Raw genomic sequence first — 137587 nt, 5'->3', positions numbered from 1 at the left:
GGTGAGAAGGATCACGCGCAGCACACCTTGGAGGTGTGTCCAGCTTAGACCCTCGATAATACGGCAGCTTGTGATCTTTCGCTTGCAACTATTTTCCCAACGATAGTACAGAGCGAGTCAGCGTGGAATACCACTGGACTACTGCTTTTTGCAAGGAGGTGATGTTGGCGAACGAAGTGGCGGAGCTAGACAGAGAAAGGGCATCTACACTCCCCTCTCGCAGGAGACAAACTAGGCGCTGGAGAGCAATCGATGACCTCCGGCCTCCATGAGTTGTAGACCCGCGGGTGGCGAATTAAAGGAGAAGTTTGTCACCAACTAATAACAGGTCTAAGAAGGCTGCGTGCCGTGTAGCGCACGCCACTCTAGAGGATTCGGCAGCGATCAGGCCATTGACGATTGGACCCTCAATGCATTGGGGGTCAAAACCTTGGCAAGAGTGCGGTGAATAGATCTATCGAGATCCACATTACTACTCGGTTTACCGAAACGGAGTGGTATGCGTCAAGCATTTCTTCTGTATATAAAAAAGGTCTTAGTCCACCAAGCTGGCAAAGTGTGGATCGGTGGACTCCACGCGCTTTTGCGAAAACGCACAGGCATGCAGGTTTCCCCGGGATGTTTTCCTTCACCGTTGAATCAAGTGATATTTTAGTAATAAAAACGCACATAAGTTAGAAAAGCTAGAGGTGTTTGCTGGGATTCGAACTCGTCACCCCGAAAGTGTTTGCTGGGATTCGAACTCGGCACCCCGAAAGTGATGTCAAGGTCTTACCTACTGGGATATTACCGCTTCAAAAACGATGATGATATAAAGTCATATCGCTCCATAGTTGACTGGTTTTAAGATTACAGGAATAAGCAAGAAAAGTTGCACGAATAGGTAGGTTGTCAGTTAATAGCATCCGCTACAACAGTTTCCTTTCGTATTGTAATCTGAGGTTAAAGGTGGTTTCAACGTAATATTTTATGTGAGTTGAGATATAAATGTATACATAATAGCTGTAGCTTACTTTTTCGTAAAATTGAAAAGATATTATAATATATATAAGTAGTAACATATTATTAAACAAGTTCAAAAAGGAGGAGATTACGAATTCAGATGTTTTTTTTAATGTATGTTATCAATAGACGGATTTGCAAAAATCTTTTTTGTTCAAAAGGGGTAAATTTTGAAATGGCTTTATTTAAATTTCATATAAATCTGATGCGGACACATATAATACAATCGAAATCTAAAAAAAGTCAAAGCAAATTAACTGCGATTTATGTATGCATAAATATGCGTTGTTTACGCAATCACGCAGCATATCATCGAAAGGGTTTTTGCTTATGTATTTAGTATATCGGGGGTACCACAATATTTTTCATCAAACTATTGAAGAAATTATAAATTACACCATATAGATTCTCCTGCTATGCGCGGAGCATAGCAAATTAAGCTCATTTTGATAATTTATCATGTAATTCCGCAAAGTAATGCCTGCTAGAAGCAGTGCAATAATTATTCAAGTTTGACTTATAGAAAATGATTAAGTCGATTTTTTTTTTAATTTTTTTCTTGTCCTAGGAAAAAATACTCGTATATTCTTGTTGTTATTCAAAATTTGATCTATTCAAATATATCAACATCGTAGTAGCTTTCACATTTATGTCATAAGTATGATGGTGTGAAATAGATAACTATGATTATGTGTTAAGAAGTGATTAATAGGTAATTCAAGTCATACTTACTCGAATTCTAAAATGAAACACCAATAAATTTTAATTATTTATTTTTTAGGAAAGCTTCGATACAAAAGTGTAAAAATTAAAAACAAAAGTATCCTATGGCACAAGTTAGATACAGTTTCTCATCAGATGCACATACGCAGTAATAACTGAGATCGAGTATTGAATTCTGTTAGTTGAAAGGGAATACTGGTATCGACCAAGATTTTAGTTATTTACACGGTCAAAGGTAAAGGTCGCATCACGTAAAAAGATCTCCGATGATCAACCTGCGCTGTAGATGATTTTTATGAGATTGAATGTCAACATTTATATAGCTAATATTTGTATAGTATAATCATCATTACACTTACGTATTATGATAAAACAATAAGCTGTTATTGTTATGTATAAATCGCACTGTGTGCAGTAAAGCGCGCCAGAGCTCTTTTTACGTGCCGCGCTGTCTAACACCAGTAATTAATTATTTTCTTTTATTAAACTACTTTTGTCCGAGGGTTGTCTTGGGTCGGTAGCCGTTGGTATCTGCGGTGAATACTACTTTGTATTGCTTTCCATCTGGAGCAATGTACGCGTACTCCCCGGTTACAGATAAGGCAGCGTCTTCAGATTGGGGATTGTCAATCTTTCCCTGTTCTTGTCTTGAGGTGCCGTCACTGGTTTCATACCTGTAAAAAATAAAACAATAAATAATTATCCTTATTATTATCATCATCATCAGTGTAATTAATATATATATATACTGTGGAGTGCAAGCCCAGTGCATCGAAGAGAGATTTATAGTTGACCCGTAAAGGGTATACCTGCTGCAATAAAGGTTCGTTGATTATATAATAAAATACTTACAAGGTAACTAACTCTTAAGAAAAAGGGTTTTCTAAGAAAGGAAATAAGGTAAGGTTAGTTTTTTTAGGGTTAAGAGAATAATGGTATTTTCCAAATGCCAAATAAAGGCCAAAAGATTAAAGAATCCACGGCAGTAATTTTATTTTAGTAATAAGTCACTGTTCAGGCCATCGGTTTAAAAAGTTTAATTAACCTCAAATTATGAATACAATGGAATATTAGCCTCGGCCTTAAGTTCAAAAACAATTTCAAACTTAGAACGTGCTGATATATCTCTAGGATCAGTTAAAAGTTAGGTCGTCCTCAATACAAATATGAGAGTTCAAACGTGATGTGTTCAAAGTTCAAAGAGAGCATATTCGATTACGTGAAATCTTTAGAATACCAGTCATGGTTATTGACATACTTAACAATACTTTGAGTTTGCAATCTTTACAGGTGTATTTTTAATTAGGTATTAGTTCTCAATGCTGCTAACTTTTCTTAAATAAATGTTTTAGATGCAAACAAGGGTAAAATTCAAGCTTTCACTGTAGGTTAATTCAATATCTCATAAATGTTTCATTTTTAAAATCACAAACATTTATAATAATTCCATCATCTTTTCTATGTTCTTCTGCTTCTTATTGTTTTCTCAAAACAACAAATGAGGAAAAACTATTTTAAGTACAATTTAGTTTTTATCTTGTATAAGTTTACTATCAGAGACGTATTAATATTAATAAAAATTTTCAACAGGTAACCCACCAATTATGCTGATACTATTATTAATCGTAGGCTAATGCTTATTAATTAAGGAAAAGAGCAGGGAATGGTTTGGTTTGACCAGATCGATTGGGTTGTTTCACCGATTTAGAGGTACGTTTCCCGTTTCAGTTTCCTTCGCTTCTTTGTTTAGAGTCGCAAAGTCTGTTATCCTTCATTTTATTTTGTCAAGAATGCTTAGAATATAAACTCGCCTTAATTTTAATGTAGGATTCACGTAATACCTTTCGTAAACCAGCGTTCATGAAGAATATGGGTCAACATCAGGCAAACGCCATTTCTGTTCTTACAGAAAACGCTGCTACAAAACTTACGTAGGTAAGCTGTATCCACCGAGCAGCACGTCGCTTTCAAATCCCAGGATTTAAACATCACCTTTCTTTTACCAAAGTTCATAAGGAATATGAGTCAGCGTCAGGTATGCTAGTTTCTTTAAACGCGCGCATCATAAAACTTACGCAATGCTGTATCCATCGGGAAGCACTACCTTATGTACAGCAAAGTACATGAGGAATATGGGTCGAATACAGGCATGCGCCATTTTTGTTTAAACGGCATCTCATAACTTACGCAAAGCTGTATCCATCAGGTTGCACGTCGCTGTCAAAACGCAGGATTTGTACATCCTGGGGGTTCTGCGGAGCTCCAGCGCACAGCGCGGCAAGCACGCACACAACGGTCACCTTAGTAACACAGATGATAAATGTATATTATTATATTGATTGAATTATCCTAATTTTATATTTTTATAAAAGTGTAAAACACTAACAGAATACAAAAGAAAATTCATTTTAACAAACTCATACATTATAAAACATCACGCTCGAAGGTTCAAATCCCGCCAAGCATTACAAAATTATATTTTTGGAGTATTCTAATCATTACTAATATTTTAAATACGAATGTGAGGTTGTTTGCTTGTAAGGATTTCAGGCCTTCATAACTGAAACGATTATCATTAAATTTTGCATGGATCTCGTCGTGGGTATATGTAGAGAAAGACAAATAGTATATTTCACCCAGATAAATAAATGCTGGTTTTGAGGAAAGGAACATGTACAACCCAAATTTATTGACAAGACCTATAAGGCGAAAGGAAATGCCTTATATTTAAACTAATCCTCATGGTTTACGAATCGGATAGAATAAAAACATCCCTTATAAATATGTCGTGATATTAAACAGCAATTGATGTATTTTTAAATGATTGCTTGGTAGACCACGAGGTTGGGCATTGCGCAAAGCGACGCAGTTAAGACACAGGGAAAAATAGGTAGGTAGTACAAGACCGAGGAGTTATGAAAATCCTGTAAAAGTCCTATCCCCAGCAGTGGACTCGGTTCGCAGTGGTCCATCGGTTGATACAATGATGATGATGATGTGGCTGCACGGATTTTTTTTTTTATATACAAACCAGGTAATCGATTTGATAGGTCATATCGCTGCCTAGTGATATCGAATGCAGCAGAGAACCCACCTTTGACTAATTTTGTTTACCTTCATTTGTCAATAATTTTATATATATTTATAATAATTAGAAATATTCCAAATCGAATAAGCTACTTTTGAATGAGTGTTTGTAAGTGCGTTTTTGCTTACCGATAATTTGTATTTATTGCAGTACTCAAGTTAAGAAAACCTTATATAAGTTAAGTTTATTTCATTCGGTTTGGAAAAAAAGCATATTAAACATAGGTTATTTACAATTTGGTGATAATTACATTTGACGAGGATTTTCTTCATTTTAATTACTAAGAGGTTACTAGTTTAGCGTTATCTACGTGAACATTTGTATGTTTGTTCAGTAGTTTGTTAAACCTATTCAGAGTGTAGGTTACCTATTAAATCTTAAGATCTCTGAGGCCAATGGATAACAGTAACGCATTATATCAATGTTTCTTATTATTTCAATTCAAAGCATTTTGAAATCATATTGTCATTTGTTTATGTGTTATGTAATCTCTGACTTGTACCTACTTAATTTTGCAATACTACTTAAGCTTAGATTTTAAGTACACACGCTAGTTAAAATTAATAGATGAGTCAGGAATAAAAATATCGCATTAAATTTTCACCCTAAACAGTTCTGTAATTAAAAGTTTACTAATGTTAAATAAGGTTAAAAGTACGGTAAAACAGATAAATATATATCGCGAAAATATTTAGCAATATGATGAGTTAATTTAAAAATTAATAACTAACAATTTGTAACCTTCGAAAATGATTAAATATTAAATTACAATAAACCGAGACTCACGTATTTGAGCATGGTGTTCAGTATTCCTCGTGAGCACAAACTAACGAATGAGTAACTATTGTGGATACGTTGATTTTATATGCATTCTGAGATGCAGCATTTGCAGAAGGCTGACATCATATGATGGAGCGGTACACGAGCCACCACTCTCCTTTGAAGATGTCTCATCTTTTTTGTTAAGTTTGCCCACCATTACAAAAGAATTGCGTACCAGACAATACACTAAATATTGACCCGAGTACTTACAGTACGAGCCAAATTAAGGAAAGTATTACGTTTTATTGACTTGCACTTATGTTGACATCAAAACTTTAGAGCAAGTATTGCATGCGATTGTTTGTTTTTAGTTATGACGTTATTTTCTATTTTGCACCAATGTGCATAAATTTGTATGACTTTTTGAGTTTTTTGATAACCATACTTTCCAGACTAATGTTATACGTACGTAAAAGTATGTCAGTTTCTTTGTTTGTTGCCTATGTTTATTTAGCTCAGCCACTGTAGCGGTCTTGATGAAATTTTATACATGTTTATAATCCACACATTACATCCTGGAAAAAGACATAGAATAGGATATTTTTGGTACTTAAACAGGATGATTTAAATCAATTATCGCTTTTGTTTCCTACGTTTCCTTCCTAAAATAGGCCAACATTTAGAATGGAGATATAGGATACTTTGTATCCCGCAAAAACAAACTAACTGACTTCTCGCCGGATAAAAAAAAATCTCTTCATAAAAGCCTTTATCCTCCGAGCTCTCCCCATACTTGCGACTGTTTGCATGTTTGGGGCTATTAAAGAACATACTATAAAGTGGGCGGGTGTGGGATGCAGTTGAATTATCCACACAGTAACCTTTCTAATTTTTAGTTAACGATGTTCTGATCATCAGGTGGCTGTTGGTAGGCATTTTATTTACATATTTTATATATTTATTTTACAAGTTAGCCCATAACTGCAATCCTACCTGATGATGCTGACTAAAATGGTAGCGGGCTATGGGGGCTATGGCAGGCTAACTGATTAAGACCAGAGAAATGCCCAAGTTGGGAACCTCCACATATAAGAGAACAGCACTAACCACTGCGGGTGGTCAAAAACAAGGTGTTCCCGCAAAAACAGGTAAAATAACCATAAAAAATATTACAAAGGTATATAATGTGTTTTTTTGATACCTACTTAAAGCCTAATATTATAATTAGAACTTTATGTATACTTGTTCAAACTTTTGCATTAGATAACGTTGTTAAGAAATAGTACGTGAGTGAAAACACAATGGGTCAATCGAAAGTTTCATATCGCTAATGTTGTGACAAAATGACAACACAAGTGCAAATATTGTATATGTCATGTCTTTGACGATTTTAAACCTATACAAGTATCTATACAATTTAAGTGTCTGCCTGTTATTTCGAACAAATGCATCTTATTAAGCTCTGATATTTGATAGATAAACCAAACATTAAAAAAAAGATTTTTCGTCTTCTTTTCTGGAATAATGTATACAACAGCTGATCAACACGGGATTTTTACAAGTATGTAGAATATTAGACAGGATGTATCTTAACGAAACTAAAGGATGGAAGTTAAAAGTTCGTACAAAGATTTTTTGACAAAGCTTGTCCTGGGAAGTACTACCGCTTGCTTGCGTTATTTCTGCCTCCAAGTAGAATTTGTTCCAGCGTGATGCCGATGTAAAATGTATGATGTAAAGGCACTTGAGGCTTATTGGTGATGGCGCAGTGGATAGGAACTCGACTTCACTTTCGGGGGGCCGAGTTCGAATTCTAGCACGCACCTCTACCTTTTTTAAGTTATTAAAAATATCGCTTGCTTCGACGGTGAAGGAAAACATCGTGAGTAAATCTGCATGCCTGAGAGTTCTACATAATGTTCTTAAAGGTAGGTAAGGGGAACTACGGCCTTAACCCCTTCTTATTGTGGGAGGAGACATATGCCCTGTAGTGGGCCGGTAATGGGTTGTTATGATGAGGCTTATTTAATACTTACGCCTTCAGCACTTTGTAGGACGGGTTCCTTGCAGGCCGTACGAAGTGTTTTTCTGTTTATAAATAATAGTTTTCCACCTCGGATCAGGATGCTGGTCAGGTGATCTGCTTGGTGCGTTAATTATTTCTATAAAAAATGAAACAGGCCTATGGTTTTGAAGTCAAATAATTTAAATTCGTTGGTAGATATTAGTTTTAAACGAAACACCTAAATAGCGTTTCGTTGAAGTAAAAAACAAATGTTAAGAAAAAGGGATTAAAATGTGGTTTAGAAAATGTCACGTAATAGTCCAGCAAAGTCTCAGGCAACCGCTAGTATTCGAATAATAGAAGGTGTGATAAAACCTAGACGTGGAGATTCCTCGCGAATGATGTTCTTTGCGCGGATAGAAAAATTACAATGTTCATCAATTAGGAAACAATATACGTTTTTTTGTTAAAGTATTTTTAGTACCAGCCAGAAGCTAGGGAATTAGTGTCAATCCCCGTGCCTTGGAGAGCACGTTCCACCGTCGGTACCGGTTAGTATCACTAAACGGTGATATTAGTCGTTTAAGCCAACCAACTCGCATAAGACCAGCGTGGTGGGTCTACGAACTGTCTTCCGAACCGTCTCTACGAACAGAGAGGAGCACTTTGCCCAGTAGTGGGACGCTCATAGGCTGCGAATGCAGATGTACAGTATTTACTGATCGGGAAAAAGCTTTGGTTGTATAAAAAAGGGCAAGTATAAGTTTGACTTACACACGAATGGTTCCGTATCAGAATGCAATAGAAAATACTACAAAACAACCAGAAAAACACGTTGTAAATAGTAATTCGTTTTACAGGATTCAGTAAAATTTTGTCGTTAGTACAAAATGGCAAGCTTACCTATATCGGAAAGTACGTTTTTCTTAGCTACTTAATTATTAAAGTTTAGGGATAAATTAAAAAATACTAAGTATACAATATTAATTCTTTAATTATTCTGGTTATTTTTTAAAATTACTTATTAATATTGATATCTCTTTTCAGTGTAGATAAAAAAAATCAAATTTTTATTTATACTGAATTCGATGATTCCTAGAAATCATCAAAAATTACATAATTACAAATTGCAATGTTGTTTACTGAAGTCGAACCCGGTCATGCAACTCATAAAGATCCAGAACACAGTTGGATATTCAGATATTTAGCTTCATCCTCATCATCATCATATCAACCCATTATCGGCCTACTACATAGCACGGGTCTCCTTCCACATCGAGAAGGGGCTAAGCCCAGTTGGCCCAGTGTGGATTGTAGGATTCCACACACTTGTGAGAACACTATGGAGAACTCTCAGGCATGTAAATTTCTTCACGTGGTTTTCCATCACCGTTGAAGCAAATTATGTTTTAATTGCTTAAAACCCACATAAACGCACTTAGTAAAGTTAGAGGTACGTACTGGAATTCAAACGAACGAACGGCCCCCGAAGCTTCGACTTCACCTACCCACTGAGCTATCACCTCTCAATATTTAGGTTACCTAGTTTATATTCTTTTGATATACAAGCTGTTGCCTACATTCTTTATCTGCGTTTATTACGGTTTATTTTCCTTGGATAAAAAGTGACAATATTGATAGCTTGGTAAGGTCGAAAAGGAAGTACAAACGAACAAACAAACGTTTGCATTTATAATATAAGTAGGGATGTTACCGCTTGACAGCGATAATATTACATGAGGGCATATAAGGTGGTGGTAAATTGGTAATCGAATTGCCCCCGCTAATCTGGAAGGCGTAGTTTAAAAGCCCATATCCCTTTGAGAGCCTTTACATGGCATCGTAGGGTAGAATGGTAACTAGTCAGTCAGAAATTAGCCATTGAATACAATTTCACCTAGTGATAACTGATGGCTACGTTACGGTAACGGGTGGCTTTGTCGATAGAGTAGTATCTAGAAACGACCAACTTTTCCCACCAGATCAAAGAAAACTCAGAATTCCGAAATCAATTGTGCCGGGGATCAAACCCAGCACTTCCCACTTTAAAGCCCACAGCACTTAAAACTGCATCAAAAATAAGCCAATTTTTATTTAGGTCTTGGAAAACTCGCCGAATTTTAACGGGAAATCCCTTTAAAATGCAACGGTGAATTATCTTGTTTCTTTCACGGGCATCTTTCGTATTTATTCTGTCAATATAGGAAAATGCGTATAGTACAGCCGAGGACAAATTGAGTTAAAATAAATTGTTTAGTATTTTGTCTACTTACAATACATAGAGGTCCAAATTGAAGTTTTAGAAAGTTCAGTACAAAGCTCCTCTTATGGTATGTACCTTGTTATCCTACAATTGCAAGATGAATATAATGAAAGATGACCAAAGCTATGCGTCAATAGTTTACAACATGTAATGTAATCGTTATGAGTACCACTGATTCAATATATTATCCAGGTAAAAAATACTTGTAAAGTTTTTCTTTATTGATATAATAGTATATATTTATAGAAGTTAAATACTCACCTTCTTATTTCAAAATATTATAAATGCGGAAGAGTGTTCGTCCTTTCTTCATGCCTTAACTACGCAACCAATCAATTTCATAACATAGGCTCTTTATCCCAGACCCCCATAACGAGATTTGTAATAAAAACCGTGATAAATGTGGACGAAGAACGCGGGCAACCGCTAGTGTGCTTACAATTCGATCTTCTTGAGTCAAAGTATAATTTAAGATTATTTTCTAATACATATTTTGAGAAACCAACACATAATTAAGACAGCTTTAGTTATTAGTGAAGAGGTATATCTTGTATAAGACGGAAGGTTAAATAAGACAATATTCTTTGGTTTCTGGTAAAATTCCTATCACAAATCAATACGATGATTTGTATCTTAAATTAAGTAATAAATCTTCTAGGAAATAGAGACTAATAAATGGTGCCTTTCTGTATGTTTGAGAGTGCTTAACAAGAGAACTCATTCAGAGGAATTTTCGCATTTGATAACAAAATTTCCTAATAAATTGTTAATTGTACGCAGACCAAGTCGCCTTCAAATGCTAGTAGCAACATAGGCAGTTAGTACATAATCGTACGATACTTTGAACAGTTTTAAATACCAAGGCAGGTAAATAAATTAAATTTCCGTTTGTATAATCCATACAAAGATACAAACTTTTTGTGAGGTTAATCAAATGCGGTCATAGGTGCTTATATACAGTAATAACTAAGTAGGTATCTGTGTAATGTGTACTTATTTGAACACGCAAACAGCCTTGACCTTTTCACAACTCTTAACATATTGCTGGTAATGATGTGCAGATTAGATTCTTTTATTCGATAAAAAGTTGAGAGAAAGAATTAAAACAAGTAGAACGTGCTTATTCAATCTTTTAAAATTTCTTGTTAGCATTATCTAAAATTCAGGTAAATAGAACCCAGGATCCGCAGTCTATACCAATAAGTTATAATCTAAAAGTATAAATATCTTCTACTCTTAGCTATGTTTTCTTTTATAAAACTACAAGTTAGCCCATGACTGCTAACTCACCAGTTGTAAATGATGACTTGTACCCCCAATCAGTTTCTCTGCTGCACCGTAGCGGAACGCTTTATTATTTGGCGGCTCGTCTGTGCCGGCTGATACCAGACAAAATAAAAATCAGAAACTAATAATTCCCAGACTGCCCGGCTGATATGGAACCCGCGAAACACCCACAAGCCAGGGCGGTTACCACTGCCCCAGGGAGATCAACAATATGCAACATGAAACCTTCGATTCATAAAATATTCTACGCTACCTATATCTTTTATTCTTATCGATTGGTTCAGCACATCACTTATGATTACCTTAATCTTGGGGCGTCAAAGTAGATAATAGTTTTTTGTTACAGGTAAATTAAAATTAAAACTCATTTAATTCGATACCAGCAAAAATAATTTTTTTTTTGGTTATGGTCACCTTTTTTATTTTACATCTTAAAATAAAATTTATTATCAATGCTAGAAAGCCAACGTTTTTAGATTAAGTCTATGCAGGCATCCTTTTATCCCGTTTACCTTGGTGCAGTCTAGAATTATTTTTGCAAAATCCTCTACCTGCCTTTGAAAAACCAGGTAGGATACCTTAAAGGCAAACAAAAACACATATTGAAACGTGTGCACGGGTCTGATATTCTAATGACTTTAATATGAGGCAGATATTTCGACATTACATTTCGACACTTAACTAGTAAGCCTACTACCACCTTAGACTGCATCATCACTTAATTTTTCGGAATGACAGTGGCTGATAACCATTAGGTCGGCATTTTCGCCCAATTAGGCTTATTGGCTAGGGTTAGAGTTGACCGTCTGCTTAACCGTGGTAACGGATGACTTCAGAAATCGGGGCCCTCGTCTACGCCGGCCATCACTACGTGCCATTTTCGAATATCATTCAATAGTTCTGTTAAGACAGAGTAAAAAGAACTCATAATTCTTGTGTAAAACCCAAATTCACCCGCCTTTTTTCAGACAGAGCTCTGGGCACAGCTAGAAGGCGACATAAGCGACTCTAAAAGAGCTGAATAAGGTCTACGATACTATAAAGTTGTAGCTTTAAGTTCAATTCTCAAAAACGATTTCACGATTAACGAGTGTGAAAAACCTACACTAAGGGAATGGTGAGATTGCAGTCAAGGGCTAACTTGTAGTTGAATAATAAAGAAACTTATGTGGGTATGTGCAAGGATGTCGTATGTGGGTATGTGTAAGGATGTCGTTGCAGTAGATAAGGGTCTTACTCCACTATTCCTTGGCAATGAGAACTGGCTTACTACTTACTACCTACTATAAAAGTACTTAGCTACTCAGATCGTGTGGCGGTATGGAAGAGTAAGGAGTTGCACGGCAGATTCTACAAGGCCCTGTCGGGACCAGATGTAGATCAAATCGCATCTGTATCCTGGTTACACTATTGGTGACCTATTTGGGGAAACCGAGGGTTTTGTCTGTGCAATTATGGACGAAGTCATAAAGACGAGAAACTACCGGAAACACATTATGAAAGATGGCACTCTAGACATATGTCGATGCACAGACATAATCAAGTAGCCAGGATAGTTCATCAACAACTTGCTCATCGCTTTGGCCTTATCGATTTTAAGATGCCTTACTTTAGGTACGACCCGGCGTCAGTTCTTGAAAATAGCAGTGCATTGCTCTACTGGGATTGAACTATTATCACTGACAGGTATATTACAGCTAATAGACCTTATATAGTGCTAGTTGATCGATCAGTGCGCCGTGCAATAATTGTTGACATTACTATTCCACATGACGATAATCTGGTGAAAGCTGAAAAGGAAAAAGTATCTAAATACTTGGACCTTGCTCACGACATTACTGCCATGTGGAATGTTGAGTCGACCGTTATTGTTGCGATCGTCGTTTCAGTCAATGGTCTTCTCACGAAAAGCTTCGACCAACATCTTAAGAAGCTTTCGCTTGGTTGTTGGATCAAGGGTCGGATACAGAAGGCAGTCCTTGAAACGGCGCATATTGTGAGGAGGTTCCTCATTCTGAAGCCCTGACCGCCGGTTGCTTGGGCATTCAAAAGCCTCGCAAGCGGAGGGCGGATTTTTTTTTTATAAATTTTTAAGTGTTTTTTATTTTATTTTTACGTATTGTTAAGAATTAAATAAAAAAAAAATGAAAAAAAATTAATGATAGATGAAAACTTATTTTTGTTTCAAAACAAATGAATAGGTCTTTAGAAGTTGGCCAAAGTGTTTACTAGTAGATACCTCGTACTTGACACATAACTAAAGGGAAAGGTTTAGAACCCACTACTAATAAAACACTCGTTTACTGTACGCAATGTAAAATAAAAATAACTGTAGAATCGTCACTAACATTTACAAACCATTACAGACACACACCAGGGCACGAATCGCCTCTTAGAATGCGAAGGGGTTTAGGCCACTACGCTGGCAAACTGCAGATTGGTAGCCCTCACACGCCATTGAGAATATTATGGAGAACTCCTGACGGTGCATGTATTATGGAGAACTCCTGAGGGTTCTCCATAATCCTTTCCTCAGCATTCTTTCCGTTAAAATAAGTGTTCTTAATTACTTCAAATGCTCATACTCGTAGCTCCGAAAATAACCAAGCTGGGCCGAAGCTGTGCCCACAGTCTTAACTACTAGTAGTTTGGAGGAGTTTAGTTTGGAGTAAAGCGCATGGCCTTAACGTTAATCCAAAAAAAACTCAAGCTATTGTTATTGGCAGTCGAAGGCAGATTTCAAGGATTGACTGGTTTTCCCTCCCCTCCATTGAGTTTGATAGTGTCACAGTCCCATACTGTGAAAATGTAAAGAACTTGGGCATTTATCTTGACCGAACCTTAAGTTGGACGTACCATATTAATGAGATCAGCAGAAAGACATTTGCAGCTCTAGGCTCTTTGCGTCGTCTTCGGTATTTACTTCCTATACCTACCAAAATTATGCTCGCACAGACTCTACTCCTTCCCATTCTTGACTACGCTGACGCAAGCTATGTTAACTTAACTGAAGATCAGTTAAATAAACTTGAGAGACTCCAGAATTCTAGCATTCGTTTCATATTTGGGTTGCGCAAATATGATCATATTTCTCAATTTCGGTCTCGTCTCAAGTGGTTACCTATCAGACTTCGCCGGAATTTGCACATTGTTTCTATTCTGTACTGTGTTTTGTTTCATCCTTCTACTCCTCTTTACCTGAAAGAGAGGTTTAAATTTGTAGGACTCCCAGACGAACTTCGTTCTACGAGGAAGTTAGTCTTGAAGGTGCCTGGTCACAAATCCTCCTTCTTCAACGGATCATTTACGGTTCAGGCTATTAAATTATGGAACGCCTTGCCGTTAGATATCCGTGAGGCACAATCGATTGGGACCTTCAAGAAACTAGTGAAGGATCATTATTTGTCTCTTTCAGCCGAACAACGCTGAAGCGAATCATTTTAAGTGTGTAATTTGAATTATTTATGTATTTCATACTAATTGGGGATGTTATATGTAATTTATTTATATAGATATTTATGTTATATATTTTATTTGTATTTATATATAATATATTTATATATATATTATAGTTATATTTATATTTATATATTTGTATAATTTTTAAATCTTATTTATTGCACCACCTACCTCTTTTCTACGTTTTTTCCTTTTACGCCATTGGTTGCCTGGAAGAAATCGCTATGTAGCGATAAGGCCACCAAATTGTACTCTCTTGATTGTATTTATATCTTTGTAACTACTTTTTGTTTCTTTGGTGTACAATAAAAGTGTATTCATTCATTCATTCATACTAGGCTACCATCGTTTCGCGTTACAGAATGGTTCTATTTATATTCTTGTTTTGGCCCTTAACATATTTCCATAAATGAATTTTAAAATTAATAAGAAGATATGGCGTTTGTTTGAATATGATTATTAATTATCTATTAGACATTAATTAAAAATCGCCTTGTTAGCCTGTTGTAGGATCACTGTAGGCCCTGGATCCGATTTCAAGTCAATCTAAAACCGTTAGATTAAGCTTTTTCTAACTAATAATTCTGAGCCCTAGCCCTTACTAGCCCTCTTTGTACAAACTTTGTCAAATCTATGAAGCCTGCTAATCCGCAGTCAAGCAGCATTGTCTGTCTATGCTCCAAAACTCTAACGCTTCTAAGTGAGTAGGCCTCTTGTTAATAATCCATCTGACCCATCATGGAAGGAACGTGGCGCATCAAATCTATAAACAGAGAGGAGCCAGTGATGTGTTGATGAAATATAATCCTGACTTGACACTATAAAAAAACGTTTTTTATACTATAGCTAACCGTCCAACCGCTTTGCGATGCTCAAGAGCCATCATTGCGTCCAATATTATAAAAGCTAAATGGTTGTACTTCAAAGATCTAGTTCAATCGCTCCGGCGCAGGCGGTCTTATCTTTTCGGCTTAAGTTGGCTGGCCGATAGTTTTGGTTGTCTAGAGCACTTTAAATCTTCTAATACATATAATAAACGTCTATATAGAACTGTCTAGAATAGACTGGAAAAGTGCGGAAGCTTTAACAATGGAATGGAGTTTATGTGAAAGTCTGTCAATTCGAGTTTCAAGTGAAGTGAACTTGGTCGGTACTACTAGGTTGCCTATATCATACTGTTTGGAGACGGGCATATGCATTGCAGGAAAATGACCTGTCTTATAAATTGCTGGCATTCGCTAGTTTTTATTTAAACAGAAAAAACTGTTTTTTTTTGTATATCGCAAAGTCTGCCTGGCCCGCAACTATTGTTATTTATAGTTTTCCGATTACGTTATATCTCAAAAATTTATATTTACTAGCAACATTTCTCTTCAGTTACAGTTAATTACTTTCTCATACTATTAATTTTCAATGACTGGGCACTGGCCTCCTCTCTCATAGAGTGAGAGTGCATTATAGAAGCCATCACGTTGCTCATTCATCAGGTTTGGGGCTTTAACGATAAAATAATTATCTAATATTTGGTTTAAGATTAACGGAACACCGCAAATTGCCTAACTTCGGGCTGGTACTGAAAGTTTAGCAGAAACCACTATACCTAAACGAGGTTGTATGTTTGTTTGTATTCTTTATCCCTGTTCACCAAGTTCTTCAAATTTGTATGTTCTGTTATCTGTAGTCAATTTTTAATATTTCCTTATTTATGTAAAGGGAACAATCTCGAGGTGTTCTCGCAATCACCATATCAGGAGTTGACGAGAAAATCCCACAGAAATAGCAGGGATTTTATTAATAATTTAGATGTTTGAGTCTATGAAGTCTATTGTTTCTTTCCATCAACATTTTTCGCCAGTTTTCAGTTTTTCAGGCTACATCTAACTTTTATCATCTGTTTTAATATAGTCTGTACGAAATTTTATATTTACATCCTTAATTAATATACACACGTAACCCTTTAACTCTTTTATTGTGTAACGAAGTGTGAACACGTGTGGAGTCGTGACAATGTTTATACTCACGACACTTTGTACTTATTATAAAAACAACATATTACGCCTTGCGATTTATTAAGGTCAAATGGATTGTCCAATGGATATGCTGTTGTTTAGCTGTAGGTAAAACTAGTGAAGCTATGTGGTACCTAGAATTTTTAGTAGTAAAAGTTATATCTCAGTAAAATACTGCAGAACTGAAGTTTATTACTCCTATGAATACTGTAAGACCCCATAGGCTCAGGTACTGATAGGGTAGGCTTAGGTTCCATGATTTTTGTTCACCCAAAAAGTGATCAACACACCGAAGATATAATATAAGATACAGAAGTTTTTACTTCTATCATCACCATGATGTTCGGGATAAAATCCGGAACTGTGTCAGTGTTTCAACGTATGTTTTTAGGTTACATTCAAGGTGTATTGTCAGCTACGTAATTCACACAATTGACAAATCCCTGTAACATTTTCGTGGATGTTCTTAAATAAACTGTTTGCATTATTATGATTAGCACCTTGGACGCCAATGAAACCTCGTAACATTGCATTGTCAATACAATGAGGATATTTATAGCTGAGGGTTTTCGTTCAGAGCATAGACGTTCAGGATTCGTTCAACCATCTATACTTGTTCCATCAGCCCCAAAATCTCTATCAAGATGATGAAAATAGTAAGTTTTTTTTTACAAAAATTTATCGTACAAATAAATCAAATTGAAGTGTCTGTCTGTGAGATTGAAGATTAAGGGTCTTTTAAGCTTTTACTAGCTATGCCCTGTGGTTTCACTCGCTAGTTACGCAGTGAAGTGCTAAATATGCAAACATTTTTTTAATCGTACTGGTAACTCACATACAAATTACCTGTTCAGCTTTATGAAATTAGGTACGTAGTAAAGACCACCAAACTTCTTTCAGATAGACGGACAAATATGAAACCAATATAATTATAAAGTGTTGCATTTAGTATCAATTATTCAGTCTCTTTAAACAAAGAAATCAAAATATCTTCAATGTAACGAATTTCTACAGTTTTATTTTAAGTATGGAAAATGATTACGATTCTTTTTATTCTTATTTTACCTCATTCGCAGTTGTTACGGTTTAAAAGAAATCCTGGGAAACCTTCCTTTCCCCGGGATTAAAAATAACGGTATTATAGTAGGAAGGTTTAGTGAAAGCCCTATGTGTTTGAAGTGACAGTTATAAAAACATGTAGTTAGGAGTCATAGTTTTAATTGATATACCTCAACTTCAAGCCTTCTTTTTCAAATATCCTTCAAGGCTGTGAACTTAGATAAGGGTATAAAAATGTAAATGAGAAAACTTTGTTTGCTAGAAAATGCGCGAAGATTTATTTTTGGGCAAGCATTATTTAAATCCGTACTAATTTTATACATGCGAAAGAATATTTGTTTGTTTGTCCTTCCTTCAAGTTCTTACTAATCAACTTAATTTTCTTAGCATAGAGTTAGTTGTAAGGACGGAGAGTAGCATAGGCAACTTTCTATCTCAGGAAAATTAACGATACAGACGAAGAATGCGGGCAACAGATAGTACGAAATAAGCCCAAGTGAATTATATAAATGGTTTTCTATTACAGACTCTTTTCGCTTTAGCCGCTTTTGCGCTAGCTTGCGCGTTGCCCCAAGACCCGTCGCAGGCGCAAGGGCAGCCTCCTGTACAAATTGTCAAGCAAGACTCTGAAGTCGATGTTAATGGATATAACTTTGAGTAAGTAATAATAAACCATATTAATATTATTGTTAAGGTTTATAGTTGAAATCAAAGAATTAAGAACAATCATTATTTTACCTCTATAAAAGAAGTGCGTTGGTCATTTTTGCTGTATTTAGAAACAATGCATTGCATGCAATAATGACTGAATGAGGGTTCTGTACTATGTTCTTATTTCTGAGGTTGGAATATACAACGTGTAACAGAATTACGAAATAATATTGATGGATGCATATGTATATTTCATAAGGAATCACCATGTAAAAATGTTAAATCAAAAGAAACGCATTTATTTTTCATACAGACGAATTAAAAACATCTTAAGTTATGACAATTCTATTGAAGATAAGAGACCGAAACGTGCATAGTACCTGCGCTACCGGACGCGTACTTAATAAAGTGACCAGAGTCACGTGATTTTAATTTTACATTTGATGTTAAAGCTGTGTCTGATTTATTCCAGTAAAAATTATGGCAGTGGTTTACTCAAAAACTATTAGGTTTTCATATTCACACATGTCATGTCATGTCGAAGTCTAAAAGAAAGTACCTCTGAAGCCTTTTAAGTAATATTTCGGTTTTCATTTACACGTTGTATAATTTCTGAATTTTCCCTGTCTCTGTATGTCTAGTATAGTGGAAGGCTTTATCCGTGGCTAGTTAACACTCTACCGCAAAAGACGTGCCGCCAAGCGATCCAGCGTTTCGGTACGATTTAGCCATCTACCATCTAAGACTGCATCACTTACTATCAGGCGTGATTGCCAAAGGCTAACTTACAGTGGGAAAAACCTGCCTTGCATTGAGCCGGTAATGGTTTGATAATGACAATGAACAGTTATCTTAGTATGATCGCGAAATTCTGTCTGTTTGTTTATTTATTTCTTTGATTTCAACCTATGTTTGGTTCAGCTATTGCACTGATTTTAACAAAGATAGAACTTGGAGATGGAATGTCCTAGGACCCTTTTCATCCTCGAGACCACTTTCGCAGAATTAAAAAATAATAAGCCTTTGTAAACGGATACCTTGCATCCTTGAGACGGTTAAATATTATAATTTAGCTTCTGCAATACTCTAAAAGAAATAAATCTATATAGGTACTTACTTGAAAGATTGTGTTTCTATATAAGATGTTTAAATTTATTTATTCCCAAGTTTCCAGGAGAATGGGAATGTTAAAACTACAAATCGTTACTTTAATTGGGGGCTGTTAATTCATTAGTTACTTATGTTAGGGTATGGAGTCTTATGGAAATTTGATAAATCTATAGTGTGTATTCTAGAAATGGAAATCGTATCTTATTTCCATTTCATCCGGTAATCACCCGGAAATTGATCCCGCGAGATGAAAAACAGTAATGTAACGATCATGACGAGATTTGGCACAGGTACAACTTGCGTCATAAAATAATTTGTTACCGGGTAAACAGTTCAGTTAAAAGTGAAAGAGTTTGTAAGCAAGAGCTAGTAAAGTATAAAGCATAGTATAAGCAATATGTTACCCATATATTACTAATGTAAACTATAAAACGTGCTTATGCTATTGTTATTTCATTTTAATTTAAGCAAATTACTCGCAGAAAACTTTGGATTTTATTATTTACTAGCTATTGAAGTTTTATGCTGGTGTTGCGGAAGTTTATATATATGTTTATATCTTTATATCTATACCTAAACTAAAAGGAAAATTATAGTTTAAATATTAGATGGTTGTGAGTTATTTATATCTAATAACTGTTGTATTTCTATGGAAAATAATATTAAAATATTTCATCATTATTAGTTCATCAATTTATTTGATGGTTTGCTGTGGATAAAAACATCTCCTCTGAGATGATTAGGTTATAAATTTAGACTAAAAAAGCGAGCTTACAAATTGATCTCTCTAACTATCAGGTCAGAATTATTTTTAGGTTTTTATGATAATAAATGAGGCCACCGGGCTGTATACCTACCTATAGCCTATTTATAAAGTTCCTATTAATGGTATTTTTCATCTTATTAGCATAATCACGTTTCAAAAATGACATTTTTTATGTCAAAAATTAAGAATGAGTTCATCCGAGCCTTATGCAGAATTGCAGCATAAGTTGGTGGTATAGTAATTTGCTGATACCAAAGCCATTTGACACAGCGAGCATTGGATTTAGATGAAAACAAAAGAGTCAGAGGACGCCAACTAACCATATGGACTAGAATAGAGACCAAGGAGTTGAGTTGTAATGTAATACAACTCATGACCAGATGTGCCAGAAATGGCACAAGATCGCATTAAGTGATGGACAAGCTTTAGGTGGGAAATGTGCCAAGAGATGAGGAGTAATGTTTGCAATAGACCATGTAGGTATATGATAGGAGCACTTAACGTGACAATTTCAGGTAGCCTAAGGACATACTCGTTTGAATATAAGGACGTATTTTTTAACAACAACAGTGTGTAATAAAACAAATAGGTAATGTGCAAACGTTTTAAATTAAAAATGAACACGTGAGACCTTGAGGTGCGGATCTTCAATACAAATGCACATTAAAGGCATTGCGTAAACAAACACACGTAGACATTGAGTGTCGCTAAATCTCAAATAATTAGTAACTCAATAATTAGTTAAAAGCGTGTCAGAAAACGCATAGGTTAGAGTTCGCACTAACCTGTATTTACCGCTGGACTATCCGTCCTTTTTTTTCTTCTGGCTTTACACAGATTAGCCAATGCTATACTTATACAAGTGACAGCTGAAATGCTATTTTAAAGCGCAAAATTTGACATACAGTGTACTTTAGAACTAATGTTACAGTTTTCAGTCATTCAAACTTTAGTTTCTAAAATACTCTCCTCGAGTTACAGAGCCAAAATGGCGACAATTAATTGGAGACAAAAATAAAGTGTCGATAGCCTGTCGGCGATTCCAAGTCGTACTACTAAATAAAATATCATTAAATAAAAATATTAAAAGTCACCATTGACCTTGAAGTTATGGAAAGATTACCAAACAATGTTTTTTAATGTACTGTAATGTACCTTTGTATTTACGTACGTAAAATAATACCATAGTAAATGTATCCTTATCTATTATTGTGTTAATTCTTTGTTATTATATTTCAGGTTTGAGACCAGTGATGGAACATCGAGACAAGAGCAAGGAGAATACAAGAACGACACCGACCAGCAAGGTTTATCAGTGAAGGGAAGTTACAAATACGTCGCTCCCGATGGCCAGCAAATATCCGTGACTTTCATAGCTGACAAAAATGGATACCAACCTTCCGAAACTACCGGGGACAATCAACCTGCCGCTCCAGCTCAAGCTTAATTTGCTCTGATAGTTTTAACTGCTGAATACCAAATATTATATATTTCGATAACGCCAACCATCATAAATCGGTAAAGTTAGGCCAAACCTACGCGACCAGCTCATACTCACGATGGCGAGCAAACAATCACAGAAGTCTTAATTGCGCGCCACCTCGGATGCGGATTGGGTGATTTGGTATAGCCCCTGCTTTAAATCCTAATTCTTATTTCAAACAGTGACTTTGTTTTCTGTAACCACGCCTGAAAAGTACTTTTGACCATTTTCCGAAGTCATATTAGTCTATATATATACCTTTGCACGTCTTAATACAAAAAAGTTAGACGTTTCGTGGTAGTTTATAAGATGTTTAAAGTTTTGCGTTCTTAATCATCACAGTTGCGAAATTACCGTCCGGAAAACTGTTATGTAATTACCTGTTTGTGACTGGTGGTATTCCACCAAGTAACAACAAATTAAAATAGTTTATCTTGTCGAAAGATGAGGTCATAATAAATAAACTAAGGTTACTAAAGATTTTGTTTTTATTGTACTTCATTGTACTTGCCTTGATCAAGATGTGAATAAAAATAAAACCAGATAATGTTTTGCTTTAGCAACATTCCACAATTCAAATTTTTGCTATTAACATACGATACATATCAAATATCATCTCAACATGATTGTATGATAAAATATATTACAATAATAATTTTTATTGCAATTTTCGTTTAAGAAACGACGGAATTAAACTTGAAGATTCGTAAACAAACAAAATAAAATAAGTTTAAGTAGGTTAATAACTATGCAGTGCATATTAATTGAAGTGTATTAACATTATAACTTGATTTATTTACTTTTATAGCATTATCACATACAATGGTAGTTTATTGCGAGGGAATGCTGCTGATTTCATATTTAATTCATGGTGCAGAGTTTGTTATGCGTGCAGTTTATAAAATGACAAAAATTTAAAAGCTCGACTCTTTTATTTTTTTCGTACAAATTAAAAATTAAGAGAAAATATTATTTTAACAGCAACAGTAGAAAACACAAACAAGTACTGCACACCTAATAGTAATTAGTAATTGAATTATATGTTATTGAATGTCTCGCTTTGTTTATCATAGTAGTAGATTGGTTTTCCAATACAAAAAGTATCTAGTGTTTTATGCCACGATAATATCAGATATAATAACAAAATATCGGATGTATATAGGTGTCCTAGACACCTATATGCATCCGATATTTTAGCATGAAAAAATTGAGAAAGAATTGCGCTTTAGATCTAGAAATAGACCCATTTTTAGTGCTAAAACGTAGTTTAAATTATTGTTATTCATAAACTATAGGTATCTGTTTCAAAAATGATATGAATGCGATGCACCGTTACTGAGTGAAAAGATGAACATTTTAGATAACTAAATCCTACATTAGTAATATTAATAGGGAACTAGGGACCACTAAATTACGCTGGGATTATTAAATTGGGATTTGGGATGTCTCTTAAAATAAAGGATTGCATACATGTTAAAAAAACTTGAGAAATAAGGTAGCTTTCAGATGGCGTTTGTGGTTTTAGGCACGTTTGAAACTACTAAACTAAAACTACCATCACCTCACAACAATAGAAAATTATGTATAAACGTCCATAGTCTTGAGAAAATCAATATTACATTATTATTCCAGACTAAAAAGTTAGTTTTATCTATGTCTGTACTAAATATTGTTTATATTCGCTTTCCGGGTATCGCAGAAAGTCCCTTAATCCGTCTTCAGTATGCAAGCTGTCTCTAAACCAAATTTCGTCGTGATCAGTGGATCATTTTTGCATTGAGCTTTGATTGAGATTTGATTTTTGATTTTGAAAAGCTTAATTTTCTGCAACCACCGTGAATCTCCCACCTCAATCCCAATCCTCCAGTTCTAGTCTTAATAGGACGTAGGGAGGACAGGGCTGTCTCCAGGATGCAAAGCTATCTCTTTGCGAAACTTAATCAAAATCGATCCAGTACAGTTATATATGAAAAAAAAACAACTTTCATATTTGTAAACATTAGAGAAGTAAATCGTTAATAAACGTTTAACGTTTATTTACAAAAAGCAGTGTGTGCTGTTGTCTCTCACTTAAAGTAAGGGTTCTTCAGACGCGTTGATATCGCGTCTAGTTACCACACTACCATTCTCGTACGATACCGTATTAAAACCATTAAGGGTAAAATAAACTGCAACTACTCCAGCTTAACACGCTTCCATTTTAGATTGCATCGCCGCTTTCCATCAGTTGAGATCGTAATCAAGTAAGAAAGAATATAAAATATTAGCTGTGTAGCCTTGAGGCAGGGTAATATTTCTTAATTTGGATAATAAGCTACAGTGGGGTGCCTATTTAAATACACTAGCGGGTAAACTAAGCTCTGCTGCCTATGCAATCAGAAAAATTTGGAAAATCCAAAAGTGCACGCCTCATAATCTCATTTTTTTCACAATAAAATTGAAATTTTTTTAACTGAAACTTTCAATACTCATTACAATTTTTTTTTTTTCATATTAATTATTATTCATTTTTTGTAAACAAGACACGGGAATGTCATAATGATTGCACATTTAAAGTTACAATTAATATAAGCTAGAATAATTACATGGAAATTTAACGACAGTGAATTGAACGCTCATATTAACTAAGAAATTATGTCGTGTGTTACTTTAGATAAAAAAAAATATTCCGATACGATCATTTTTTCGACCAATTTTGATGCCACATACACCCGTCCATATACGGACGTCCAGAAATAATTATGTTTAATGTTATTATTTACTATGTTAAACAAAAAAATTGTTATTGAAATGTATTTTATGTGCCTGACAAATCGTTGAAATAGCCAGGCTTGTCTATTTTGCGTACTTTCATAGTGTTATATCCTACGAGATCTTGTTATGGGGCAAAGCTGCTAATATCGAAGCTATATTTATATTGCAGAAAAGAGCTGTATGATCAATATATAAACTTAAATCATGCGAATCCCTCCGTGAAAAGTTTTAAGAAATATGTATATGTACTTACTGTAGCTTCATTATGTGCTGTAGCTTTATTATTACAAATATATTATTTATAATAAATAAATAAAGTATTTCTATGACAACATATTAGTCTATATAAACAAAAAGTGAATAAAATCAGTCTTACAAGAAATGATCATAAATTAGTGTCTTTGGCATATCGTCTGCTAAAGATACAGAAGTCATTTGTGGGATTGAGTATACGGTTTTATAATAAGATTCCTAAGGAAATTTTTGACCTACCGATGCATAAGTCTAAAGAATATGTTAAACGAGGTTTCTTGGAAGCATCCGGCTCCTCTTTCATCTCTTACAAGATAGAAAAATGAATGCTAAAATAAAAAATGTAAACAGTCGATGTTCAAAACGAGCAACTGCCCGGCTTCTTCTCGGTAGAATCTGCCTTCCGAACAGGTGGTAGTCACTACAAACAGACAGACGTGACGTTTCAAAAGTGCTTGTATTAGGCGTACTTGATAAAATGAATGTTGAATTTGAATTTAAAGTATTCAGACAGAAAGGAAATAATATTATTTGAATTTCCTTACGAATTATTTGGTACACTTTATAATGAATACATAAAATGTATATAATTCATCATCATCATTATCATGATTTCAACCTATGAACCCTGCTGGCCTTTGTTAGAATTTTCACACTCCACGCAATTGCCGAGCGTCTCGCTTGATATCGTCTGTCTGCCTATCTCTAGAGAGGTCTACCAACACTGCGCTTTCTAGTGCCGGGCCGCCACTCCAGTACCTTGGCACCCCAACGTCCATCGGTTCCTAATGGTAGGTGCCCCGTAGATTGCCACTTGACTGCTATATTGGTAACACTGGTTTTTACGGATGCCCTTATTTCTGATTTGATAAAATCAGGCTGAGGCTTATATTCATTAAGTAAAGTTTTTTTATGGATCGTATTTATATTAGGTTACAACATTACTATTGGGTGTAAAAATTACAAGTTATAAAAATAGTCGCACAGTGCAAAAAGCTCATGAATAAAAATACCAAACGGGTAAGAATATAGCCGCCATAGCCGAATAAAGTCTCAGTGAGTTCAGCCATTAATATATTTCAATTAAATAATTATTTCTATTTATCATAATTTTAGTGAAATGACTTTCGTTATTTGCATAAGATAAAACAGAAACAATATTTGATGCATAATTTCAATTATGCTTTGTTAAAAATGTGGCATAAAGATTCACTAGATTTGTTTTATTATTAGATATCATCCAGGTAATCCAATAAGTTAAGTAAATAAAACAAAGTTTCGTGTCACCTCACGTCATTTTTGTATGTTTACTAATCTTGTCCACGGCGTTTAGAGGTTAACAGCTTTGCAAATAAAATATTTGCATTATTAGTTACAACACTCTGTATTAAAAATTTGGTTATTTTCATATTTATGGTGAAGTTTACTGCTGTTTGTTTATTAAGAAATATATGAATAATATTCTTTAGTCTTCAATATTCTTTCATGTATACACAAAATTATTTCGCAACCTCGCTAGTACGTCCTTAAATATTTTTAATACATTTTAAATATCTACCTGGAAAACTATAAAACTACCAGTATATTCATATAATTTTATTTTATTTATTTATTCAAAATATTGGTAAGGGTACATAATTGACCCAATAAACATGGTGCCGCGATAACTGTTGCAGTAGTATAAACTGTGTCGCAACAATTAACAAGTTTTTTACTAACTACAACCTATTTCCCGTGTCTTCGTGGACATTTACTATGATAATACCGTGGAAACTATTTGTTTTCCTAGGATACGAAGCCTATGTAACTCTCCGTCCTTTCAACTAACTCTAGGCCAAAAATCAAGTTGATTGTTTCCGGCTTGACAGAAGGACAAACACACAAACGAAACACTTTGGCATTTAAAATATTTATTATATATTATGTATATTATTATTAACTATTGTCTGAACCAATTCTGATCGTAGGTTTGTAGCCCTTATCATCAGCTGTGAAAGATACTATGTACTGCTGTCCATTAGGAGCCACGTATGAGTAGGTGCCTTTAACTCCAATCCCCTGTTGATCTCCCACGGTGATAAGTTGACCCTCCTCCTGACGCGAAACTCCATCGCTCGTTTTGTATCTGAAACGTCATCACCATCATCAGTCCATTACCATCCCACGGCTAAGCACACGGGTGTCCTTCCATAATGAGAAGGGTTTAGGACGTAACCGTAGCGCAAACCACGCTGGCCTAATATGGATTGGTGGCCTTTGGGAACATTGTTTATTGTCGAGAACTTTTAGGAATGGTGGTTTTCTTTCGATGTTTTCCTTCACCGTTGATGCAAGTGACATTATAATTGCTTAAAACGCAACTTATCTAAGAAAAGTAGAAGTGCGTGCTAGAATTCGGAATTCGGCCCTCGAAAGTGAAGCCAAAGTCCTAACTACTGGTTTATCACCGCTATCTGAAATGTATTTCTATATTATTTGAGGTCTTAATTAAGAGGTAGTGCAGTTCTAACGTAAACTAGTTCACGAATGCATGAGCATATAACCGATGAAGAAATAAATGCAGTGCAATTAGAGTTAATGAAGAATGTAAATTTTTGTGGATCCAGGACTCACGTTATAGTCAAGTACTGCCAATCTTACCATGTTCGCTAAACCAAATTAATAAATTTGATAAATGACAGGTACTTTTGTTAAGCTATTGAATCGCCCAGCTTTATATAGCTTTGTTTTTTTTATACACACAGCGCCACCGAGCCCCAAAGTAAGTAGCTTGTGTTATGGGTACCAAGATGACTGATGAATATTTTTCTGAATAATATACATAAATACTTATAATATACAGATGAACACCCAGACACTGAAAAACATTTATGTTGTAGCGGTCTCCACATTACAGAACTAGATGGCCCCACAAAAATCCTGCATCGCGCTAGCGAAGTGTTATATAAAATATTTGCATTATTAGTTACAACACTCTGTATTAAAAATTTGGTTATTTTCATATTTATGGTGAAGTTTACTGCTGTTTGTTTATTAAGAAATATATGAATAATATTCTTTAGTCTTCAATATTCTTTCATGTATACACAAAATTATTTCGCAACCTCGCTAGTACGTCCTTAAATATTTTTAATACATTTTAAATATCTACCTGGAAAACTATAAAACTACCAGTATATTCATATAATTTTATTTTATTTATTTATTCAAAATATTGGTAAGGGTACATAATTGACCCAATAAACATGTTGCCGCGATAACTGTTGCAGTAGTATAAACTGTGTCGCAACAATTAACAAGTTTTTTACTAACTACAACCTATTTCCAGTGTCTTCGTCGGCATTTATTATGGTAATACCGTAGGGATGAACACCCAGACACTGAAAAACATTTATGTTGTAGCGGTCTCCACATTACAGAACTAGATGGCCCCACAAAAATCCTGCATCGCGCTAGCGAAGTATTCACAAAGAATGTCTATATATACAACTTCCAAAAAGATGAATGTTCGGACCTCGGTACCCGAGCACGATCAAGATCTTTCTATTGTTACGGTCGAGCGTATCACCATAGCTCCCGTACAATTTTCATCATACAAACATTTTCCAGTTGTGGGAATCGAACCCACGGTCTTGGACTCAGAAAGCAAGGTCGCTGCCCACTGCGCCAGACGGCTATCGTTGCCGTGGGAATGGTATTAATACATTTACGAAATAAATACCATTTAGTAACAAGGGTTAAAATATAGAATGGTCTTACTCAAAGTTATATCCTTTTTCGTTAACAAATGTTTTTTCAGTGAGGATTTCAACTGGCTCTTTAGCTTCCTGAGCTGATAGGGCTGCCACCACTGTGCAAAGAACGGCTAGTTTCTGAAAACATTGGATTATTATAGTAAAAATAAAAAGTAGCATAAATAATTATGAATATGATATTATGGTAGTTACCCGAAACCTTGGAGATTCTCTTTCCTAAGAAGGTATTTAAATTAAGTTTTTAACGGTTAAACCTACTTATTTTTTTACTGTTCAGTTGAAATCAATCTGTCAATCGTTGCCTTTTCCATGCTAGTATGTAGCTAGACTTTAAAAATGCATGCTAAATTACTACTTGTATAGTCCTATATTTGTCAGGGTCCCTTAAAATGATTCGGCCGTGTTATCTTTCAAATAATATGAGGCAGAAATCAAACATAGTCACTCCAATTTTATTTATTTGAGTAGATTGTTGGTCGAACCTTTCATTGTTTTTATTAAGGTCTGTAGGCCATTATTGGGTTTAAATTTATTTGTATGAACTATGGTGTAAGTAGGTCCCAAAGAAATTACATTAAATATGGTTTATTTTTTCCAGTTACAGGGCTTTTGAAAATATTTCTTGTATGCTTTGACATACTCGTACCTACCACAGACGAAACATTAGAGGGAAGTGTTGTGTGTATTCTTATGATAAGTCGTATACAACCTTTTGAATGAGACCTAACTCCTTTCATTTCATTTGACTATCGAACTTACCTTTGTAGTTAGATTTTGATAGCATAGTACTAAAAACGTAGGTCAAGAACTTACCAGGGCGAACATTTCTTATAATTTTTTCTTGATGATGCCACCTGCGACTGAGTTAAGGTATCCAAATATTTTTCTTAAATACACAGATTGTTTGCTGAAGTTATAGCACCTGAGCTATTTGCAACTGAGGTGATAACGTGGATAAATGATGAAATATCATTTCAAGAACAAAATTGACACACAGCGTACTCGAGGACAGCTTTATAACGTCAAAGCGTATGGCCAATTGTTAGAAACGTTATGAAATGGTTATTCCATCAAAATAGCATGGACCTGTTGTCATTAAATACAACTATGTAAATTTCCATTACCTTTATAAGGGGCACTAATATTAAAACTGGAAAAAGTAATAGGAAGATATAATCAAGATAAACCGTAGGTATAAATAGCCTAGAGAGATAAAGTTCAAAATATAAAGATTAAACTGGGCTACTTCTTTATAAAGAAGTAACCCAGTTTAGTCCTTTTTTTTAAATTATATTTTTTTAGCCTGGTGGCTTTGGCCGTGTCTAGTTACCACCCTACAGACAAAGACGTGCCGCTAAGCGATTTAGTGTTTCGGTGCGATGTCGCGTGGAAACCAATTAGGGATATGAGTACCATACTCCCTAACAGGTTAGCTCGCTACCATCTTAGACTGCATCATCTCTTACCACCAGGCGAGATTGCAGTCAAGCACTTGTAGTAAAATAAAAAAATATTGATATACTAGCTGTAAGTTTTAATCAACCATGTTTCAAGTATAGTTTAGTCTTATTTCATTTCCTGTTCCTCAATTAGGTTTCCTTCCTTTAATTTAGGGGTAAATACACAAAATCTTTTATCAAAATGCAAAGTACTGAAAAAAGACAAAGTAATCAAAAGACTAGACTTTTGAGTTTTGCGAATACAAACATAGTTAAGCTGATTTAATTTAATAGACTTAGCTAGATGACCAAACGACTTTCTAAATATCTGAAGAAATCAGTCTGTTAGTCTAGTCAGTAATCCAAAGGTGCAATGCCCATCTTTCGTTTATTTTTAGTTTCCTTTAAACCACCACTTTCTTGAAACACATGCACTGCAATATTTGGATATTTATAGATATCGCAAATAGAAGAAAGGTTTTATATATTGAGCATAACATCTTTCGTTTGACACCACCCACAATCAGTGGCGTGCACAGGGTTTTTGACCAGGGTATGCATAAAGCAGGTGCATGGCATAAAATGGAAAAAATCCCCTTCAAGACGAGTTATATACAATAATTTGGGTATGCAGTGCTTTTCTGCATGTATCAAGTGCACGCCACTGCCCACAATGCATATAAGTTTCGTTTGATTCTTTATTTGCATTGATGAATGAATGCAGGTATCGTAAATAAAAAAAATAAAAAAAAGTTGCCTATGCCATGCGAAACGCCAGGACGGATGTTATTATATTATAAGAAAATACAAGAGTATACCTACGCAAGACTTAAACAGTCTTACTTACAAATGGAAGCAGTTTAAGCTTGTGAGAAAACAGGGAGATCGTTAAAAGAGCATCATTTTCAATAACTTAGTTTAATTTAATAAATAAATAATCGACAATCAAATAAATTATTTTATCATTATCACTTCCAGTCTCGTTTGAATTTCGTTTCATATGATCTCTAAGATAACATTTTTATTATTGTCCTATAGCCTCTTTTTCCCGCTTTGTACGTCATTTCGAAGAGATGACCCTTTTCGTCGTACCAACGGACGGCGCCAAGGACGTCTAGTGCCATTTCCCCTTTGCCTGAATCTACCATAGCGCCGTGCTCCGTTCTTGACGACCCATCACTTGCGTCGTAGCTGAAATTAGAAAAATAAATATAAATTCACATTTATTCGTATCATCCATATATCAAGTAGCATACTTCATTAGGCTACGCTAAATACTGACAATCAAATAAAATCTTGCTAACATTATAAATGCGAAATGTTCTAAGGATGGATGTTTGTTAGTCTTTCACGCAAAAACTACTGAACGAATTTGACTGGGAATGAAGATAAATTTACCCTGGATTAACATCTGGGTTACTTTTTATTCCGGAAAAATATACGGTTCCCGCGATTTATATAAAAGCAAAAAATACGCAGACGAAGTCGCGGGCATCAGCGTAAATAATTCAAACGTGCACGCTCAAGGATTATTCTTCTTAAAGCAAAAATTTTATTAGTAGATTTATTTAATAAGCCGCGTGGATCTAGTTTTTACAGAATCTAAAAAAAATCTTGAAGCTATCTAGTAGGGTAATTAAAAAATTCCTTAGTCCACTCCTTATCTTTTAAATTTCATTGAAGAAAACGAATTAAAAAAATATCCCAAAACGAAGTTTTAGTATAACCTACGTTAGGTCGATTGCGACATAAGATAACAAAAGTTGTGAAAGGCTATTGATTCTGTGCGTTCCATTTTTGACACATTGAAATGCTGCCAGCGGATAAATCCAATACTTGCGTGTCCTCGCATGTTTTGTTTACGAATTAACTTGGGTGAAATCCAAAATTTTAAATAAAAACTCAAACATTAGAAACCTTTTTCATTTAAGAAGTTGAGGGGTTAGAGAATAATACCTATAGACATACAAATGAAAATTTCCTCCCGAATTAAGTCCCGGGCAAAAATTATTATAATAAATGCCGAAGTTTGGATGGTTGCTTAATACTCAATCACGCACGATGACTGAACGGATTTCTATCTAGTTAAGCACAGACATAGATAATAGTCTATATATATATATATCACCATCTAGCCCCAAAGTAAGCGTAGCTAGTGTTATGGATGCTAAGATGACTGATGAATATTGTTTTTATGAATAATTTACATAAATAATTATAATATACATACACCCATATATATACACCCAGACAGTGAAAAACCTTCCTGTTTATCACATACACATTTTTCAGTTGTGGGATGCGTACCCACGGCCTTGGACTCAGAAAGCAGAGTCGCTGCTCACTGCGCCAGTCTAAATTTCACATAGGCTATTTTTTATGTCCGAATAAAATGTAAGGTTCCCGTGGGATCAAAAAGTTTTTTATTTTTCGCAGGGCAGGAGATCTACATGTTTTTTTTGCATAGTGGTAGCTATCACGTGGGTTGGGGAATAGTTTAAGCATGCACACCAAAATTTCCCAGCAAAAGATGGCGCGGTAAATAGTTTCCTGCTATGAAAAGTAATAATATAATTAAATTGTTTGTCTGGTAAGAGGCTTTAGCCGCGGCTGGTTACCACCTAACCGAGAAAGACGTGGTGCAAAGCGATTTAGCGTTTCGGTACGATACCGCGTAGAATTGGATTGCCATGCCTACCCCAAACAGGTTATCCCGCTAGCATCTTAGACTGCATTATCACCTAACATCAGGTTAGATTGCAGTTAAGGGCTAACTTGTAGTGCAATAAAAAAATGTTTAGATTGACAGTTTTAATGTGTGCAAGTTGACATTACAATAATAGAAAAATAGTAACGATAGAGTTGATCTTTTTCAGAGGTTAGGTTCAAAAGTGGTAAATACCTATAAGAACATACTCCCTTCTATCAAGTTCTATCTAGTAGGTAAATACCCAGAACGTAAGCATTGATATTTCTAACTTTGGTTGACTGAGGAATACAATAATGTGAATATTGATTACCTACTTAATTGATAAATAAATACGCATTTTGTGAGCACATCCGTAGTATTGTTTCCATAAATACTTTACACATAATGCACGAGCACCTTATGGAACAATTTTCCGTACTTCCAGTTATACAATAAAACCTATAAAATAGCAGAAACAATACTCATAATCGTACTGGGTATTGTTTTATTTGTTTATTATAGTTGTACAGCAGAAACGAAATAGCACTGCCGGTAAAGCATATCGTTTTAATTATGTTTTATCAGATCCGACTCTTTCTTAGGCAATGTATACGCGTTGCCTACCACAGATAGTAAGCATGTGTATAAATTAACGTTAGGCTCGTAGAAAAGAAATATTTAGAGCTTAAATACTCAACGCTGCTCTAAGTTGGGCATTAAGAATTTATATCACATTCCATTACAATACAGTTGTAACCATACAACTGTACGCACGGGTGTCGTACGAGGTGACTTATGGAATATAATGAATAACTGGCGGCAGCATCCTGAGTGCTGCGATCACCAATTTATATTTTAATATCTGCCCATCGTGGTGTTATAAGCAAACTCTACCGTTGATAGAGACCATAAGTCTAGCAGTGGAGTGTTAACTCGACCGAAAATCGAATCCACGTCCTCGCAGTCCTTGTCAATGTGCTAATTCACCTCTTAAATATTTTACCATATATCGCTGGTAATGTTATTAACGAAAGCTGATAAGAGTCACTTAAGTTACTTATACTTTTTGCTCTTATCTTTTACTGTTTCGGTGCACAATGTTTAAGGTATAATATTTTGTTTTTTTTTGGCACACTGTTTTAAAGGATAACTGTACATTTGTAACCTCGTCTTATTAGGGTTAATGATGCACTTAGAGGACGTGGCAAATAGTTTCGTATAGTTTGAATATACTTTCAAAAGACCTATGTAATGCAGTTAATGTCTGTTGGCTGAGATTATGATGATAAGGAGCAATCGTGCTGTAATACCTCAAAATATTGTTAAAAGTTAAAATAATGAATAATACACGTACATATGTAATATGACAACAAACTCCTCCTATTCACTCCCAGATAAGTTAGTTACATTATAATAGATTCGGATTGTATTACCAACCCAACACCTGAATCTATGTTATAAGAACACAGATAAAAATATATTCGGGTGCTCGGAACGCAAACGGGCATCCAACTTAAAAGAGGCGTAACACTTTATTCAAGAACCAAGTTTTTTTGCACTTGACGGCTGTTCTACTTTTTGTAACGTCATTGTCGCATTCGAGTTCATTAAGCCTTATAAGGATCGTAACCATTTAAAAAATTTAACATGACGAGAAGACGTAGCTGATGGTGTAAGTTGACTTATTTGACCGCCTGGTTTATTTTTGAATTGTTTTTATACCTCCCTTACTGTTATTTCGTAAGAATCTTAGCTGTAAACTGAACATGATGTTTAAGTCTGGTTTTTGATTACGATTACGATAAAGATATATTGGGTTTGGTGCCATTGATTTATTTCGTATTTTGCATTCGTGTCATATCAGTGAGGTATAGTTTAAAGTATTCAAGCAGAGGAAGAGCGCTTGAAAGTATTACATTATTTAAGTTATATCCTTAATACTTGGTAATTGGGCTTTTAGTTAAAAAATAAGAAACACCTTTAAGATATTTTTCAATGTCTACGAAATTTCCATTGCTTTCACTTAGCTTGGTTTCTGGACTAAGACAAAAATAAAGAAATTATTTATTGATTCACTATGATCTCACAGTCGTACCACACATAAGAATAACACAGGCACTGCTGTAAAATTTCCTAATCTCACGGGGTATAAACAGAATCGCTACACAGACGAAGTTTCTGGCATATGATAGTTTTCGTTTATAAATATTATTGTAGTATAAACTAGCGCCTTAAAATCAGGACAATCTCAGAAACATATCCTACGTCATTCTTGTACCATAATTATGCACGGGAAAATATCATCAGCACTATTGATGAGATTATGTTGATAAGATGATGTCGATTAGATAATGATCAGGTCATTGTCTATGAAGCAGTGGAACCTAGTGGGTAAGGCATCGGCTTCCCTTTCGGGTGTACCGAGTTCGATTCCGGTTATTCCGATCACGCACCTCTAACTTTTCAGAGTTATGTGTGTTTTAAATTTAAGCAATTAAATATCACTTGCTTTCCGTGAGGAAACCTGCATGCTTGAGGGTTCTCCATAATTTTATCAAGGGCATGTGAAGTCGACGGCCTGAAGCCTTTTCATTATGAGAGGAGACCCGTGCCCTGTAGTGGGCCATCATAATGACGATGCTGATGCAAAAGGTCGAATTCATTTGTTAGGATTGTTTTCTTTTGGTATCGTTTTTGTATTAGTTGCGTTACTAGGTATGTAACAATGACTCGTTAGTTTCTCGTTACCGGAAAAATACTAATGACTTGAATACTTGTTATTTTTAAACAGGAAGTTACAAGTATTAGGTATTTTGAAGCGATATTAACATCGTATGTTATAGCTTCAAAATACCTAACAATTATTCATTAAAAAAGCAACATCTCCTGAGGTTTCGGAGAGAAACGTGAGTAGAGGGTACATTGCCGAAGATCTGTTTGGTGTGGAGTTTGAGGATTGAAGAAATTATTAATTACACCATACTAATTCTCCTGCTTTTCGGGGTGTGTACCAAATTTAGCTTAATTTACATGACATCGAATGTAACCATATTGAACCTAGAAATTTGTCATATATTTTCAGGGGTAAGTTAAAAAGAGTTATTAGGACTGACTGCCACAATTCACAAAAATATAAAACAAATTAATAAAAATAACAGTTTTAAATGTACTGTTGTAGTACATTTAAAACGTAAGTAAGTAGTAAGTAAGATAATAAAGTTTTATAAAATATCGAGCATTTAAACTGCAAAGTCAAATGTATGCATGACTAGCTATGGGTCGCCATTTCAACTGCGTAGTTTTATCACCCCGGAATACAATACTATGACATTTATGTTTTTAAATCCTAAAAAAGGTTATATGTACCACGTACATAAATAGTTTGATGACAACAATTCAGCAATAAACATAAGCATAAACAATAATAATCATAGTTCGTATTTTGAGAAAATTATTTACTATAATTGCTTTTGCCTTAATTCCGGCCTTAACACGGTAGCTTTATAGGTATTGCTAATTCTCCTTGCACTTTTTTAAACTTATATATAGATAGTAGACAGGCGTGCTCAGCATACATCGTCAAAATTAAATGTAACCTGGAACATAACCGCAGCGCTCTCTACCGGCTCCTGTGGTGAATTTAACTATTCAGGGACAGCCCGGGTAAGGAGGCAAAGCTTCGAGGGCCGCACCCCGACAGATGACTCCACAATATCTTAAATATAAAATCGGGCCAGCCAACACACGTACTAAATAATTAACTATCTATAAAAATACTTGTCTACTTTTAAATAAAGAGGAGCAAATATACTAGATCATCATCATCATCAAATAAACCGACGGACGTCCACTGCTGGACATAGGTCTTTTGTAGGGCGTTCCAAACTCCACGATTCTTGGCCGCTTGTATCCAGCGGCTCCCCGCGACTCGTTTAATGTCGTCTGACCACCAGGTTGGGGGTCGACCAACGCTGCGCTTACCGGTGCGGTATCTAGTGGTAGACCTATCTATCTATCTACTACTAGATACTAGATGCAAGTAAGTAATTGTTATATAATAAACGTTTTATTTTTGAAGATTCATCGATGACTCTTCAAAAGGTACGTCCTAGTGCCAGAGCTTGCAAAATACAAAACAACAACGGTGTGAATTTACCTGATTTATTATAAAAAACACAAACTATAGGTGTTAAACAAAATATAATTATCGATCTAAGTATCTTTTTATTCGTTTTTGAAATTTGGAAACGACTAACTAAATATGTAGTAGCAGTGGCGTGCATAGAGGGTATGCACAGGGTATGCAGATGATATAATATGCTGAAAACGTTAAGTAAGAGTTATAAAAAACCTACCCTTAAGTACTTATAATTTGTACTGGAGATTGTATCATCTGCATACCCTGTGCATACCCGCTAAGCAGGCCACTGTGTTACTACACAGTGGCCTGCTTAGCGGGTATATGATTAATTAAATAAAGTAGTTTTATAAAATAAAATGTTTTAACTAGCCGGTTTCATTGTATAAAAAGCTTTTTGTTACTCAAGCACCATAGATTTGCGCTTATTCAATATTTTACTCAAAAATATTACAAACTGATGCAACCGCATTAAGTATAACTATAATACTTTAGTAATTGTTTTAACATACTTAGTGCCGTGCACAGGAGTTTTGGCCATAAAACAGGAATATAGCAAATATTAAGTTAGGCCAAAGCAGTGCTTTTGTGCATGTATGAAGTGCACGCCACTACTAACACACCTACTTAGCATTCTTCACAGTGGGTACGATTAAAATATTTCGGTGTACATAATTAAATTGGCGTTAACTCTGAGAATGTAATTATGATGATTCGGGACTTTAAAATACCCAGCATTAATATTGAATGCTACAGCTAATATTTATGACCCAACTTATTTTTAATACTTTCATAAACACAACTGTATGCGATTGCTCTTTTAAATCCTTAAAATACTTAGATCTGAGAAGGAATATAAAATCAATATAAACATACAACAATTAATTCTCACGCGCTTTTTTGGCAATTCTTCTTCATTATTTTGCCATTGTTTTTATTATTTAACTTCAAGTTTTAATAAAAATGTTAGTTAGAGGTCAAAAAACGTTTGTAACGAACGCTTAGATCAAGTTTTATAAAATATTGTCACTGTGAGCGCAGCGTGGTGTTGGGTTCGTGTTTTTCAATTATTTATATTTTAAATAGTAGTGCATAGTTTGTTTAGTTGCTGAGTGCTGCGAAATGAGTATGAACTTCTTTAGAGCGGAAACAATAATCATATTGTTGACTAAATAGTTGTCTACTATATTGAAAAATATGTCCTAGTTACCTCTAAAGGAAATTGAAAGTACGTTTTCTTAATTAAAACATTGAGATAAAATAAAAAATATTCAGTAGTTTGCTTGTATTTAATTACTAATAATTTAAACTGTGCTATTTCCTCCAAGAGTAAGAACACTAATAAAAATATGAAATTTAATTTATTATGAACTCTACGACTTGTGGAATGCAAATAAAAAACAGAAAAAAAAATCGATTCCAGTCATGTCTGGATGGAAGATTGCGATACAGAGTGTTGTGAGATGTTATAGAGTTACTAGTGAACCGCCACGACTTTACACGGGTGCAATGTGGGACTAACGTGGGGCAATTTGAAATGATAAATAATAGAATTCCATAGTACATTAATTTAATCTATATCGTAAGGTTTATCCCTCGTTTGCAATGTAAACGTACAAAATATGTTGGTTACAATAAAAAAATCTTAGAATTTCTTCGCTTTAGTCTACTATAATATAAATACATGTCTCTTTAAAAGTTTAAAGTTTGTATTGAACGTAAGCTTTTAGAAAAGTCCTATTATAGTATAAAGGACTACGTTATCGATAAAAAAGCTTAGGTGCGAGTTATTGCCAGGTTGCACTTCTATGAGAGATGGTGATAACAAAAAAAAAACACCCGGCTAAGTTTTTGCGGGCTTCTTCTTAGACCAGGACGCATTTGGAATCGTCGTAGCTTTAGTTTTAAGTTTAGCAGTATCGTTAACATCTCACTACCGTGTTATTCTCATGTAATGTACGCAGCGAGCAATGGGCCGGGCCAACTTGAATAAAGATATTTTTGGCTTTTTACATGTTAACTACATATAAACATTCCTCTTGAATCAATTCCTATTGCTGATGCATTAAAATCCGTTTAAGCGTACAAACAGCGGAAGAAACTAGGTTTTATACTACGTAATGATAGTTTTAGAGTGAAATGGTGCAGGAGCCACGTTTTTTTAAATTACCATTATTGAACACCTGTAGAAAATGTTATAATGACAACAAATATTTAGAACATTAACTATGAGTATATGAAGGGTTGCCTAAGAAGCAAATATATCTTTATTGAAGAATTACTGTGCCTCTAAACTAAACGCTGCAATCGTATTTTAAAACTCGTATTCTTAAGGGTTTATATGTATCCCCTAAGTTTGGTTCCATCGGGTCATAAATTGAGATAGTATGTTTAATAAAGCTAATAGAGTTCAAGATAGATTACATTAAGAAAACTCATTAACCTCTCAGGGAACACAAGCGTCACATGGCAAAGGCGTATAGTTATTCCTACGAAAGACCAGACCTACAATCAGTAGATGTAAAGCGGTTGAGATTAACAAAAAAAACACCTATAAAATACTTTTAAAGAAGAGCAAGCAATAGTTACAAATCACAGAAGCTTTAACGTGGGTGGACAAGTTGGCATCCAATAACAATCTGAATAAGCTTAGAGTATTAAATCAGGTAACAATTTTTTTAATGACCATTGTCTCATTTTTACAAAAGATTTTTTGAATGACAGACACAAAAACCACTTGACTGATTAAATATAAACATTATTTGGTCAGTAGAAAGCTATATTCTAAACGAGTTACAATTTATTTTGCAGTAGTATTATCACTCTGAAGTAATGGTATTTGTAAAGCAAGCCAGAAGTAATGGTAGTTTAGAGAAAAAAGGCGAAGGGGCTCAACCGCTCTTTCGTCTTACTGCAGCCAGTCTGATGGTACGACGGACTTTAATACCATGGACTGCCAAAATATGGATCTTTGGTGCTTCTCGATCGTCATTATTAGACATAAAAAATATACCTCACTATCAAGACAATCTGATCTAGATAAATCTTGCACTTAATTAACAATATGTAAAGTATGGAAAAAACATATTTGGACTTTCGGAACTTTGAAAATTTTCGTATAGCAGTTTATTTTTAAACTATAATTGTTGTTTGCAAACATGCAGCTAAACTATTCAGTTAGATAATATCTGTAAATCTTCTGTAAACTCAATTTATTCCCGATTTGTCTAAGAAATCCTTAAATTGAATTTTTCCAAATTTGAACTAAAAAAAGGAAATTGCCAGGCAGATGGAGGTACTGAATTGTATCACAAGAGCCCTTTTTACTATTTGGTTACAGAAATATAAAATTATAAGATATCCTTTTAAATTTTTACTTTTTCAAACAATATTGTCCTGGAAAGCAATGAGACATAATTTACTACTATTGATTCTGTGTTCTAGGTCGAAGATGTAAAATTAAATGTTTACCATCTACGAGATGATAATACCTACTTTTATGGTTTGGTGCAGGTAACTTAAACTTTAGGAATTTTTAAACTTGTCAAGCGATGACATAGTCCAGGATGCCCGTAAATTCATAAATTCCATAATAAAGTAGTTTCTGATGACATAATTAATGCAAATGAGCAAAAACTTTAGATAGCTGATATAGGTACGAAAAGCTTACGACACCGAATTAAATAAGAATAAAAAAGTACCTACCTATTAAGTTTATAAAAAAGAAAACTTTGTATATCTACATATGTAGAGTTACATCCGTGAATCATTTTGTTTTTAAAGTTCTTATATACCTATAGTTTCATTTTTCTTTTACTTTGATTTAAGTATCAAACCCAGTGTCCAGAAATGATAGAATGAAACAATTAGGATTTTTTTAGTCCACTTGCATTAATTTTGAGACCACAAAGATAGTACAATTCAGTAGAAGTATCTGTATTCCTTACATGTATCCTCAAAATATATTATAATGAGAGTTAATGTAGGATAGACTAATCTAACTACAGGTCAGAAGTCTCGTCTCAGAATAATAAGGACTTAGGCATTCCACGCCTGCCGGATCAGTAGAAAATTACACGCCTTTAAGAAGATTTTAAACAACTTCGAGGCATGCTGGTTTCCTAACGATGGTTTTCTTCACCGCTAAAGCCTGTGATGTTGATATTAAGCTATCACAGCTATTTTCTTTAAGTCATTAAGTCATTATATTCGATTCAAACAATTAAACTTTTAAGTTAAGGAAACAAATTCGTTATTGTTTGCCCTTAAACAAAATATTAACTTTTATTACCGAAGTTGTTATTAAAAGAGGAAGGTAGCAGACGCCAGCAATGCAAATTATTTAAGTGTAATACTGTAATAAGTAGTGTAAATAACTTTCGCTAAAACTATTGAGATCAGATCTGGACTATCAAACAACTGATTAACATATTGAGTTCTTTAGTTGAAAAAATATTCCTTATAGTTTCGTCCTTTATGTATCCTACTTTGTGTGTCCTTGGTTTACATAAGCTACTAATTATATTCGGAAGCTCTCCCTTATACATTATACTTATTGATTGTCATAGGTAAACTTATACAAAAAGTTTTAAAAATACTTACTGATATTTATAAGAATTCGGCATATTATCTGTATCTAAGTCATAACGTATGACTTGAGGCCTAGGTTGACTATCAACAGCAGGACTAGCACCTAATATCTCTACCAAAGCTGACATCCCGATAACCTGAAACGTAGAAGATACTAAATTTAGGCGTATGGTTAGTAATTAACAATACAAAAACAATCCTGATACTACAAATAAAAATATCCATTATCGTGCAGGAGTCACATTCATTAAAAAAACAAACAAAACAATTTTATGTGAAGGTGTGGATAGCAATATGCCGTCATAATTATTTTAGTAGGAAACCAGTTAATAGAAAAATAACAAAGAATTCAACCTTAACGACTTTTAGTCACCATAATAATAATATCGAGGTATGTATATCTACTTAATTTGCGAAAAAAATAAAACGTTTTATTTTAAAATGCTTTCAAAGTGACTTCTATGCAAATGCCAGCATCGTAACACTAATGACATTCACGCATCCACACAAATAGTGATTAAACAGTGTACTTGTTAAGTCGAGTTTTTGCGACATGTCTTTGAAAACATAGCGCAATCAGCGGGAAGGACGACAGACGTAAAGTTCATAACACTGATGTTTAATCATTAAATAAACTAAAAATAACACTCGCGTCACGTGATAGATTCTGCAATTTGAATATTAAATGCATCTAGTATAAGCACGTAATAATTACCAGTAAGAGTAACATCTTGCGTTGTCCGGTGAGAGAGGATACAGGTGACTTCCTGAACAGGCTATAGTCCGAATGTGCTAACGGTTTCGTAAGATCTCTTTATATATATGGAGTCCCCGATATGCGCGCAGTTGGCCGCAAACAGAACGCGTCTCGAGCTCGACTTACACTGATAACTGAGCCAATTCTAGCTGACCATAACTTGAGATTGACACATGAATGGACTAAGAGGATTACCGGTGCGTTACGTCACACTTGCGTACAATGGTACACTCCTTACCTAGCAAACACGAGATCTCTCGCTATCACATATACAATTATTGAAGACTCTTGAATCGCAATTATTTTATAATAACCCTATCACATTTGCAAGTATCATAAATTTCACTCGGAGATTATATTACAATAGAGTTTTAACTTGTTATTTATTTGCCAAACTGCAAGTAGACGTGTTTTGTTAGCAGATTGCGTACGTTTTATGAGTCTACTCTAGCAATGTGGGGATCAAATCCGGATCTCAAATATATGTACCATAATATATGTGTCTAATACTGTTTTGGATGAATATATATGTCTAATACGTTTTAGGCAAAATCTAAACCTACAATTTATCCAGGCTTGCAAAAAAAACTTAGTTATATATTTAAAAAATCAATTAAAAGTTGAAATGACCTCCAAAATGTGCTCAGAAAAATGAAAATTTTATTCCACCTCATTGCATCATCACCTATCTAACTTAAACTTAATCTTATTTTTAATACAAACTTTGAACTTTTCTAAAGTCATCCCCAAGATATTAACCGGTAATTTATTGTATAATTGTATACAATTTCCTTTAATTGAATTGCTTATTTTATATAGTCTAGTGCACTGCAAGTTTATTTTTGCTTCTAATTTTCCAATTATTAGGCGTGCAGGTTTCCTCACGATGTTTTCCTTCACCATTGAAGCAAGTGACACTTTAATTGCTAAAAACGTACATAACTTAGAAAAGTACAATGTTGAGCATTACAATGCATTGAGTTACTATGTTGCTATCATAACTATGTATCTGCCACATACACTATATAGACACTTTTTAATCATTTTTTGATCATATACTTTGTTTGAAAAAAACAGACAAATTGATAGTGCAGACTTGGCGAAATCTTTGATTAAAGAAGTCTAGTCTTTGACAATATTTATGATGTTCAAACTTATAATTTAAATTAATTATGGCCGAATTTCGACCAGTGGGTGTCGTAATCACTCAATACTTTTAAGACCTCTTTTCTTTGGCTCCCCGCACACAGTCAATATAATTGACAATATAATATAAATATTAACAATATTTTTACCAATACCATTACTCCAAAATACTCCAACCTTGCGCCCAATGTGTGCGGGGTGCCTTAATGAACTGCAAAACTAACATTGTTATGCCAAATTGTATACGTTGTGTTGTTATACTTTTCTTTCTGTTCTATGTAATTTTTGTGATGTGCAATAAAAGTATATTCGTTCATTAATTCATTGTTTGTACAGGTTTTATTACTGATATTCAAGAAAATATGATAGTTAGAGACTTCGTAAGGTTTATAACGATCGCATAGAGCTGTATTCTTTTAATATAGTTGGAGCTCTTGTTTCTTCTTATAGTTTTTTCAAGTCTCATGTTGATAGCTTCAGTACTCGTAGTTAGTAATTAGTTGGACACAGTCGCAAAACATGGGTTATATTATTACTATATGGGTACGGAATCCTAAAAATACATACAATCGAACATAGAACTTCGTTCCTGGTATTATTCGCAGTGAGCATTACTTAAAACGAAAAAAACCCTAAATTAAATAATAATAATTAAATTCTGAATTGCTTCTACGAAAAATCATGAAATCATTAATGGTAACTGAAGGTTATAGGTATGTATCTATTAGAATCGAAGATCTTTGTAATTTTATGTTTGCTGGTGATATTAAAGAATAGAAATCGAAAGCCAACGTTTAATATTAATCTTTACCTTTTCTCATATATTGAAAACATGTTAGTAGGTAAAGATTAAAGATTTATAGTTTTACCCCTTCAAAGGCAAAGCTCATTTTGTGTTAATAGAGTTTAACGACAAGCATTTTTTCATAATTTAACGAATTTTAATCGAATGTTATAAATTACCCCTGTCATATGGGAACACCATAAACACGAACATTCCAACGAAAATGGGGTTTTGGGTCAATCAATAGAATGCTATTTAATACAAACATTTATACAAATAATATTTCGACGATGATTATAACTTGGGTTACTACATGATTAATGTTACAGTTTACAGTTAAGAGTTAATACGCGAACAAATATGAACTTAATATTCGGGCTCAGTTTATTTACCCATCTTGAAGGACGATAGATAGAGTGCTATTTTAAAAGTCCGTGCTTGGAATTTAAAAGGACAACAGTACTTTCACGGAATGCTGTAATGTTTATCAGCACGCATTATGTTCGTAACAAAATAAAATATGTAGGTAAATGTAACTTTCCTATATGACTCAACACGCACTCGTAAACAAATTGGCACCCTGTCCTACTTGAGATGCCTAAGTGCATTATTGGAAAGTACCTGTTTGTTTAAGGTTAATGCCACTTTAATTTACTTCATTACAATATAATTATTTTTTCAACCGAAAAGAAAGCACTTACCTTTTAAGGTAATGCCATTGATGGATGATGGACAGATGGCGACCAACATGCGTCTTTAGTGGCGTTTAATTTTTTTATTTTATTTGAGTTAAAATGGACGGACTAAGCAGAAGGCCCATCTGATGGTCAATAAAAAACCAAAGACTTCATAGGTCTAAATTATACTGATTATACTTTGCGGGGCATGCAAGGAATACGTATAAAGAAGTGCCTTCTTGTGTCTATAAACCTGAGGCGTAGTGACCTATTATGCATCATGTGCCAGTAATTACAACGAAAACCACGCCGTTTAGACCGGGACACAGCAATGCTGCTTACCGGCGGATATAATAAAGATGGCGGATTGCAACCAGCGAACGACCAATAACATCATGCGCGCGTTTGAGCGAGTCTTGTAATTGGTCCCACGCAGGACGCAAAACTGATCGCCGCTAAAGACGCAGGTAAGACGCGGCAGTGTGGCTCTCGCTTTTAACTTTTGTAAAAATAACAAAATCAAAACAATGTTATATGATACAGAAACTTACTTAATACTGGGTTACCTCCAATGATATGAAGGAGTACTAGTACCGTAGAGAATAAACATTCATGTAGGTTTTCACGTACACTTATCTATCTCGCTTGTTTAGCAGATAATGAACAAATTTTATTTTTTTATTTGTAATTGTAACTTATTTTTATCTAAATAGGTTACTTGGCAAAAGTATTATTATTATTTTTGAAGTTATTTTACTTTTACTCAATTGCAATAAATTCAATCATTGACTTAAAAATATGAGATACATCAAGAGAAGGTCACATATCAGCCTTGAAGAGTACAGTGAACTCGCTATAAATAAGCGATATGATACGATTCTCTGTTGCGTAACCTACCATCACCATTTTAGACCAAAAAAAAAACATAGTTTAGATATAGTTATCTACTTTATTGATTAGTACCTGGGCAAGCGTCTTTTAAATCATGTTTTTTATTCGGGTAAGTAGTACTTATTTAGAAAAATATAAAAAATTTAGTTAAAGTTTGTATCGTAATTTCTCTAAAATTATTGATCTCAAGAAAATATATCAAATACTTTAATGTTTGGCATGAAAGCCTTTTATAAAAATAAAATTATATTGTATTTTAGTTCTTTTAGTTCTATTGAGTTCCTGGATTCCCTCGATTTTTCCAAGAGTCCTCCAATAGATCTTGCCCTGATAAAAATGGGACCTCTTGGATAGTATAGCGATATAAGTTAAGGTTGGATATAAGTAAAATAAAATAAATAGTTCTCGGTTAATAAATAACAAATACCTCAGAGTAACAAACATAAAAGAAAACAAAATACAACTGAACTGAGAGACTCCTTATTTTTAAGCAAGCTAGCACGAATTGCTCATTGAAATATAGTTGACATGGTCTGTTCTAAAACAAAATTCGAAAAGAAAAAGTTTGTAGGGGATTTTATGAAAATGATTTCATAGCTATTACGCTTATCTAGGTCATATTTAAAGTTTAAATGTTGCAGCTTTGTATTCGATCTTGCCACTTGACTTATCACTGCTGTAAACTCCGCTCTTAAACAGAAATAACAGAACCAATGCGTGTCTGTACAGAGATTACATCAATTTTTGATCCCTCGTTATTTTAAAAATACTGTTAGTATTGGATGCATAGTGAACTGGTTTTTCGAGTGCAAGTTACGGATGTAAATCTTCACGTCAGAATTCTTGCTATCAGAAATCAGGGGAAAGTCCAGCAATATGAGTACAAAATAACAGTGAATCTTAAATAAAAACAACTGTCAGCTTAATAAAAAATCACTAATGCCAACAGCACAAAAATGAATCAAAGTTTGATGAAATTTGGTGAAATCTTAGCAACTAAAACCCCACGCCGTTCCTACTCACTGCCTAATGATGAAGCCACGGGAACGCAAATTGAGACCACTGGGACTTCCCATTTATAAATCACAGGCCTCAATACTGCCCTAGGGAGGTAATCATTATATCAGATGATCTTTTTATTAGATTATGTGTTTAACCAGGAATGTTCTTTTAACTAATTTTCTTTCTTTCATCATCATCATCATCATCATCATATTAACCAATTATCAGCGCACTACAGGGTAGGTTTCCACAGGTCTCCTCTAACAAAGAGAAGGGTTAAGGCCGCTCACCACGTTCACTCAGTACGGATTGGTGGACATGCCTTCGAGAACAGCCATGGATTCAAGCATGCAGGTTTCCTCACTATGTATTCCTTCACATTCTTCAGGATATTTATCTTTAGAGAGTTAAATATCACTTGTGTGTAGGTGTCGGCAAGTGACATTTAATTACTTAAAACACAAAAAAAGTTTTATAAGTTACAGTGCGTGTTGGGAGTCGAACTCTGCCTCCAAATGTGAAGCCAAAGTTATAAGCATTGCGCTATCACCACTTAGGTAATATTCTTTTCGACACCTATTAATTATTTTTGTACACTATAACAACAACAACTCCGGCGAAGTCTTATTAAAATCTAAAAACTCGTTAATGCTGTAGGAAACTTGCCTATGTCTATGGTACTGAAAATTAAATTGTTAGTGTCAACCGTAGATGAGACTGTGATGACGGTGGTTATGACCGGAACTAGACGAAAAGACATTTAAATAAATTAAAATACAAGGATTTTTTTTATATATGTGACGCTTTAATTTAAATTTACTGAAATCATAACTTTTTTTTAGATCACTTTTTTGGTAGACTCATGATAACAAACATAATAACTCTCAACTGGTTAGTCCTAAACAAATGACAGTCACACTTTATTGCCAAATGTGACATACCGGTGTCTCTTGAACTAATATTATATTATTTTTTGTCAGACAAAATCCTACAGAAAAACCAAGCTCTGCGATCGTACACTCACTCTTTTCTCATACTGAAAATGCGAATGATGCAATTAAGTAAATTGCACAAGTAAATTAGATAGGCCAAAATATTGCAATTCGCAAACAAATTTATTCTTATTCATATTTTAAATGAATAGACTTATGTGTGATTTTAAGACGCAGATTAGGAAAGCATTGTGCCTTAAGCCATTAAAATAATATTTCGCGGAAAAGAGGAGTTATGATAAACAAGAAATATTTTATCAAAACAAGCTATCATAAGTAAACAAATACCAGATATGCCACTGGACCCATAAGGTTGTTTCTGAGCTTATATTTTTGCATAAACATTTAAGGACTTAAAAATTGAGTCTGCATGATTATAATAAAGCTACCTAAATCATTAAATTATGCATTTCAATTTAAAGAAATCGGACCTTTCACAACCGAAGAGATTTTAGAATAAAGAAAAAAAAGACAAAATTATCTTAATGGATTTATACAGGCAAGTGTTATCACGCAAAGGAATCGACATGTACCATAAAGGCACCTGTACATTCTCATGAAATTTTATAAACTCCGTATAAATTGAATTGATGCGAGGGAAACTAAGCTTAAAGATAAAAATTGGGCACAATGATTTTGTAATAATTCGCAAGAAACATATTGTTATTTGAGCGTAATATGTTAAAATGTGAGTAGAACTATTGTACAAGGTGATGAGAATGAAGATGAAGTTGATGAGATTTTTTTTCTTTTTATTTATTAAAATAAAGGTGAATTTCGAATGGTGATTAATTTTTAATCGGCGAATATGTTACCTTCTGTCCCATTGAGATATTTCGAAAACAGAATATTTTAGACTGTTATGTCTATAACAAGACATCTCGTCCGTACAGTCAATCTGCCAGTTCTGCCATCTCTGGAATTTCATTTAATATTAAGCCAACCGATAACCTACCATTTCAATTCATCAAATTTCGTGAGAAACTAATAAACCTAGGTACAAACATTTTAGGCAATGCAGATATATTCTTGCCACTTTTATAGCCTGTACATGCATCAAATGTCAAGGCAGGTCAGTAACATAACGTTTATCTTTAACAATTAACAGGTGCTGAATTTGATTTCAATGTCATCTTTCTGTGGTCATTAAATAATTAACTTGTGATCTAGGATAGATTAATGCTATAAATAGAAAAAATATCTAGATGCTTTGATTCAATTATTGTTATAGATATCAATTTACAGTTGACGAATTATATAAAAGTTTAGTTTCAGTTTTGTACAAAGTTGAATTCTGCGAAAATACCTACTGGTATCTTTAGTCGTTTCAGACGAGGATTGAAATTCAGAAATGAACCTACTATTTGAACAGATCAATTAGCTAAAGTAAAGAGTGTTTCCTGAGACTTTGTATTTAATGCTTTAAACAGTGGCTCGGGCCTTATACTGTGTAAAATTAATCTGTAGACCTAATCAGAAATATAGTCATAGCCAGCCATGCCGTGCACATACATAAATGTATATGTCCATAATTTTGTTCCTAAGCCATAACTTATAGCGTATATAAGTCAATTTATTTCTGCGTTGACAATATTGGTGGCTCAAATGTCAGTTTTTTTTTCAATTCAGAATGAATTATGATTCTCAATCGGCAGTAACTAACACTTGTATGACAGTCTAGTGGAATTGACAACACTGAAAGGAAGACAAACAAAGAAAACTCACCTTTACTGTCACTTATTTATCTAAAATTAAAAGACTATATTTTAATTTATAATAATAATTACGGAATAAAAACGTCAGATTACATGTCATCATCTTATGGTTGCTTTAGATTAGTGTTTTCTAAATGTTTTTATATTAAGTAAAAAAAAAAAAAAAATGTGGTATTTAATTAAAAAGTCGGAAGAGTCATATTGTTTAAATCATTTCGATGTGTAATTAAATAAACCGAGAATGAGAAGGGGGCTTATATAAAGTTAAACGAAAAAAACTTCTCCCGGATGTACGAAATAAGGTTATCTCTTAAGAATTCTGTTACAACTGTAGTTTGCTTTTTAAACCATTTATTATAGGATGTTTCATTTAAATATATTTTTATAATTAAACTTAATTGGTAATTTTTATTTACTATTACTTTGAGTAACTGAAATGCTATAACACAGATGATTTTAAATTCAGAATAATAAAATACGATTGGATCAAATGTATTTGGTACTGGCTTATTGGCGTGCATAGTGGGTATGCACAGGTTATGAGGATGATATAACATGGAGGAAATGTACAGTTCTAGTTAACTAGCTGTTGCCCGCGACTTCACCCGCGTTTTTCTTACGCGTTAGGTTAAAATGATGTTTTATGCTTGATTCCGGAAGTAATTACAAGTTACTAACATTATATTTGTAATGGATTTTCGTTTTTAATTCAGAAGGTATGGATGAACAGACCGGTATACGAATAGCGATCAACGACAGGCAGAGCAAGTGCAATTTCAATCAAGCAATCCCTCAGAAAGTCGGAAAAGCTAATTTTTAGTTTTTATCAACTTTTTTGTTTCCTGGTTAGCTTTAAGTCACAAAAATTGTCAGAACTCTAAATAGTAACATTTTATTCTTCTCTTAGCAAATTAGTTTAGTTAAGTTTTGCCAGGCGCGACGGTTTGTTGTAAGCGTATTCAATATAAACGCCTGTGATGTTTATAATGCAACTTTCCGTAGCGTGGATAGAAATGTTTATGAACTAAATTTATATTAATATATTTAATTATATTTCAATTACACGTTACGCTCTAAAGAATCATCCAGAAGGAAATATGTTAGAGGCAATTTGTATAATTAAATCACTGGACAAATATTAGTTTATTAATAACTGTTATGATCCTGTTAGGCTGCGGATATATTGAAATAACTTATAGAGCCAAATTCACTATTCACAACCGTTTATTTTTAATTGTAACAACAAACATTATTTTTGCTACATTACTTTTTTGTTGCCGTAGACAAGAGAAAAAAAACAGACAAAACAAAATAAGTAAAACTAATAAAACGCCATAGATCTTTACACCAACTGGGATGACTATGTATTTATTTATTCATGATGATGTAATTACTAACTGGATCGATACTTAAATGTGTTATTGTTCAAGTATTGAACAGATTCAACGTGGTAAGTCCAAGACTCTGGCTTGACGAAATCCATACTAAAAACCAACATAGGACGTCATCCGTTGAGAGGATGAGGATGACATCCTAAAGCTCCTTAAAATTTTAACTCAATTTAATGCTGCAACGAAATAGTAATTTTCCACATCATTTACTTAGCAAATAGGCAGAACATTATTTTCAATTTTATTTTTTGTATGATAAGGACATAATGCAAGAAAATGATGTTTATTGCTAAAATAGCCACTGAGAGCATAATGAGGCAATGATTATTATTTCACTCACAGACATATACAAAATTGCATAGAAACTGAAAAAATAATACAAAGATACATGAAAGATCATCTTTTGCAAGAATACCTACCTACACTCGTATTATAATTATGCAATATCACAAGGTTGCCAATTTTTATAATGAGTAAACATTTCTTATATTTAAAAATAGAAAATCAAAAAGTGTACAGTTATTAAATTCTGATTATTCAATTTTTTCAGATTGTCGGATTTATTGTTATTTTAGCGTTTCATGATAGAGGATCAGCAGATAAAACCGTTGAAAGCAACAACAGTTCCGTTTATTTAGGACCAAGGTAAGACAATAAATAAAACATTTTTATATTGAGGCCAAAAATGTAATTCAATAAGACAACTTGTCACCCTCTAATCTTAATGCTATAAGAAACACGGTAACAAAATATAAGAGATGGATTAAATGTAGGTGTAACATGAGAATTTAACTGCAATATGGTGTTCTTATGATATTTGTTTCTAGATTTACTTATGTTATTATTATAAAACATTCAGATATTATCTCTGAAAGTAAATCTGTGGATGTTGTGTGATAATTTAAAAAGAAATAACTGTCACGTATTTAGTATTAGGAGAAAGTTTTGTGACAGTACTCGACCGTCACCGGGGAAGTACTACCGCCATTCTTACCTATATTTGACGCCAAGCAGCATTGGTGTGTTCCGATCAGAAAGGCGTGATTGTCGCTATAACGGTATAACAGGCTGAGGCTTACCACCTACGCCACCTACGTTGATGGATCCAGGGGGCACTTTTAAGGACCTGTTCCTTGTTCACCCAGGGAAGAGTTGCTCGTTAGTTATCCACTTACCAGCAGATCAACAAATCCCTACTAATATTATCAATGTCAAAGTAAGTTTGTTTGTTACGCTTTTACGCAAAAACTACTTAACCGATCCGATTTGTACACATATTCATGGAAGTGTTAGAAGTAATATAGGATACTTTTTATCCCGAGATTAAGCTCGGTTCTTTTGGGAGAGGGTATGAGTGTTTGACGATTTTACACCATAACTCCGACAAATTATAACCGATTTAAATAATTATTTTTGTAGTATAGAGGTTATATAGTATGTGTTTAATTTTGCCCAAACTGTGGTTGAAAATAGAGGAAAGAACTCCTCAGCGGACAGCAGCAAACCTTTCATTCAAGGCTTAGCGATACTGAATATTTTTTTTTTTTTAGATCTACAACTAAATTTAATGCCACATCAAAAAACAAAATCAAACGCTGACGAAGTCGCGGGCAACAGCTAGTATTAATATAAAATAGTCACATAGAACGCTTGCCACTTTGTTTAAGATTACATATCTAAACTAAACTGTTAAAGTATGTTGTCTTTTTCACAATGTTTCATGTTGAAAAATAAAGTAATATTTATAGATCTAGGAATTTAGTTTAGTGTAGGTTTAGAGACGAACATCTTTATTAGAGATGCACACAAATCTATTGGCAAACAGAATTTCACCAATATAAGTAACCCAGCTATTGTCCGTGTTTTTCGTTTGCGTTTATTACGTAAAGTATGTTACTCTCCATTCTTTCAACTAACGCAATGCCAAAAATCAAGTTGATTGGTTTTCTTATTAAGGACGTAAAGGAAGGACAAACAAACACACTTTTGCATTTAAAAATTTAAAAGGATTATCATTATTTCAATTATTACAGAAATGTTTCACTCAATATAACGGATAATGCAACAACAATTATATCCAGTTCGAAACGTAAGTCAGTGTTAATTTTAAATAGTGATCCAGCACTGCGGTCCGTAAATAAAAATAAAGTATCCAGCTTATATTATGAGGAATATGATGATAATGGCAAAGTACTGAACACTATGTGGATGTATAATCTCAAAGATGTGGCTGAATTTTTCAGAATTTTCTTAGATACTGAAATTTGTTACGGATATTGTAAAAATTAAAGGGAGAACATTTAATAAAGGAAAACTTTAAAGAAATTGGTATCTTTTTGTTTGTTCTTTGAAATTCACAGTTTTAATTGAAGTTTGCATAAAAATAATACATGTTTTTAGGTCATTACAATAATGACTACATAGCTGTATAAGCTGAGTTAAAGGTTCCCTGGCAGAGATAGCCACAAGCGATAGGGCAGCCTTTTATATTCTACTTTAATTCTCTACTTAATGGAATGCACAATTAAAGAGTAAAAATAATAAACCCTAAAGATATTTCCGCAAATGGTTTAGTCCCAGTCAGCTTCGCTCCCCATCTGAGGCGACTGGTAGTTCGCTCGCAGCCAAGATGCAGAAAGCAATGTGGCATAGCTAGGATTTACGTTTCTTAATCTGTCTCTCTGATCCTCGGCCGTCTGGTCTCCCGTGCCTTTGTAGTCCTCCGCCCGGTATAATATGTATTTATGTAAATTATATTTAGTTAATTTCTAAATATCTAAGTGACTGCGTTAAAATAGGGTTCAGATCCTTGTATAACTTTATCTAAAACACGGGTGTGGGAGCTCAGTGTTAGTATTATTATACTAACGGAATAACCGATCATCCAAGTTTAAGATATTCTAAGAAGGTTTGAATGAACCGTGCAATCAGTTTATAAGGTTTTCTTCAAGCTTGAATAGATTTAAATAAAGAAGCTGTGTGATAGGCAGACAGCCATGAATAAACTATTGGGTTCTGGTACTGGTTCGCTTCGACCTACCTTTCAGGGCGTCAGAATTTACTGAATTACAAATATCACTCACTTTAATGGTAAAGGGACACATCGTGAGGAAAACTGCCTGAGAGTTCTTCATATTGAGAGTTATCAAAGGCGTGTGAAGTCTACCAATCCGCATTTGGACAGCGTGGTGGACGTTCTAAGCCCCTCTCATTCTGAGAGAAGACGTGTGCCCATTAACGAGTCGGTTAATAGTATGGTAATGATGATCTTATATTATTCATTGTATTTAATTACCTAGAATAATCTGTATAATTAAATAAAAGGAAAAGGTGACTAAAGTACTGATCTATCGACACCGAGCTCATACTACTGGACAGATACAGATAACGTAGCTAATTTATAATGACATCTGACGTGAAACATTTACTGCAAATGCTTTTTCTAAGAGGTCAAAATTAGGGGATTGAGATTTTTTATGAAAAACGAACAAACGTGAGCGATAACTAATGTGTTTTAGTATCTATTCAGAGTATAATTTCAATGACAGAAAAAAACAATGAATGTTGATTACAAGTTTACCATTTCCGATTATCCTCATATATACCTATCTTACAAGTACCTACTTAGGTACTAAACTCTAGAAACCTCCTTACACCTATCCTTAACTGATGGTCGTAATAACTTATGACAAACAAAAACACTTATCTCAGGTACTTACCGATGCTATTACGTCAACTTCAATGTTTTACAGTACCTACTGTACTAATTATATGTAAACAAAAATTCTAGGTCCTAGTTGAACGAAGACAAAGTCAAAACTCACTTAATTGAAATCTACAGAAAGCAACGATGAAGTCTACATAATATGCATTTTCTTTTGTTAACTTAGAACAACTGTGCTGGGTTTAGTTTTGTTTAGCACCCTATAACTTCAAACTAAGTAGGAAGTTAACCATTAAGAGCAGGTTATCTATAAACTTTGGGATGTACCCCGAATATGTACTTCGTTTATTGTAAAAACCTCTTAATTAGTTACTTGCATTTGTTCTAGTAGTATGCACTATGGTTTGATATTTGCTACTAATATATTTTTAATACCACATTTTTTGGTATTTTTATAACATTTGATTTTCATGTACCTACGTATGGTTACTTTTACTTCTATAAATTTATCTCTGATTAGAGCCTTTACTCAATTTTTTCTTCCTATTTTCTTACTACCTTTTTATCAAAATCACCAATGTCCAAAGCAAGTTCTTCATTAATGCAGAGTTAACCTACTTTTAAATTATTGAATATTCAATATTCTTTCTTACGATCAAAAAAAATCCTACCGATTAACGCTTAAGCATCTACAGTACAAGCAAGGGTCCAATTTCAGCCAGCTTAGTTTAGTGGTTAGGTTTAAAAGAATAAAAACAAACGGATAGTCGTGAAGTAGTACCCGCGTTTACTTCAGTTTCCCTAAATTTCTTTTTAAACTTCTTATTTTCTCAGGCTAAAAAGTATCCTATATCTTCCCAGAATATCAATTATCTCTGCATCCGTCAAGATCGGTGCACTGGTATAAACGCACATAGGTAACCAACAAATAAATAGCCAAACTTTCGCATTTAATATAATATTTATTTTTTTATGTTGTTGAGCTTTTTGGAAGAAACCATGTCCATGGAATTAAATACCGTGATGCTTATTTCTGCCGAAAAGCAGCATTATTACAATGCTGCGTTCCTGTCTGAAGGGCGTGGTTGCCAGTGTAAACACAAGCACATGAGGTTTCGCATCGGGTTTATGGAGACAGGGAGGCATGATTTAGGACGTGTACCTAGCATGCCCTGCGAAGTTTTGCTCTGCTTATAGGCGATGATTTTCACTTAAAATCAAATTGACCATCTGTTTGGCCCGTCAATTAATACCTATTATTTAAAAAAAGTATGTATACAATGAGTAAATATATTAAGCAGGTTTACGATCCTAATTAGAACGTTACAGCGGTTCTCAGATGTGATTAAACCGTGGGGAATTCCTAAGGCCCAAGTTTTAAAAACAGAACTTCCAGATTGTGGGGATAACTTGGGTAATGCTTCCATAAGCAATATAACACACTCGAATATACGAAGCATACATTTTTTATTAAGTTTATGTATTTTTAGACTATAAAAATAATTATTACGAAGTAAAAGTATTTAAATAGAGAGAGTTACGGTAAATCAAACAATATAACGTTGTTATATACTATATAATTATCTACAAGATTTTTTTTTATTTCTTAATCTAGTAAAAATAAATAAAATCTATATCTATAGTAAGAATCTGAATACTCGTAAATAAAAAGTTATATAATAACAGCTATTAGTTCTACGAGTATTACATATTAAGGTTAGTAAAAATAACTTACTATCCCAATAGAGTCGCAACAACCTGAGGTGCAATCCTATTTGAAAGGTCATCAGACTGAAAAAAAAGCAATCATTATTGAACCAATAAAATACTCATGTGTTTTATTTTTTTATGCTTTCTTATCATTTACCTCAGTTGTAGTGTCCATAGCATCAGAGGTAAAGTCTGTTGTTGTTTCCGAATTAAATTCATATTCAGTTCCATGTTTGATATTCAAATCATTATCTTCAATTGCTTGATTGGGGTTAACAGAAATTTCAGTAGCTTGGGATTTCCTACTAAAACTAGCCGGAGTCATTTTAGACAGTAAATTTCCATTATTTTGTTTCGTAAAGATATTCTGTTGCGTATTTTTTTCTTCAAATTCTGTATTCGGCCTATATTGTTCATCGTATCTGTCTTTCTCAACATTATATCTATTATAATGCCATGGGTGGAGAGTATTTTTCATATAACCTTGTATGTTACTTCGCTCAGTATACCCATTACGAATTCTACTTTGAAGATCTGAAAATGGAAATAACCTGAGAAGGATATTGGTAGTGCACAATTGCTCTTTCATAATGAACAAAACTTTAAATATTTACAGTTTGTTCAATCCAAAATTAGGTGATTTTGCTGTCTTCGTTAAATAGTTAAAACCCAGAGATAAAAAATCATCCGGAGATGGTGCCGGAAAACATAATGCTGATTTGATAAATAATATCGCAAAGCTTATTCGTACAACCTGTGAATATCAAAGTACAAATGTAGTAAACACATTTTTAAAACAAAAACTATGATACTATATCTAAGAAAAACTATAATATAAACTGATATTATATTATGCACATAACTAAAACAAACAATATGTATTATAAATTATAACAAAACTCGTATATTGATATAACAGGTGGCCTCTTAATGGAACTGTTTGCGTTAACGAGTTTACAAATTTTAAGGACTCCGAACACTTTGTTAAGTTGTAACTTTACAAAAGATTCACTAAATGAGCTTTGAGAAGTTATCTATGTACTAAGAAGAACATTGAATAAGTGCTAAGTGCCTTATTTATCAATATTATACCTATTCCTGTATTAAACGGTAATCTTGTTATTTGGGCAAAGTTTGACCAAACACTTTATCACCATTAATTTGTACTTACCTTAAAATTGGATTGTTTAATCATGATTTATAATTAATTTTGATATCACAATAATTTTCCTCGAGACTATGAACAAGTTTTAGTCCGTTTTGTTATTGTTGTTAACCTTATTATTATACTATTACATATATAATAATTCACTAAGAAACGTTAGAACTGGTCGCGGTCGTTTAAAAATATGAATTTGTGATGAGATTACAGTCATGATGTTTTAAATCAATGTGGTTCTCAGAATAAATTACGAGTGTTGTTTAGGGTTCCTTACCGACAAGGTTACTGTTTAGGGATAATGACAAGGTAGATTGGAAACAGCCAGCTTCGCTCTCATCTCCCGCAAAATAGAAAGATGCAAAAATTTTTTCAAATGTTTTTGAAAAGAGCAACTACTGAGATTCTTGACGGCTCTTCTCCGTAGACTCTGTTTTCCGAACAGGCAAAGAAACGACAAACAGACATACTTGTCGTTTCAAAAGTGCTTATCAAGTAGGCCTACTTGAAATAAATGAATCTTGAATTATGAATTTTTGCGTTTTAACTATACTTCAACTTAATTGTAATATCAATTTAAATGTAATAGAATATTTATTACCTACTCATTTTTTTTGGTTTTGTACCTATAGTTGCAGTGAATTAGCGATGGACAAGGTGCAGCTCATTTATCAAATTTTTGCATATTTAATATGTAAATTTTACACAAATGTATATTGTATGACTATAAAGATTACTTTTCTTTTTCTTTTCTTGTGTACACATTTAAAGTTTCACTTATACAATACAATATGGTTTCCGATTTTAGTCATTGTAGTCAATCTCCAAGAGATTCCACAACTACGCGGGAGACATTATAGCGCACAGGGCAGAGCTTGCGGAAATATTCCATTACTCTTACAGTCCCATGGCACGAGCTCCAACACGACCAGAAAGGGATCAGGCGCAGGACTAACAGCTTAACTTAAATGCTTTATAACGGGTAAGAATTTCATGATAGAAAAACCTAATACTATTAATTGGCTCCACCCGGGAATCGAATCCAGGACCTCGTGATCTCCATTGGAACATTTTCACAACTAGATAAACGAGGCAGCTTATAATAGCTAAAAACGTAGAAAATTACAGTATACAACGGAACCAAATAGTACCTATAAAAATACAGATATGAGGGCATTAGTTGTACTTTTTATATTCGTTTGTAATGAGTGTTTATAATGCAGCAGGTATTCTGTATTATGTTTTAATTTTTTACTAACGATATACCAGTGGTTTGCCTCGATTTAAGACCTCTCGTTGTAAGGAAAATGCTTTTGTCTTTTGAACGTAGGTACCTACCTATCTATTGCCATCCGTAGACTCTTTATGGTGTTTTGTAAAGCACGACTTTTTGCAGGGGGCTATATCATTGAATGCCGCCAATTAACGTTTACTCAGCGAAATATATGATAAAAAATGATTAAGTTTGTTGTATGGTAAAAAATGAAAAGAAGCCGGCCAGAAACTCAGCCGTTGCCCTTTTCTAACATTAACATTTAAAACTTTACAATATCTCTATCTAGCGGGTGATGAGAGCGAAGCTGATTGATGCCTTGACATGACATAGATGACACTACATTAACTATAAGACTGATAAAAAGGCATATATTATTTTGGCATCGGTGGTATGCGAACCGTTGGTAAGTCCGCGATTGTTCAAATCCTGCTAGTTCCGAAACTTTTATATGCATTTTTAATTATAAATTTGGTTTTCCCTCCAACTATAGGCTAAAACCGTGTGCCCTGTGGTGACGGCCAATCAGAATACAGTTATCACCACCCCTCTTCTTCCCGTGGGTGTCGTACGAGGCGACTAAGGGATTATATAACGGAGAGCGGCAACAGCGTCCTCTGTGCTACTGCTACGACACTAACCCGCCCGCCCGTCGTTGTAATTACGGGCAAATCGTCCAGTTGGGAGAGGCCTTTAGTCTAGCAGTGTACTGTAATAGGCTGTTGATGATGATGATTGGCTAAAACACTTTTATACAAATATAAAAGTATACCTACACACAGATAGACCAACGGACAGATTGCAATGCAAATTTATATGAAAATTATATTCTGGCGCTTCTTTATATTCTGCGTATTTTAAATTTGTCAAGGTTACGTTTCCGCTGTCATTAGTCTAATGGAGTTGTTAGAGGGTCATTGTGATTTAAGTTCAACTTAACATTAGAAATCAAAGCAATCAGTACGGCTAGCCTAAGCAGGAGACATTTTCTCCACAGAGGAGAGAAAATAATGTTTATCTTCTCTCACAGTTTTATCCAATTTCCAAACATGGGCGAACGTACGCAAGTATGCATGGGTTTGAAACAATATCTAAATAATATAAGTGCAATATTAAACAGGGCAAAACTTCTCTTTTTTCCTGTTTCTGCGCTTTGCCACGATGACAAATAAAATTTTATTTCTTGCCAGTGATTAAAATGGGAATAATTGTCTGTCTCCTGCGTATGATAGACGTTTGTAGGTAAAAACGGTGTGTTCACTGCAATAATGTTTAATTTTCGTTATCAGTTTATAAAATGGCCAAGTGCGAGCTGGACTTGCCCACGAAGTGTTCCGTACAAAGGTGCAATTTGTTTGATCAATCTGTTATATGAATTATATTGTCATCGAACGAATTGTTCCCTCTTACTTCTTGTCGTGCCACCAACTCGTTCCACGTCAATGGTCATTCCTCGTCGTACCCTGAGTCCGGATGATGCTCTGAATAACTTTCCTGTAGATATAACTCTATAATTTATACTTAACTAGCGTACCCAGCCCGCTTCGTCGGGCTAGATTTTGCTTTATTTTATTTAAACAATAAACTTACATCATTAAATTTTTAATTTAAGTCTCATAATATATTAAATCATTTATTTTTCTCCGTTTTCGTTCTCTTCTATTCTCTTCTCGAGCGGGTGAAGATCATTATCTACACCCACCAATAGAATATCATCATAGTAAATAAAAACTGTATTTGACAGTTTGACAGTTCAAAGATTGGTGTGCTCCAATCGTCACTAAACTTTACAGGATTACTCGCCAAGTCAATCCGGAGATTCCCTGAAAGTTTCATTGAAATCGGTCCAGCCGTTTCGGAGCCTATATGGAACATACCCACACACTTTCTCTTTTATATATATAGAAGATTAATAGTTGTTGGTAGTTTTCTTGTTACTACTACTACTGTAAATTTACTAGTATCTTTAAACGACTTCAAAAATAGGAGGAGGTTATCAATTCTGTTGTATTTTTCATATTTTCCACTACGTCCAATGAATACAAGTTAGTATGTGTGAAGTTGTGGCACTAAAAGCGCAGAGCGGCGTAGTGGGTACAATTAAATCAAACATCCTAATCATTAAACTTATATTGACCGATGGATGTCAATGCTGCTGCTGGACATAATATGTCTTTTGAAGGGATTTTGACCCACGACGCACTGCGGATCTTGATGTTTACTGACAATCAATTTGCTATAATTAAAACACAACATAGCTTCTTTATAAAATTAATCATTTTGTTTTATACAAAAATTTAATCATAGCAAAATATAAAAATACAAAATATAAAAAAACTCTTTTTACTTTTACATTTTTTTCGATCCCTGTTGTATGCGGACTCTGCGCGCAGCAACGGGGCTAAGCAAATCTGACATATTATTGAGCCGGTACCTACCATTCTCTTCTCTTAGAAGTCCTAATTTTACTCCTCTTCTTAAGGCTCTAGAAAGAATAGAAACAATGTTACAAACATTTTAGTTTGTTTGTTTATGTACTGGCCCGTTTGTCTAGTAGTTTGTATGTTAGATTTAGACTGCAGAACTCGAGATCTTGGGTTCAAATGCCGGGTTACCAGTACCAGCCCGCAGTTAGTAAATAAGCATTGTAGCTACCTTGTTCCTTGGCGAGCATGTTAAGTAGGCGGTCCCAATTATTGTCACATTACATTACTCGCCATAGACCGTGCGTGGAGTGATTATGCTTAACCCTCTCTCCTATGGGGAGGAGGGCTATGCCCAGCAGTGGGACAGTATAATAAATATAAATAGTGGGAGGATTAAGACGGCCTCCCTGGCGCATCGGTAAGCCTATGGTTTCAAGTTGGCAATTTGGGAATTCTTAATTTCCCAATTTTCTCTGGTCTAGTCTGGAGCGAGGCTTCGGCTGACAATGACGTGCCGATGAGCGATTTAGCGTTTCGGTACGATGGGGATATGGGTTTAATTTAACTGCTATACGCCTGACAGGTTAGCCCGCTACCATCTTAGACCAACTTGTGGAAAGTGGAATAAAAACAACTGAATATTATTTGAATAGTTATAAAGTATATGATAGTTTTAAGCTATTACGGCCGAGTGGCGCAGTGGGCAGCGACCCTGCTTTCTGAGTCCAGGGTCGTGGGTTCGATTCCCACAACTGGAAAATGTTTGTTTGATGAACATGAATGTTTTTCAGTGTCTGGGTGTTTATCTGTATATTATAAGTATTTATGTGTATTATATTCATAAAAAAAAATATTCATCAGCTATATCTGTACCTATAACACAAGCTACGCTTACTTTGGGGCTATATGGCGATGTGTGTATTGTCGTAGTATATTTATTATTATTATTATTATTATTATTATTATTTAATTTAAAAATTTAATCGACAAAAAGAGAAGTGCTAAGCAAGTATTTATACCTTCCTACTTTTCGGCCAGCAGTAGGATTATGAATTCTGTACTTCAGACGAATGAATTTGTTTATTGTTCTAGTTGTCCAACCTGTATTCTTTGTTAAGTTTTTAATTGCCGATAACACAATTTCTCGGATACGTTTTATTCCTGTACTTTTCACCATTTTCAATTCACATAGATTTGAACCTTTAATTTAAACTTTCGTGGTACTGTTCCCCGTAGGCATACGTTGAAAATTAAAACAATTCTTTGTAGCGCCCTGCAATGTTCAAAACATGCAAATGTCTTAAAAATATTAAGAGTGTTTGTAAAATTACTGCTAAAGGAAAGTACAAATTACAGATTAGTGAAATGTCACATGATCAAGTTAGTCCATTGTTGTATTATATATGGCCAGTGTATGCAGCCTGCATATCTAGACGAGTGTTTGTATACTCTTAGCCCTAATATCTACGTGATGAGGTTAATAGGAACATAATAATTCAATGTGCTTAATCCTTCGTATTTATATTTAACAGTGTAGGGCTTGTGTACACGTATTGGCCCTGTGGTGACAGATCAGAATAAAGTAGCCATCTACTTGTAGGATGATGGTAATGATTTTAATGCTCAAGGCTAGACACAGGCCTCCTCGCGTATGTGAGATAGGGAATTAAAGCTTTGATCAAACACGCTGGTCTGATTATAAGTTGGTGAACTTCATAAAATATTTTTTTCTTTTCGTGATAGTAACCGAAACTGAAGGTAGAAACCGTGTTTTCTGAGGTTCCGGAGTGAAGAACGCCTTTTTCCTATCTACCGGCTGTTATTCAGAAAAAACCTAAGTGACAGAATTTTCTTTCATAATAAATCTATAACCCCGATTTTAACCACCATTTGTAATTGCTCTATCGTGGGATTAAATCTGTTCTCGTCGGCGACGTAACCTACATTGTCCAGCTGTATGAGCCTTTGACAGACATAATCTATTTGGAATGTATTTATAGCTCTATCTCTGCGAATAGCCTAGAAACATTCCAATTTCCTCAGAAAAAATAAATGGTTACTAAATTAAAGACAGGAATGAATTATTTTACAAAACGTTTATTAGTTACTTAAAGTTAATTGGCAAGAATGAGTGAATCATTTACTTTTGTTAGTAATAGGTCTTCAACCCCGATTTGCACCACCGCTTCCTGGTCCTTGCTCTATCGTGGGATTGAATCCGTTCTCGTCAGCAACGTAAGTCACAAGGTAGGTGGCACCATCAGGAGCTATCCAGCTGTACGAGCCTTTGACAGACATGACTTCGTTATCGGTGCCAGCATTTTTCAGCTCACCTTGCTCTTCTTTCTTGGTGCCATCGCTTTGCTCGAAACTGTAAACATATTTTCTTTATTAGTTTAAATTAATTGTTAAATAAGTTTGCTGTCATGAAATTTACGCATTAAATATTTATTCAAGGAGCATAAACATTTAATGCTTTAAATCAGCTGGTCCATGACAGCAAACTTTTTTTTTGAGGGCATCTGCTGGGCCCGCTAGTAGAGTTAGACCCAAAACTAAACTAGTGGAGCCATCGTAAAAAGAGTCGCAGGAGTCGCAGGAGTCGCTCGGTGGCACAAGACGATAAAGTGGAATTTGGAAATCCCCACAAAAGATCTATGCTCAGCAGTGGACGAATTAAGGTTGATATGATAAATGCCAACATAGTTTATAATTTAAATTATAGCTTCAAAGTTTATTTTATGTATGTATGTTAGAACGCGATAGTCTCAGAAACTTTTAGTCTTACTTCAAAGTTTTGTGTTAAATAGTCGGTTCTTTGAAGATGATATTACCCATCGTGTAGGCAGCTAAACCTACGGGGTACAGCTGGTAATATATTTATTAGTTGTGATGATTTTTTTTTTAAATAAGTACACAGCAAGCACTTGAAAACAAAACTTTGCTAACACCTTAAACACAGGCTTTACTTGATCAGTAGGTACTTGCCCAAGATTCTATAACTTAATGTTTGTTCACTATACGTAATGATCTTTATGTAAATAAAGTATTTTAACCGCTATTCTGAAGAATCTATTAAAAGATGCTTAATGTATTATTAATGTGTTTAAGATGTATTTAATTACAAGGTACTTACGCATATTTATAGGAGCCTAGGCCATCGTTCTCAGCTTCGTATCGCAGTAGTTGAACATCGTCGGGGTTTGGTACTGATGCTGGGCGTTGAGCCTGAGGAGCTGCAGCCGCCAGAGCTACACAAGCTAAAATCACCAACTAAAAAAAAAAACATCTTACACTTAGTAAATGGAGAAAGTGATAAATAAAAGACTTTATGGTCCTCTTGCTCAAATTGCATATTTTATTGAAATGATCCATCAGCTACAGTCTGGTAATGTCCAATATGGTCCTTTTCTTTAATGGGCAAAGAGATTTAGATCTTCGATTTAGAAACCGAGCTTTTCAGCGAGCTAAAGATTACTATAAAGTGATAAAGCTGGTATCGATAACTTAACATGCTCTCTCAGACAGAAATGAGGTGGACCAATTTGCTAACTCAAGATTACAAAACTTAATATAATATAACAACCATTCGTGCCCCAATATAATATAACAAACGGACTACGACTAGAACAACGAGGCAGTAATATGATAGATGTTATTCAGCGGAAGCATTCGCCTAGGAAACTTCCGTTTGCAAGCAATTGTTCCACGAGCTTTTGTCAAAAAAGCACATTTGTTTGTTAAAACGAATTTTTTAAGTTTTCCTTGCAAAAGAATATTTTGTTCGCAGATGCGCGAGCTTTTGTTTTGGTCGCAAGCAAAACTGTTTGGTGAGAAGGTAAAAAGTTGTTCTTGCGTGGTAAACCCAAGCGCAAGGAACCTCTATCGATATAAACTAAAAATGCATATAACAATTTTGGAACCGGCAGAATCTAAACTCGCATCTCGCTGGCAATCGTAGCCTGAGTGCTTTGCCTACTAAGCCACGACTTCGACGCCAACCCAGTTCGATCATCGGCATGCGCCTCTCGTGCAGTTTTTAAAATATCACTTGCTTTAACAGTGAAGGACAACATCGTGAGAGAACCTGCATGCCTGAGAACTCTCCATGACGTTCTCGTGTGAAGTATACCGGCCCACACTTGGCCAGCGAGGTAGACAATGGCCTAACCCCTTTCATTTTGAGAGATGACCCGTGCCGTATGTGGGCTGGTAATCGATTGATATTGTTGACTTATAATATCGAAACCGCAATTACTATAGCATCTCCTTCACCTTTGTTACGGGCGAGGACCGTCCCAAATAGGAATAGTGTTAGCCAATCATAACGCATTGCGTTAAACAAGGAGTATACCAAGAGTTTTTGATCGAGCTCTAAAATAACTGTTACATTATTGTCAGTTTTGTATCAGGATGTAAAGATTTAGTTGCTTTCAGTAGGTCAGGTAGGTAATTCTAGTGTCAATAATATTCAATTACTGGATTTATAAATCCATCCCATCCGGACCTCCTAAACTACATCGTTGCTTATAATTGGAAGTTAATAGTTAAGCTATTGAAATCAATCCCTTAAAATATCACACATTTTGAACAATCCTTGATGAGACTGGTTTTATAAGTTCTAGGAACTCAAAATTCCTTCACAACACACACACAGATCACTTGATTCGTCACGAACATTTGGCACGCGTTATTTAGGACCCTAAATAGATATATTGACGAATAAGTAAGATTTTCTGACCACACAAAATTTACTAACCATTTTCATGATTACAATAGGATGGTTGTATCGTCTTCACTTGGAAACTGATTACTTGACAAAGCTCAACGCATGTTTTATACTTTACCATATTATATTATTACAACACTTAAATTATTATTTGATGAATTTAACTCGTTACAACGTTTTGTGCTAGCCCCACCTACGAAGGTCACTTGAAGATGTTTGAGGACAAATGTGATGAGTCTTTAGCAATATAACAATTTACATACTCGAGAAGTTAATAACTGTGTATAGGATTATTAGTTAAATGTCAATTGTGTTGCACATACCTACCTACCTTCAATTAGCCAGTTAAAGTTTTGCTAGTTATGGAATTTGCAATAGTTGAGGAAAACAAATCATGCTTCAATGGATTTACATTTAATTAACAATTTGGGTTAACAACTATAAATTTAATCAACATATTATTACATTTTGCTTAAGATTTAAAATCGTTTGGTTCCCTTTTCAATAGTTGAACGGTATCCGAGTTCATCAGCTACGTATGTGACGATGTAGTTGTAGCCGTCTGGAGCTACCCAAGAGTAGCTGCCCCTAACAACTTCAGCTTGACCGACAACACCTTCGTTTTTCAACTCACCTACTTGTTCTTGCTTTGTGCCGTCAGACAGTTCAAATCTGGAATTAATTTTAATATAACAATAAAGAAGCCAAAGAAGAAGTTATTGCAGAGGGATATAAATAAGGCTGATGCTGACCAAAATAAAAATTAAGTACAAACATCCACAGTTTTATCATCCGTCTGATATACACCTAGCACTGAGAAATAACTTAAATGCATCTGGCACATTCTGATACTCGTGCATTTACGGGTATATGACCGTTAAGCTCTTTGACTCTTGACTTATCATCTTTAGGTTAGGTTAGGTCCACTCCGTTAAAACCGTACTCCGTTTATAATCGTTAACACTTTAATTTTTAACATTTGTACATATTATGTTTACTGTTTAGTTGTAAAAATATAAACAAAATTAGTACTTACTGGTAGCTATAACTCCCAGTTCCTATGTTATCGTTGTCATAGCGTAAAACTTTAACGTCGTCGTAAAGTGGTACTGCAACTGCGGCCGACACTAAGCAAAGGGCAATTAGCTGTAAACATTGAATAAAATTAAAGTGTGGGTATATATTTATATATATATATATTATGGATTTAAAAAAAAAATGAAAATTATTTGTATTTTTTTTTAAATAAAATACTAATATTAAACAAAAATGTAAATAAATTAAAAATATTTCTTACCAATTTCATTTTGGAAGTGATGCTTTTGTAACGATTTAGAGATCGAAATAAAATTTATCGATATAGGTCGCTCTATTTATATTTATGTCCTGAATATATAATTGACTTAATATTTAGAAAAGTGGGCGTAATAAAATGCCAACGACATGATGAGTAAGTTTATGAACTAGATTTACTAGTTTTTTTTTTGACTTCCGCATCTCGTAATGGAAAATTGATCATATTTTATAGAATTATTTTTTTATATTCTGAATCTGTCTGTCTGTCCAGCCTTCTGTATTTCAAGACTATGGATTAGTCTTTTATTACTGTTAAAATATTTAGTATCATTAAATGCATTAAAAAGATAAAGCACTTCAAACCTTATCATATCTACTAGAAGATTTCATACGTATTTTTAGCACAAATAGAAAGGAAATCCGCAAATTAATTATTTATTATTATCAGTCTCTTATAAAATTATTCAAAACGAACGTATATACTATATATATGGAATATTTTATAGACCCGTGGTTAAAAATAAATTGCGTATACTAATAAATTATTTATCTTTAAAGTAACACTGTAGTAAGATTATTTGGAAAAAGGGAAAAGAAATAAGCGCTTGGATTTTAAAGAGATTAATATAGCTTCTTTCTTCTCCAAACTTGAATAAAGGCTTCTGATTTGGATTTTTGGTCAGCCTATCTAACGTCGACCCACGTTAAGAGTATTTTTTTGCTTTAAATGACTCAGCCCTTGTAATGGTCTTTTAATTTCAGATATGGTGATTCAGTCTGTCTGATCATCCACATGCTATTCGATATAATATTCTGGACTCTTTCGGGAAAGTTCTTCTTCGCATCAGATGCTATATAATATAATTAATTCGGAAAAATAAAACAATATCCTCGTTATCAAAAAAAATACATTTACAAACTAAATATGTACTTAATATTATGCTCCCCTAAAGGAAATATATAATTATTGTTTTTTAAGGGTCTATTAATTTAAACAAATTAATAATTATAGGTTTGCCAAACGGAATCTTCGGTGTGGAAGCCTCACTCACGCTTAGTCCATTTTTCTTTTTTATTAAAAACGCTTCTTTGTTAGGATTCCGTATCAGGACGGTAAATTTATAAGAACAACGAATAGTGTTATTTATTTCAAAACTATGTCGAGGAAACTTCTATTACCTATCACAAATTTTATCGAGGCACAGACACTGTTAATTTGCCTAGTTTTTTTCATATAAATTGTAATCCAAAAAGGGATTAACAATGAGTACCTCATTACCTACTTGTGATTACCTATGCGTGTGTCAAATACGTAGTAGTGTGTGTAATATTTTTTTATTGATTTAATGTATTTTATTACACATAATTAAAAATATTAGTATTTTGCACTCCTTCTCAACTCAACTGTATGTAGTGTGGGAAATTTCATACTCCTCCGTCCAGCGAAATTTTCGTTAAAAGGGGTACCAAGTTTTTGCTTCACGTATAATATAAATTTATAAGAATAATTACTATTATACAAATGTAACCTAACTTTGATTCTACTGGCGAACCAATTCAATTTTAGAACACAAAAACTGTTAAGGGGCGTACGGATAGGGTTAGGATCTTCCCGTGGCGCGGTGGTATCCATGAGGATTTCCCCACGTGAAAGAAAGGGGCAAACTGGCGCAGCGGGCAGTGGCCCTGCTTTCTGAGTCACAGGCTGCGAGTTCGATTCCCACAACTGGCAAATGTTTGCGTGATGAACATAAATGTTTTCAGTGTTTAGTTTTTTATCTGTATATTGTAAGTATTTATGTATATTATTCAAAAAAATATTTATAACACAAGCTTCCCTTACTTTGAACTAGATGATGATGTGTGTACTTTCGCAGTATATTTATTTATTTATTTGGTGTAAGGTATAAATGTTTGACGATCTCCTTGACGTAGCGGTGAGCGCTATGGATTCAATTGGGAGGTTTTCTCTGGTTTGGTCTGGTGGGACGCTTCTGCCGTGGCTAGTTACCACGATCTAGGTCACATAGAAACCGATTAGGGGTATGGGTTTAATACATACAACTGGCATACCCCTAACAGGTTAGCCCGTTACCACTTACCAGCACGTGAGATTGCAGTCAAGCGCTAAGTTGTGTAGTCGACGTTCTATTTTCTTACTTATCGCGTCTGTTTGTAATTATGAGTACTTTAATCATGTAGCCCTTTTTTTCTTACGTTCACGGCTGTTACATTATTGCAATTTTCTTGAGGATTTCTATTTTTTTTTAAATATATTATAGTCTATGTTGCATTGGGCTACATTATTGCAATCTTATTAGGGACTAGCTGACCCGTGCAACTTCATCTGCACCACATCGGTTATTACAGGTTTTTAAATCTTAAAAAAACCTGGAAACTAAGTGCAGCTTATAACTATATTATACGCGGCCAGGCGGCCCGCGGCATTTTTCTTGCTTCTTGCATTTCTATACCCGTCGCACCTTCTAAGGGATAGGTTCAATTTGAACAATTAAAAAAGAATTTTGCTGGTATATAACCAAACTTAATATTTATAAAACTATTTATTGGGATAAGGATTCATAACATAATCGGAATGTCCACCATCTTTTGATTGTATGTTTTGAACGAAAAATAATAAAAAAGCCGTTATTGTGACTTAACTATAACAGTTAGACATATTGATTCGCGGCTTTTTATGTAGATAATCATGATTACTTTAGACATGTAGTACATTATTTTTCAATCATTTTCGCAGCGTACGCCAGTAAAGCTCCAAGTCGGTATTACATCTTTAGAAAACATTGTTATATTTCAGTCAATTTACAGAAAACCGTAGAAAAATATACACTTACACCTTCCGCACTTTGTTCATTAGTGAAAACGGTATGAAAATGTCGCGCCCAGGCAGACAGACAGACTCGGCAGGGGACTTCGTTTTATGATGAGTAAAGAAGATAGAAAAGCTATATAGAGTGAACTTAGGAAGATGTATTGAAAGTAAACAGATGAACTTACAATTACTGCGGGTCCATTATAATCTCACAAATAACATTTTTTCCCCTCATCTGTCGATATATATTAAAAATATAATCATAGAACAGAAAAATAAAGCAAAAATTTATAATTTATTTCATTTTTTAAACAGACAACATACATCCATTATAGCTTGGGTTAGGTGTGCTTGGATATTTTTTTTAAAAATCTGACTATATTGTATGTCTCTCCCAAATTTAAGCCAAATCGGTTAGTTCATTGTGTCGTTAAAGCGTAACAAACATCCGTCCATCCATCCATCTATCCATCCATATACACAGCACAAAAAAAGAATTACTGAAATCGGTATAAATATAACGTATATATAAGTTTCCACGTGATGCCCGGACAGACAGACAAAAGTGAAATAGAAATCTGGTTTGGACTCAGCATCGATTATAAAGCATCCCCCGGTCCAAATTTTCAACATATATTAAATGTACAGAAATCTTCTAGTTACAGTTTTATTATAAGTATAGATTTCAATTTTTTTTTAATTAGTGTGCATGGAAAAATAAATATGCTTCAAAAGATTTAATATTTTTACAGGTTGATTCCTTATGAAATATACTTATGGACCCTTTAACAGAATTCCGTAATTCCGTTACACGTTTTATATATAGTAGCTTTGCCGGTTATGTAGGCCTTGTCGTTAGGGTAGGTTTAATTCATGAGAAGGGCCAAAAATTGTAAGGTAAATTGAAGGTTTTTTTCCCTAAGGAAATTCTCAGTGTTAGAAAAATTTTCCGTGTCCATCCCCGTTTTTCGGAAATCACGTCAAGCCATCGGAACCTCTTTTTAGAAGCGGGAAGGGTCTAAGTCCTCTCTCCTATGAGAGAAGGCTTGGGCCAAGCATTTGCACATTGGTTGCGTTAGGATAAATGAAAACGTTAATTTACTAAGTATAAAATGAAACGAGTGGCCAAGGAAACGTTTTTATATTATATAACAAAATAAAAATAGATAATAGCTAACATACGGTGTGAACTAGGTAAATTGTGCTTTAGGTTAACCGAGGAGGGAAGCTACGACTGCTGGGGGAGGTCCACCAGGGGCTTCTTCGACTTCTGGTTTGAAACCTTCTTCATCAGCTGTGTATACAACTCTGTACTCTACGCCATTAGGGGCAAACCAGGAGTAGAAACCTTGTACAGCGATTGATTCGTTTTCGCGTCCTTCATTACGGAGTTCTCCTAGCTGCCCTTGTTTTGTGCCATCGGATTGTACGACACTGAAAGAGAAAATTATAGAGTTTATTCCTCGCTGAATCATACTTTCGTAATCCTTAGTACCTTACTAAAATTATAAATTCGAAATAATTATCTCTTTTTTAATTTTTTGTTATTCCACTACAAGTTAGCCCTCGACTGCAATCTCATCTGTTGGTAAGGGATGGCTGAGACGGTAACGGGCTAAACTATTAGACGTATGGCAGTAATATCAAACCTATGCCACTTATAAGGATCATCACGACATCGTAACGGAACGCTAAAACGCTTAGCAGCATGTATTTTTCAGTAGGGGGTAACAAGCCACGGCAGAAGCCTCCGACCAGACAAGACTAGAGAAAATTCCTCCCGCTTAAATCCACAGGGCTCACCACTGCGCCGGGAAGGCTTCCTTCAACTGATAACTATCATACGAGTTTATACTCAGTTTAGTTATCAGGGCCATATACATTGTTTTTTAGAAAAATAAATGATTATTATTATTATTATAGTTACATATGTTATATTTTATTCCAGGAAAACGAACGGTTTCCACCAGATGTGTCATAAACGCGAAAAAAGAACGCGGAGAACAGCTAGTAATACATAATTGTCAAGCCAAAGTAGGTAATGACGTAAGGATCCCAAGTTGTTGGAGTTACGATCCCACACTGAAAAGCTCAGCGTTGGTAGAGAACCAACTTAGTGGGCAGTCGGCTTCATTTGAAACACAGGGCGTTACTGGGCACAAACATAACAAGACTGGAGTGTTGCAATCCTTGCAAAAACCCTATATTCTGCGGTGGACATCCATCTGTCGAAACGTTGATGATCGTTTCTACTTTTGATAACAGAGTATCGACTGAAACCATACCCTTAAAATTCCACTGTGTCCATCCACCTGAACCGTAGATGTGAAGCCTCATGTACCTGTTATTACACAGGAACCCAAGCCTTTCAGACCAGAATAAAGCATTGCAGCAAATAGCAAATGAGCACGGACGAGCTCTGACACAAAAAAAACTACTACTAGTAACATGTTCATGCAAATGCTGTTATATGAAAATTTCAGTTTCGATTTTGGTTTCGGCCCTAAGAACAAGTTTTGGGCAGACACTACTATATACAAGACTGATTCCGCATCATACAAATCGCGGTTTAAAAATAAAGTATGTAACATTTTTATTTGCATTATAATCAAAATCTGATTCCAGATTCAGATTGAAACCGTGCTTGCTGGGATGATGCTTGAATTGCTTATTCACTGCAGGAATGCACTTAAGTATAAACAACGGTCCTGAGCCGCTAGTTTTCAGTGGCATCCAGCGGATTGTTGCCATCAACGATGCGTTTACCGGTACGGGGTTGCCATTCCAGCAGGGATCACATCGGCTCTTTGTGCCCTCCGATTGCTACTTCAGCTTCGCGACTCGTTGATCTATGTCTTCAAGCTCTTCTACGGATCTCCTCATATCTGATCTGGTCACGTATGATCACGTACAATCTCCTGGGTTGATCACGAAGAGATTCTCCCATGAATCATCTCAACCACTTTAAATTATAAGTATATAGCGAGAACTTACACGTATCTGTAGTTGCCGAGACCAATGTTGTCATTTTCGTAGCGGAGAATATCGGCATTGTTATTGTTGTAGGTAGCTGGAGGAGGTGCCGCTATCGCAACGGCCACAAGGCACAAAACAACCAACTGAAAAAAAAACATGTCTCGAATAAAAAAAATGCATTTAAAAGCCAATGAAACAAAAACATTGGAGGTTGAGTTTGGGTAATTTTATGATAGAATTTATTCCAAATACAAAAAAAGAATCTAATTTAAGACAGCAGAAAAAAACAATAACAAAATCTAACAATATTAATATCCGATTCCCACTGCTGGAAGAAAGTTTGTGTTAAATGCCATACAAAAGTTGATAAAATATCTGTAACTGTAAATTATATTCCCAATGTATTGAACACACATTCACGAAAAAAAACGTCTGGCAGCGTTGACCCAATTATTTAGGGAAAAATACTCGTGAAATGCATGTTGCGAGATCGAAAGTTCACAAATATTACACAACATAGAACGAAACAGTTATTTTAAACAATTAAATAAATATATGCAAAAATACTGTTGTTTTGGATTGGATAAGAAGGAATCTATTTTCAAACATCGATAAGACGTGTAAAAAATTCATAATCACGAAACTGAAATTAATACATTCATGCACTCGTACGACCGTAATTTATAGAACGATATTATAAAAAAATATTAAAAATCATATTTTGACGCTAATAACAGCACTTCACCATAGCATATCATGAACCAATTACACACTCACTTGAAAACCAACACTTTTGCAAAAATAAATTTATTTGTACGCACCAGTTTCATTTTTTGATTTGGTCTTTCAACGGTGACTATTCTAAAGAATGTAACGTGCTCGTTTGTCTCCCATCCTTTATATCTGTAGCAGATGACTTATTTGTAAAAGACCAATGAACCTACTTGCCGAAAATGTTAATCAAGCTTCGGTGAAGGTAAACTGCTTATTTTGGATTGTAACAACAAAATAACGCGTGACAAAAATAAGTTTGACACACCACCACTGTTGGTAAAACATACTTTAACATAGATTCATTCTTAGAAATATTAATTAAAATATTTTATACAGGTACTAATAAAACTAGATAATTATGAATAGTGTTTGTAAATGCTCGTTTTTATTTCCGCCTTAATTTTCACACTCGATTTGATTGTGTTTCCTTGTGCCATGGACAGATTAGTAAAGCAAAATTTAATATTAATTTTAGGGTTCTTTAATCAAATTTGTTAAAGAAGGAACCCGTATGATGCGAATTGTCCCTTTCTGTTTATTTTTATCGCAGGGGCCATTTATGCTATTGACTTAAAATTTTGAATAGTTAGACATAATTCTTATAAACACTATTGGAAATATATAGATTTAAAATATTTTTATTTAAAAAAATGATTCTATTTCAGCCGCATTTTTTATGACTTTGATGAAAAATATATTTTTTTTGTTGATAAGGTAACCAAGCGAAAAATATAAAAGTACTTTTCTTTCTCAATTAGGTTAATTTTTTTTATTATTTTTTTTTACGTTTTTTAGCTCGTTGCTCGAATATTGTAATTTATAAACCGATTTGAAAAGTATTTTTTTTTGTTTAAGACGGTATACGTTCCATTTTCATTAGGTTAAGATCTGTTTAAGGTGTCTTGGATAAATTGAGGGAACTCTTCAAATATTAAACTACTGCTACTTTGCTTGCCTCTGTAAAAAAAGGTATACAAAGTATATGATCTATACATAGTAACTTTTTACATTTTACTTGGCATTGACTTAAAAATATTGTAGATAATATTTATTTCTTGCCTTTTAGTTGAATATAAAAGTCGGTTTTTTTCTGTCAAAAAATATATACATTCAATAGTCTTAAAATAAAAATAATCAAATTTTTATCGCCGATTTTCCAATATGGGACTGGGATTATATTATTATTTGTTAATATTATAGAACCTGCTGATTAAACCTTCATCCTCCTCTTATGGGTCAGGATGACAAGAGCATCAAGTTAAACTTTTGGCATTTTCAACCATCTGTAACGAGATTTGGTCTCTTCCAAATCTATGGAATAGAATTTTTCATAGGTACATTTTACGCGTATTTGTATTTTTGTGAATTTTCTGTAATAAAAGTAAATTTACTCATTCATTCCTTCTGAATATCTGACGGGCTCGTTTTTTCCATTTTCAACCCCTTCGTACGATCACCCCCGACATGCAAACCAAAAGATTAACCTATCCGTTATTGGAGACTCGTGGGGTAAATAAACTATTAATATATCTGACACGCTTAAATATTATAATATTATATTTTTTATATATTTATTAGAATAGAGTGTGTCTATATGACGATATTTTTAGATATTTAACCTGGCATAGGTTGTACATAAAAATATTGCGTGTTGATTACCATGGTGATTATCGGTGGTAGGTCTGCTTTGAGAGATGTCCACCGGACAACCTCTTACTGCACTATGCAGGTCACTAAACCGTTAGTATTATATCCTTAATATTTGAGTTTGGGTGCAATACCATATGGCGTGAAATTCCCCTGTGAAATTGTTGATATGTTTTTTGTATTATAGTTTTTTTAGCTTTAAAGCTCTCAGCTTTAAAAATAAATGGGTATAATAATTTTATTTTATACCACCTTTGGTACCCAGGTTGCCAACCTAATTATGTAAAAAACCAAGGTCTCATTTTGCTTTCGCTAAGATAATGAGCTTTAAAGAACATATTAGTGTTGTTTTAACGATTTTGTGATAAAAAAGCCCAACTATTAGATTTGCCTGTTTTCTAAAGTAAATGAAGAGTTGATGCTAGATTGACAGATAAAAAATAGTTTAAACTCTTAGAATATTACGTCAAGGTACGTATTTCGACCAAAATTTAAAATGAGAGTTGACGGATAGTTTAAACTCTTAAAAAATTAAGTACTCAAGATACGTATTTCGACCAATTAAAGTTTTTGTCGTCTAAGATTATCCAATCTAATACGAGAAAAAAAACTGTTTGTTAGTAAGAAATAAACTCCTCAACCAATTTTGATATTTTTTTCAACATTAAACAGTTAGTTAAGTAAGTAATTTTATCAGCAGTATTAGGGTTTCAGCAAATGGTATTTGTAAAGCAACCCAAGGGAGAACAACGGCTATTTTATCTGCGTACATTGATTTAATGGTACGTCGCACAATAACACTATGTACTGAAAAATACTGCTTAGTTGAGCTAAATAAAGCCATAACTACTCGCCTCTTTTAATAATTTTGTCACTAAAATGCATTATGCTTTTTATGTAGAAAAAATATTTAAAATTATTGTATCTAATAAGTTATTCAACCGTCACTATAAGCCAAACAATATTAATCCTTATGAAAAATAAAATAATGTTATTATCAAGACATTGTTATGTAGTATTAACCTTGCCCTTTACAAAAACTATTTGGGCACTTAGTTAAGGAGATGATAATAAATTTCGCATCAAATCTGTAGCTCTTGATCGTGAGGTTCGCATCAAGCGTCACTGAGATTGAGTGGTAAGTTTACGCCTATGAGTATGTGGTGATTAAACTATAATATAATAACGTTGCATTACAACGGTTAAGGCGGGTAAAAACCGCCAGCTAACTCACCAGCTAGTGGATTAAACCTATGTATAAAACAATGATGATGATTAGGTTGGGGCGCGCTGCCTTAAAGATGCCTATTCACTTTTGCCTTGAAAGTATTCAAGTGTGGCACATGTTGCAAGAAACGTTAGGACGTTCCACATCTTAGCAGTTCTTATCAAAATACGCAGAGAACATATCAGTTCATCGGTTGAACATTGACCACATAAGGGTGTAAGCCAAGTTAAATCATACATTACATTTTTATTACACTCAAATTGCATAACTGTTAAAAGTTATTTAATCGATGCGTAAGAATCACTAAGAATTTCGAACAATTGATTAGAAATAATGAACGAGTGAATATTGTAAAAAAATCTAATCTAAGTTATCCGTTGATTTACTTTCAATACATGTTAAAACAGATGATACTCAATTTCGAATGGTTATGCAAAGTTAATGGCGTTATTTTACACCCCATTATGCTATTATCAAAACAGAGCTACAAACGTGACTCAAATAGTAGTTAGGTTGGTAAAATTACCACTCTAGATTTTTAAAAATAATGTGAGGAGTTAGCCTCACGTTATAGTCTGCGTCCTATCACAGAGTTAAGCCGGGAAGTAGGTAAAGCGCCATTTATTTCTGCCGCCTAGCAGTGTTGCTGTGGTTGGCAAAGGGGTGGGTTTAATAAAAGGGCACAGCCCTTTAAACAAACAACTTTCTATCAAAAGTGTCACCGACAGCCCTCTGTGTAGAGCATCTATGGAGTCAGAGGAAAAAATAACGCACGTGATGGAGTGCACGGGCGTGGCAGAACAACGCGAGATCTACCTTAAATCCTGAGCCATTTTCCCGAAAGTCCTTGGCAAACGGCAACGCGTTCTGGAACGAATTTAGCTGTCTGGACCAACGGGAAAAGTTGGCGTACAAAAGCGCTTACGTGCGGCAAACGGTCCAGTCCGAAGACGAAGAAGTTGAGTTGAGTGGAGAAAATGCTTAGTGTTGTTTAGGCCTTGAAAAAGGTGTTCATAGCCTGGGTAGGTTTGAATAACAATTTTGATAACGTCAGCTTCCTTGTGCTTGACACTCGGGGCCCCGGTTCGAGGCCTACTTTGATACTTCAGTTTGGCCAAAGGCATCCAGTGAAAACGCCTCATACAACTTAAACTATAAATGTCGAACAAGATCTACATCGTATCTACATTTGCCAATACCAATACTGAGCCAGAGCCACAACTTCCACCAGGCACAGAAAAGCTAACTGAAAATTACAGTTTCATCTTGTTTAACTATTGAAATAATTTATGTTAAACCAATAAATAATGTTTTCTTGAGCGTCGCCCAGTTATTTTAAATTCTAAATGTCCAGTTATTTTAAAATCTAAATGTTAAATGGCTTATATATGTTATATGATAATATTAGATGATAATATTAGACCCCGACACTACAAAGTTAAGCAGAAGACGATCTTTAGTTGCCGAGTTTAGTTCGTTATATTTAGGTGGGATATAATTTAAACGAGGAAATTGAATCTTATTGTCGTTTGAGCAGCTCACTAAACGAAGTTTTCATTGATATATAATAAAGAATTAAAAATAAATGAGAGAAAATAAGCTACAGATAAATGCCAATAGAAAACCTGTCAGAGACCTTTGAGCCAATAGCGAGGCGACTATTTTAACTAATAATAAATTAATCGTTCAACTGGTCGTATATAATTTAGTAAAATTTTATCACTCGAATACTTTTTACATGTTTTTTACACAATATACTCGTATATTAAATTATTTGATGGTTTCTTGCATTTAACTCTATATTCCAATGCCGAACCGAACCGTGCCTAATGTCATTAAACGGTATTTATTTATGTTTGATTTTTATTGAAGAAAGTTATGGCACTGTGAATTTCTTATCAAGAAGAGCATAGTGCCTATCAAGTTTATTGAGTGATAATGGATATTGTATGAGATAGATTTCTGAATGGCTGGATAGATAGAGAAATCCTGAGTAATGTGTTATCTATCATTATAAAATACTTGCAAACAATAAGTTAATCTAGTCTCTGTGGAGATAAACACCTTTATTCATAATTTATATCCTGCTAAACAGCGCGTATCAAAATTGATTTTGACACATAATCACAGCCGGTAACACATACCATAACTCAGATACATTAATTTAGATACTACTTAATTCAAATATTTTATAATCGTAATACTATAAATTATTGCGTAGTGTGTATACTGTTTACATATCCGCATTTAGTTCCTTCTTAATTTTTAAAATTAGTTAGATCTTAAACGCACGAAGCAAGGTCTTAAGATCGTGACATGACCGAAATCGATTTCAGTATGCAACGTTGCTTTTTGCAATTCTTAATGCATCATCAGAGTCGTCGTTTTTTCTTTCAAGAATCGTGTAAAATCGTATAAAACATGGCCTAAAATATAATATAATATATAATATAATATAATATATAATTATTAATAATAATTATTATTAAAATAATATTAATTATTAAAAGCTCTTTACATCTTATTTAGCAGGACAGAAACTCTTAGTTAACGGAAACGAGAGAGATTAAATTGCACTTTGTCCGTTTGTCAGACTGTAGGAGCTTTGCTTGAGCTATAGAGTAAGTAAAGGCTCAGATTCAGACGGACGAATGGACAGAATAATGCCATTCCCTCTTTATCCTCACTTACTTATATTATAGCTCGTCGCCCTTATAGGATCACTGTATTGCCCTTGTGGCTTGAATTGTTAAATTATTTTAAACTTATACTAAATACTAAAATGAATAACTAATGTTTTATTACTCTACAATGATCACGTATCAAGTTAATTTCACTTTGCAAGTAAAAGTTAAGAAAAAAAAGCCTTTCGATTTCCTACTTCCCTTACAGACTGCTATCAAAACCTTTATGGCACCTCCGTTTCGTTTACAGTTGCCGTACAATCTTTATATTCAGCAAGGTCAACTTTTTGATAACCTTGACGAGTATAACTTTTTTTCAAATTATACTATATTAATTATTTAAATTATAATATATTATTAATATTTAGTTTAGTCACATTTAAAATACATAATATTGAGAGGTTTCTTATTCTTAGATTGCCTGCAACTAGCCCCCATTCAATATATATACCTACAATATTTTAGGGAATTAAAGGAAAAAAAAAATTGTATTCATTCAATTCGCTATATTAAAATTAATAAAAAAAATATTCTAATGCAACAGTATATAAATGTTATATACAGTTCACAAATATTTAGCTATTTACATGTGATGTTTCCATCAAGTTATTTATACCTTAACCTACAAGTGATTCTATAACAGCTGATGGCACTGCACCACCTGGACTTTGTCGAATCTGTGGTCGGAATCCGTTCTCATCAGCTACATAGGTAACAGTGTAAGTAACGCCGTCAGGGCCGATCCACTCGTACTCCCCTTGAACTTCGATCCCCTCGTTTTCCGTTCCCTGGTTCTTAAGCTGGCCTTGTTCCTCATGTTTACTACCGTCGGAGAGCTCCCACCTGCAATTTTGTTAACACTAAGCTTAATCTGTAAACCTATAATAAAGCTAAAGAATTTTTTTTTGTTTGAACGCGCTAAAGTCAGAAAATACCAGTGCGATTTAAAAAATCTTTTTTTGCATTTTATAGCCTAATTCTTGAGCTACTTCTTGAGGTATTTAACATCAAGCTGCGACCCATAGAGTCCTGAACAAACGCAGACGGGCGTGTCGATGCGGTGGGTTTTAAGGCTTAGGCTTATCGATCCGAGGTTATTTGAGACCGTGGTCTACCCTAACCGGGGTAAAGGTATTATGTAGAATAGCAAAGCAAATTTCTCTGAGAATCTTATAACAAGTACAAAGTCACGGGTGACAATCAACGATTGCCTCGAGGCTCCGTGTAATTTATAATCTGTAATGCAATCTTTATATACAAAACAGACTTGCAAAAATTAGCTCTCTACGCATATATGTACTAATATTACAGTTGTGTCCAGAAGTATCCTCGGAAGATGCTGACTTCACAATATACAAATTTTTAGACACTAGATTTCTTGAATAAGCAATTCTACCTAGTACAGGGAATCGCAGCGAAAGAGTGCATTTTGGAAGATCTATAGAAAGTTGTATCTGTAGAAAGTAAACAGTTAATTTATATATCTTTGTATAAGTTGTACGTGCTTACTATGAAGCAGACAGGATTCCCCTAATTTTACATTGTGAGGTCTTCATAAACCTGGACGTGTGAAGAACTTTAGAATCTCATTTGATAATTTATGGTTGAAAATAATCTAGACAATGAAACCCAAAATATAAACCTTTCAAAAATAGCCCCATCTGAATAAAGTGCGAGTTTGAATTGACTCTATAACTCTCAAAGACGCTTTTTTCAATCATATGCAAATCAATATTTTTTCATACCTTCTGTTGTCTTATTACTGTACTTGGTTATAAGTGGTCTGCATCAACCTTTTGGGTTGATATTGACCACTTAGGGAGAAATAAGCTATGCTTACACAAAGTTGTATGAATCCAAACCAGAGTTATTAGACTCATAACGTAAGATCTGCACGTCTTGAGGATATTGTGGAGCAGCATATATTGCAGCAGCCAAACAAAGGATCAGGAGCTGAAAAAGATTTGCGTTTAGGATCCACAGGCACGTCACTTTAGTAGCACATGCAATTTTCACTATTCACTTCATTTACTGACCAGTTTCATTGTTCTTATTGTTTTTTGTCGTCTGTCGTCTTCAGAGAGTACTTGGTATGTGGGATGGTTACGTATTCAAACGTCCCTCTTATATATGTAAGTATTTCTTCTATTACCAGGTTGCAACATAGCGGTTGGGCCATGCGGCATTTCTTATTATGCCCAAAGCAAAAACTTCGCCTTTACCTGTATAAAACGTATTGTAAGACTTGTAGGTGCAGTATTGTCGTATAATTATGACCAGCAGTTTCATGTTCAAGGTATGCCTAGTAAACATTTTTCAAAGATGTCTGGAAATGAAATGAACTTAAAACTATTAAATAAACTGCTATTTATACTTTAATATTTATTATCTACCTGATTTAAGTTGCACTGTATAATCATCTAGCTGTTAGTGAACAATACATTAAAAACCGATAGTCAGACAAATAATTATAGACTTTTGTTATTGTTAAGCTATAGTTGAAATAATTATAATAATGAGCTTAAGAACAGGCAATTTATTACGACATGAAAGATTATTGAACATTATTTTCATACTCGTATGTATGGATGCTTAAAAGGGCAAAAAAGGATCTAGGCAAAAGCGAATTTCTTGGAAAAATTTGCGCCAGTGATGTAATGAATTCACAGTTTAGAGCATCAGTTGAAAAGGTAGATATATCTGACAGGAGATCACGTAGGGTAAAGATTACAAAAATCACGTATTGCTAAGGCAAAACGATTTGAAGCATTTACGTTTACCAAACAGTAATAACTTGCTATGACTTGGAGTTCACTTTCAATCTCTGTGTGATTATAATCATCTTGGGCTTCTTAATAAACTTAGCTTGACCCAGTTACAATACGGAAGGTGTTCAGAGACTCGAACAAAGATGTTTATTAATTAGCCGGCGTTGTGATTCGCGCACGTAAACATATGAATGTAAATTAGACCGAAGGTGCAAATGCACATACGAGTATCACGATTATATTTGAAAAACTACGTTCCACTATTTCACAGAATCAAATTGACCTATGTTGCCTTCTTATATTATGGTTTGAATGGTGTGCTTGTTGGCCTATTGTTTCTTCACGCAGCAACAGTTTAACCAATCGCCGTGGTTTTGATATAAAATATTTTTTTGGGCGCCCTGGCAGTTAAATCTGCTTGCAGCGCCCTCACAAGGTTCAATCCTAAATTTATTAGATTGGGATCTCCTCTTTTGATATTTTTATTATATTGACTATCTATATGACATATTAATGGAAATATGAGTGAAAGAAGTTGATTGCCTCATCCGGCGACATAAGGGCTGGCTAATTTTTTGCACAAAGAATCAACATGGATATTCATCGCGGAAATGCACCGAGAATTCTTGAAACCATTCCATGCGGGCATGACCTTTATAGTAATTAGTGAATTTTCTCCCTGCGTTGAATTTAATGTTCGATTGTAACATTAAACTGGCATTTAATTGAATTAAACCTTTTTTTTTTGCTCTAATATATAATGATTAATATTATGTAAACCTAGAATAAAACGATTTGTAAAAGTCAAGCAAGCCAAAGCCAACAAAAAGGATTGGACATATTGTTCTAGTTGTATATATTATTAACTTCCCATAATAATTGATACCGTTAAGTGGAACAAAATGTATATTATTATTTTAATGAAATAGGATTCCTAACCAAAGTATTTATTTACATGCACTGATGAAGCATTCGTGTAAGGTTGTGGGAACATTAATCTATTCAAGTAATTGACCCGGCCTTCTAGTCATTTTGTAAGTGGTCGGCACTACAGTGAACAAGATACCCACTACCGATACCGAAATTAATTTCATTCTTATTGGCATGACAATAAAGACTATAGTGTTAATATGTGTTGTATTTATAAATATTATGTTTGAGGCTCACACATAAAGTAATAGGCAGTAATTACAGAATCGCCTCGTTGGCTCAATGGTTAACTTTTTCCACTACTGACCATGGTGTCCTGGGTCCGGCTAAAAATTGTGTGATATTGTGATTGTAGACTGTTCAGAAAGTCTCAGTAGGTACTGGCACGGAGTAAAAAACGATTTAAAAAAAAATTGTATTGCACTGTTAGCCTCATCTAGACCCCACGTGACAATAGTCGTTAAAGCCTGCCAACCAACATTGCCCCAAATCATTGTCTCATACATATTATATTTTACTTGGAACCTATTTAAGAAAATATTTATTTATTTCTTTTTAGTTGTAAAATAAGTCGGTTTTGTTATCATCTTTTATTCTATTTTTCGAGTCTACATCAAGAAGTGGTAAGGAATAAGCAAGAAAAAATGTCGATGAGGAAATAAACATGTCTATAAGGGATCTCTTCTTGGAATTGAAAAGGAAGAAATATAAGGAACTCTGTGACCTTGTTGAGTAACAAACACATACTCTCCAGCCATTATCTGAAATTGTCAACTACACAAGTCCTGAGAACGAGTTCCTATTGTATGCTTAGGAGTTCTATTCTCTATCTCCAACAAGTTTCACTAGATCTTCTTCAGAAATTAGGCCACAACTAATCCAAATCAGTGTTAGTTACCGAATAATTTACTACTAGGATATAACTGCCAGTCTGATTAATAAAATATTTGCATTGAGCAGCCTTATTGATTAGTAGCATTACACTGCAACCCTTATCTGACACGAGTGACTGTTAGTTTCTATATAAGCAACTAGTTTCTATGTTAGAATCTTTTGCTACGTGGCCGCGGTTCCGGTAGTTTTTCAGTAGGTATAATTGTAAATCTACAGACTTAGAACTATATTTTTGTGGCTTTATCTCCCGGATAAAACAATATATCATATTGTAAAACATCTGTTCGTATGTTAATAAAGATTCAAACCGCAATTTTGTGTTATTATTTGCGCCTAAAAGGTCAAGGTATCGTTTTGCGCTGAATAATTTGTGCCCAATTGGATTCTGATGAGTGTTTTAGAAAAGTGTGTTCTTAGATACATTATTACTTAAGAACGTGAGAAAATGGTAATTTACTTATTTTGTACCTCTTATTAAATTTATGATTACCATATAGGTAATAATTAATTTTTGATGTACACAAAAATAAGGTTTTAAGTATTACAAAAGACATATCATGATTTTAACAATATGTGATTTGCATTGTCGTTTTTATATTCAATCTATTAATTTCCTGTGAATACCTCCTGCCTCTTTTTTTAGTAATAATTATCAGACCAAGCAGCGATCTCATAGGAGAGAAAGATTGAATGCTTAGGATAGAACTCCAAGCTAGTTGACGACAGGCTTTAACGCCTTTTGGCTTTTTGGTTCTCTGAGAATTTCTTAAAGAAACCCTACCTTTAAATTATTGGCGACCCAGAAATCAGGCCTAGCCACTGGTGACCCGTAGGCGATCATTTTATCTACTAGGAGCCCATCAGAGTATCAAAGGTGACGCTGAGAAATTGTTACGTCATAGAGTGTTGACCCAACAAATCGTACGCCTGACCTCCACTCTTGAAATCGTTTTCGATGCCCATTTAAAGTGCATAATATACTCGTATTTTCAATCTAGTATTATATGAGTATGATCATCACAAATCTTTTAACGACTCACAGAAGAAATCAGAGAACACCCTATCGCTACTTTAATGAGACAGTGATAAAAGTCAGGACCGACGGCATGACGTGATCATTGAGGCACGGGGTTATCAAATCAAATATTTCCTTACTTAGGGCTAGTACTGAACTCATAACCGGGTTCAGCCAAAAAACTCGAAGCATTTATTGGCTAAACCCGGGAATTGAATGCAGGACTTCGTTATGCACAGTCGAATACGCTAACCACTAGACCCATGACGGAAGTCATCTGTACATAAAAGGTTTCTATAGCAGAATTCTAAGTAATTACACCACCCTAGTATTGTTTTGGCCGATGAGATAAAAATCAAGTGGAGTAGTAAGGCTTTATGTGACATAGCTCGTCCAGTAAAATAAAAAAAAATGAAATGCTACTGCCTTACGTGGAATTGAATGCGTTGTTATTATAGGTACATTTGGCTTAACCTCTTCGATGGTCATGGAAACATACCCGGCACTTTACAGGACGTCTTCCTAGCATGCACTGCAAAGTTTTGCTCTTTTTTTGTTATCCATACCTTCAGGTGGGCCATCTACTATGTACGTTATTTGCAATAACTCACTACTAGAAGCATGCGTGAACATGTGGGTCGCTCTTCGTTGGTTTTTAAATGTTTATATTAATAACAAAACTGAAGAGCTTGGTTGTGAACGCGCTAGTTGAATTTAAAAATATGTTTTATTTGCATTTGAAAGCCCAATGCTTCAGAAAGGTTACAAGCTACATAACTTTAATATTCACTCTAAAGGGGTTCAATAAAGTATGAAAGTTTGTATAGCAGTCTGACATTATTTATGTTATAATCGACTTTGATAATTCATAACAAAGTCGAGACGGTCGGAGTATTTTTATAGAATAGCGGAATTAAATTTATTTAAGTGTTATCAGGGTAATTTAAGTTCTAAGCGGACGAAGTCGCGGGGAACCACCAGTTAGATTTACAATGTTATTCTGTCATCAACATTTCCACATGTTTTGGCGACTTCTATTAGTAGGTGATTAAAATGTGAAAAGGTCAAGTTTTCGGTTATAAATCATAGTTTAAAATAAAAATGATGTTTGGAATGCGATCAGCATATTAATTTTGTATCAACGGATGTTTCAATAATTTATTTAAAATTAAGTTTTATAAGTTTTTTTTTTATCATATGTTGTTAGTACAGGCAAAGCATCTTTCTTTTGTGTTGCAGATACCTTTATACATATAGCGTACCGCCTCCTTATAGCGCTGTCCACAAAATTCGAAAAGAAGTCGCTAAATTTGTAATTGCAATCTTAATAGATGTTTTGATTGAAGCTGACCGGAGCAGTGATGGCCTAGTTAGTGTATATGTCTTCGGCTCTTTTTCGGGGAGGACTGAGTTCGATTCCCAGCACGGTCCTCTAAATTTTTTAGTTATTTGCGTTTAAAGCAATGAAATATTACCTAAACCTACTTGCTTGAACCATGAAGAAAAAACATTTTGCGGAAACGTTTATGCCTAAGATCTGTGCTTATTGTTCTCAAAGGCAAGAAAACTGCACTTTACCAGCTTGGTGGACCATGGCTTTAACTTGAAATGTTTACGAAACTAAAAATTAACAAATACTTAAAAACTTACACAATATTGAACTTGTTCAATATCAATTCGACATAGAGCTTTATGACCATAGTTAAAGAACCATTTTGGACTTCTCATTTAAAGTATCAGTAAGTATGGTTGTAAATTGGGTGATATCTATTTGAAATGGATACCAGAACAACCGATTTTTAACATTTTCATATTCACAGGAATTTACTAGAAATTTACATTAACACCAGAATTAATCTCGATTGCTCAATTTGTTTTGATGCTTTTACCGTATATTATGTTACTGCCTAATTCTGGATGATTTATATAAGAATCCGTAATAAATAACAAAGCTTTACAGCTGTAGGTACCTACTTAACTAATTAATAAAAGTATTATTATGGTTTAAAATATAAAACCACTTGTATAACTATAACAATTCATCACACGAATACCGGGACTAAACAATGTCAGCATCTATAGGTATATATTTGTAAGTTGGATATAGGTAACGATTAGTATATGTGATTGGAGAGATATCATCCAATTGGTATCAGATTTGGAAAGATCGTTCGTGCGGCAAATCGGTAGACAGCTTCTAAAATTATATAAGTACTATTGGGTTTGAGAAATGTGCGCGTGAACTACAGAACGCAATAATGGGCGTATTCCTAGGGCAATCACTAACAATATGAGATTATAACTCAGAAGTTACCAACTAACTGTTAACGTTGTAGATATAATTCGAGGAACAATATACAATAATATACATAGGAGCGTATCATGAAATGAATAAATATTAGAGTTACAACAACAAATCGAGTAGATCTACTATTCTACAAGATAATTGTTTTTATGTATATCGATTTTCACGACTTATATGAAAATAGAACGAGAAAACGGTAGACATAATTATCTCGTGGTGCGCATGTTAGCTCCACTTGTCATTGAGACTTTTGATATGTCTCTCAATTAGTTCAAAGTTTAAAACGTAAGCTTATAGAAAATTCCTTTTACAATATTATAGATTACATAAAAAAATATCGTGTGAATTGCTCTAACTTCATAGCTAATTATTAATTTACTGTAAGATAGTGATAACAAGAAAAATACACGACTACCCTTGGACGTTAAGGAAATTAACCGGAATAGTTTTCAATCCCAACCTCAACATTTTGTCCACTGATAGCATATCCAGTAAGTGTGGTAATGACAGAGTGTATTTCATGCGTAGTTTAGTTTACTAGTACATAATTATATTAACAATTTTACAGCAGAACGAAGTTCGTTGATAGGTTATGTAACAAAACAAGAAGAAGAAGATTATTTGATTTGGTTAAAGCGACAAGGTGTCAATGGTGATCATGATCATCATCATCTTTGAACTCCAAAACGCTAAAGATGTAATAAATTGGCTATAGCTTTTTTGCTCTACTTGGATGTTGAAATGTATTTTTTAAAACATAAACAATAATAAAGAAGCTACAAAAAAAAATTACGTGATGATTTATAACTAAACCGGTCTCTCTAAATTTAGGCTTTACCAAAAAGTATCTATAAATCTAGTCTAAACACGCGGCAAACCATTATTTTCATATGCTAGCGTTTACGAATTATAGTAATTTTTTTCGCACTGTTTCGTCTTTCTGACCCGTAGTTGTGCTACCTGACTAATAGAATAAATATTATTTTGGTTATTTTTGTTTAAAGTATGTTATAAAATATGTCTCTCAATTACTTCGCCCGTGATTATTATTATTTTTATAGGGCTCTTTATTTTATGTTTACCTATATTATATATAGATATTCATCACAGACGGATATCAGACGGCATATCGGCACAGAGGGCAGCGACCCTGCTTTCTGAGTCCAAGGCCGTGGCTTCGATTCCCACAACTGGAAAATGTTTGTGTGATGGACATGATTGTTTTTCATGTTGCTTATCTGTATTTTAGTCAGTCATCTTAGTACCCATAACACAAGCTACGCTTACTTTGGGACTAGATGGTGATGTGTGTATTGTGGTAGTATATTTTTTTATTTATTTATAGATTTTTATTTCGTTTTGAATATTACTGAGTTCAAAAACTTCCCATGTGAAATATTTCATAAACTTTGATTTGTTTTACAAGATGAAAGCGATATAATAAGCAATCTTGAAAACAAATTTTATGATATCAAAGGAAGGTAGGTATTTGTCTTCAACCTTGGTTTTAATTTATGTCCTCCATCGTAACCAACTTATGAATAATGGTCCCGTATGGTTTCATAACAAGTGAATCGTGACGTGAGAAAGCTGTCTATCTTTTATTTTAAGTAAGTCACGAAACCGAAAGTCTACAATTTAAATCCGTCAGAAGGAAGTTTCAGATTACAAGGTAATGGTCATGCTAACTATCGATATAGAAATAATGATGTTCTATTGGCGGACCAAGCAGGTTGCCCTGAAGCTGAGTCCTGGTGTTAAAAAATGACCGCCTTTATATAGACCTACACTACGCAGGGCATCCACGGAACCCGTTTTACAAAGTGCCTTGCCTGTAATAACACCGGCAACCACGCCCTTCAGGCAGTTATAAAGAGGTAAACATGGCGGTGGTACTTCATCGGACGAGCTCTGTAAAAGTACAATCGATAAACGTGAACCCAATAACATACTGCAAAAGCCTTTACCTCTACTTTAGCATTGTCAAGTCTTGGAAAACTAAGAAATTATCTCATCTGTTATTAGGTTTAATATTCTCTATAAGCAAAAGGTTTGTAAAGGTTAAGATTTATCAAAAATAACCTGAATTATTTCTAAAAAAATAAGTATTAAATTTTTTTTTTTTTCACCACCAATTAATTGTTCTTCTTCTGCTTGAGGCTCAGGTTCGCCTGGTCCCTGGTGTCACGTCGACTGGCTACGATCTATTGTGACGCCACTCCACCAAATGTTATATATAATGTGATTAAACTGTTAGAAATACCCGTAAACATACGGCAGTTACGAGTATATAAACCCACAAACCTATTTGATTTCTTCCGGAACGTTTAATAACTTGGTCGCACGTCTTCGGCGGTAGGGTGGTAGATACGGCTGATGCCTTCCAATAAATAAGACCTTAAAGAATTTTGGAATTATAAATTTCCAAATTCGTCCTGCTTTGCCACAGGCCACAACGAGCTTATTATAATGAGAAGATCGATGGTAAAAAATAAACAAAGAAAAACTTTTCGTCTTTATAATATTAGTATTCATATTTGTGAAATAAAAGGATTTTATTTTACATATAAATTAACCCTTATATTAAGTTTCAAACTATTAGACAATATGCCTTATAGCTTAAAATTGAATACACTACTTAAGGACCTAAAACATGATATTATGAGTTTAACGGACATTTTTTTATTATATTTATTTTTTTGTAGTTTCTATTTTCATTATTCCTTTTTTAGAAAGATGCAACGACTCGATCGAGTTCATCCTCAGTGAAACAGAGCAACATGAAACAGAAAACCCGACGGCGGTCGATGTGGCTCTCATTTTTAGATGACATGTAGTACTGGTCTTCTTCAGGCGAATATCGATTCATGTCAACACTACACATCTAATGAAAGGATTAAAAAATTATATACACTTAATTACTATAGTATCACTTGGCTTAATTACAATAGTCGGACACACCATAGACACTGGGTTTTGTGCGAGTCCTATAATTAGATTTAAACCGTTACTTGACTTAGGTTAACCATAGACACTTGGGTTTTGTGCGAGTAAAGATCACTAAAATTAGATTTAAACCGTTACTTGACTTAGGTTCCTTTCAATTTAAATTCTCTGAATTTTACAGTGAATTTGAATTATGGCAACTTAAGTCAAGTCATAAAAAATCCCTATATGATGAACAGAATTACGTAAAAAGGAAAAAAGCTTAGGAATTAATTTTAATTGTACTAGCTTACTTTATTAGCTTTTTTCCCCTTTTACTAATCCTATTAATCATATAAGGATTTTTGATTAAGCTTACGTTTAATAAAAAGTTAATTTAAAATTTGTTGGACTTACTTTTCCTCCTTCTTTGTTATAACATGTCAATTCTTCGAAGTGACTATTGATTTTAGCCTTGGGGTATTTGTAATAACTGTTCAGTTCGCTGTAACGACCTAAATGCTGGGAAAAAACGGATAAAACAAATAAGACTTAGTTGTTTTTGTTAGGTTTAAAGTGGGTTTAAACCGCTGCAGCTCACTTACGTAGTAACGAAGTGTCATAGGTACTGGAGTACTGATCCTAGATTATGTACGTAGCTGTATTCATCTTTGATTTTATCAAACTCTTATCAATGAGTACACAAGCTCCACGTCAGACCATGTCACCGTCTCTACGTGGCATCACGTTGGGGCATTGCAGTATTCATTGATACCAAGAAAGATGCTGTGGCTAGACAACATAGAACTCAGGAGAAGACCTATTGACCACAATAAACAACATACCTGTTTATGTTTTGATTATTTGAAGCATATTTTTTTTTTGATAGAACTCACATCGCCATCGAGCCCCAAAGTAAACGTAGCTTGTGTTATGGGTTCTAAGATGACTGATGAATATTTTTATGAATAATATACATAAATACTTAGAATATACATATAAACACCCAGACACTGAAAAACATTCATGCTCATCACACAAACATTTTCCAGTAGTAGGAATCGAACCCACGGCATGATACTCAGAAAGCAGGGTCGCTGCCCACTGCGCCAGTCGGCCGTCAAGTCGATTTTTATTCTTCCTTATTGTTATATTTCCCCGCTATAAAAAGAAGATAGGTTCTATTCTTTTGTTTTTTTTTGTTGGTTAAGTATGAATTAATTTGGTATAAAACTATTAGTATAGATCTCTATAGGTTTACCTACTTCTGGGTCTAATACTCCGCTTCTCCTGATAGTATCTTGAGGAAATTCACTAGCAAATATTCTCCTCAATTCCACATCTTCACTAAAATAAATGAAATAATAGTTTTACTTCTTTAAAGAGAAGTTAGACATGAATATTTATATTTTATATATATGTCAATATCACTCACTATGTATAAATTACGCCATGACTTTGCCTTACGTGGTATTGAAGTACCTAGAAAACGTCCATTATATTACATAAGCGTTCGTATATGCGTGCAATAAAAGAGGTATTAGTTATCTTTTGTAAGATTTGTAGTATCTATTGTCAAAAATGCGACGGAAATCAATATCTTTCAGATTATTATTAACAACGCATTACCGACCCACTAGAGGGCACGGGTCTCCTTCCAAACCGAATACAGTTTAGGCCGTAGCACACGACGCCGCACTGGCCAAATGTGGATTGGTAGGTTTAAGTTTTCGTAAATTATATAAATTATTCTTAGTAATAATATTTCTTCTACGACTTCAGTTCTGTTGTTGAAGAGTAACGCCTAGGATATATTATCTTGTAAAAACAATTATAATATAAAATCGCTTAGACTCACGATATAAGGTATAAGGTAAATTGCCGATTTCCACATAATGTTTATGAAGATAAAACTCAGCGCAATACTCTTGTACCTACCTGCAAAATGTTTTTCGTATAAATGCGCAATATTGCCTATTGCAACAAAAGCAATTTCATTTTTATGAATATGCCTAAATTGAATTTCACATCATAGTGTTTGAGAGCAATATCAAAGCTATATTCAGTTTGAAATGCAAAAGTATCGATTTACATAATTAATCTCTATTATATAGAAAACCAGTAATTTAATATAATTAATGAATTGATTGATTCATAATCCCTCTGTAGATCTGTAACTTTCCCCCAAGATCTCTATTATACAACTTATTAATACCTATCTACGATTCTTAACTTAAACATATTGAACAACTTTGAATTTATATAATTTTATTACCTACTAAATTATACATTTAATAATTATGCGTCCATCATAAAATCCAATATCATATTTTTGCGGCTAATGGCCAAAATAAGTTTCGCGTTATAATGTATCGCACTAAATCGTTATGTATCACAGAATCTTGGCAACCATGTCTACGTATATCAATATTTAGGATTCCTTAAAAAACATAGCTCATTTACGATCAGTCTGTTATCTGTCTGTCCATTCATCTTTCAGAGTGTCCCCAGGTGATTAATTAAGCAAAGGACCCTTACATTCCTATGGAATGGATATGCTTAGACACAAAATATAAAGATATTGAATTTTACAGGGTATTTTTGTACTGAAATTCCCACTCGCTGATTAATTTTCAAACCTACAGGTTGCTTTCTGGTTGCGCAAATACGTAAGGAAGGAAAAACTTAAAGGGTCTTTTCTGTTTTTGAACTTTAGTACAAATTAAGGCATACTTCTACCACAAGTGATAAAAAAATTTAAAAACAATGGAAAAATTAAAAATAAAAAGATTTCAGTTCCCGGAGTGAATGAGACCGGATATGGGGTCAAAAAAGGAAAAAATTATTAGAAGTGATTAGGTCAAAAAGAGGTTAAATTGAAGTTTTCGGCTGTTTTCAGCGCACAGGATTTCAATAATCATAATCGTTTACTTAGCTCGTTAGTTTGTAGAGCAAAGAATTTCTATGCTCTAAGTAACCCTTTCCTTTGAAACTGTACGACTTTACGAGTAACCAATTTATCTAATTAATTTAACCAATTTATCTAGTTGTGCAGTTTGTTATTTTATCGCTGGAGTCTTGGCAAAAGCAAGACAGGTGGGCAAAAATAGTTTCAGAATTTTATCCGAGAGAAGGGAAGAGGACGGCAGAGAATTAGGTGAAGCGATGATTTTATCAAAATGACGGAAGCAAAATTGAAAAGACTGGCGCGTGATAGAGATGCATGGAAAGGAATAGAGGAGATCTTCATCCAACGGGCGTACTGAAAGAGCGATACTGTTATAATAAATGTTAGGTTAAGAAAAATAGTTATAAGGAACATTTTGTTTTAAGTAATACTGTGAATATTAATGTTTGCAACAATTAAGTTGTTTTTAGTAATTTATTATTATATATTACTAGTAGTATTATTATATTTATTATTATTATTATGCTACGGAACTCTTAGCTTTGGGAGAGAAATCTCTCCAAATATGTTTAAAAATGTTGCACGTTTAGTCTATGAGTAATAACAAAATAATATATATCGTATCTACTGTGTCCAGTGTAAATAATAAATATCTTAAAGTTACTGCATTGTGTGAAATAACAAACAGTATATCGAGGTAAAATGGTTTAAAAATCATTACCCTGTCATGTCCGACTGTGGAGAATTCTAGAACACTTTGCTAGAAACTTACAACCGAGAGGAAAAACGAACGTATACGATAAATGAAATCCCGTGCAGTAATTTGAAAAATATTTTCAGGGAGTATTAATATTATCTATTGAAAAGTTACATTTTAAATCCGTTTGTTATATTTGTCTTTCCTTATATTTTGAGAGGTGAAGATCTAAATTATAGTTTTAGAGGTCTTTAAAATTATAATTACACACCAAAAAAGCTTTTATTAAATGACGGTGTATTTAATATATAGATAAACCTGTTTGAATACAAAAAATCTTTTCCTAAAACATGGATCGATAATGCGACGCCGGTGATCGTGGCCGGTTCATGGCATTTCGGTTACATAAACATGTCCTATCTCAGTTATAATTCGGTGCCTATCGGAATTACGAAGATCTCGTCTCTGTTGTGCAAGTATTACACGAAAAACGCAAATACTTACGTGCTCATTGTTAGTCTATGGATTCAGTAATAACCCATGTTGCGTATTTTATTCAACCTCACTACAGTTTTGCTCATGTTGCTTGTGGGTCAGTTTATCACCTAACCAGTGATAAGCTAAATATTTAGGTAGGTCATTGTACATGACAGGCATATTGTAGGTAATCATTGGTAGGTATAGATTGGGAGAATACAAATTGAGTCCATATTTTAAATTTTTTTGAAGAAATGAAGAGACTTTAAAATAAGTTCGAGGTAAAAAAACGTATGTGTCCCGTAAGTTTAATGCTTGTGGTTGGTCAGTCAGTCCCAGTTATTATCGTAGTAATATTTTGGATGCGAAAGTTTGTAAGCATGGATTGATGAATGGGTGTTTGTTACTTTTCCAAGTCTTCGTTTATACATCTGAATAATACATATGATATAATTTATAAAAAAATTGTATAAATTGGTAAAAATCTAACGAGTCTGAAATAAGTCAGAAAAAACTGTAAACGAAGAGCTATTTTGGCTTGAACTGTGTAAATCACCAGAATCATCAGTAAAAATAATGTATGGTGGGATTCTTAGTCTTAAATAGTTCTAAAAAAAACTTGGGACATCATACACACCTTTTAGATTATTATTTTATTTATATTGATATTTATGCTCACTATTTTGGCCATAGGAAGCCACAATGGCCAAAATAGTGAGCATAGGTACATATCGTTTGAAAGTCATCGATGATGATGTAACGATAAAACGTGCCGGTTAACATAAAGAATGGTGGTGCGGAGGGTAGCAAAGCAGGGTACGATGCGATATAGTATAAACTTTCATAGCTGGCACACCCGCATTAGGGCAGCGTGGAGTATTGCTCCTCGATGAGAGGAGGCCTATGTCCACTGCTGTGAAAAATACATAAGCTAAGCATGATGAAGCACAGACCTCGTCTCTCATAGTAAATAATCAAAAAATACATTAAATATTAATTTTAAATATACAAAATAGTTACAAGAATTTCTGCCTCCAGGCATCCCTACATGTAGTTTGACGTAGAGCTTTTAATTGAAGAGTGTAGTTATTATTATTTATCCTTGTTATACATAAGGATAAAAAAAATAATCCTTAAAATTTTGTATTTTTATTTATTTTCCATTACAAGTTAGCCCTTACGTGCAATAGCACCTGCTGGTAGGATGGTATGGTGGATACTAGCTAAGGCCGAAGCCTCCAACCAGACAAATATAAATATCAGCCTAACATAACTAAAACCTCATCTGGGCACATTATCCATTTCGAGATCTCCGCTTCCTTTCTAAGTCTTGAACTATGTAGAAACCGATTAGGGGTTAGGTTAGGTTAGGTTTTTTACGGTTTAATGTAACTGCCTTACAGGTAAGCTAGCTACTATCCGAGATTACATTACAGTCCAGGACTAACTTGGGATGAAAGAAGGTTTCGTCGAAATAACTTCACCTTCAGCAACTTCAGAAAAAAATCTATACTCTCGTACTTGTGAAAGCCCTGACAATATTGATTCAAAAGAAACAATACGGAGAGAGAAAATAACGTTTTCATTCAATTTGTTTTAATTATAGTATCACTATTAAATTATCATAATCAACTAAATCAGTTGGAGTTATTTCAACATCACGGACATACCCTTGAATTTTAATTATTTGAATGTATTGATATAGATTTTATTATAATTTGTATATAGGAAGACAGCAGCTTGTTAAAAATACGTATCGTCTCCATTCCTGTAGCAAGTCAAGAAGAAAAGACCTTAGTCAACGAGTCTTGTTTGTATTTTAGAATCCTCTTCAAGAGTATGTCATTTGAAAAACGGAAGTCAATTTGAATATAGAAGCTTTCAACCTCACCTGCTGGTAAATGATGATGCAGTTTAAGGTGGTAACGGGCTGTAAATGGTATGTAATGTTAATGGTATGGGAGCCAGATCCCTAATTAATTTCTACGCAACATCGTGTCGGAAAGCTAAATCGCTTAGCGGCACAACTCTTCATAAAAGTATAAAAATATATCTCATATTTTTTTATACATCAATGCGATAGACGGGAGCTTTATTTAATTTATTGCTATAACCAAATTTTAATGACGATTTTTTTTAATACTCATCATTTTCGCAGTCGTCTGTGTTGCGGTTTAAAAAGTTTAATAATCTCATCAAACTAGTGTATTGTCATTGGTCCTCGATATATCTACAAAATTTGAACTAAATTATGCCGATTGAAGAGGGTCAAAATCAAGTCCAAATATTACAAATATACAAACAAACATACAGATGAGGCTAATATAAAGCGTGTTAAAAACGCACGCCTTTTACCTGCGTTATCATATGTCAAGGGCAACGGCTAAGAAACGAACATTATTTTTCTGGAATTCAAGAAGATTAGACAAAAAATAACGAGTCAATATGATATTTTAAATACGGATGTTTCTTTAGATGGTTTTATTTTAATAAACCGGACTAGATTTGACCAGTGGCCTATGTTTGAAACCTGAACGAATAGCTTCTAAGAAAAACATAAATTAATGCAGGCTTTCGAGTGTAGCTTTGTAGTGTTGGTAATACATAAAAATAAAAGGTTAAATAATGTATAGTTTATATTCTTAAATACCCAGTAATAAAAAATATAAACTGCTTACTAACTATTTAATACTTTGTAATAACAAGTAATGACTTGGATGTTTTTTCGGTTCACAGCGTCTCACTGCACCGATTATACTTTTTAATGGTTACATATTCATTAAAAAATTGCGCGTTTGATACGCCCCATAAGCGTGAATATTTTAGAAATGTTTGAAGTTATTTGATAGTGTATTCCAGTATTGTGTAAACAAATATATTTGCTGCCTTTTAAAATATTACAACTATACTTATTTTCCAAGTAGCGATGCAACTGCGTTCGCAGGTAGACTTGAAACCGCTGTTACCTAAAAATAAAATGACTAACTTAAATCTGTTTTAGCTTGCCTTAGAGTGTAATAAAATATAATTAATAATCCAGGTCCCACTTAAACTAAAAAAAACTATCACTAACTTAATTGAAACTAAAAAAAACTATCACTAACTTAATTGATGCATGACATAAACTTGTGGGTGTTTTAGCACTTCGTTTGTGATAGGAGTTTGTTAACATTAATAACGTAACAATAGATTTTCTTTAGTAAATTAATGTAAAATATAAAAACCCCTAAGAAGTTGAAATAAAGGTTTAGGAATTAAAACTATATCCTCTGACAAAAGGCATCATTACATAATAAAATGGAAAATGTTTGCTGATAAAATATATTCTAATTTAATTTCGCCATCATATTCAATAGAAATGTAAAGATACATGGCTAGTAAATCTGTAAATTAAGAATTTAAAAAATATTTTTTAAGCGAAGATTTAACTATAGCAATAGTTGTTTATATTATAATATATAGTTGATGTTCGTTCTATCGGTAAATACGTTATTGACAATTCCTTATGTACACACCAATTACACCGATACACCGATTTAAAATACTAACTTTGTCTATCTCCGGTCTCGGCGGCAAAATAGTGTATCCATTATCGTCAGCTCTGTATTCAACCATTTCTATTAGTCCCTCTGGATTAAAGTAACTATATCGACCAATAACTAAAATATGTTCATTAGGTTGATCGTCGTTAACAATCGTTCCTGATTCTTCCCTCGTTATGCCATTTGATGCCACAAATCTGGAAAATAAATACTACAAGGTAAATTATTTAAAAACATTGAGCTATTGTCACTCAACTAAAAGTTACGTGTTACATTGGTGCCAATTTCATTGTACACAAATTTTTACACTAAATCAACGGGTCTCAAACTAAATTAAGTGTTGTCCTATTCTGCAATTTTTCAATTGTTATACTTGTACCTGAATCTGTAATTTCCTTTTGCATCGATTGTGTACTCATTTTCAATTATTGTTGCTAAACTGTTATCGTCTATAGGAGCAGCATTCACCAGCAAAATTAAGATACCAACAGGAATCAGATAGCGCACCTAGGACATAATCAAAAAATATAAATATACCTATGGTTTTACGTACGTTTGAAATTCACTAATGTATCCAAAAGTATTACCGCGACCATTTTATGAAGTAAAATAAATTTAAACTAAGATTTCCAGCATCTGATTCAACACTGGCAATGCACGCAGGCATCTACGCTCCTCAAGACCCTGCGTTGTGGATGATGATTTTATAATTACGTGGTTGTTCTTATACAGGACTTTCATAAACCCCGTTATCCAATACAACCAGGTAAAACTTAATCTAAAACACAGACCTAAATATTATTGACTGTCTTGTGAAATCAAGTAAAATAATGACAACATAGAAGGACAATTTGCAGCCTAGTTTATGTACTTAGATCGTACAATAAAAATCAGTTATGTAGAGTTGTTATTTAAAAATATGTTTAAAATAAAAAAAAAACAATATTTTATTATCTGAAATCATATACGTGGCTTATTCTTAGCAAAGTAAAACTTGTGCTGCAATGAAAGGCCCATAGCATAATTATTTAGTAAGTACATAAATCGCCATTTTGTCAAGTAAAATAAATTTAAACTAAGATGTCTATTATCTGATTTGAGTACCGCAATGCGAGCAGGAATAAGACAACATGAAATTTACTTTTAAATCTGTCGATTTAGTTTAGTTTTAAGATTTGAGTACAACCAAATTGGCACCGATCCTACTTTTAGTTGAGGTAAACTATTAAGGTATTTAAATAATTTACTGTCAAATTTATTTTTCAGATTTGTGGCGTCAAATGGAATCGTATTGTTAATACTATATACTTGTTTATATACTTACTTTATGTGCAAAATTTGTATGAGTAAAATTTTGTATAGTTAAGGTTGATGTCTGTTCTAAAGGTACGTAAGTTATTGACAATCCCCTTTGTATTAAAAGCACTGATTAAAATACTTGTTATATTTATGTCTCTGTTTTTTCTGATTGTATTGGATAACAGGGTTTATAAAAGTCCTGAATAAGAACAACCACATCGTTATAAAATCATCATGGCTGTCTTGTGAAATCAAGTAAAGTAATTATGACAACATCAAGACCAGAAGGTCAATTTGCAGTTATGTACATATATCGTATATAAAAAGAAATACTGGGATAAGTTATATGAGCTGTATATCGTCAAAGTAGTAAAAAAATACTCTCAAATTTAAGAATGATTGCATTCATGCAAAAGCGCTTTAATAAAGACAGTACAATGAAATCTGATAACAAGATACAAACAACCTGCAAAATAGTGAATAACGAATCACGTAAAATTAAATCTCTTGACTCGCGACTTTGAATTAATTGTTCACAACAATATATAAGTTCTGGGAGTTTACAAATACTTTCGATTTTATTTCAAAACGGTACGTATTGTTGACAAAAGTCACCTCACCATCAGCAGGTCAGCGTTTATTAATAGATAATGTTAAAGAGTGCAACGTTTAATTTCATTTTAAACATATATCTGCAATAGTTATTGCAAACAGTTTTAGGTTATTGAAATTCAGGAAAACAGATGATCTGTCTAAGGCATTCGATTGTGTTGGTCATAAAACGATGTAACTAAAATTAAGCGACTATGGCATCAAAATAGTTGCATTCAATTTGATTGCCTCTTATCTTAGTCATGGAATCCAAAGGATATGCCTTAAATACTTAAAATCTAAGGGTGTCCCACAGAGCTCAATTTCAGGTCCTTTTCTGTTACTGGTGTTTATAATTGTTGTGCATTATACTGTTTGCAGATGACACACCTATGAATTTTGAGACTGATAGAAGTAAAGGTAATTTCGACGATACAATCCGTGCTGCATCACATATGTCATTCTGGTTAACTGTAAATAACTTACTTTAAAAAAAAACAAGTGCTAGAAATGTATATAATTTGGTGACATATGCATATCGTCTGCGAGAGGTGCAGTAGTTCTTTTTGGGGCTGAGTATGCGCTTTTACCCAGTAATTGTTGGGAGCTCTGCACTCGAAATTGTAGACGAGTACATATACCGAGGACAAGATCCAGTTAGGTAGGTCCAATTTCGAGAAAGAGGTGAACCGCCGAATCCAACTCGGATGGGCAGCGTTCGGGAAACTTCGTGACATCTTCTCGTCCAAAATCGTCCAAAATTGTGCCTGAAGACTAAAGTCTTCGAACAGTGCGTGTTGCCAGTGATGACTTACGGAACTGAGACATAGCCGCTAACTATGGGCCTCATAAGAAAGCTCAGAGTCATTCAGCGGGCGATGGAGAGAGCTATGCTAGCAGTATCTCTACGTGATCAAATCAGAAATGAGGAGATCCGTAGAAGAACTAGTTACCGACATAGCTCAGCGAGTCGCGAAGCTGAAGTGGCAATGGGCAGGGCACATAGCTCGGAGAACCGATGGACGTTGGGGTCTTAAGGTGCTGAAATGGCGACCCCGCACCGGTAAACGCAGCGTAGGTCGGCCCCCAACGAGGTGGACAGAAGACATCAGGCAAGTCGCTGGGAGCCGCTAGAGGCAAGCGGCCCGGAACCGTGTATTGTGGAACTCCCTACAAAACAAACAGCAGTGGACGTCGATTGGTTGACATGATGATGATGATGCGCTTTTTTAACATGATTCCTAGAGTAATTCTGGACGTAACAATGCATAAGTTTAAACAATATATTTAAACACATTTATTTCTGCGAGGTTACTATACAATTGTTGAATTTTCAAATAACATGTTAGCTTTGAAGTAGCCAGCTCCGCTTACATCTCCCGCAAGTAAGAAAAATGATTGAATGTTGATTTTGGAAAAAAGCAACCGCCAAGGTTCTTTGCGGCTTTTGCACGGTAGAATCTGCTTTTCGAACTGGTAAAAGAACGAGATAAGATATAAACTTGACTTTTCAAAAGTGCTTATAAAGTAGGCCTACTTAAAATAGATGAATGTACAATTTTGTGGCTATTAATTTTAACTAGGATATATTATAAAGTAATAAAAAAAATATACTTGAATATTCTTGTATAATATGTAACATTTGGTGAATGCGGTCAGGTTTTTTGACCTTGAACTGGGGTTTAGTATCCAACCGCGAGTATTTAATGGAATTGAATTTATGAATTTAATTTACCCACTATAGAGGACTTACCCACAAAATGTTAACGTAACTTAGGTGCTGAGATAATTAGTATAAAACTAAGTATGCGCCGCAGTTTCATACATATTGAATAAAATGCCCTCGGAATATGTAACGCTAATATTTTATTTTATTCAAGTTATTGTTTTATTTTTAAGTTATTGATGTGTGTGATTTTGTATGAAAGAAGAAAAAGAGAAATTCTTTATGTTAATCTCTTCATTTTTAAACTAAAATGATTTGCTCGTTTGCTTGGTAATGTTTTAGTAGTGCTCTCAGTCGTTAAAAAGTGTGCGTTAAAAATAAGTTCGCACACATAAATTGATAGTCTATTTTGTAATCTAAAAGTGATGACTGAGACTCATTACCAAAATGACTACGAAGGAAAGTGGCTGGGAGGGTACGTACGTATTCCGTATAGTAAAACGTCTAAATAAACAAAACATTTTTTTTAAGTGTTTACTCAAGAAGTTATGGACCTTTTGAGGTAATGGAATATCGCTAGCTTTAACGGTGTACGAAATCATCGCGATCAAAGACCAAACTTTTCAGTTAGGCGAGCCAATTTTAACCTTAGAAAACGGGTAATCTGCGAGGATGTATTCACAGATAGCTCGTTCAATAATAATATTGAAATAGCAATGATGTTCCAAGCCCGAGTGTAGTGTTGTTGGACTATGTAACACTCATATTTCCTTAAAAGTCAAAGTTCCGAACCCGGGTCACGGAGTTCGCAAATAGTTTACCTGCAATATTACTAGTGCTTTTGATTTGTAGTAAAGTTACTCTTTAAGTAAGTGGATTTTTGCTATGCCTGCATCACACACAACCAATATAATTACCATTGGAAGAGTGGATTACTTATTCATCTTTACGCGATTCAACCTAATAATATTATTTTTTATAGAAACTCCTACAAATTGCGTAGTTCTTCTGTTTTCCCCGGTTAAAGTTTGAAACACTGTTTATAATTACTTAATTTACCATACGTTCGTGTAGTTTAGCGAACAAGTATGTTCTATGCAAGTATCCAACATAGCTTATTTGCAACTAATTGGTCGCCCTTAACTAACACCTCGCTTTATAGCACTGACCTCCATTTTTTTTTTGTCTCTGGACTGGCTGCCTCTATACAAATGTCAGCTTAAATGTCCTCATTCAAAGCGCCATATGTAACATACGAGTGTCTCTGGTACTAATAAAGTTCTTAGTCTATCGCATTTTAGTTCCTTGAACTTAACCTAACGAACTCAAATATGAAATAGAAACAGTGTTACAAATATTACCGCAACAGCAAACAAAAGTATTATTCCCTTCAGAAAAACTATTCACTTCAACAACAGCGAGTCGCAACATTGGAAAAACATTAAAATAAATCTGCATATCTATCACAAGTCAATAGAAACATGCTGATTTAATGAACACCTTAAGATATTATGAATTCCAATGTGTTTATAGTTATGTTCGGGTGTTATGATGACTCAATTAAAAATAAACTTTTAAAACGGAAGCGAGGTCTTAATATTAATTGAGTAATTAACTAGCAACCTGACCTGGCTTTAATAGAAAAAAAAAAATTGCGTTAAAATTGTTGCGCCGAGAGTTTCTTCGTTAAAAATGTAAAATGTGTGATGAGTGAAATACTATAAGAAATATTTTTATTTGTTATACCTCCTGTATCACAAAAAACTCTCATCTTTCTTATGTTATAGATTCCTTCTATATTTGATAAATGTCATTTCGTCATAATAATATCATAGAGTTGAAAGAGATTTGAAATCACCAACTGAATAGCTGTCAATTTGAAAACATGAAACCATGACAATACCAGCGCCTGAGCTATTGTATAATACAGCAAAGATCATCGCTTTGTCTTATGTGAATAGCTGCCGTCCGCCCATTATTGATATATGGTGTGTCTCGATATTGTGATGAAATTCCTGATCGAAGTTTGAAAATACCTCTGTGACATATGACATTGGATCGTAGGTGACTTAACGAGCTTGTCGGATCCCCAAGATTTCTTCTCATTACATAAGATACCTTTATTGCCAACGATTGAAATACCATCTGTTGACTAAAACTGGAACGAATTTGTGTGAAATGCAATTAGTGTTATTAGGTTAATGGATAACTTGGTGAAGTTATTGGTTATAAATAAAAATGTTATGTTTATGTATAATGCCTCGTGTAACTTTACTGCGGTTAAGCAAGGGAAGTTTTATGAATGATGCCGATACCACACTCTAAAAAAAATTGGTTATTCCTAACAAGATAGTAATTGTTGTGATCAAGCATCTTGATTCCATACGAGCCTAACAAGAAAATAGATACATCAAATAAGATGATAATGATTGTTTATCATAATTCAATGGACTGGGCTACTGTATTGCTCCTATTATTGTTACTTAACTAAGGTATATTCTTAACTGATTCAATTTACGTACTTGTTTAAGCTAAATAATTAAAAATGATCTAATCATACAAAGAAGTAAATAATAATAGAAACAACGTATTTATTTGTTAGAATCAATGAACATACCTACATTGTTAGCTCAATCTATAATGAACTTGCTGCTATAACTAATCAGCTTTTGTTGTTATGTTTATTATCATAATTGTTATAATTTATATAACGTCAACTAAGAGAAAATCTCTCTTAGTTGGCTTTCTTTTTTAGAGTGCATACTACACAATAAACATTGTTGAATCCTGGGTACATAAAGTTGCTCAGGCTGTTGAAAACAATTCTTAAAAAAAACTAAATGACAGTTTTTTAGAGTTGCGGTGTCACAATATTTGTCGTGAAAAAGAATACAACTTTTATAAGCCTTGTTTTTTTATAATTGAAAATTGAATTATTTCGTTTAGATATTAACATAATAATGAGCAGCACCAATATTACACCAGTAGTGGAAAATGGAAGTGTACATCTACCTGAATAAATCAGATATTTAGTATCTGTATCGTAAAGTTTTCAAAGTTAATAAACGTAGAGTTGAATCGTACTGGTAGTGCCAAATAAACAAACCTATGTTATTAAGTACAAATAGCATTTCAACACATTTAAACAAACAACTGAAGTGTGGGTGAGCAAAATATCAGCTGTTCTTGGTTTAAGTTCTTTAATCACCCACTTTATAAAACCTTTAGTACCGTAAACAAACTAACTCCCTACGACAAATGACTACAAATAATGTGTGGTACAACAGCTACACAATAAAAATGGTCAAATAAAATTTTCATCAGGTTTCAGACTATTGTGACATTATTGTGACAATAGTCATATTGTGACACTATTGACAGACTAATGTGAATTTGATGGACATTTATCAAAAGATAGCCCTTTTAGAAAACATTAATTTTTTGGTCATCTTCATCTAAATTCAATTTGTTTATGTAAATTAAGTTACGTCTAACGATAGATGTTCAATTTAATATTATTAGTATGTTTAATTTTCCATCTATCTGTACACCTATCTATATACCTACCAGGTTTTATGGAAATGCCACCAACTACTAAAAGTTTCACTAATTCTCAATTTAGAGAAGTATGTTTTTTCTCAAGTTATGTTAAGAAATTAAAATTTTATATAAAAGTACCTATCTAAAAAAATAAGTGTGAGCGTGTGAACGTATGTGTTCTTTTGACTAAGTAACCTTTAATTACCTACTTTTATCTGTTGCCACAGTTCATCCCCACAGAAAACTTAACTTAAACACAGTCAATGTTATGGCTGACACCGCGTCTATTTTATTAAAAACTTAGTATTTATACCAGGAAAAAGTTATTGAACAAAAGTATTTAACTTAAATGAACCAATAGTTACTGTAATGTGCGCTGAGTAATGTGCCCCTTTCCTTTAGGACGTTCGGACACCTTGTATATATGAAATTGGTATGGTGAAACTATATTTTGGTGTGGTGTATGGTGATTGGGCTTATCTGATTTCTTTCAGTAAAAATATCCCAGTGGTTTCCACAAAAACAATTAGCGTTTCGGTTTCACAGCTAAGTCTTATGGAGAGTAAATAATGTACTTCTTAAGCCTATGAAGAAATTATTCGATTTTCATTCATACGTTACATATCTTTTGTCTCATTTTCTAGCGCCATCTTATGTATTATGTGCAAAATTTTACGCTTAGTAACCAACTTTGAGATATTCGAGGCTTATCGCCGAACAATCAATTCGAAGTAGAGCTTTGGCTAGTCTATAAGAGATGGCGCTGTCTACGAAATTGTCTATAAGACTAAATGTCTTATAGACATTTAGTCTTATAGACAATTATATACTCTAATCTACGTCTACATAATACAAATAAATCGATTTAACAGGACATACTAACGCGCGGGAAACCGCGATGTACAGATAATAATTTTTATTTTTAATTTATTCCTCTACAAGTTAGCCCTTGACTGTGCTATCCGATCTGATGGAAAGTGATGGCGCAGACTTAAGTGGTGGTGGGCTTACTTGTCAGGTGATATAACGGTTATATAAAACCACCATTAAATAAATACTATACCATATAAGATACAAAAATAAAATGAATAATAACGAATTTATATAATTTTATTAGTTTCTAATATATCGAACTTAAGTTAAACAATTCGTCTATCATTAAATCTGATATCATCTTTTTGTGGTTGATAGCCGTTTGCATCGGCTACGTAGCGCACTAAATGTTGATGTCCTTCAGGATCTTTGTAACCATATTCACCTCGTACAACATATCCACGTCCATTTGTAGAAGCAAAACTTCCATCTTCTCTCCGAAACGTTCCATCTTGAGTCGCAAACCTGTGCAATAATCAAAAATAATCATCCCATACTACTTTTTTCTAACTCAGGAGTTTTTTATCAGGGGTGAGATCCATAAATGAACTAGAGTAACTGACTCGCAAAGCTGAAGGTGTGGTGGGTGGGGTACAAAGCTCAGAGGGTCTTTGGGCTTAACTCGTCTGTGGGAGGCCGTTAGACGTTGAAGTCGATAGTTCCACAAGTTGAGACCACGTCTTGGCAAACGGATTGCTAGATGTCTCCCAACTAAGTATATTTATGACCTCTTTGGCAGGTGGGCAAGCATCGGCTGAATGCAAAATAAAATGATTTGGCGCTGTTTGAAAGACGCCTATCTACGGCCTCATATTGGCTGATGATTCTGAATTTGAAATGTATTTTGATACATTAATTTCGAATACTACCACCACGGACACAATAAACCAGTATTACAGTGATTTTATAAAGTGGGTAAATAATTAAACTTTTGATAACTAGCTCCAGGTGTTTAAGTCGTTATTACCAGTTTGCAGCAGTGTGATCGGTCTCTGTTTTAAAACAATATCTCTTATGAGCGAGAAGCCAAAACGTTGGACTTGAATATGATTATGAGGAGGATGATTATGATGACTAATTAAAAGACACTCACTCAAAACTATACGTTCCTAATCCATTGTTATTAAAAACAAGCTTTTTTAGTCGTCGTTCAATGCCGGTCGATGTTGGTAAATCTACAACAGCCGTATATAACATGGCTGCTAAAAAGAAAAAGCGCATACCTTTTACCTGCAAAAAACAATTAAACTATATGTTAAAGGCGATTAAGAAAAGGGCTCGTTTTCGTAGAGTTTCAGTAGAATAGTAATAAAATAATCTAAATACAATCGTAATCTAAACACAGACCGATATTATTCAAATACTTTATTTGATGTTTGTAGTGGTTGGCTAATAAGATTACGGATTGCGAGGTCCTGATTATGATTCCCGGGTCGGGGCGGAAATTTTTAGCTGTTAAGTACCAATACTACTCCTAAGGTAACGAAAAGGAAAATAAAGTCAATTTCATCTTTTTCAAATTCTTGGGCTTAGAATCTATAGAGGCGAATATAAAGCTTACAAAACAAATGAAACAAACATTAACAGAATTTGATTGCATAATGCTAATCTTATCAGAGTTAATTTGATCAAAGACGTTATAACCATTTAGATCAAGCACATAAATCTACATTTAACATTAATGGACACAAAGTAGATACAATATGCAAATAAACTGTCGTTAACTCACCATAATTTGGGAATGTTTTTCCCACTGTGTCTAAGTATACTGCGACATCGGTCCAACTGCCCACACCTTATATCCAGTTCTTCAAGAATGTCAAGTCTGGACTTCATTCCTTAACAAACAATGCGACGCCAAGGACTCTATCATGTCAATGACACCATCACACTTGTTACGTAAACGCTGGTATGCTTTTACAATTGATTGGCTAAAAACTCGTAACGTAATTGCCTATCTTCGCCACAAGTCCATTACAGAAACGCATAAATTATCTAGGGACCTGTATCGGTCTAGTGGAAAAAATTCTTTAAACTACAGAGTCAACAATCTACTTTAAACTACGTTTATACAATACTGCTGCTCTCGGTTTTATCCTCGTTACCTAGGAGAATAGGAGTGATCGTTTGAGAGCATATACCCAGCACGCTGCTCCAAATCTGGTTGGCGGGCTTTACCGACTATTACCATAAGTTAGTGATAATATTCTTAACGTGTGATTTATCTCGTAGCCATTAAGGAGTTCCGTTTTTCATCTCCGAAGATATTCATTACTAAATTAAAATGGGACCATCACTGAGGTAAAAAAACAAACAAAAAATAATTATCTCAATCGTTTATAATTGGCGTAGTAATAGCGTAATAAACAAAAAGAATTGCGATCCTCCTCCTTTTTTAAGATCGTTTCAAAAATGACAAAGTTAGTTGTAACTTCTAAAACGCAGTAAGGTTTTCTTAGTTATTGAGCAAAATTTTTGGTACAAAAAAAGTACTACCTGTATACGCGTATTTAAAGATTACTGATTATTTTGGTTATGTTTAATTTTATTTGACATGGATAAGTGCACAAGTAAGTCTCTTATTGCATTTTAGGTCGGAAGGTCAGAGGTGTCGCTTAGTGAGAAAAATCGATAGATTTATGCAACTTTCAATGTTTTTCGCATCGTGCCAGTATGCAAAGACTATTGAAGTTCATTCTTGACATGTAAGTTGTAGTCTTATATTAAAAGTCGCTAGTACACGTTATAGAGCGTGGCATAATGCCAAAAACTTTTCCTGGCCCATAGCGGTTTCTCATAAAAGAAAAAGTCAATCAAGCGGCTTTTTTCTGTTATACCACTCTATAGATATTTGAGTCTATATTCTTAAGGATATAGGCAATAATAATTTTGTTTGTATTCGCTATAATTTATGTTTTTATCATTGTTTTGCAAACGTTTGCTAAATTATTATTATTATTTCGTTTTCAATCCCCTTCGAAGGCCTTATTATCCAAGTAGTGTTGCAAGTACGGCGCCAGGCACACCTCCATACTCTACACCCATCTGCAATATAATTTATTTCTTTTATTAAAATAGTTGGAAATATAGAGTACGTAATAGAAATTAAAATAGATAAAACCTGGAAGCTGGAAATTAGCCTAGTAATCCTAACTTTCTGTATCATCATTATTATCGACTTATTGTCGGCTCTCTAAAGAGCATAGGTGACCTGTTAGAATGACAAGGGCTAAGGCGTAGTTCATCACTCTGATACAATGCGGATTAATTGACTTCACTCGCCTTTGAGCATATTTCATATTTGGCATGCAGGTTTCTTCACGCTGTTTTCCTTGATCATTAAAGCAAGTTATACTCAATTGCTTTAAACGCACGTAACATGAGAAAGTTAAAAGTTCATATCATATTCGGAGGATTCGCCATTAAGGGGGCTTGAGTACAAACCACGGCTATCTCCACTTCTTTACGTATTTTAACTAGCTAATATTATAAATGGGAACGTAAGTTAGTTCGTTTGTTTAGTAGTTATGCTATCAAGCCTTAACTGCTCAATCATCATTTAATTTGACTTACACATTGTCAGGGGTACAGAAAAGGACATAGGGCATAATTCAAACATTAGATAAGGAGAACCTGAATTGATTGTTAAAATCAATCTTAAGGCAAGTGCTTCCTCAGGCATAGGCTAATAATATCACTACAACACTTCACTATTATAGTAATTTTAATAATCTATTATAGCAATTTCATAATACATTTATTATATTATAGTAATTTTATAATACTCACACTTATTTCTGGCTTTGGTGCATAAATGCTATATCCATTCTCATCAGCTGAGTATTCTACCATTTCTTTTTTTCCATCTGTATTAATGTAACTATATCGACCAATAATTAAAACATGTTGATTAGGTTGACCCACGTTGAAAAACGATCCTGATTCTTCTCTGGATATTCCGTTGGATGTCTCAAAACTGCAAATAAAATTCTACTTAGTATAAAATTTATTAGTTGAAACTAAAGGTTATTGTAGGTAAATATTTCATCAGCTTATTAACTTCCCACAGATTTAATCAGAGGTTTTAGACCATACACCTTGACTGAAATCTTACCTGCTGTGTGTGTAGTGGAGAGATAGTATAAGATGGTAGCGGGCGGACCTGCTATGGCAGTTATTTTAAACCAATACCCCCTCATTATCATCATCATCCGCAACCTACTAACATCCCACTGTTGGGCGCAGGCCAAGTCTTGTCGTCTCTCCATAAACCCTCCATGCTGCTGCAATGCGGGTTGGTAGACTTAATACCCCAAACGCTACATCGCTTTGCGGCACGTCATTGTTTGTATGACATGATTTTGGTATTATTATTATATTTATTATGATATTATCTTAAACTTGACCGATAGCTTAAAGTTCTTTTCAGGACACGTGCTTTTCAATAGACACCAAAAATGTCCTAGTACTTGTTTGGTACTGATTACTATATACCTTGGTACTGATTTTTTTTACCCAACAATCCATAATAAATTGGTACATACCTGTATCTGTAATTTCCCACTTCATCGATGGTATACTCATTATGAATTATTCTCGCTTCACTGTCTTTATCAAGAGGGGCAGCATCCGCCAGTAAGATTAAAAAACAAACCACAAACACATAATATATCTAAAACAAAGGAACTGCATACGTAAATAAAGAAATATAAACTCCTTACTATAGAACGAATAATAAATTTATAACATGCAAAGGTGGCCATGGTATTCATATGGTGATGCACTTTTTACTGTTTTGACTAATTAACATTACCTTATACATTTTGCGAAATAAATTATTTCAACTCAGACGTCTAGCATTTGATACAAAGCTCGAGGGAAACGTGTTGTGGATGATGATTTTATGATTATAAGGTTGTTTTTATACAGGTTTTTTTATGATTCCCACTCACCAATACAGACAGATATAATATCCAAAATACGTATCTATTTCGCAGATAAAATATCAAACCATAAGTTTAAAAGTATGCTTTGCGCAAAAGATTCTCTACTTATAACTAAAACTTGCAGCGGTAGCTTGATGTCCTTATATCTTATATATTTTTTCTTATAATAATAATTGTCGGATCAAGCAGATACACAAAATTTAAAAGAAGGCTTCAGCGATATATTGATACCACTTTGTTTCTTACCGAAATAAACTATTTTTATTTTATTTGTTTTTCATACAATAAATGGAAAATCATCCTTTAAACAGAGCAACACTTCACAGGGTATGAAAGGAGCACGTCCTGCAACATGCAACCTTGCGTCCATCAATTTGAGGCGAGGTGATAAGCTTTTGCCTGTAATTACACCGGCAACCGTGCCCTTCAACTGCTAATAAATCTAACATCAATTAACAAATATAGATTATAAATAAAAATATATAATAAAAGGTTATTTTTTGCGTGGTTCTCGTACACTGTAACAAAAAAATAGGTAATAAAAAATGAGTGATTGGGACCTCCTCCTTTCTAGAAGTGGTTAAAAAGGCTAGGCTAGAGTTCCTGTTAGAGTTTGGGGAAAAAAAGTTAGAAACTGATCAATTTTTTTTTTAGACTTAGAATGTCTATTACAAATTAAGTAAAGTTTGAGATGAGACTCTATTCCGATTGTTCTTTGTTTTAATTACTGTATCACCCGCGGGGCCATAATGAGGTGTTTTCCACACGCAGTTTGAACGTCAATTTTAAAATTGAGATATGAAAAGGACTGTAACTTACAATTTATGCTGCGCTCTCAAATGGATCATTCGTTTTGGACTTACTTGAAAATATCTTTATAAACTATAGCCTGTTATTCTGATTACTGTAAAATTTCAAAATCCTGTTCTACTTGAAAGTGTAACAAATAACCACCCATACATAAATACAAACTTTCCCATTTATAATAAAAGCAGGATAGGATTTGGGTCGCTTAGGGACGAACGGTATATATTTTTTTTGGAAAATGTTTGATGCAATTTGTTTTGAACAATAGATAAAAAAAAAAACGAGGTGGCAAAAATAGTGAATAGTGGAGCCCTGTAGTTGGATTCTCCAAGATTTTTTGTATATTTTATATAATAATATACTTTTTAGCGATACTTGTAAACATTTTTAAAATTAGTATAAAAATCGCGTAACATGAGTTAAAAACTTTATGTATTCATTATCGTCACGCCTTTGAGTGTAGGGTTTGCTGCTATCTGCGGAGGATTTTTTCCAGATCTTAACGAGGATATCATTATACACAAATAATACAACCTTCTAAGAGCAAAAATAATTATTATAAAAAATACGCAGTGACAACCATAACATCAACTCTATAAATTTAAGGTCAAGTGGAATCATCAATCATTCCATTTGACCTTAAGTGTAGATTAGGGTCAACAGAAATAAGGTCCTAGAAAATATTAAAATTCACACACACGTTAACGCACACAACGGTTAGCATTTCACTGAGTTATGGTGTAAAGTCTGTGTGTCTGTCTAATAATAACCTATGTTAGGTAACATAATCATTCATCTTGATGAAATCTGGCATAGAGCTTTCTGGAGAATATTATTTCCGGAAAATTAAAGGTTTCTTGATTGAAAAAAAACCGAAACGAAGCCTCAAGCACTTCTAGTAACTAATACATTTAATTATAGTAAAAATGTTTATATTCAATAATTCGAAATAATAAACACTAAATAGTGCGAGTTGCATCCATATTTTCTTCACGGTGGATTTATCGGCCCAGTAGCGTGGCAACAAGACTTGAAGACTTGTATTTTTGTACCTATAACAAAAACATCTTATATATATCTAGAAGTGTATGCAATTCCTGTCGCCAATTATTAAAGACCTCCATGGCGGCAGCGGTGAGCATTGTAGTGTAAAGTTAAGTCCGAACCCGGGTTTTTTTTTTTTTTTTTTTTTTTTCGGTTCAGCCCAGCCGGCAATTAGGGAATTTCTAATTTCTGAATTTTCTATACTTGGAGGTTTTGGCCGGGTGTAGCCCTACCGACACAGATGTGCCGCGTAGAAACCGATTAGGAGTATTCTAATGCAATGTAAGTTTTTTTGGTTGACATGTTCGAGCTGGCCGTTGATTCTTTTAATGAGTGAATAGGGACTTTTTATTTTATGTAAAGAGCAGATTGGCTCCAAAGTATCAAAAAATAAAGCTAATATAACTTAATACTTAAAATGTGTTACTATTGTATACTTACTTTCAAACGTACTGGCAGAACTCTGTATCCCATATCGTCAGCAATGTACTCAACAAATACTTCTTCTCCGTTTGTGTCTATATAGGTATATAGACCTCTAACTATTACTATTTTATTGAGCCCTTTATCTTCCACAGCTGCTGTTTCTGTTCTTGATATTCCATTCGATGTCCTGAAACTGAAAAATTAATTTATATTAATACCAGATCACTCACATATGCTTCTAGATTATGTTAGCTTGAGAGCATGTTGTCTAATAATCAAAATTATTAACTTCAACGTGTGTCTCGATGGTTTAGGGGTTAGCATGTTCAACTACGGATAGCGAGTCCTGGGTTCGACTCCCGGGTCGGACAGCGGGTCTGTTAATAGTTTTGCGACACAAGACCGAAGTTTCCGTTAAAGCAAAGGCTGTGTCCAGTGTTTGGGAGACCACATTAAGCCGTATATTCGCTTAATGGAGATCTCTGCCAGGCAACCTTTGGATTAGGACAAGATGAGCGAGAGCGGACAGGTGGTATAAAATTATACTCCTCCTTCCTAAACGCCTGGTTTGATAGTAATTATTTTAACTATATGATCTATCTACTAAAGGTGTTACTTGGTTTTTAGCTATAATTAAAGCCATTGTTGACGCCGAATGCCATTTTTGTTGAAGAAATGCCAAATTTTTCTACTTTGACAGAAAATCTGGGTGTACCCCGATAACTGCATACTGCAACTGCAAGATGCGATGTTAGGATGTGTGATTGCGTAAACTCCTTTGTCTGTCTCTGATACTCTTCATCAGATCTACATGAAATTTGAAAATAGACCATTTAAAAAAAAAAAAAATTAGTCTATAAATGACGGAGTTGTGCAACCACCTAAAGGAAGTCGATTAAAAATGAATAACAACAGATAGAAATACGTAAAAAATATATAATGAAGCAGCGTTAGTTCCAGATGTGACATGTCTTACCTACCTGAATTTATAATTTCCATATGCGTCAATGGTATACTCGTTAAATAATATCTTTGCTTCACTTTCTTTTTCTTTGTCAGACGTAGCATATGTCACAACCAGCAAAAACCAAAGAACTGGTAAAGAATACTCCTATTAAGAAGACAAAAAATATGTAAAACAATCTTTGCTGTATTTAAAAGAAATGTTTAATTTTAAGAAATGTTCGTATGCTCAGATTAGGATTTGTTAAGAGAATATTTGTATCAGCTTAACAGAATATTTACGTACCCTGAACATTTTGCTAAAGTATTTTTTATAAGTAAGACATCTAACTCTATGATGATTTGTGTAGTTTATGATGATCTTATGATTTCATGGTTATTTATATACAAACAATATTTTGCGTGACCCATTAACTACCTAGTGCCTACAAGGCCTTATAAAATTCGAGTTATAGTTTTGTATCAATTTTTAAGAACAGAAATGATTATCTCTGTTCTGCGGATCCTACAACTATTTAAACTAGCTGTTGTCTGCAAGTTTGTTCGTGTTTTTTCAGTTTTTTTTTAAAAAATCCGTGAGTCCTTATAATTTTTCTGGGAAAAAAGTCCTATTACTCTCCAAGATGCATGCTATCCCTATATCGTTACGGCCCAATTAAACTACTTAGAGACCCTAAATCTCATTTTTTTATTGACCGGTCTGATGAAGGGCAAGGGTCCCTTTACATCGGGTAGTGTAATAACCGCACTGACGCCGTTAGCGTAAAGACTCGCAGGTCTCATGTGAATCCAACTTTATAAACGTTCAAGTGGACCTTTTGATACAATCTATTCTGGGAAATATAGCTTCTTAATTTAATAATCATATAATTACATCAATGATCTGGTATACCCCAGTTATTAGAGTACTCATCACTTGGATATCCGTGAAAGGTCGAGGTTTCGAATCCCGGTCAAGGTGTTCATAGATAATTTATATTTTACTAAGAGTGACTTGGACTTGGCAAATGTTTCGGTTTATCTCAAAAAAACCAACGGAAACCGTTAGTTTTTCCGCGATAAAAATAATATTTAATATGCTTTATTTAAAAAAAAAACTCATAAATAGTTTTATAAAGTATTAATTTATGGACTAAGCATGAGCATGTGTCATGGTAAGTGGAAATCCTGTACTCCGAAACAGAGCAACACTTTATAGGATATGCCAGGGGGGTAAATGTTTAGAGTCGTGTGCCACCAACCACACCAGTATCCACGCCCTTCAGACCGGCACATAGTAATGCTACTTGGTGACAGTAATGCTTCGCGTCAAAAATAACCATGGCTTCGGTGGTTCCTCGGACAAACTTTGTCGGCTCTTTTAAGTGCTGGTGTAGATTTTTTTACAATACTTACTGTTCCCCGCGGTTTTACACTCGTCAACTTCATGGATTACGGAAACGCGTACCCAGCGATAAATACTTACAACTCGACCTCAGTGTAGTCTAGTGAAAACCCCCGCGCCAAAGGTATGATATTAACTTTAACATTTTTTATTTTTCTTTATCGCCTCAACTACAAACATACAAATATATTAAAAATAGCAACTTTTAAAAAACAATATTTGGGTCAAAGGGCTGTGGAGATTATTATTAAATAGGCTTGTGGGACCTCCCTTTTTTCTATAACATTGATATATAATTGTATATTTACTAAACATTGATTATTATATAAAGTACTGCCTTTATATCAATGTTTAGATAGGCACGTAGGTAACCAACCTACTTACGTGCTTATGTAAAGTTCTAAGCTTTGTAATGTATAGAATACGGTCGATAATTCACAACGCTAATGTTAATTTGATGACCTTTATTAAAATATGACCCTTTTAAATGAAATACATTAATTTGTGTTATCTAAAGTTGTTTGGCATGTCTCAGATAAAAGGTAGCCGATGGACAAAAATTAAAATAGCTTCAGCGCCATCTTACAATCCATTGGTAAACTTCTAAGCTAAGTAAAGCTCGAAGTTCATAGACTGTAACGAAGTATTGGGGCTCGCCTTTGTGAGATGGCGTTGTTTGCCAATGTCAATAAAAAATAAGTGAACAGATCAACTGTATAAATTTTCTTATTAAATTTTGTAATATTTTATAAAAACACATTAAATTCGGTTTCAATTCTACGGTTTTATATCGTGACTTATGTTTTATTACAAATAAGCCTTTTGTAAGAGAGTTATTAAACCACTGATTTATATTATAATACTGTAGTAGTAGTAAAAGAGGTCAGTGTGTTAAACGTATGAGTTCGTCCATGAGGAACTTATTCTGGTGTAATGCGTACTAGTTATCTACTAGACAGTTCTAATAACTATAAAGTAATGGCTCACATCACAGTACCTTATAAGTTTAATTATATAAAACGAAAGATATAAAACATGATTATAAAGCAAAGTATTAGATATGCCACGAACTTAAATTTTTATATTTAAATTATTTTTGGGTAGAAAAAACTAGAAATGGAAAACCAAAAAAAGAACTTTTAAAACAACGCTTAGACAAACTCACTGGGAACAGCTTCATAGGAATCAATAAAAGTACACAAGTACTTTACAAATTTATCTTTATTAATCTCGTAATTACTTATACTATAAAATAAATCACAGTAGGATTATACTTATAACTAAGCATCATTGAGTCGATCGTTTTCCACATGTCTAACATGATTCGGTTATTATATCAATCTGAAGTTCGCAAATGTCGTTGGGTGTTAGTGTAAGAACTAGCCGCGGAACCCTTGTTGGTACTGGTTTTGTTGTTGCTGGGTTTGGGGGTTGGCTGCGATGTACTTAAGCGCGCGGGCGATGGCTTCAGGGATGGGTGGAGGAGTAGGAAGATGCGCGCCCTCAGCACGGAAACCTGTTAAATAAAAGTAATAAAATTAATTTATTTCGACTGACTTGGATCATAAATGGTTAGTAAAATACAAAGTTAAAAGTTAGTTAACTTAGCCTAAGGAAATAGTTTACATAAAACCTTTCTGGCATGCCCGATTGTAAAGAACGTGTACCATGCAGCAATGGCACAGGTACTGACAATCAGTCCTGCCAGCAAGTGCCCTCAGAAGGCCGCTGGAACTAGCCCAAACCCTGCGCACCAAGGACATACACCGTTTTCGCATGTTCCTGAAGAAACAATCTATATGCGTTTCGGCAAACATCCCTGACGCACTGCAAGACATAGGCAATCCCATCAGCATCCTGAACGCATTATTGTACTGATTTTACCTGTTAAACTAAAACAAGCAAACCTGCGAATTAAGCAAAAGCTTGTCTTTGGAACATAAGTACAAAAATCGAAGCACAATCCAAAACTAACATAATTTGTGTCTACATTATTCAAAGAACAATGCATAACACTTCGCAGCGTATGCAAGAAACACGTCCTACAAATTGTCGCCCTGTGACCACCAACCTGAGGGGTAGGTTGCTGGACACAGACCGTGTTCCTCATGTTCCTGTAATGACACCACCAATCAGGCCAGACCAGAACAGTGCTGCATGGCGGCAGAAATTAGCAAGGCGTAATTCCCCTGAAGAGCTCTGTCATAAAACGCTGTTCTACTTAGGTATATAAAAAAGTATCATTAATTCAATAACATAATTTTGTTGCAGAGATTTCAAGAGTTTAAAGCCTAGCATATTTTTTCAACTGTATTTTTCATTTAACTAAAGTAGCAATAAGTATAAAAAACATTGACCCGTTGATTCCATCGAAAATCCGATGGTTTACATTTTCAGACAGAACTAAAAATAATATTTTTTGAACCTTAAAAAAAAACATTTTAATCTAGAGTTTATTACTAACTAGCTTCTGAAAAAGTATTTAACTATTTAGAACTTGCCAATGTATAGAAATGTATGTACATCGATATCGGAACCATTGTCAGTTTGGTCTCGGATTACGAAAAGTAGGATCCAACCATTGATATTCTGATTAAGTATTCTTATTTTAATGAATTTATTTTGTTTTTGTTTCAAAATAATTAGATGAATAAGATTATTCATTGTAGCTGAGGTTTGATGAATTTAATGTTCGTACTTTTATAGGTTTAGATTAATTATAGGAATAACTTGTAACACTTTAATGCGTGCTGTGATATCCTGTAAATAGTGAAACATTTACTATGTGACCCATTACAAAAAAAAAAATTGTAAGTTATAATGTATCTACTGTTGGTTGTCCATTATAAATAGATAAATAAACAATCATAAACCACATCACGCTTTAGTCTGCATGTCATTTTGGAAACAAGTCTTACCGTTCTCATCAGCGATGTATGTCACGGTGATCGGGATACCCTCGGGACCAGTGTAGCTGTAGGAGCCCTGAGCAACTTGCGCTTCAGCGTCTTTGATGCCGGCGTTCTTGAGATATCCCTGTTCTTGGGCGTTGATACCGTTGCCAGTCTCATAACTGTAATTTTTTAAGACAATGGAAAAATAAAAAGGTTTGTTACCATCGTTTGACAAACTCTGATTAATAATAATTATTGACAATGGGCTGTATCTGGCCTTACTGAGACAAAGAAACTGAGACTAATCTTTAATGTACTTAGCAGAGGTTTGGAACGATAGAGAAAGCTGAGAGAAATTACAAACGACGAGAACAATATTGAATGAGTCGAAGAGAAATCTAATCACTACAAAATCTCTAAAATGCATAATATGATATGCAGCTTGCAATCTGTTTGTATGACAGTCTCAGTCAGGTTAGTTTATGCCAGTGAAGCTTTAAAACATAATTAGCTATGTAGCCTTGTAGGTATATATGAAGAGGGTACATTGCCGAAGATCTGCTTGATGTGGAGTATAAAGATTTAAGAAATTATAAATTACACTATACAGATTCTCCTGCTTTTCGCGATGTAAAGTAAATTAAGCTTAATTTTCATAGTATATCATGGAATTCTGCAAAGTTACGCCTGCTTCAATAAAATATATATTTATTATTACTATTAATTGTCAATCCTCAATCGAAACCAATATAATTGTACAAAAATCCAATTATCATGGTGCGTGCTGGTATTACCCAAATAAAATTTCTTTATGTCTGACTTGGAAATCGAACCCAGGACCTGGTGATCCGTAGTATTTCTTCATGATGTTTTCCTTTGCCGTTAAATCATCTTGCTAATTGCTTAAAACGAACATAACTTAGAAGAGTTACATGTGCGCGTCGTGCGGTTCGAACTTGTACCCCGAAAGTGAAGCTTAAGTGTGAAGACTTACCACTAGACTATCACCGACTCAAATTCCTATTAGTTAATGCAAATTAATTTTGCACTTTAAAAATCACTCATAAATTTAAAATGCTCATTTTACGTGACACCTCTAACCTCACCTCTAACCCTGATTATAAAAACTGCAACTAAGGTGAGTCAAAGATGCTATCCTACATTTTCTGGAAATGTTTTTAAAACCAAGAAGAGTTTAAAAAGCCGGCAGAGTAAGTACATACAGGTTTTGCGACAATCTTTATGTTTCTGGAATTGATAACAATCGCTGTTTAACCATATAAAGCAAGATGGTGGATAACCATCAACCAAACTATAATACTTGTTTTAAATATGATCATCTCACAATATACATATCAAGACTAAGTAATGACTACTTCAGAGATATCTATCTTGCAGAGATATTTTAACATCATTTTTTAATTTTTATGCTATTTCTCTCAAATAATTAATATGTCGTACCTTTGCGAAATCATAATAATAAATAATAAATAAATATACTACGACAATACACACATCGCCATCTAGTCCCAAAGTAAGCGCAGCTTGTGTTATGGGTACTAAGATGACAGTAATTAACGTATTATTTTCTTCTAAATCCACCCGCTGTGTTTTTATTTAAAAATGTTTCACAATGAACTCCATTATTTAATCTTATAATTCTGTCACTAACATTTGGCAGTTAATCTAATCAAACATCAATAAAAAATAAAGTGTTTGATTAATTAGATGCAAATTATCGATAATGTGTTAGTTTATTAATGCTTTGTTCTACTTTAAATTCGTTTTATATCGTTTCTTTACCGATCAAATATTATGTAATATGTATAGTGAACTTCATAATATATTTACATATTAAATGATATGGAGCCAGTTGCATTACATCATCAGGGCTGGGCTGTGAACGCTATCTTTAAGATTACTCCCACAATTTAAAGTTTAATATACTTGACATTAAAGGAATGCCCATTTATGATCCGAGATCCGAGTTTATATTTCACAATGAACTCGCATCACAAATTTGAAATGAGCCGAGGGAAATATTTCACAGCAATATTAATTAATGGCGGTTTCTCTATGTCAAATTTATGATGCTGCAAGTCTTGGGTCGTTCCGTGCGTTTGCACAAGTCTGTTGTATAATAGACAACATCATTTTTGTAAATTGAATGTGGCGTTGTATCTATTTTTGCATTAATGTTAAAGATTTATAACACAAGAAAAATAAACATTAACGGGATGTTGTAAAAACGATGAAAGTGTACAAAAGTTCATCTTATTCCTAAAAAAATATAGGTACTCATTATAAATAGTCATGTTATGGACGAAGTTTGACAATGTTTTAAATGACACGTTTAATATTTTTTTCTCATTTATAGCTACAAAGAAAAAGCTAATTCAATTTTCTTTTTTTGTATAGCTCAAGAAAACTTTTCTAAAATATAGTCGACTGAAATAACGTTCTTGTAGTCATAAAAGGCAAACTGATCATCACGTGATATTATGAAAAATAATACAATGTACGTTTGTTTGTGAACCTAGTCATTTGCTACTGAAGCGCTATTCTTGTTTTATAATAAATCGTAGATAGGTGCTATTCTGTACAGAGTAACGGAAAACAATGTATGATAACATTACCAAATTAAAATTAGCGTAACTGCAGGCTAATTAATAATGCTGCCAATTAATTAGTTCTCGTGAGAAATACAACTTAAATTATCAGATATAAAAACTTAGGTAATTTATTTGTTCCCGTGCGAAATACCACTATTTCCATGTTCTACCAAATTGACTGCAATAGATAGTAAAATATGTAAATTACCTCCACTGATAGGAACCATCAGGGTTGATTTCTTGGTTCTGTCTGATTATGGGAATGACCTGATACTGCGGCTGGGTCTGGTATTGATTGAACTGGGGGGCGGCATAGGTTAAGGCCACAAGGGCGGAGAGTACGATGATCTGAAAATTAAAAAAAAAATGTTATAATAACATGCTGACACAAACTAAACAAGACGAAAACTAAATTTTCTGATGCCCTAGTAGTTTGTTATTATTATAATAACGTAACCAATGAACAGTCAGTAATACTTTCAAGTTTAATTTACCATACAAAGCTAGGAGTGATATACATTCATAATTGCTCTAATCTATCAATGGTCAAGAATAAAAAAAAATTATATAGGCATTTAAAACCTCAGAACCCACAGAGCCAAATGGATATATAAGGCAAACCGTACTTAAATACCTACTTTGCGTTAGGTCAAACTAATTTTTATGAGAGTGATGATTCGAAACCTCGTTTGAAATATCATTTTTGACATTGTGGATTGCGTGTTATAAAAAAATGGTGTAACATTCGAATGCTATGAGAGCCGTTAACTTTTTATGGGATATATACCATTTAAAAATATGATTAATGTTGACAAAATCTAGTTTTTTATATACGCAGTATTTCATGGGATAAAAATGTTATGGCAATCAAACAGATATTGAACAATACAAGGCAATTTTAATTAATTTATTAAAAATCGAAATGATATCTTAAAGTTAACTTTGTCTGCCTGTTCATACGTCTGTCAGTCAGTCATACTGTATATCATAATTATTGTTGAAACTAAATAAAGGAGCATAGGAAATTAAAAGAAAATTTGCAGAATTATTGTGTAAAAGGACTTTTAACTTTAAGGCTATTTTTATCCTGGATTCTATCACAAAAATGATAGAATCCCAAAATCTAGAAATCGTGAAAAGATCCTGGAAAATAAATGAAATCAAATATTAGTATTAAATAATTATTTTAATTCTTTCCTATTGAAAACTTTCAACGCGAGCCTATTAAACGAACCACTATTACACATTTTTGTCAAAAACTATGAAATTTCACATAAATAATAGTATGTTATAATAACATGGATATTCAAATTAAAGTGCCAAATCGTAAAATCTCGTTTATTTACATGCTAATTTCTTTGTTTTAATCATATTTTTTTATTTCTAGTAACAAAATTTTTGAAAATTATTTTTCTATTGATCAATCATCCTTTTTTAATCTATATATCACTAAGCTAGTTGGTTTTTCCTATGTCACTCACCGATTTCATTGTTTTAATTTTTAAATATAAATTATTTTATGTAATGTAATATGTGTGATGATCCTCGGTGGATGTGTAAGACTGGAATGATTTTTCAGATCTTCGCAGCTGCTTTTATACGAATCGGCGTTTGTGCTGCGTGAAATTGGAGTATCGCGATTCGAAGGCGCATATGGCGCGAACGCTGCACATCAAAGTACAGCCGCCTGCCGGCTTCATGTCGATCATATTCATACTTCATTCTTTAGAATTTATCCACTGTTAAAATGTTGTTGCTATTTTTATAATAGCCTGAACGTGTGTAGTTAAATATAAATTATTTCAGTATTAACTTTTTTATTTTTATCCTTACCTATTACTCACACAGCTCTAACTTAATTTATTTAACACTTTTATGCGTTAGTGCACTCGAGTTTTAGATATTTAATTTACATTCAAAAAAAATACATTTTAGATTCAGGTTTTTTAATTCTCTAATTAGTATAAATAAACAAGAATGTTGCCATTATTAGTATTGTGTTATAAATTGTGTACTTTAAATGTTAAACTAACTGTCTATTTACGAAAATGATAAAACCTCACAGATGTCCCAAATCATGATAAAATTACCATTTATTTTAAATATTTAGCAATATTATATATTTAATCTTGGAGGAAGTAATTATTACAGCAACTTTTTCAATTTATAATGGTGTAATAATTTAAAAGAGTAATAGATACCTAATAAGGCTCCAAATGTCCAATTAGCATGATAATGCTACACTCGGCTCTTCAAAGCTTTTTTAAACCATAATTGCTTTGTATAATTTTTGAAATCTGTATATTATTGAATTTGTGTGTTATTTTATATGATTTTTTTATGTAAAATATTTCATAGAAAGCGCAAACGGTTGCATTCCCAAATCCCAGGATTAAGTTATACTGTGTTAATTTACAGGATTTGTCAGACTGCATCAAGGTCGGTGCTAACCAGTGCGCAGGTCTTGATACAGTTTGGCAAAGCCAAATATAGGTAACAAATTACAAAATAAGCAGACAACTTTTCGTTTTATAATAATTAGCTGTTCCCTTCGAAGTCATCCGCATCAAATAAGGGTCGTGACGGAATGCTGTAACTCATCTTCCGCTTAATTTAAATTTTTCTTCATCTAAGGGAAAAGTTTAGTTTTGTCAACCTCCGAGGTTCGATTCCCGGCAGGGGAGATTGGTGAATTTATTATTTTCGAATTTTCTCTGGTATGGTCTTTTGAGAGGCTTCGGTAGTGGCTAGTTATCACCCAATGACAAAGACGTGCCGCTAAGCGATTTAGCGTTTATTATACATATATATATATATATATATATACTCAAGATGTCGCGTAGAAACCAATTTAGAGTATGGGTTAAATGTAACTGCCATACTCCCTAATAGGTTAGAACGTTACCATCTGAACTGCATCATCACTTGCCACCAGGTGAGATTGCAATCAATGGCTAACTTGTTGTGCAATAAAAAAAAAGGATACAAGAGATGGTCGTTGTTTTAAATTGTGCCTTTTTGTAAGATTAATATTTTATGCCTCTTTTTTATTATATCTTCACCGCAATCACAATTCGTTCTTATTATTTGCCTTTGAATATGAAACGTAGTCGCTTCTTAAGGGCCTCATAAGAACGCATAATGACAATGAAATGATAACTTTTAATTTTTAAATTATTTTTGTCATAAAATGCGATATCGTGGCGTATATATATAAGATATAGGTATAATGTTCCTAGAACTTTTATATCTACTAAACCATCATTTTTGTTTCATAGAATGTATGTACCAAGTATCATTAAGTCAGTGCACGTGGATAAAAACAGTCTTCGAGCATCCTTTACAAATACTTTGATTTTAGGCGGAAGTTATTGAAATTAAATAAAGCATACTTATTTCTGAATACAATAGTTTTTTAATGGTGAGAGAATTATAATTAGAGTTATTATTTTCAGAGTTCATCGGTTAAAAACATACAAATATTTTGTGTTTATAACATTATGGTATTGATAATAAGGATTAGTATGGATTATGATGTCCATGTTTAAAATATTATTAAATCATCAAGTGTGTCTATAAACTTGATTATATACTTACATTTTAATGATAACTCAATGCTATTAGTTGCCATTTACTAACCGTTTACTTCAATAAACAATTAAAAGACGTCTGATTGGATTTCAAATTATAATAGTTCCCGTAGAGATTTCTTGTCCAAAGTTATAAAATTTCTTGAAATGTTTTGTGGAACGTTGGAACATATACCAAATTTTTAGTAGTTTTGTATAATTGATAATGTAAAAAATCATATTTATATGCTTCTTAGGGATATGTACTCTAAAAATGGCTAGTACTCGATAGGTGCGAATATCACCGATCGGATCAGGTTCGTATCGTGGCACCGAAAGCTCATAGTGGAACTCTTAGTTGACTGATATATATGCCGAATTAGAGATCATTGGAATAAGTGGTAGTGCATGGATAATAGATTTAAAGTAGTACTTGGTCTGAAGAAATACGTTAGCCAAAAATATAAAATTAAATTTACGGTTAATAAATTATTAGAAAACTCCTGGAACGCATGCAACAAATAAACGGTCGTGTAACGGTTTTAAGTGTATTAAGATCGAATAAAAGGAAATAAGCAACATTATTTGCTAGGTATAACATAATATTTTCCATGGATTTTCAAATTCAAAGACTTGTCCCGCTCGTGACCTGCGACTCGTTTGATATTGTCTGTCTATACCTATGTTTCTGGATTTTGCAGATCCCAAAAACCGTCGGTTCTCCGAGCTACGTTCCCTCATTGTTTCTTTACTTCGCAATTTATCGAGCTGTTTATTTCTTTGTTTGTTGCGTATGTCTGAACCAAACAATCGATTTTCATGAAATTTGGCACAATTGGCTATCCTGAAGACGGACTCTCTTATACTTGTTATCCCGGAATAGAACCAGGGTTAACATTCTCGGGTAATTATATAATAATTATTCATAATAGACATAGCATGCATCCTGGGGAGCAGGATACTTTTCAAGCCGGGAAAAATAACGATACGATAAACAACTAGTATAATATATTTAATTTAAGCATTGAATGACTCTCTCGAATTCAAGATTGCCTACAATGATTCAATATTATTTTAGATAAGAGCTAAACGTACCTCGCGGGATCAAAATATCGTAAATAGCTTGAACAATAATATTTAACTGTATGAACCATCACTACGAGGCGTGCCCTCTGGCGGTTAATATAATGATTTATAAGCCTTCACAGCGAACCGATTACAATAACTCCCCATTACACTGCAACATGGCATTTTTGATCATTAATTCGTAAAGGCCATATCTCAACATATTAAAGTATTTGAAGCAGTAAGCAGCGAATAAATTTTATTTAGTACGAATAAAAGTTTTTGAAGCAGTAAGCAGCGAATAAAAGTTGATAACGTAGAATCGGGTGAGGGGTTTATGGGAGCAGAGGCGCGCATGACGTCATATGACGACCTACATGACTTGTGACAACCAACAAAGACGTGAGGCTAAGCGATTTAGTGTTCCGGTACGATGTAGCGTAGAAACCGATTATGTGTATTGGTTTAAAATAACTGCTACTTACTGAAATTGCGATACTGGCTAACTTGAAGTGTAATAAAAAAAACACCTTTAGAGATCGCCAACCTACATTGGAGTAGCGTGGTGGTTCTATGCTCTAAAATCCTATCCTATGAGTAAAGCCCAGAAGTGGGACGTAAATCATAATGACGATCATGATGAATTTATTTTCTTTATATCGTAGAAACCTCAGCCTTATTCTCAACGTAATTACAACTAAAGGTCACAAAAAAGGTCATTAGAGTAAACGTTTTATAGACAAAAATAACAATAGATTATCTGCTTTATTTCGGATACCAATTGCGGATATTGACGGCCGGACCAATCATTTTCAAATAGTTGTTTAATTTGTTTGCAATCATATGGACGCTGATGCTAAGGTTAACCTTGTCTGTTTCTACGGGTATTGAAGTGATGTTGAAAAAAATGTATCACAAGCGTATCATCTGACGCTACGAAATAAAAAAAAAATACTTTCTTTTTAATCTCCTACAACTTAGCTTTCGCATGCAATCTCACCTAGTGGTAAGACTTAAATTGTAATGATCTAACCTGTTAGGGGTATGGCAGATATTTTAAACTCAATCCCCGAATCGGCACACGCGGATCTTACCGAAATCGCTTTGCTGCACGTCTTTATCCGTAGTTGGTAGCCAGCTATGCCTAGAGACTCCCACCAGATCTGACGATTGAAAATTCAGAAATTTGAATTTCTAAATCGTTCTGCTGGAGACCAAACCCGGGAAGTTCTCAGGGAGGTCATCAATAACACGCAATTTCATATTTTATCATTTTAATATTAAAATGAAGTTTTTATGAAATCATTAAAAATTGAATTACCTATTTATAAAGCCTATTTAAATTACTATTCTTGATCATGTACCATCTCTGCTAGGTTTCTCGGTAAAGATCGTTTTTAATTGATAAGACCGCTTATAATAAACATTTCTTTCCTTTTGTTATAATATAATTCGTGTTTTTTATTTTATTTCATTTTAGCTAAATGTAGGTTTACACACAGATATAAATAGGCTTTTTTGAGGTGACGGAGTTTTCGCTTTAAAAAATTACGTTTATGTTCTTCCGGATATTGTATGTAGATATTTATTTAAACAATAACGTTAATATATTTTTATAACATCAATTTGCATAATGAAATTAATTGGAATCTTCGGTCTTGATTGATCGTATCATCTTATCGTACACAAAAACACGTGTTTTTATATAATATGAACAAATAAATAATTGTTCAGTGTCCGTCTGTTGTTGAAATTATGTTGTTCCTAAGCAAGGACTATTTTTCACAGCGGCAAGTAGAAAAAAGTTTTATTGCATCCCAACAGTCGCAGTTAACGGTTCGTATATAATTCTATAATATATATCTATCAATAATTAAACTGTTAAAACTTAATTAAAGTTTCAATGTTTTAAGTAGCAAAAAGTCATATAACTGCACTGTAATGTACTCATATATTTTTAAAAATTGATTCTTGACAGATAATGAAATCATAATGAAATCAAACCTTTCAACTCATCCTTTTTCTGTTCTTCATCATCATCCTGCTCTCAAGGTTACATACGTAGAAGCGATGTGTAATTCATGATTCATTACATTTTTATCTTATTAGCAGATGTTTGCGACTTTATGAGGCTTACAAAAGATCTCTACGCGTTTGCGGCTCGTCAGAAAATATTTCGCTATAATTTTGTTTACAAATAGTGTCGCTTACATTTTTAAAATGGATTGACCTAGTATAAATGTGTTGCAAATTTGTGTGTATAGTCTTTCATCAATATACAAAATTGTTTTAACCAAATACATTTACACCCTTACTAATTAACTCTACAAAGCGGTAGTAACGCAATGTTTTATATTCTTCTTTCGAATATCAAATTATTAACGACAGAAAGAGAGAAATCAATATATAAGTCAAAGATATAGGACTTTTATCTACGTTTAAATAATAAACAGCTACGTTATGATAGGCCACTAATCTCGTATCCAGCCTTTCAACCATTTTTTAAATTTAAATGTCTTAAAAATACACACAACTAATTTATATCATTAACCTACCAATATATTGGACCCATATACGCAACTGAGCGACAGTCGCTTGAGCGCCTTGTCAGATGTCGAAGTGACCGAACGTTGCATTTGTTTTTAGTAGAACACGCGATCATCCGTTTGCTAAAGCAATGGCCTGTTTGCATAGGCTATTGTCACTACCTGGCTGCGAGATGGTTGCAAAGGTGATTCGATCAAACGCACGTCACTTACTTGTACATAGCAGAGGTAAAGCGTCTAAAAAAAACTTATCAGCTCACCTCAACTTGGGAAACAATTTTTACGCAAACGCGCCTAGGTGCTCGGATGCGAAGTTAATACAAATTTGATTACAGCAAGCAGTTTGCAGACGTGCTTAACGAGGGAATCTTGCTAAGCCCACTAAAACACACTAGTTATTGTTTTACTAGCCTTTGGAAAGTAGGTGAATTTGGACCTACTTTGACTACAATTATCATCATATATCATTGATGTGAATCAATCATCACTTAGATTGCTTCATCACCTACATAATATGATCATCACCGGCATATCATGTGAGTGATTATGCAATCTAGGTAACGGGCTAGCCTTTAACGAGCTTAGCAGTTATATTAAACCCATACGCCTTAACAGTTTCTACGCGACATCGTACCGGAATGCCAGCATGTCTTTTTGGTAGCTTCGGTCAGACAGAAAAATCAAAAATTTAAAAATTCTCAAATTGCCCCTTTTGGGCATCGAACCCAGAACCTTAGTCTTAAAACCACAGCACCCACCGTTAAGCCGGGGATTTTTAAAGCTATGTCTTGGTAATATTAATTTTACAAACACATTCGACGATGTATAGCGTAAATACAAATCAAATCCCTGTGCCTATATACACTCCTAATATTTTTTTTAACAATAGTTTTCAGAAAAAGTCACGTTTGTCATCGACAACATCACGCACATTTTTTTTCTGGTTGTCTACGTCAAACCCTGTGACATAACATTTACAAACATATTTTAGGCAGCCTTGATTTATCATGCTTTGATCTCAAAACGCCGGTAAAAAATAAACTTTATAAGATACTATAATCAACTTGTTGGTTGCCGTCAGATTTGCTTTTTGTTCCAACCTCGTTTGACGGTCTAAGTGAGTGCTTCAAATTATAATAATAGATTATGAGGCACATTTAATACCTAGTCACGTGAAGTTTCATGCATTACTTTGTCCAAACTTTTATCTATATATAAGTACGTAACAATACAAGTTTTTATCTGGAAGGAGGCTTCGGCCGTAGCTAGTTAGAACCCTACCAATAAAGTTATGCCGCTAACCTATAAAGGTTTGTTTTATTTATTTACTAAGCAATTAATTTTTATATATAACTGCCTTACCGCGCTATGATATAACATAGAGACCAGTAAATGAGTTATATATAAATAACAGAGGAGACATTTTTTTTGGGCCCACTAGCAATAATGCTGGCGTTAATTAACCATACCAACCAATTTTTAACAGTAAACGTGATCAAATTGCGGAATTCCATTATAATTCTCAAAAGTTAAAGAATGTTGCGAGTTACAGTTGCAATTAAATATCACTTTGTTTAACGGTGAAGGATAAAATTCACGAGGAAAGTTGCATGCAGAAGATATCTCGATAAAGGCTTAACCCTTCTCATTCTGAAAGAAGACCTGTGTCCTGTAGCAGGCCGGCAATTGGTCGACAATAATGATCACTGCAATAATGGTCTTTAGTATATCTATTGTAAAAAAAGTTCAGGTCGTGAGGAGTTTACACTCTAAACTTTGGAGTAGGTGGGCAACCTCACCAGGTTGCCTAGACAACTTTGAACTTCACCAAGTTAGTCGTTACTTGTGTTTATTGCAGTAGTTTTTGGTTGGGTTAGCTAAATTATAGTTAAGAGTGATTGAATTTCATATCCATTGGGAAGTTTACTGCACTATTGTGATCCGTAGGTCTCACAAACATGACTAAGAACATCCTTCAATATGTATTCAATAGTAATTTTGTTCAATAGTAATTTTGGCATCAGATATACTATGAACAAATTCAAAATTTCTTTATTCATGTAGGCCTATCACAGGCACTTATGAAGCGTTCATACATATTTGTTTACATAATTGTAACGGGATGGTGATAACTTCGTTCGCCAACTTAAATCTAAAGCTACGAGGGTTCCAAACGCGCCCTGGTCTAAGAAGAGCCCACAACAAACTTAGCCGGAACTTTATAGCAGAATGGATAATCTAAATATATTTTCATATTCGTATCCGATTTCTTAGCTGTTCTTATTTAAAGCAAGCTTAGTCGCAGGATGTTATTAACATGTAAAGGATCATGGAGATTTACAATAATTTGTAATAAATTTATGGCCTTTGACATTTACAAAGGACGTGCAGTAAACCAGTAGCTTACTTGTAAACGGATTCATTGCGGTAGGATTATGATCGTTATATTTATTTTTATTATTAAGGTAACCTTTTGCAGATAGTTTTGTAGTACCAGATATTTCATGTTATTCAATAAAGTTATCATTTAGCTAGGGCTACTAAAGATTTATCATGGTAGTAGTTTTGTAGTACTAGTATTTCATATTATTCAATAACTTTATCATTCAGCTGGGGCTCCTAATTATATCTCATGCTTATAACTAATTGATTTTGATAAAGGCCTATTGTTACAAGAAGTTGACTAGTACTTTTACTTTTAACAAATATAAAATTTTATTTGTGGTTTGACAATATTGTATATATTTATTTATTATTGATATTAATTATATAGGTATATATTAATTATTATCACTATCTATATAGTTTATTGTAAGTTTGTTATATGTACATATTATAATTGTATATATAGGTTTATGCATGTTTATTTGCAACACAGTACAGTTAAATGCACCACCTACCTCTCTTCTTGACCTGTTTTTAACGCCTTTGGTTGCCTGGAAGAGATCGCTATGTAGCGATAAGGCCGCCAAATTGTATACCTTTTGTTAAATTTTTACTTTTAATTTGTTATGTTTATGTGGTGTACAATAAAAGTGTATTCATTCATTCATTCATTCAAAGGTCTAAACTTACTAATACTATTAAAATTAAAGTATGTGTGTTTGTTTATACAATTCTGGAGACGGCTCAACTGTTGAATTGATCACACCAATATACAAAGCTTGCGACATGGGCATTTAGAATCTTATTTTTCTTGAAAATCTTGAAACTTACCTTGACACTTGAAAATTACCTTTGTTTTTCAACGATTCTAACAAAATCTTGCCTGGATATAATTTATACCCTGGAGACAGCCATAACATATTTAGTTTTAAGCCCAGAAAAACAAATGCTTCCTGTGAGATTTTTACAAATCCGAAACAAACGTCAAATCATCTAAAAGTACTTACGTCAAAAATGTGTGAAGCATAATATTATCAAAACAGTGAATTGATAAAGTTGCGTATGCAGTAATTGCTCATTGAGCCAAATCTTCAGCATAACTAACCATTGACATTTGTCTCATTTACAATGCTACTTATTGCGGATCTCTCAATCAAACTATCAATGGAACAGAATAATTCATCGTAAGTGCATAGAAATCTAAATTTGTTATTAAAATTACTATAAAACCTAATAAGTTATATGTATTTACATCTTCCACCGCTATTTGCTTTTTATACCTGGCATGTTCAAACGTTTATCATTGTAATATAATTTCATTTTAATATTTGTGATATTTACATATTATTATATAATAAACATTTATATTTAATATTCGATATATATATTTGATAATTAAAATAATTAAAATTTTTAGATGACTTTTTGTTATTTACGAAGCGTCATTTTTATTAATAATGGCATTATCAGTTCAGCGATCAAAGAATAACATAGGCTTTTACATCAAAAGTTCCACGCGAACGAGTCCGCGGGTAACAACCAGTAATAAAATAAAATATTCATCATAATTACTATAGCGAAAACGAAATCGATCTCTGTGCTTTTTATTGCGCGAAATAGCACCGGCATGTACATCAGAAAGGTTGTCAAAAAGGTCGACATGCAGTCTGAATCAATGCTTTATAGGATGGCGGCAAGATAATAAACAATTTGTGAACTATACACGAATCTTTTGCACAGTATGGCGCAGCATATTATGTTATTTACTTGCAATATCGAATGTCAAAATATTCGCGCGCAAGAATCGGGCTAAGATTGATGAGTTTCTGTGAATTATCTACGATCGAACGTCTTCCCAATAATTGACCCCATTAGCAATTCAGTGATGTAACACGTAGGTAATTAGCTGTTTTGATAGTCAAGTTGACGATAAACATTAAACACATGTCAAAAAGGATGATCATTGTAGATGTTCTCTCGATGAGCTCCATCTTTATACTAAATCTACTGAATTCAGCCTAATCTTTGTTAGGAATTGAACCAAAGGTTTTTAAGGTATTGAGTTTTTCTATTAAGAAATTCTGGATAGGTACCTACCCAGTAAAGTCCGGAGTAGAGAGTATATATACTTGTATTATCCACAAATATGCTTCGAGTGCACTTTAATCCTTCGAACTCGTTGAAGCCAAGCTGTCCGCATTGTAGAAGCGTAGTTGGTCTTTGCTGTAATAAACCACCGTTCTTTCTTGATCCCATGGAAGATCCCATGAAAGATACCATGAGTATGTGCTTAGTAGCGGAGCATTAATATGCTAATGGTGACTATATTATAGTACATCATTAAATACACTGTTCAAAATAGTTGGAAAACGAGCGGTGATAACATGATCGTCCATTAGCTGCTTCGCAAAACCTTGTAAAAGGATTTATTATGTTAGTGTTGTTTTAATTGTAGTGGAGTTAGCAGTTAGTTAGGAAGGCCCATTTTATTAAAAAAGTTATTAAACTAAGCCATGTTCGGTTTTAAGCATAGATTGAGCGTAACTTGAAAACCTCAGATTGAATCTCAATACGAAAGTAGTGTAATTCGAGTAGGAATTTTTCCGCTTACAAATTATTGTGTTTCTAGGTGTATATTTTGGTTTACTTTATGTTATTTAATTTTAAGTTGACATTGTTTTTTAATTTCACAGTTTTGATACCTTCATTTTCTGTCTTTTTGTATAAAATGGAAAAATTATTTTATAATTAAGGTGTTATAATAATTTGTATGCTATAGAATGGCAGATTATAGCACGGAACTTTTTATTATAAGATCAAATTTGTTAACCTGCAATCACGCAAATAAAGATTTGAATTTAAAAGGTGTATTTTTGATAAAGACTGAGTGGTTACTTCGGAGTTCACGTAGAAATAGAACCAACCATAGCATACAGATGAAGCGAGAAAGACGGTTTTATGAATTCACTAAATAAAGTAAGCATTAACATTGAATAATAATAATTAATATGAGATTCCTGCATTATTATGTTTCTTGCAATTTTCCATTATTAAGTTAAGTAATGGTATATAAATAAAGAAGAAGTATAAAAATACCTGAAAACATCTACATATAAATGCGATATAAATGTCACGAACCCTTGACACTATAAAATACCTGACCGCGATGCACCTATATAACATAATATGCATGTTTGTGACATGACTTAGTGCATTACGGACCTACGGTAAAATAGTAAATTATTACATATATTGAGAAACTATCAAGGCAATCAAAGCGAACGTAGTACGAACTTTATTAAAAGAAACGTGTAAGGAAGAGACCATAAGGTATTGAACCTTTATGGAAAGATTTCTGGACTTCAAAACGTCGAAAAATCGAGAATTTTTCTTTTGATTTGTTTTTCTCAGTTAAAAAGTTATGTAATTTAAACACCTGCTAGCTTTAAGTTGACCCACGCTTCAGTAAGTATACAGGTGCCCCAAGCTACCGTAGCTAGAAGAAAGCGCAGTGTTGGTAGACCTCTAACTAGATAGGATGATATAGAGACGATATCAAGTTAGCGAGTCGAACCCATGGAGTGTAGAAATCAAGCTTAAAAAGTTAAATTAGATACACCTATTTAGAGAGACCTGAACCAAATAAAACATAGACAAGTTTGTAATAGCCTATTTCATAAACTAGATTATCAAACCATTAAATCAAAGACAAGGTCAATATTTGAAGCTATGGTGCTTAATATATCGCTATCGCATATTTTGTAACTCAATTTTATAGGTGCGAATTTGAAAGGTTAGCTAAATATATTCATATATGAATGCTGCACAAGGGTATCTAATAATTTATCAAAATATTGTCAAGATATAATTTCAGATCATTACTCTTAGTGGATAAACGATCAAGCAAAATAACTCTTAAGCGATATCCTTACTTATTACATACTAGCTAGGTGTTGATTCTGCGGTGAATCAGTCGTAAGGTTGGATGTGAAGCAAGGACGATAACTGGTGTAAAAATACCGAATTGTGGATTGCACTCAAAATAAACATAAGACGGTCTAAGTACCTGGGCAAACTTAAAAATGCTGTAAAAGCTAATTAATTAACTTGCTCAATAAAGATGACTATTTTTGTGTTTTTTTAAACATTAGAAGTACGAATAAACTTACAATGCAATATACTAAGTTACATAAATTTCATGACTCTTTTTTTTTATTTGAAATTCTATACAGTTCTACAATAGAAGACCTATTAACAACTTGGAGATGTCTCCTAAAAAGTTCAAACCTTGTATTAAACGTAAGCTTATAGAAAAGTCCTATCTTTATATATATATTTTTTGTGTGCGTGTGTATGTCACTGAACTCCTCCTAAACGGCCGGACCGATTTGAATGAATTTTTCGGTATGCGTTTGGGTTGCACCCTGGATGGTTTAGATTCACAAATCAGCCCGACAGATGGCGCTGGGGTCCGCTAGTTATAGTATAAAGGTCTACGTAATCGATAAAAAAAGCTTGGGTGTGTATTATTGCCCTAACCAAGTAGCTCTTTTTATAATTTTAAATGCCAATGTGAGATGTTGATAACAAAAAAAACACTCGGCTAAGTTTGTTGTGGGCTTCTTCTTAAACCAGGAAACATTTGGAAACCTCGTAGCTTTAGTTTTAAGTTTACGGATATGGTTATCGCCATCATCTCATTACCGTATACCTACCGTACCATCTATAGGCGTACTTGAATAAAGTTATTTTTGACTTTTGACTATTTACTCTTACTCACATTTAAGTATTTATAGTATGTTAAAGTATAGTGTAGTATTTTTGAATTTTTGAATTTTTTGAATCAAGTTTTTAACCTTTTTCGTTTTCTTTTTAGTTTTCCTTATCCTAAGGTTGCCTAGTAGAGATCGCTACTTAGCGATTAGGCCGCTATTAGTATCCTAACTATTTGAAGTGTCTGTTTTTATTGATTTTCTTAACTTGTTGTGAAGTGCAAATTAAGCGTAGATAAATAAATAAATGTTTCTTGGGAATTTTACGTATTTATAGGATCTATGCATTTATAATGTAATGGAGGTATGGATTGACATTGTTGCCGACACTTTTTTGTACCCAGTGTTAAGTGGAATACCTTCGGTCATAAACAGAGCAACAGTTCGCGGGGCAAGCATGGTACATTGAGGCAAACTGAAGCGTAGCTGTTAAGCTAATTGTAATAAAAATATGCTTGTGATTACGCCAGCAACCTCGCCATTCAGACCAAATTAAATGACAAATATTGGTTGGCGGAAAAATAAGAATGGTAGTAATACTGAAGAGTTTTGTTTCAAAAACTTGTGCCACCTACTACTTATTGCTTTAACTTTCATACAATCACCGAACTTATGTCAACTAAACTTACCTTCTTTGCATTACTAATTAGTTCTGGAATACATAGTTTTATTTACAAATATCTTGTTTTATGAAGTTAAGATTTCCATTTTCATATCTGGTAATAATTGTTGGATATTGGGTGTTTCCCATACTGGAAGAACGTGGAAGGTTGAGGAATCTTGACTCCTTTCTTTTGATCCATCTCTCCTATGAAAGAGGAGAGCTGTGCCCGGCAGTGAAACATTAAAAGTTTGAAGATAATGACGATATAAAATATAGGAAATAATATATGCATACTTAAATAATTTGTAGTATAGCTTCAACATATTAACATATTAATTTACACGTGTATAATACAAATGTCTAATAGTTTATCAATTTATGAATGTAAAGTAATAACCACTCTTTAATTTATATGTTTGAACCAGCGACATAACTAAGCTTCTGTAACACTATTATCAGAACATTATCATATTATGTACACAGAAGCGACCTTCCCTGGCTTCGCACGGGTGCAATGTATGTTAGTCTGTACGAGTATGTACCTAATTTGAAATTGTTTTTCAAGAGTTTGAATGTTCCCGCATTTTGAATCATTGATAACCTCTAAGATATTCATTAAATGACTGTAAAGTAATGCTGTAAAGGACAGTTTTGATCCTCATGATCTTCACAACATATCTAATGTATTTCATTGGATAAGGAATAATACTGTATTGTTCAAAATAGTTTTGTAAATAACTCACAATTTTTGAAAAATGTAAAAGATAGAAATAGTTAGGTACATAGGTGAGGGTTGGACATAAACATGTACCATTGCGGATTTTTTTTCTAGACTTTCTTAAGGTAAGGTTATGCAAAAATGTAGTATATTATTTTGATTTGTCTCGTAGGTGAAAAACGTGTTTATTTACGACATTTCATGAGAAACCTCTAAAATTATCAGTGTTCCTCTGCTATATTAGGCATATCTTATACATAATATAAACCTTCCTGTTGCATTACCAGACATTGGAAGCGACTTTGTTTTGTACTTTGTTGTGATTCACATTATCATATATTTTCCCGGGTTCGATCTCCAACAGGGGCAATTTGTAATTTATATTTTCTGAATTTTCTCTAGTGGAAGTCCGTAGTGATATAGTAAAACACTGAGCATTTTTAAATATTACGGTCTTTTTTAAGATTAAATCTCACTTGTTGTTTATCTCGTAATTTTGAATGATAATTCATTTGACACGCATCTGTTTCGCTTTGTGTTTAACTTTACTGACACCATGCTCTGCTAGTTTCTGACAAAGACAAGCAGTAAATAAATATACTACGACTTTACATACATCGCCACCTAGCCCCAAAGTAAGCGTAGCTTGTGTTGTGGATACTTCGATAGCTGATGAATATTTCTATGAATATAATACACAGAATTACTTATAATACACAGATAAATACCCACTGACTGAAAAAAAAACATTTTCCAGTTGCGGGAATCGAATCCACGGCCACGACTCACAAAACAGGTTCGCTGTACACTGCGCCGTCAGTAATTGTTTAAATACTTTGATAATCATTTTCTTCCTACTTTATAACCTATGTAAGGTTGCATGGAAAAGATCGCTATGTTAGAATTATACGCATTGTGTTGAATTGTCTCTATTACGTTTTCTGTATTTTTGTTTTTGTGTACAATAAAAGCGTAATCATTCATCATTATCAACGTCATATCAATCCAATACCAACCCAGTACAAGGCACAGGTCTGCTCCCACAGTGAGAAGGGGTAAATCATTCAATAATTTATAATTACTCATTATTTATCATTACCATCAATTACTCATAACAGTCCACCATTGGCCTAAAGGCCTCTCCCAGGTGATTGCAGTAGACGGTAGTAGTAGAACAACACCCGCGGGAAGTGGAGGGTTGGTAACTGCATTCCGATCTGCCACACGGCAGTTAGTTAGTTATTCAGTAAGTTTATAGTACTATGTTAGTACGGAAACAAATTATTCAGTACAAAACTTTATTACATAAAACAATTAATATTTTCAAAGCTTAATATTGTCAAATAATTCAAATTATTGTCAAATAATTTAAACTTACATGATA

The 137587-nt window shown here is 33.9% G+C and overlaps 12 protein-coding genes and 1 pseudogene across 12 annotated transcripts; 2 read left to right on the top strand and 11 right to left on the bottom strand.

The window, feature by feature from the left end:
- Positions 1–1787: 1787 nt before the first annotated feature.
- On the bottom strand, positions 1788–5703 carry LOC120625748 (endocuticle structural glycoprotein ABD-5-like). The gene is made up of 3 exons (XM_039892933.1): positions 5600–5703; positions 3913–4025; positions 1788–2399 (listed from the first exon to the last, which is right to left on the bottom strand). Exons 1-3 carry the CDS (start codon positions 5609–5611, stop codon positions 2213–2215), a joined length of 312 nt encoding a protein of 103 aa, XP_039748867.1. The 5' UTR covers positions 5612–5703; the 3' UTR covers positions 1788–2212.
- An 11493-nt stretch (positions 5704–17196) lies between these two features.
- Positions 17197–21893, top strand: LOC120625858 (endocuticle structural protein SgAbd-6-like). The gene is made up of 3 exons (XM_039893104.1): positions 17197–17254; positions 18184–18314; positions 21424–21893. Exons 1-3 carry the CDS (start codon positions 17243–17245, stop codon positions 21629–21631), a joined length of 351 nt encoding a protein of 116 aa, XP_039749038.1. The 5' UTR covers positions 17197–17242; the 3' UTR covers positions 21632–21893.
- A 4715-nt stretch (positions 21894–26608) lies between these two features.
- LOC120626008 (endocuticle structural glycoprotein SgAbd-5-like) lies at positions 26609–29253 on the bottom strand. The gene is made up of 3 exons (XM_039893288.1): positions 29242–29253; positions 28433–28545; positions 26609–26798 (listed from the first exon to the last, which is right to left on the bottom strand). Exons 1-3 carry the CDS (start codon positions 29251–29253, stop codon positions 26609–26611), a joined length of 315 nt encoding a protein of 104 aa, XP_039749222.1.
- Positions 29254–30812: 1559 nt separating this feature from the next.
- On the bottom strand, positions 30813–42249 carry LOC120625785 (larval cuticle protein 65Ab1-like). Its single transcript, XM_039892992.1, has 3 exons — positions 42000–42249; positions 41297–41421; positions 30813–31058 (listed from the first exon to the last, which is right to left on the bottom strand). The coding sequence occupies exons 1-3, from the start codon at positions 42012–42014 to the stop codon at positions 30875–30877; spliced, it is 324 nt and encodes a 107-aa protein (XP_039748926.1). The 5' UTR covers positions 42015–42249; the 3' UTR covers positions 30813–30874.
- Positions 42250–50912: 8663 nt separating this feature from the next.
- LOC120625928 lies at positions 50913–52942 on the top strand. The gene is made up of 3 exons (XM_039893199.1): positions 50913–51092; positions 51190–51284; positions 52673–52942. The coding sequence occupies exons 1-3, from the start codon at positions 51078–51080 to the stop codon at positions 52926–52928; spliced, it is 366 nt and encodes a 121-aa protein (XP_039749133.1). The 5' UTR covers positions 50913–51077; the 3' UTR covers positions 52929–52942.
- A 3050-nt stretch (positions 52943–55992) lies between these two features.
- LOC120625791 lies at positions 55993–57297 on the bottom strand. The gene is made up of 4 exons (XM_039892997.1): positions 57185–57297; positions 56628–56767; positions 56171–56564; positions 55993–56094 (listed from the first exon to the last, which is right to left on the bottom strand). Exons 1-4 carry the CDS (start codon positions 57206–57208, stop codon positions 56038–56040), a joined length of 615 nt encoding a protein of 204 aa, XP_039748931.1. The 5' UTR covers positions 57209–57297; the 3' UTR covers positions 55993–56037.
- A 5737-nt stretch (positions 57298–63034) lies between these two features.
- Positions 63035–65204, bottom strand: LOC120626007 (endocuticle structural protein SgAbd-6-like). The gene is made up of 3 exons (XM_039893287.1): positions 65130–65204; positions 64008–64144; positions 63035–63242 (listed from the first exon to the last, which is right to left on the bottom strand). Exons 1-3 carry the CDS (start codon positions 65202–65204, stop codon positions 63035–63037), a joined length of 420 nt encoding a protein of 139 aa, XP_039749221.1.
- An 875-nt stretch (positions 65205–66079) lies between these two features.
- On the bottom strand, positions 66080–66906 carry LOC120626006 (flexible cuticle protein 12-like). The gene is made up of 3 exons (XM_039893286.1): positions 66898–66906; positions 66637–66746; positions 66080–66272 (listed from the first exon to the last, which is right to left on the bottom strand). The coding sequence occupies exons 1-3, from the start codon at positions 66904–66906 to the stop codon at positions 66080–66082; spliced, it is 312 nt and encodes a 103-aa protein (XP_039749220.1).
- Positions 66907–70940: 4034 nt separating this feature from the next.
- On the bottom strand, positions 70941–77187 carry LOC120626005 (flexible cuticle protein 12-like). Its single transcript, XM_039893285.1, has 4 exons — positions 77171–77187; positions 73527–73608; positions 72724–72848; positions 70941–71163 (listed from the first exon to the last, which is right to left on the bottom strand). Exons 1-4 carry the CDS (start codon positions 77185–77187, stop codon positions 70941–70943), a joined length of 447 nt encoding a protein of 148 aa, XP_039749219.1.
- A 2431-nt stretch (positions 77188–79618) lies between these two features.
- LOC120625794 lies at positions 79619–91787 on the bottom strand. The gene is made up of 7 exons (XM_039893005.1): positions 91734–91787; positions 91311–91357; positions 91141–91222; positions 90293–90397; positions 89745–89834; positions 80879–80991; positions 79619–79881 (listed from the first exon to the last, which is right to left on the bottom strand). Exons 1-7 carry the CDS (start codon positions 91767–91769, stop codon positions 79656–79658), a joined length of 699 nt encoding a protein of 232 aa, XP_039748939.1. The 5' UTR covers positions 91770–91787; the 3' UTR covers positions 79619–79655.
- Positions 91788–96866: 5079 nt separating this feature from the next.
- LOC120626004 (larval cuticle protein 1-like) lies at positions 96867–98095 on the bottom strand. The gene is made up of 4 exons (XM_039893283.1): positions 98087–98095; positions 97879–98006; positions 97507–97696; positions 96867–96923 (listed from the first exon to the last, which is right to left on the bottom strand). The coding sequence occupies exons 1-4, from the start codon at positions 98093–98095 to the stop codon at positions 96867–96869; spliced, it is 384 nt and encodes a 127-aa protein (XP_039749217.1).
- A 7639-nt stretch (positions 98096–105734) lies between these two features.
- On the bottom strand, positions 105735–114976 carry LOC120626003 (annotated as a pseudogene).
- Positions 114977–116290: 1314 nt separating this feature from the next.
- On the bottom strand, positions 116291–122103 carry LOC120625698 (endocuticle structural glycoprotein SgAbd-2-like). The gene is made up of 4 exons (XM_039892838.1): positions 122026–122103; positions 120753–120892; positions 117957–118111; positions 116291–116554 (listed from the first exon to the last, which is right to left on the bottom strand). The coding sequence occupies exons 1-4, from the start codon at positions 122032–122034 to the stop codon at positions 116418–116420; spliced, it is 441 nt and encodes a 146-aa protein (XP_039748772.1). The 5' UTR covers positions 122035–122103; the 3' UTR covers positions 116291–116417.
- Positions 122104–137587: the final 15484 nt, after the last annotated feature.

The sequence above is a fragment of the Pararge aegeria genome, chromosome 8 (assembly GCF_905163445.1).
Source record: "Pararge aegeria chromosome 8, ilParAegt1.1, whole genome shotgun sequence".
Taxonomy (NCBI): domain Eukaryota; kingdom Metazoa; phylum Arthropoda; class Insecta; order Lepidoptera; family Nymphalidae; genus Pararge; species Pararge aegeria.
Note: the sequence above shows the minus strand (reverse complement) of the source record. Positions and strands in the feature narration are given on the sequence as shown.

Excerpts from the sequence above, each read along its gene's own strand:
- LOC120625748 (XM_039892933.1), bottom strand. Across the intron at positions 2,400-3,912 it reads CCTGATGGATACAGCTTTGC|GTATGAAACCAGTGACGGCA; the intron begins GTAAGTTATGAG and ends TATTTTTTACAG.
- LOC120625858 (XM_039893104.1), top strand. Across the intron at positions 18,315-21,423 it reads GTTAATGGATATAACTTTGA|GTTTGAGACCAGTGATGGAA; the intron begins GTAAGTAATAAT and ends ATTATATTTCAG.
- LOC120626008 (XM_039893288.1), bottom strand. Across the intron at positions 26,799-28,432 it reads GAAAAAGGATATAACTTTGA|ATACAAAACGAGCGATGGAG; the intron begins GTAAGACCATTC and ends ATGACGTTTCAG.
- LOC120625785 (XM_039892992.1), bottom strand. Across the intron at positions 31,059-41,296 it reads CCGAATTCTTATAAATATCA|CTACGACGCAAGTGATGGGT; the intron begins GTAAGTATTTTT and ends TTCTAATTTCAG.
- LOC120625928 (XM_039893199.1), top strand. Across the intron at positions 51,285-52,672 it reads TCCGTTTATTTAGGACCAAG|AAATGTTTCACTCAATATAA; the intron begins GTAAGACAATAA and ends CAATTATTACAG.
- LOC120625791 (XM_039892997.1), bottom strand. The coding sequence starts at position 57,208 with ATGATTAAACAATCCAATTTTAAG. Across the intron at positions 56,565-56,627 it reads AATTTTGGATTGAACAAACT|GTTATTTCCATTTTCAGATC; the intron begins GTAAATATTTAA and ends TATCCTTCTCAG. Across the intron at positions 56,095-56,170 it reads CTATGGACACTACAACTGAG|TCTGATGACCTTTCAAATAG; the intron begins GTAAATGATAAG and ends CTTTTTTTTCAG.
- LOC120626007 (XM_039893287.1), bottom strand. The coding sequence starts at position 65,204 with ATGCGTTATGATTGGCTAACACTATTCCTATTTGGGACGGTCCTCGCC. Across the intron at positions 64,145-65,129 it reads AAGGTGAAGGAGATGCTATA|TTGGTGATTTTAGCTTGTGT; the intron begins GTAATTGCGGTT and ends TTTTTTTTTTAG. Across the intron at positions 63,243-64,007 it reads CTAGGCTCCTATAAATATGC|TTTCGAGCAAAGCGATGGCA; the intron begins GTAAGTACCTTG and ends ATATGTTTACAG.
- LOC120626006 (XM_039893286.1), bottom strand. Across the intron at positions 66,273-66,636 it reads ACTGGGAGTTATAGCTACCA|ATTTGAACTGTCTGACGGCA; the intron begins GTAAGTACTAAT and ends AATTAATTCCAG.
- LOC120626005 (XM_039893285.1), bottom strand. Across the intron at positions 72,849-73,526 it reads CAAATCAAAAAATGAAACTG|TTGGTTGTTTTGTGCCTTGT; the intron begins GTGCGTACAAAT and ends TTTTTTTTTCAG. Across the intron at positions 71,164-72,723 it reads CTCGGCAACTACAGATACGT|TGTCGTACAATCCGATGGCA; the intron begins GTAAGTTCTCGC and ends TTTCTCTTTCAG.
- LOC120625794 (XM_039893005.1), bottom strand. The coding sequence starts at position 91,769 with ATGTGGAAATCGGCAATTTACCTTATACCTTATATC. Across the intron at positions 91,358-91,733 it reads TTTACCTTATACCTTATATC|GTACTTCAATACCACGTAAG; the intron begins GTGAGTCTAAGC and ends GACGTTTTCTAG. Across the intron at positions 79,882-80,878 it reads TTGGATTCATACAACTTTGT|GTGGGAGCTCTCCGACGGTA; the intron begins GTAAGCATAGCT and ends ACAAAATTGCAG.
- LOC120626004 (XM_039893283.1), bottom strand. Across the intron at positions 97,697-97,878 it reads AAAGGAAATTACAGATTCAG|ATTTGTGGCATCAAATGGCA; the intron begins GTACAAGTATAA and ends TTTATTTTCCAG. Across the intron at positions 96,924-97,506 it reads CGAGACCGGAGATAGACAAA|GTAACAGCGGTTTCAAGTCT; the intron begins GTTAGTATTTTA and ends TTTTATTTTTAG.
- LOC120625698 (XM_039892838.1), bottom strand. Across the intron at positions 118,112-120,752 it reads GATGGTTCCTATCAGTGGAG|TTATGAGACTGGCAACGGTA; the intron begins GTAATTTACATA and ends AAAAAATTACAG. Across the intron at positions 116,555-117,956 it reads ATACATCGCTGATGAGAACG|GTTTCCGTGCTGAGGGCGCG; the intron begins GTAAGACTTGTT and ends TTTATTTAACAG.